At 42.2% G+C, this 129,667-nt stretch overlaps 2 protein-coding genes across 21 annotated transcripts; one reads left to right on the top strand and one right to left on the bottom strand.

The window, feature by feature from the left end:
* The first annotated feature begins 18,833 nt into the window (after positions 1–18,833).
* caska (calcium/calmodulin-dependent serine protein kinase a) lies at positions 18,834–129,182 on the top strand. 20 transcript variants are annotated; one of them, XM_086123029.1, is made up of 30 exons: positions 18,834–19,526; positions 72,441–72,553; positions 79,122–79,227; positions 83,426–83,503; positions 83,585–83,657; positions 93,191–93,293; positions 93,440–93,615; positions 95,159–95,302; positions 95,821–95,904; positions 98,550–98,649; positions 101,137–101,154; positions 101,254–101,375; positions 108,440–108,517; positions 111,492–111,542; positions 111,941–112,021; positions 113,220–113,408; positions 114,368–114,446; positions 114,542–114,627; positions 114,706–114,774; positions 116,731–116,799; positions 117,223–117,258; positions 120,658–120,699; positions 120,966–121,162; positions 123,138–123,253; positions 125,365–125,430; positions 126,537–126,617; positions 126,689–126,891; positions 127,743–127,826; positions 127,984–128,010; positions 128,571–129,182. In XM_086123029.1, the coding sequence occupies exons 1-30, from the start codon at positions 19,468–19,470 to the stop codon at positions 128,745–128,747; spliced, it is 2,907 nt and encodes a 968-aa protein (XP_085979155.1). In that variant the 5' UTR covers positions 18,834–19,467; the 3' UTR covers positions 128,748–129,182. The 20 variants fall into 20 exon arrangements, with proteins under 20 accessions (XP_085979155.1, XP_085979154.1, XP_085979156.1 ...); XM_086123028.1 differs by having other exon boundaries at positions 125,350–125,430; XM_086123031.1 differs by having other exon boundaries at positions 18,835–19,526; positions 95,180–95,302; positions 125,350–125,430.
* gpr34b (G protein-coupled receptor 34b) lies at positions 88,457–91,623 on the bottom strand. Its single transcript, XM_086123049.1, has 3 exons — positions 91,248–91,623; positions 89,988–90,560; positions 88,457–89,017 (listed from the first exon to the last, which is right to left on the bottom strand). Exons 1-3 carry the CDS (start codon positions 91,253–91,255, stop codon positions 88,474–88,476), a joined length of 1,125 nt encoding a protein of 374 aa, XP_085979175.1. The 5' UTR covers positions 91,256–91,623; the 3' UTR covers positions 88,457–88,473.
* Positions 129,183–129,667: the final 485 nt, after the last annotated feature.

Here is a 129,667-nt window from a genome sequence, read left to right as displayed (position 1 = left end):
AATCAAACTGGCACTTCACACTTAAGCATCAACAACAGACAAGCTTCAAAAACGCTGGTGACCCCCGGATGACCTTCATTTAAACAGACGTGAATGTTTCGGTTTTATTTGGAATGGTGGAGGAAGTCGGGGTACCCAAAGAAAAAAACTGGGAATGCATGCGCACTTCACACAGGAAATCCAGAGCAGAAATTCAAACTGCAAACTTGTGAACTGTGAGGCAGATGTCCTAACCACGAGTCCACCCTCGGCTGTCTGTGCAAAAACAGAAGAGGACTCTGGTCACATCTTTTATGCTTTTTCTGCCCCCCCCCCCTTCTCTTTGTTCCCCATCCTTCAACCTCCCATGTACTAGCCCCAAGGTTTCTCTCAGACCTGACATTCAGATTTGGCGAGTGAAAAGTTACACAGGGTGTTAGGAGAAAAAGACGAGAGAGGAATAAACCAAAGAGGCCTGTCAGAGTAGAGAGGTCACGACCAAGGAGAAAAGTGTTAATGAAAGCACAACAAAGGATGATGAGAGCGAGCGACTAAGGGTTGGAGATAAGAGAGACAAAGGGAGAGTTGTGTTTGGGCTTAACACCAACCCTCCAATCTAATCTCCCAGAGGGACAAAGAATTCTTAACAAGGAGCCAGGGAGGGGGGAGCGCTTGGTCCGTATCGCTGCTCACATGTCAATACGTTGTTTGTGTGTTGACTGATGAAAGACAAGAAAAGCGCTGGCTGCTAAGTACACCTCCTCTCCACAGGGGTCTAATTATCTTCCTCCAACCTCATGCTGCAACAAATTTCACATATTCCTTCTGGCTTTACCCAGAAAAATATGCACAATGATACCTGGATGATGATTTTCTTTCTCTGTACATGAGTGGTGTCTTGTGGGTAGCGATAGGAATCACTCGCAATCACAATAAACAATATAACATCATGACGATGACTCACAACACAATAATGCTGATACTTTGCCATTGGGTCAAATAGTCATGGTGCAATAAGTAATATGAACACATTATTCTGATATGTATGTGACAAAAAAAGTGACATACAGAGCTCAGCATTTTTCGGAATAAAACACACTTCTTGGAAATCTCATCAAATTAATACAATCCAAAAGACACACAGTGAAAAGTAATGAAGCTTGTTTTTCGTCATCATGATTCTTTACCAACAATATTAACACTATCACGACACGTTGCTTGTGTGATGATTGAGATATTCTGTCAAAGGTCAAAGGTGGTCTCCGAATGCCTGCTTCACAACGCAAATCGTGGCCAACTTTCCACCATGCATTACTGTATATCAGAGGTTTTTATTGCATTTCCTTCGAAACTATTTTGTGTGACTTGTCGTCCCAGTGTCCAGAAAATCAATTTCTTGTCAAGAGGACGTTCAGTACGCTCCTTGCAAACCACATTTAAAGAGAATGAGAGGAGCCGCTTTGGCTGGTGATTCAACAAGTCAAGTGTGCTCACGCCCACAGCAAACAGCCATTTTTAAAAATGCACCAGGCTGCTTGCGTCTGCGAAAAAAAACAAGACTCAGTCCAAAACGCAGCTCACTGCACTGATAATGACTTACCAAAAATGAAAACCGATACAGTAATTCATATATTCTTTTCACTTTGGGGGAGGTAGAGTTTTTTTAATGTGTTGTCTTCTTTTGACCAGTGATTTCTGTTTACGCTTTGTCGGTGCGTTTTTGTTGTGGAATAAATCGTTTTGTATGGATTTTTGCTTGTGTCTACGTTTGTGGGATCCGATCGCCATCCAGTTCGTTGCCGAACTGTGACAGGAAGTAACCCAGAATTCCGGTACATACAAAAACAAACATGTGGAACATACCCTTAGTTCTGTAGGGGAATTGGGGAGCACTAGTTACCTATTTCTTGAACAGGACTGTGGACTACTCATGTAGTCCTTAGGGGGCGGTGGGGGTGGGGGGCCTTCCTGGTGTCCACGGGCACCACGTTCGTGACTCCTGCTGTATTGTGTTTGAAACTTTTCGATGAAGATATTTTGTCCCACTCCTCATTCTAAGTCAGTTCATTTTCTTTTAAATCAGAGTCCATTTGTGTTGGTCATGGTATCAGTGGACACCACCTGGTTTGCACCTGCATTGAAACTCCAACGTCGTGGCCATTCATTTGAATGACTGGCTTGCCTCTTTCCTCTGGGGAGGATGCTCGGCCAGAATGAGAGAAAGCTTGCTTCATGCGTGCTGGCAGTGAGTCCATCACATCGCATGCCCATGTGTGCGTGCGTGCATGGTTTTCAGGAGGCGCTTTTTCCAGACGGTCCTAAGAGATAAAGCCCACCGAGATACTCTTATGGCAGCAAGCAGCAACAACACTGAAATCCAATCCGTGCTTACTGCCTGTGTCCCCCCTTTTGAAGTTCCAACTTGGAAGATTTGAGTGTGGTGAATCGCCTGAGCTGCTCTGTTTCCATCAGTGGCCTCAATCACACCCCCATCCGCCACTTATGTTTTGCTGTACTCTGACTGGCCCAAAAAATAATAATAATAATTAATCGCATGGGATTGTTTAAACAGCATTGCTATTCATGAAGTCCCACAAGATAATATTAATTCATTTTGAATTTGCTATTATAACACATGTCATTTATTGACATGTTCACATTGAAGACCCATGCTGGGACTGTATATATTCACTGGGCACCTTATTAGGTACACCTGCAAATTCAAAAAGGCTTCAGTGCATTCAGTCGAGTACAAAGTTTTACCAAGGCCAACTAGCGGGTTTTCTATTGCGCTTGTCCCCATTAGAGTCACAAATGAGCAGGAACTTATCACAGCTGACTTTGGGCGAGACATACGAGACACCCTGGACCCTGGGTGCAGATGGGGACCTTCATTTATTCATTCATGTACAAACTCCCAATTATATTTAAAGTTGGGATGTTGTATAAAATGAGAATTCAAAACAGAATACAATGATTTGCAAATCCTTTTCAACTGAATATATACAATACATTATAAAGACAAGAAAGACATTCAATGCAAACTATGAAACTTAATGAACTTCATTGTTGTTTGTTTGTTTGTTTGTTTGTTTGTTTTTGCAAAAATCACTTATTTTGAGCGTAATCAGGTTAGGGCCAAGTATGCTACTCATAGTTTGGAGCTCTGTAGTTAGAAACCCTTTCCATAATTTGAAACTGAAATCACACATTCTGACAGCATTTGATTTATATATATACTGTATAGATAGATAGATAGATAGACAGATATAGATTTTACACTCTGTATCTCAGAAGTTAAATAAGGTCACCAAAATATTAGTAACACCCGTCAGTATGATTTGTGCACACTGCAAATTACAACCATTTAAATATACAGGACATTCTTAAATCGTTGGCATTCAAATCATAAAAGTTTGTTATAAAACATTACATGCTGTAGATAATTGACCAAAGTTGGACTTTACCACTGCTGACATGACACGTTTTGTCTTGATTGTCAATCTCCATACAAACTTTGGGTGTTTCTGAGTTTGCCTGTTATTCATAAGAGTAATTCATGCTAAATCAGATGGTAAGTATTAACATTGAGGTTAATTTTGCGTTGAAATAACAAAAACATTGATTTTGTCATAAAACTGCAGTAATAAGTTGCAAGAACGGTTGATGTGTCGATGACTAGAATCACATCAGCACGTTTCGTTTGTGAAAGAATTCCAGTGACATAAAAGCATGCAATTCGTGCACACTTAGATTACATTCGAGATCAGGTGATATCAGAACTGTAAAATACAGCATGACAGAGTTATTTACACCTTACGTGTTCAATGTCAACAAATAACCAACCTTGAGACACGTTCACAGAGGGATGAAGTCATCGGGGGGGGGGGTAGTTTGATATGATATTTGGAGGAGGGGGCGGCGGCGGGTGGGGCATGTGCCATGTGCCTGCGGCCTTGAGGCTTAGCTCATGGCAAGATGAAGGTGATGAGCGATGCGATGAGCTCATCTTAAGCAGCTCCCTCTCCAGAGGGAATATGATGAGAGCGCCGCTAAGGCAGTTGAGCTCTCGCCGGATTAAAATATTCCATCTCGTCCCGACTACTGTTGAGTTTACAGAAATGTCAGCGCCAGCCAGAATCCTCCCCTCGTGTTCATCACGGTGCGCTTTTCCTCAAACGTGCTCGAAAGTCATCGTTGACGTTGCTGATGAAACAAAATCTCGGATTTAGTTGGATTCTAAATGGTTTACTGTAAACTGTTGTCCGATTCCAAATGGTTAGTTTAATTCAAATCAACATCTGTGTGTGGTGGCCAATATTTTCAAGTCGCAAAGGTTGCAATTTGGGATGAGGCGTGGGGGGTCAGTAGTTCTATTTATTCTCTCTCTCTCCCTGTATTTATTAAGTACTTTTATTTATTCGTACATATTGCTTCATGGAACATAAAAAACTGAAGTGATAAAGCCACAGATTTGCCTGCATTTTTTTTTTGTAATCTGATTCATAATTTACCGATTTATATTTACGACACAGATTTTTTGTGAAATTGGCACAATGAACACTTAAAAGACTCCAAGGCAAAGTGTTTGTTCGTTCACAACTCTAACTGTGGTGGATAGATAAAATATCTTTCATATTTGTTCATGGTTTATTTGCCTTGATTTTAGCATAGACCTAATCAATAAAACCATCAAGTTTACATAAAATGCATCTATTAAGATTCATGTATTGCTTGTGTGTGTGTGTGTGTGTGTGTGTGTGTGTGTGTGTTTTTAATACAAGCAGGTTAAATCACAAAAGTGAATGGAATTAGTGCAATTTGATTATTTTTCAAAATCATTCATCCCTAGTTTCAAATTAAAAATTTCGTTAGCTCCGAAAAGGGGAACAAAATAGCAAATGACTCAGTGTTGCCACCTTGACAACTTTGTTCGGGTACCCCTGACTTGATCTATCGAGAATCAGACAGAGCTCTCCGTTCTGAAGCCTCAGGCAGGAACTGCTGAAGCCAGGAGAAAAATGCTCGAGTCGAGACAAAACAGTCACATCGACAGTCTCTCACATGAATTCAAGTGTGGAATCTAACCAGATGTTGGAAGATTTCCTTTGCGCAGGATTACAGATGATCCATCAACTCCTGATCGCTACACAATGTTAGCGTCTGTGTTATGTTCCCGTGAGCTTGACAACTTGGTTGCTCCCCTAGTTGGCTGGACTTGCTTGACATTGTTACAATTCTCATCATTTTTGTCTTCTCCTGCCAGATCTCCTTGTCCTTTCTCTGCTGCGTGGCAATTCCTCATGAAATGTTTCAAGCAACAAGTGACAATAGAAAACAATCAGAGCAATTCTTTGGATCCATATTTGACCCTTGCCCTCATTAAATGTGAGCTGGAGCCGATCTCAGCTGACTTTGACCACACATAGAGAGACTACTATTTTGATTCACATTCACACCTATGGACATTGTGGGGAAAACACGCTAACTCCACAAAGGAAAGCTGAATTTCAAAACCCAAACCTCTAAACGACCCCAATTGTGTTGTTTACATTGAATGTGAAATGTAAAATCACACCAGACTGAAATCTATGAGCAAAATTGTATCATGTTTTATTTAATTTGGGCATGTCTAGACGTTTGGGTGCGCATTCGGTGCGCCCCCAAATGCCTATGCGGAAAGGTGTCGGCTGTCTGGGTGTAGGCCTTTTGAAGTCCACAGTTATCACGTCAAAGCAAGGCGGTGAACAGATGGAAGAAGGCTAGACTCTGTCACAAAGTGCAAATAAACAATTTGGGAACAAAGTGTTGTAGAACATCAAAAGACGGTTTGGGAACCGGTGTCGCGCCCAGGCGGACATTTGTCATCTGCAAAGTCTTCAACTTGTTGATTCGTTGTAGGCCAAACTGAAAAGTGTCAACATATTGGTGGTTCAAAGCTTAAACCAAGGTAATCAGATCACTACCAAGGGGCCGGACCAGGGGCGTGGTATGCAAATATCAGGGACTGTGTTTTTCTTGTATTTTGCATATGTACACAATAAAAGTCCGACTGGAGGACAAGGAACTCTGAGATTGATTACGGAGCAACAACCGTCGTTCGCCCTCAGAGATCCTCTTCCGCTGAAAGACAATCTTCCCTGTGTGTCGAGTCTTTTGTTTAATTTTGTCCGAGAAAAAAACTGACACGGACCAAATGATGAACTACGCCTGAACAGAAATGCCGCTCATGAAATCAATTCATGCTCAATCGGTTTATCAATGAACCCCCGCCAGACTAAACCCTCATATTTTTTTTAAGAACACTTTTGTTGTTGATGGCACAAATGACTTTGCAATGATCAATTAATCAAAGAATTTGAAAGGCTAACACTTATCCAAAGGTTAACGTGCAGTTGCAAGCACAGTTGGCAAGGTTAAAGCTCTTTTATTCGTTTTTTTGTCAAAATCAACAATCACAAGAAGAAGAACAATAATGGCTGCTGTGTGAGCCGGCTGGACTGCACTGCTGCACTGTGCTGTCAAAACATTTTAATTCCCATGTTTGAATATGTTGCAGCTCCGAAAAAGGAGAGCTGTGGTGTTGATTTTTAGAACGTATAGTTTATTAATGCTTTTCACAATCTCAACCAATACAGGCACGTCCTTCTCCGTCTCCGTGCCCCCTCTTCTGTCTTTCGACTCGAGAGACGTTCAAGGACCGCCTCCGAAAAACGTAAATTAATGGTTACTTCAATGACAGGAAGAAAATCGAAAATAATTCACCAGAAGAGAAAATCAAGTGAGGGAATCACAAAATAAATTCTATGGGGGGTTTGTGAATACACTACGAAGGAATAAATAACATTTAACAAGACAGTCCAGGCTCCTACACATGCTCACCATGTCATTTAGGTCCACTTCCTCAGCATCTTCCCTGCAAAAAATTTCTTAAAAACATCATTAGGACCCCCTACATGACATACAATGAGATATAATGCAAGACTTGTATCAAAAATCCAGTTGCTGGTCCTCTGTTTTGAAAGAGGTATCACATTTTTTAAGTGTGTCTGTTTATTAATGCTTCCAGTGCACAGCATCGCACAGAGAGCTGTTTCAAGCATGTTACCTTATTTAGTTAAATGTGAGGTCATGGTGGAGGGCTTTTTGAGATGTTTGAAGGGTGTGATGACCGATGTTTGGCACATTATACGGGGAGTTGCATTTATCTGGAAGCTGTCATTTTGAGAAACTACCGCTGTTGTGACAAATAAGGTTGCATTCTTATGCTCATTTGCTTTCAGGAAACCGATCTTTTTGTGAAGGAACAAACAAAACAAAATCAATGTGTTTCTCCACCGCAAATTCCAAGACTTCATTCAATTTTCTTCAAGTTATCTGTCCATGCTGAAGGGCAGATGAAATGGTGCATTGACTTGAAAAATCTGTTTCTCAGGGCAGCATTTGCACATTCGGAGCTTTATGCATTTGTGGAACATCGTCAAGGTCACAACACTTCTCTTGTTGCGAAGTGACTCATGCTCGAGTTGAAAGTCGTTTGCTCACAAGCCAAGAACATGATGAAACAGCAGCAAAAGAGAAACTCTCCTCGACCAATTTTACTTCACTACTCGAGGTGAGAAATCACGGAATGACTCACAATATTTATCACAGTATGTTTCCAATTACTGTATGCTGATAGCATCGCACAATATCTTGGAACGACTGTCAGACGACTGTCGATGGCATCTCCTCCAATGATATCCTGGTGGTCGCAGGAGACTGGAATGCGCGCACCGGACCGGCAACTGACACCACGCGACGAGTGCTGGGGCGTTTTGCTCTGGGAAGACGCTGCGACAATGGCGAACGGCTCGTTAACTTCGCCGCCTCAAATCGCCTAGTCGTGATGAATACACGCTTCCAACACCCCCAACTTCAGCTAGTCACCTGGTACTCGAACGATGGGCGGACGACTAACCAGATTGACTACATACTGGTTCGGTCACGTTGGGCGAGTTCAGTCCTCGACGCGCGGGCGTACCGTGGAGCAGACACGGGAGGCAAGAGCGGCTCCGACCACGTGCTTGTGCGTGCTACCCTTCGCATCAGACTTAAAGTTAATCGCCCTCCAAAACGCACCACGCGGATTGATGTCGCGAAACTGAAGCTGGATGGAGGGAAGAACTTTCAAGTGGAGGTCCAAAACCGCTTCGCTCAACTACAACCGGCTTCCAATAAGCCGGAGTAGGAGTGGTGGGAACTCAAATCTACCATCGTTGCAGCTGCACGCGCACACCTCAGCTCCACCAAACGCCAGAACCGCGACTGGATCACTGCAAACACTCTGGCCCTTGCAGAACGATCCAGGCTTGCACGAGTAACGGGAGCAGCCAACTTCCGCGAACTACGACGACTTACCACTCGGGCGATTCGGGCAGATCGAAATGCCTATTGGTGCGACTTTGCCGAAGAAACTGAGAGGGCCGCCGCTGTGGGAGATACCCGCAAACTTTATCAGTTGGTAAAGAAGGTGAGCAGGAAATCCGCTGGAGTCAGCGAAACAATCTGCACAGTGAACGGTTCTGTGATAACCTCCCTACAGGAACGGCTGCAACGTTGGCGCGAACACTTCGAAGCCCTACTCAATCACCTACCACCAGTGTTGGCGCCTGTGCTTCCTGCAGTTGATGAGGAGTACGACTGCAGCTCGGACCCGCCTACGGTAGACGAAATTCGAGGCGTCCTGCGTCAGCTCAGGAATAATAAAGCCCCAGGTGAAGACGGCATCCCGGCGGAAGTTTACAAAAGCGACATTGAAGTCTTCGCAGCGTGGCTTCATCGCATCTACAACGCCGTGTGGACGTCCGAGACCATCCCGGATGACTGGAGCGAAGCAGTGTTAATACCCCTTTTCAAGAAGGGAGACAAGAAGCTGTGCGCCAACTACAGAGGCATTAGCCTTCTCGATGTGGCCGCGGCATTTGATTCAGTTGACCGGGGTGTGTTGTGGATGATCATGAAGGCTGACGGGATCCCTGTGAAACTGCTTCGGCTCATCCAGGGATACTACCGGTCAACCCGAGTCCGAGTGCGGGCCTACGGCAGCGAATCAGAAACCTTCGAGGTGCGGTCGGGCGTCCGACAAGGCTGCGCGCTCTCGCCAACCTTATTCAACTATGCCATCGATCACATCCTCAACACTGCTCTCCATGGCTTTGAGGGTGTGAGGGTCGGCCGAGATGTCGCAGTGTCGGACCTGGCATACGCAGATGACATCGCTCTACTTGGAAACACGTTCGAGGAAGTTGAAAACGCGCTGATGAAAATCCATCGAACGGCCCTGACCGTTGGAATGCGCATCAATGCCTCGAAGACCAAGATCATGTCCTCCCTCACCAACCCAGCTGACCAACGGTCGCTGTCACTGGAGGGCGTGACCCTGGAAAACGTTGATTCCTTCACATATCTCGGCTGCTCTGTGGTTCCGTCGGGGCAAGGAGAAGCAGAAGTCGTGAACCGCATCGGGGCCGCCAGATCCGCCTTTGTGCGCCTACAACGCCATCTGTGGGGTCGGCGCGAGATCTCGGCGGTGACAAAAGGGCGTGTCTACCAGGCAATCGTGCGGACCATCCTGCTTTATGGCTGTGAGACCTGGCCTATGAGAGTGGCTGACCAGCGCAAGCTGGAAGTCTTTGATAACGATTGCGTCCGCCGTATTCTCCGCCGCCGCCGATCGGACCGGGTCCCCACTGCTGACCTTCGTCGCTGCCTGTACCTTCGCCCCTTACCAGCGTGTCTCCTGCAACGCCGACTCCGTTGGTTCGGGCATGCGGCACGCCACCAGGAGGGCGAGTTGATCAGGAACGTTCTCCTTCCTGCTCCTTTGCCAGCCTGGCGCAAGCGGCGTGGTGGACAAGTCAAGACCTGGGCCACCACGATGAAAGAAGACCTCGCGTACCTTTCCGGCCCCCAGGTGGTGGGTCTGAGACGGTGGAACCAGGACTGGCTGAAGCTGTCGGTTGACCTGGCACAGGATCGCCGCGCTTGGGCCGCCATGATCAGGGATGTCGTGCGCGCCAAGGAAGAAGCCGGTTCAACCCGCCCAGGGTGAAGGCCGTTGCAAACAAATATCTTGGAAGAAAATACACCTTTAATATGCAACACATCAGTTAGGGCTGGAGCAAAATATCGCAATGTATCATATTATCCCGTCCTTATTTTTAAAGTAGCCTCAAACCATTACTTGATATTGCCATTGTCTGGTGACACACTGCACACTTTGTGTTGTCTTTTCATGAAAAACATTTTAAGGTTCATTTAAAAATATATAATTGAACTAATTGTTGGATGAGATTCAGGCATGTTATAGTTTTGAACAGTTTAGTTCACTATCGAATCACGTGAACGTGAACAAAGCTGTTTTGCGATAAAACACCGTCAATGTAATGAATCAAATGAACACAAGTGCAGCAAATGGAGTGATTCACTGAAAAGGAGTGAAACTTTATCAAATGTTACAATGCTTGGTGTCTGCAGGTGCTTATTATTGGTTTTGTTACTGTTGACAATTTCTGGAGCAATAGTGTCATGCCGCCATTTTTGTTACCACTGCACTGGGTGTTGTTTTCCACTTCAAAAGAGAACAAAGGAAAAGCTACAAAAAAGCACTTTTCGAAAACGGATCACAGGTATCTTAATAACATGGCTGGGATGGGTTTTTGTCAAAGTAAGGAGGAAAACGACAGCGCTGTACTGCGCCAACCAGTGCCAAGTAAGGCTTTCATTACCATGACGACCTGAGAACGGCAAGCAGGTTGAACGAGACAAGTGGCCTTTACTTGTGGAAGTGGAGCCCAGAGAATGGAAGAAAAGCTTTTGTTTTTGAGGGAGTGAAAATAAAAGCAATTTCACTAGCAGAGGCAGCAATTCATACACTCCTCCAATAGTGTTGCTGTACATGTGGCGCATGCAACAGAAATGTCCCCAAACTATATCCCCCAAATCCCCCGACATACTCAGCCTATCAACAATTTTCTTTGAGCATTCAAGTGTGTCATTTATCAGAAGTAAACTCTGCTAGCTAAAGCTAATCTGTGCAAAATTCAATGCTGAGCTTCTGAAATGTTATCTTTGATATAGGACTCCAGTTTCATAGATATTGCATCCGCACCATGGCGCAAACTTGTGATCGGGGATGGAGGAGGGGTGATAGGTGAGGTTTTCCAAGTGCCAACTTCACAGCACGGATGTGCTTCCTCCATGTTGAGACTCAAGTGCATGACTAGAACAGCATATTTAATATGAAATATGGAATGACAGGAGGCATTTTGATTGGCCTTAATAGAAGTTGGCTGTGACCACTTCCACAACGGCGCAGCCCTCCCTCTTGCAAATCCCCCGGCCTGCACTCATCTGCAAAAAAACCTCATCCAACCCATATCCGCCCAGAGATATGCCATGCGCCATGCAGGATTTACGAAAATAGAGCCCATAGTGTTTAAGATATTGTTGACCAGCCAGCGCTTGAAAGTAGCTCTGGATCTTCACACAGCCCGGCTGGCATGTTATAGTTGTACGAACTTGCGGGGGCAATTATTACCTTAAGTAGCCGACTTGTGTCACAATTCACCAAATTCAAAATGGCTTGCTCACGTGCACATTTTTAGGAATAGGCAGACAACAAAAGATTTCCTCAGTTGTAGACCCATGAAGCAATTAAAAGAGTGTTCCAGCATACTTTTAATATTTAGCACATCAGTCAGAACAAATCACGCGAACAATATAAAGTGCTATTCATAGATGAAAATGCAATTCAAAGTGCTTCACATTATTAAAGTCAGCGCCTGCCTCACCACTATTCACCGCCCTCAAGTATGCAAACGCACAAATAAAAGATGAGAATTTCTTTACATTTTCTTTTAGAGTATCGCATACAATATCCTTTTCATTTAGTAACTACACTGAACAAGAAACTATGGTGTTTTCTTTTGTGTGATTTTGTGTGCGTGTCACACCTTGGGCCAATTTTAGAGTGTTCCATTAAACTGCCACGTATATTTTTGAAATGTGGGAGGAACCCGGAGAAAACCCATGCAGGCACGGGAAGAACATACAAACTCCACACAGGAAAGCCGGGGCGAGAGCATTATCCAGAAGGAAGGAGGAGGCCGCCGCTTTAAAGCAAAACATCGTATTTACCATTCATCTCATAGCCTGCTGCTCTCCGTGTGCCTAATAAGCACCCTGCAGACACCTCCTAGCATGCAGTCAACCAGACAGATTAGCTCCCCTTTGCCATACCGTGTGTGTGTGTGTGCGCGCGCGCGCGCGTGTGTGCGTGTGTGCCTCAGCTAACCTAATGATTCATCTATTTTGTCTGTGAAGCCCTTTGATCAAATTCATGTTAACGCGCATTGATTTATGCTTTGTAGTAGCACCAGAAGAGCCACTCGTCCAATCAGTCAGGATGATCACTCAAAAGGTGTTTTTGTTTCTCAGGCCTTTCCCATCAGGAGAAGACAGAGAACGCAATTAAAGAAAGCTGTACACTATTTGGACTGTTGATCCTCCCATTGTTTTAAGTGTGTCACTTACATACCTTCATGGAACGTACGCACTCTGGGTGGAGCAACCCTTAAATGAGGGCCTTCCCTGCCAAATCTCAACTAGACCGCATTCTGCCCAAAACTAGAACATATTATTTTTCACCATATTTTTCATTTTATTCCACAGTGTGTCGTGTTCCAAGGAAGTATAAAAACAGCTCACTGGGAGAGGAAAATCATTACTGTACATTAATTTACTTTGTTACCAGATGAAAGGGTGTTTTATAAGGCTGGAGAGTGGTTGGGTTGAATAAATAAATAAATACATCAAGTAAAACCAAAAACAGCAGAGAACCCCTTTTTGTCTGAATCCAAATGAAGAAATTCTCCCCTGTTTTATTGTATTGTCCAAGTTACACAAGGATATTGAATGCACTCTTCCTCGTTCCACAAGCATTTTCGCTGTCCTCTGCCTCCAGGCCATTTTCTGAAAGTGGTCGAAAAACATTAGACAGCCTGCCATATCATATGATGTTATCATTTGGAAAAAAAAATCCACGCACACAGAATACATTTTTTAAAATACCGTCAGGAAATTATTTGGTTACACATTTTTTTTTGGTAATACCTAGTCATTCTTAACAGCCAAAATAGATGCAAAAAATAGAAATCCATGCACCACACATTATGGGTTCTATTTTCATGCCCAGCAGACGTTTTATGCAAAGCGCAGATTAACAGTGTACATGGGTGGAGTTTTCTTTCTTTTGGTATTTTCCTCGACTTTGCACAGGAAAAACTGGGCATGAGTGCGCATTTGCGCCATTGTGCACCGGTGTTAGACCCCCATCCGGTTATAAACCCCAAATCCTCCCCAGTAATTGTGCTGTGTGGTCAGGGGGCTGTTATCAAAATAATTTTTAAGATAATAATGTTTATAATTTGTTCAAATAATTGATTTTGACAATGATTCAGAGAGATTCTCAGACACTGCTGTCACATAAATAAATGACACACAATGATATCCACTACACAAGAGCGCCCAATCTGTGCCTACGCCTCTATGAAAGGCACCAAAATCGCGTTCCATCATTGGCGCCACCATTTAGACCCGGTTTAAGTTCGTCTAAGATTTTGTCTACGTTTTCTCACCATATTGGCAGGTGCGCCAGGGAGTGTTTAGATATCGAAAATGTAAGGAGTGGAATGGGGACTGGTTTTCAAGTAACAGCTTACTACAAATTGCTCTTGTTTTGGTTCTGAATGTCAAGATGGGATTTAACTGCTGTTCATTGGAGGGGAGTGGGGGCGGTCTATTCTAGTGGGAAACAGGGCCGCGGGTCACCCCCCAAAAAAACTAATGAAAAAGTCGTAAAAGGTCCTATTTGCTTTATCACATTTAACAGAAAGCATTGAGTTCGCAGTTTTCCCAAAATACTGGTCACTACGTTATATTAACAATGGATAAGTGCTTGATTAATTGTGATGTTTTAATATGTTAAAGTTAAAATAAAAAAATACAATTGTGTGTGTGGAAAAAATGACGCTTGCATCTTTCTATTTTTCTATATGCTGCCCTCAAAGAAAAAATAAAAATTGGGCTCCCCAGTCCTTGAGCCTTGAAAATCTTCCCCCAGGTCCCAAAGCTCTTCGATTACAACTCACCACTGCCAAAATTTACCTGCGTTTGACGGGTTGGTTGGTGCCAATGACAAAGCCCTGCTCCCAATAATGATCAACTGATTCAACAAGGATACCGTGAATAGGATTATGGGACACTTTATTTCTACAAATCTCTACAATTTCTCACATTGTCAAACTATCACTTCAACAACATTCTTTGGAACTGTCTTATTACTAGTGACCTCATTTTAGAACAGGCCGGCAGGCTACACATGTGGTCGTGAGGGAAGACCTGATGCCCATTGACGGCAGGTTGGTCACCCTTGCGAAATTGTTCATAAATTTGAGTATGAATGGTTGTTTATCTGTCTCCTATTTCAAATCAGTTGTAATGAATCCTTCCACCGCCCCCACCCCCACGAAGAAAATTATGACAACACAGTCCTCTAACATTGTACTCCCTGAATCACGAACTGGCACAAATGCAAAGAGGAGATGCCATGATTGTTTTTTTTCCCTTTTTTTTGTCCAACATTTTGAAAAACATGGTGATGCCATGATTTTGTTTTTCCTTTTTCTTTCCAACGTTTTGAAAAACATGAGAAATTCAGTGTGCGTGCCTGATTTCGAGTGGAAAAGACTCCAGGGTAAAGAATAACAGGTCCTTTCACTTGGTTCTCGCAGCAAAAAAAAGATGATGAATTCCACACGCAATAGTTATCATTCAGCCTCACGGGGTGGAACAGTTTACTCTCCACATGAAAAATGGAACAACCTCTGCTCGAAATTCTGCCACAGGTCATACCGTAGGTAGCACTCCAAAAACCAAAACGGACAGAGGATATCATTATGCAATAGCAAGATGCGCCTCTGATCTACACTAATTAGCTTCTTGAGGCAGAAAAAAGCGGCTCACGTGTTATAGTGTGTTACAGACGAGAGTCCTCGCTCGGTGCAACATCCAACCCGCTATTTGTAAACTTCCTTTTATTTTCCAATAGTACACAGTGTCCCAAGAACACACACACACACACACGTGTGCGCGCAAACACGGGTCAGATTGGCCCACCAGTGAGAATGGTGTGTTGGTTGGAGATAAGATTTTCTGAAGTCCCGATTCCTGTGATTCCTAAGCCAAATTGGCTTCTACTTGGGAGCGCCTTCAAGCCCACATCATCCTGTAGAAATCTAAAGGCTGGGTGACCAGTATAGGACATTTCACAATGACTGTGCCGTCTACAAGTAGACTAGCCATTATATTTTGCGTAATTACTCGGAGACAACCCAACCAATATATTTCATCCAAATCTGTGAGAAAATGTTTTCCACAAACCGGGTGATGGCGGTTTGGTTCCCAGTATGTCCCTCAAGAAGTGGTTACTGCTCTCACAGTCAGACTTGTGATCTTCTCTGTACATGCCTCTCTTTTTTTTTTTGGTAACAGGGGGGTTTAAAATGCTTTTTCAATGGTTGTGTTGTGATTGATATTTCATGGGAATGCAGTCAGACAGACACGTTTTAGAGGGGACAGACGGGGAGGAAAGAGAAATCGATTTTTTTTTAAAACGGTTGCAGAATATTTGGCAGGGCAACCTGAAACACATGACATTTTCATCATCGTTTTCATTTCAGGTCAGTGGTAGTCAGTAACATCTCTGCCCTCCCCATTAGAATTAGTCCATTACCTGATCCGCTTCTCCTCACGAGGGTCGCGCGGGGTGATGGAGCCGATCCCAGCTGTCTTCGAGCAGTGGGCGTAGTAGACCTTGAACTAGATGCCAGCCAATCACAGCCAAAATCATCTTAGAGCCTAAATTGTTCACAAATATTATGGTGTGGTCTATACATCTATCCATCCATCCATTATCAACAACACCGCTAACCTGAACAGGGTCATGGGGAGTTGCTGGAGCCTATCCTAGCTGACTTTGGGTGGAAGGCACATTACACCCTGAACTGATCGATACATATAGAGACAAACAAACATTCACATCCACATTCACACCACCACTGAGTAGGAACCGATCCCACGCTGCCTGAACACAAGTTCGGCGTGTGTCCCAATAGACTCTCATCCACTCATCAATTCTCTGTACTGCTTATTGTTACTGCTTATTGTTGTTAACCTTCCCCAATCACAGCTGTCTTTGCACGAAAGTCTGGGTACACACCCTGACCTGTTTGCCAGCAATCGCAGGGCACAAATAGGCAAACTCTCAGGCACACTGACACTGACACGTCAGACAATTCCGACTGCTAGCCAGTCGGCTTGTTCTCATTTCAAAACTTAGAAAATATGGTCCATTAAAACTGTTGCCATCATAAAAATGAAATTAACTCTACAGGCAATGTATTGAGTATTATTGTTGTATAATTGTTTGTATTGTCCACATTGCACTGAGCAGTCTTTCAAATGCTGCAGTAAATTACATTTCCGGTGTTATGATAACAGTTTTCTTTCACATCACTGACACCATACCTCTGTGGAATGACAAAAAAGAAAAAAAACCACTACCCCTCCCCAACAAAAAAGCAGGAACATGCACAGAATTTGTCTTTTAGATTCTCACTGAAATCTCATGTGCCACATGATGGTAGTTTTAACACCACATTCGATTGGAATTTTAAGGCATTTAAGCGGGTAATGAAGAAAATATTTATTAGAGGTTCCACCGGATCCATTTTCACCATACGACAAGCCCGACCACGCAACAAACCATCAGCACAATATGTCTTGTCAGTGATCCTCAAATTGTATTATGGGTGCCATGTCATGGTACGCAAAAGATTCACTGTGCATAATATTCCAGTGACTTCAATTTGTTTTTAAAATCCAGTACAGTACATTTGATGTACAGTAATGCATTTCTGTTGCATTTAAGTTTGAAATTGGTCATTTATGAAAAATATTTTTTCATTTTATTTTATAGAATTTACATTTATAGGAGTACTTTTTTCATCGAACTTTGGTATGCGATACACTTTATTTGAATTGTCATATTATGTTAATATTAACATGTAACACGTTAATACTGTATTCAAACCGTGCATGGAATTACAGTGGCTAGTTTTAGTTTTTTGTTTGTTTGTTTTGTTTTGTTTTTATGAACACTTGGGCCTACTATGTGACTGTACTTCATTACTGGTCATCATACTTCGAGAGCCAAGTATTTTTTGGGGTGCTACGTGGTGTAAAAGGTTTGAGAACCACTGTCCTAAATAAAACATATTGGCACTTGTGTTTCAAGGAGGGAACAACAATATGACCCCGAGCTGCTGTGACACTTTTTTTTAATGAATTACTGCATGTGGAATAATCTTTTTTTAATACATGAGTAAAATATCAACTTCATCATCTTGGGTTTAGAAGCTTCTCAATTATTCATTCCGCATTAATTACGCAATCTGCTGGCAATGTATTGAACCCACCGAACACCATAAAATATTAAACTAAATTGTGTAACATAGGCCTGTGTTGGCAGAAGAGTTCCCTCAGACAACTAAACTACATTTCAATTCCCTTTAAAACATCTTGATTTTATTTGGTGGGTTACCTTGATTAGATTCACATTTCGCTACATCATTCAGACATTTTGAAACATGTATTTGCAGACAGAGGTGGACAGTAGAAATGACATTGTAGTTTCTGCCACGCAATTTTCTTGGATGAGATCCAAATGGTTCATTCACAAAACCAGTAATACCACTTTCTCAACCGCCAGTCTACTTGCAAGTAAATCAGTGTATTCAACAAAACAGACAAGGTTTTACAATAGTCAAGTACATTTTTGAGCGTTATTTTAGTTTTCATATTTTTCAAATATTTTGGTCTGATGGTTGTGTGCAAATTGGGTGCCTTGGATCAATGAAGTTTGGGAAACAATGGCCTAAAAGGCCTTGGGAAACTTACCACCCCTGTACTGGCTTTAATAAATACTGTACTGTACATGAAAACACTGCAGATTTTGCTCGGATTTAATTGACTGGATAGATCTCCAAATATTTTGCATTTCATCCAAAATCAGCTTTCAGTTGTAACTTCATAATTTGCCCATAAATCTATATTTATATACAATATATTATACTCACTCTCCTAACTTGTGACTTGTGTGCGGCAGCATGTGATCTGTTTCCACTCAGTGATGGTGTGGATGTTAGAGTGGATGGTTGGTCGTCTCTATACGTGTCCTGCGGCTGACTGGCGACCAGTTCCGGGTCCATATACTGTATGTAAGGACAAATAACCATTCACATTCAAATCTACACCGTCACTGAGTGAGAACCGATCCCACGATGACCCAAGTTAGGCCGGTGTACCACTATACACTACACTATAAGCGACTGTGTCTGTGTGTGTGTGTGTGCTTGTGTGCGCGTGTATTTCACATTGATCTGTGAAATACATTTTATATATTTATTTTTGACACCATATATAATATATAATATCTACAAATCATAAGACTCGAAACAAGAGGATTTACTTTTTTTTTTGAAAGGTGAGGTTGTTTCCACGCATTCGTTACCACTCGGACTACCCTGCCCAATGAAAAAGACCTGAGGAAACTGCGGCTCTGCCGGCTTGTCGCGTCGCCATGTTGGCTCTAACTGTTTCAGTCGCCCTCAAGGAACTCTGGGAATCCTCCCTGCGCCAACATGGAAGACGGCGGGGAGCAGTTTCACAATCACTTTTGTGGTGGGCGGAGCTTGGCTTTTTGGATCGCTCAGTGGAGCTGAACGGAAGACATTGATCGGGAGAAGAAACACGCAACCGTAGAAGTGGAGAGTGAAGTAAAGCCCGACGTGAGGGGACGAGACCCTTTTGGAATTTTCCCCGACAATTCAAGATTCGCAAAAGAAGAGAAGCGACGGTGTGCAGCCACGTCCCGGCGGGCACGAAGGTTGTCAATCGGCGGCTTCTCGGGATGTGAAGCTCATCGTAAACCCACCTGGACGCATATTAAAGTGGATGTGAGCAGCACGCTGGACTGACTGTAAGGCTGAGGCGAGAATCGTTTGCTTTCTCACACCGGAGGGTGCCATCGGGAAAACTGGGAAAGGCGGGGCTGGACTAGTGTGGTGGTCTCCCACACCGGGATTACCGAGCTCCCCCTGCGCCGCTTCGTATCCAACGACGCAGCGGAATTATAGAGGGGGAGCCGGGGGTGGTCAGGGAGCTTTCACGGACGTTATCTACCGACGACACCGCCGCCGTTGGGCGCGGACGACGTTTGTCAGTCATTCCTGTCAACGGTCACCTGGTCGTGGCCCTTTTCTCTCCGTGTTTGGAGTCTAACCCAGTATTACTTGGGATTTGCACCTTCACGGTGAAACTGGGACTATGGCGGACGACGACATTCTCTTCGAAGATGTGTACGAGCTCTGCGAAGTGATCGGGAAGTAAGTGTTTGCATTACTGCTGTTATTCCTGCATTTCGCTCTGCGAGATGATCGGGAAGTGTTTGCATTGCCGCTGTTATTCCCGCATTTCGCCTTTCCAATTAGCGAGCGCGCCCATACAGCGCTCATATTGTAATGTGCTCGCTTTTAATGTGGCGTCATTGTGGCTGAATCAATAGAATCCTCCCTGGTGTGTATGATCCCTTAATCCCTCTCTTGTCGACCTCCGAACTCGCTTGTAAGAGTGCAGTGCATTTATGAGACACGCATACACACCAACAAGAAATGTCATGGAAAACAGTTGTTGCATTCCCACTTTTATTGCCAACGCGTGTTTAGGACCTATTACGTTTGCACCAGTGCACAACGTGATTCTAGTTGGTAACTTTCTACACTGATGAAAGCACGCGCGTCCTCACACAGACAGACACACAGCCACATACGCACACACAGACACACACGCGCACACACACAGACACACACACACACACACACACTATCCTGAGTCACGCACACCGCACACATCTGGTCATGTTTAGGGAGTGACGGTTCAGGTTCATCTCTGCCTGCTCTTGGAATAACATTCATCCCGAATGTGTGTACTTTTTTTACCATGAGATCAGCCGAACATTAACACTGCAACTGACTCAAGATGCCCGACATATTCTACGTAGACGTTCATAGAATGGAGGGAACGAAAGTCGAGACGTTGCAGTTTTTCTGTCTTGTGAGGTGGCATCACAGCTGTACGGAGGCAGGATGGCGCCTGTATGTAAGGGAATGCTGGAAAGGCGGGACAGAAGTGTGAAGTTTCACTTCTCCAGCCCTGGTGTGTTGAAAGCAAAGACGGCTATCGAAGGCTTGATTTGCACAGTCGGTTGAATTCCGATTTTAATGCCTACAGCAGGGTTTTCCAACATTTCTTGAGCAAAAACATGTTTCACTTCAGAAAAGCTCTCACAACACACCACAAAAGTGTCATAAAAAGTGGACACTCGAGATAAAGAAATTACAGTTATTTCATTCTGCCCAACACTGGTCTGCATAGATCAACAAAGATGCATTATTTGTCGTAAATAAATCATTTCCTGAGTAAAGTGTTATGACGCACTGGCCTCTAATTTTTTGAGACTCTCTCTTTCCCAGTACATTTCAAATAACACATCAGATATGACTGTATTTACATTCACGGAACAGATGACACAACCCGCATGTGTAGATGTCCACATTTCACATAAGAGATGACACAAGGGTCTAGACCAGTGGTTCTTAACCTTGTTAGAGGTACCGAACCCAACCAGTTCCTATGCACGTTCACCGAACCCTTCATAAATTTTTTTTTACAAATTCAAGACATTAAAAACACATTTATTGAAAACAAAAAAAAGTAAATAAAATTACATGGCCTAAGTATATACTGTATTTTTTTAAATTGTATGATGTACTATCACGACAGTCACACGTTGACTACTAAGCGAACTAAATTTCCCACAGCACTGATTGGAGAAGCAATGTAATGTGATCATCTGCAGCCAGTGATGGCCAAGCGGGCAGGCATGTCATAACTAATTGAAATCTTGAGATTAGGTTTAAGGAACAAAAAAAAGAAACGTGGCCAGCAACATTGTGGCCAGGAGACGAGCGGTCAGCAGTCTGGAATTGCAGCTTGCGATCAGAACTCAGACTCCGTTCCTACCACCTAAAAAAAAAAAAGGCCAAACAAAATCCTGAAAACACCAGGAAACCAAAGGGTGTGTCCATGGCAGAGGCTCCGTCAAACCCTTGAGACCGATTCACCGAACCCCTAGGGTTCGATCAAACCCAGGTTAAGAATCACTGGTCAAGACAGAGCAGTGACAAGACCGAAGTAATCATCCATCAATCCACATATGTATTGTGTTCAATGGGGATCTATAGCCTACCGAACTGAGTTTAGGTGAATGGCAGACTACATCCAAGACTGATCACAAGTGAAGACTGATCACAAGGCACATATAGAAGCAGACCACCATTTACACTCATTCACACTATCACTGACACGACACCATCAGGGAATCCACTGAAGTCCATCCATCCATCCATCCATTCATCCATCCATCCATCCATCCATCCATCATCTTATCCTCACAAGAGTCGCGGTGTGCGCTGACGCCTATCCCAGCCGTTAATCGCAGGGCGCACATAGACGAACAACCATCTGCACTCGCACTCACACCTAGGGACAATTTAGAGTGTTCCATTAACCTGTCATGTATGTTTTTGGAATGTGGGAGGAAACCGGAGTGCTTGGAAAAAACCCATGCAGGCATGGGGAGAACATACAAACTCCATACAGGAAGGTCGGAGTCGGAATTGAACCCTGCACCTCTGCATTGTGAGGCCGACACGCTAACCAGTCGAAACTTCCCCCCGCCCTCGCTTTGAGTCAACAATAATAAATATGTTAAGATGTCAACTGCTGTTTAGTTGGCCAAGGCTGAGTCTTTTCTGTTGTTGATTTCAAGGATCGTAACCTCGACATGACTCCCGTTATTTTGCTTATTTATGATGGACATGCCTCCAGTGTAACATATTCAGACCATATTTAATTGACTTCGCCAGGACAGTGAAATGTTTTTTTGCATCAGCCCACATTGCAGTAATGGTTTCTCTCAGAGGGCTCTGATGTCTCTCAGAGGGCTGTGATGACTGTAGAAAAAATGTCTAATGTATGTCATATTATTATATACATTTTATTATCGTATATATTCCCACAAATTTAATTTTAAGTCATAAGTACAATGGATCCGCGTTCTATGCGCACGCTCCTCTCTCCTCATCCTCAGCTTCAGCAGCCATGCATCCAGCCGCACCAACGCAGACTGTACAACAGCGCCGACATCGCCGCTGAACAAAACGGGGTTGTGAAAAATGCTGTCCATTACAGCTGTCTTTGGACAGTTGTACGACAAATGTAGAATAAAATAAAATAACACAGTGAACTACCGAGAAATGGACCAATTAGGAATAATAAATACACCTTATAATGTAAACATAATGTTTAAGTGATGATCGTACATACGGCATTAACATCATTGCTACATGCAAATGGAACTGATCAAAAGATGACACGATTGATTGCTACTTTCACCCCGGTGGCTGCCGGATAGTAATTAGCGACTAAACTGCTAATGTTTACTGTACGTAAGAAAGCTGTGCAAACTCTGCAGCGTTTTTCATGCTTTCCACTGTATCACTTGGGTGCTACTTGTTCAAATTATTCAATGTGTTTCTTGTATTGCCTTGTTTTTGACAACATACCGTGCGCTAGAGCTTCCTCCCCCAAGTCTCTCTGGAGAGCCCGCTAGGGGAGGAACTTCTCATGTCAAAATACCTTTATCTTCGGAAGTCATGGCTGCCCATCAGCTGTGAGTGTCAAGCTGTACATTTTGTAATTATTACTTTCTGTTTACTGCTTCTTATTTCGTTTCTTGGCGGATTCTGTTTATTTCATCTCCACTGCTGCAATGTTCTTAGAATTGCGCATGCAATTAACCTGAAACATTTCCTCGCTGCTGTGCTGATGCCACGGGGATGACTAATAACCCAAACTGGTTATAAACGGCTGTGTTTAGTTTTTGACGGCCCATCCTCTCCAGGCATTTATTCTCTTTCACATCCGTTGCGCTCACCCTTTTTGTTTTGCAAAATAAGCTTCAGTACCTGTGTTACACCGAGGGAAGTGAAGAACTGATAACACAGCGTTTCATGAGTCAGCCGAGGAATGAAAGACTCGTCGAGGGAGACGCTTGCTTTGTATTTGTACACAACAGAGGCGCTTGAATGAGCGCAGGAACAGAGTCTGTTCCTGCTTCGAGCGACACACAAATAAGCGAACGTCATTGCGAATGATGCCCTGCTTCGGGTGCGCACAAAGCTAACAGTCAGTCAGTTAAAGCCTGGGTGACTGCTTGCGGGTCTTCTTGAGATGCTTGCCAGGCTGATAAGACCTGCGCTGCATGTTTTGGCAAGCCTGAAAATTATGTCTTAAACACACACCAGTGGCGAGCCAAAAGGATCTCAGAAGCACCTTTTGTGGAGGACGTTTTGGACGTGTGCGCCACCAGAGCTCACATGGGCCAGCCGAAACACTCAAATATGAGCCCAGTTGTACAAACACACATCCAAGTTCTCTTGGTAATTAAAGTGAATTATAGCCTCTAATAAGGCTGCTCAATTATGAAAAAAAAAATTAATGAAAAAAACATTTGACATCACAAGTATTCAAACATTTACAGAACAGTCATTTACGGTATTTTTGTTACAAAAGCAAAAAAAAAAAAGTCTAAGCATAAAAAATATGAAAACTAATCAAATTCTTTGAAACACTATAATTATAATCCTATAGGACCCAGCAAAATGTATACAATTAGTTAAAATTAAAATGGTGAAGATGTATAAATTCAAGCATCTTCAGTAAAACAAACAATACATTTGCACTTACAATACAGGTACACATATTAATTGCCACAGCACTGTTTTGTAACAGTCATCCATCCATTTTCAACACGGTTTATCCTGAACAGGGTCGACCAAACTGAGCAAACCCGAATATGTCACTTGACTCCTCTCGGCTTCCTTACACGAGGAAGTGACGCACGCTTCCTCGTGTAGCGTTCATTGTGATTTATGCATATCTGACTGTTTTTATGTTATTTCTGCAGAGTGTACTAGCCCCTAATCACGGGCTAATAAAATATTTTCGGATTTTTGGCAAATCACTTTTTAAACAGCCTTCTGGAACGGATTATGGTCGAAAATCGAGGTATGACATATACTGTATATACAGTATATATATATATATATATATTCATTGGAGCCTTCTCCTCCAACGGACGGAGAAGGCTCTAACAGATGACGTACTCCGAGAATCTCTCAGACAATGGACAACAGAGGATGAGGCCCTGGAAGAGGGACCATCATGGGAGGACAAGCCCCTACACCGGACCATAACGGAAGTGGCTGATCTCAAGAAGTCCTTTAAGTGGCTCGAGAGGGCCAGCCTGAGGGACAGCACAGAGGCACTCATCCTGGCTGCTCAGGAGCAGGCCCTGAGCACCAGAGCCATAGAGGCCCAGATATACCACACCAGACAAGACCCAAGGTGTAGGTTGTGCAAAGAGGCACCTGAGACGATCCAACACATAAATGCAGGGTGTAAGATGCTGGCAGGGAAAGCCGACATGGAACGCCATAACCAGGTGGCTGGCATAGTCTACCGAAACATCTGTGCGGAGTATGGACTGGAAACCCCAAGGTCAAAATGGAAAACACCTCCAAAGGTGGTGGAAAATGACCAAGCAAAGATCCTGTGGGACTTCCCGATACAGACTGACAAGATGGTAATGGCAAACCAACCGGATATCGTGATTATAGATAAAGGGCAGAGGAAAGCCGTTGTAGTGGATGTAGCGATCCCAAGTGAAGGAAACATCAGAAAGAAGGAACACGAGAAACTCGAGAAATACCAAGGGCTCAGAGAGGAGCTGGAGAGAGCCTGGAAGGTAAAGGTGACAGGAGTGCCTGTGGTGGTCCGAGCACTCGGGGCAGTGACTTTATTGTTTAATTCTGACGAATATTTCACAGTGAAATGTAGAACAAAATACATATCTTTAAAATATTACAAATTCATAAATATCAGACTTGGGCCCTATTCACAAAAATCACTCACATATTGGCTCATAACATACAAACACATATCTTTAGTGGCATTGTAATGGAATGGCTGATTGGGAAAATAATTTTTTTTTAGGCATTTTGCCCTATCAATAGTCAGCCTCTCTTATAACGCTGGTTTCACAACACTGAAAAAGTGAGTAACGCTCTCTGTGAGGCGTTATAATTGCAAGCTGTCGGGAAATGGAGGGCCCTCCATGTCCCATTGTCTTTTTGGTCACCAGTTAAATAAATTGTGTGGGATGACTGTCTTTTAAATGGACTTTGAGGTTTGATTGACAAATGTGACATGCCACCCTTTTGATGCTATCAGATGCTCCATGTTCATCTGGTGTGTGCGTGTGTGTGTGTGTGTGTGTGTGTGTGTGTGTGTGTGTGTGAGAGAGAGAGAGAGAAAGAGGAGAATATTGCAAGAGTTGCACTGACGTGACTGCTCATTTATTACAACAATTAAGCCACACTTTTATTCAGCATATGAATGACACACGCACAAACTAGCATCCATTCACACATTTATTCGCTGGTTCAACAGATAAGGCTTGCAAAAATGGTTCATTGTGCACTGAAAACACCCTACCGATTGAGTTTGGATTTGCTTCCTGGTTTCTTTTTTTTAATTGATACTGTATTGAGCACAATTTCTATTGATATTGATCATGTGTCAATTGTGATATACAGCCATACCTCGGTTTTCGACTATAGTCCGTTCCAGAAGGCTGTTCGAAAACCGATTTATTCGAAAACCGAAACCACGCTCTTTTTAAAAAAAAATCTTTATTGAACACGTCTGCTCACAATGGAACACTACACATCCTCGTCTACCCGAGGAAGCGTCACTTCCTCGTGTAAGGAAGGCGAGAGGAGTCAAGTGGCGCATTCAAGTGCGCTCAGTTTGGTCGAGAACCGAATTTTCGGTTGTAATCCGAGGCATAAAAAACTCGCAATTTTTGGGCGAAAACTGATTTGGTCGAGAACAGAGACGTTTGAAAAGCGAGGTTTGACTGTATATTGACTTTGAATTTTCGCCCAGCCCAGGCATACCTTATAAAGTGCTTGTAAAAACGCTTTTTCAGAGCTGGTGTAGGAATTGAACATCTGCTTAAAAGTTGGTGACCCAGACAAGAAAACCAAAGGATCTAGCGAGAACGGGAGCAAGTAAATAGAGATGTGAAGGCTACACAAGACAAGAATGAGATCAGTCAATTTTGGTTGGACAATGCATCAGAGTCAGTGACGAGATCTGGAGAATTTATGGTTGCCGAGGAGGAAGGCGGTCCATTACCCTGAGAAACAGTCCATTCCTCCGGGCCATGATGTATTCAGGCCCTTTCTCCAAAATAAAAGTATAATGTAGGGGCCCAAAATTCATCTCTATTCCATCATCTCTGTTTGATAAAACATGGTTCTTGGAGGTGATAAGTGGCAACAATAATTCCTGTACAAGCGGTCCAGGTGCAATTCGAATGCATTTGCGACAATGTTGACGCCAGCAGCCAGATATCCATTAAATGATTACGAGGCCAACATCTGTCTCCGCATGCTTGCTAATGGAGCCAAGATAGCCATCGCAATGCACACTCTGAAGATTTAGCAGGAGACGGCTGTCCTATAATGTACTATATTCCGAAATATAAATATAAAATATTGAGTTGAGTGTATTGCTGCAGAGATGATTTATTCTATGAGTAGCACAAGGAATTCCCCCTCATTTGCGTCCTGCCTGGCGTTGAAGTAAGCTTTACAGAGCTTGGATGTCATTATGTACAGTCTGTATATATCTTTATATTGGAATCATCATATCATGATGCAGCATTTATGTAGTACAGTCATACCTCGGTTTTCGACCATAATCCGTTCCAGAAGGCTGTTTGAAAACCGATTTGTTCGAAAACCGAAAACACGCTCTTTTAAAAAAAAAAAATCTTTATTGAACACGTCTGTGCACAATGGAACGCAACACGAGGAGGCGTCACATCCTCGTCTACCCGAGGAAGCGTCACTTTTTCGTGTAAGGAAGGCGAGTGGAGTCAAGTGACGCATTCAAGTGCGCTCAGTTGGTTCGAGAACCGAAATTCGGTCGTCATCCGAGGCATAAAAAACTCGAAATTTTTGGTCGAAAACCGATTTGGTCGAGATCAGAGACGTTCAAAAACCAAGGTTTGACTGTAATCAGTATCTCGGTATTAAAAAACAAAAAAGTCACAATCGCTATCTAATGGAAGAAGGAAAATCTCATGGAAACGGATCATCCATCCATGCTTCATTTGTGCCACGCCACAACAGAAAAGAGGAGGGGCTTCTCCTCATTTGACAGAAAAAAACAAAAGTAGAAACATCGCTCGTCAATGAGGAGACCTGTGGTTGGGCTAAAACCTTGGCTAATGCTAAATGCTATTGCTTTATTTATTTTTCCAGAGCTGTAAATAAGGAAAACCACTTATCAGATAACTCAATTTCCTCACTCGCCATTCTCCAAGACTGCTCCTTTTTGGCTCGGTCCCAGCATTGGAAGCTGGCTGTGTAGTACAGCACTGGGTGCCCACAGACCGCAATGATTAATTTGTCCTACTTTTTTCTTTTTTTTTTTTTTTGGGCGGGTGGGGTGGGGCGCTGTGTATGTGATTGGCAGTCACGCCATTTATGTCTTCCAGTTCAAATTTACCAAATTGAGCTAATATGTTCCCCCCCACTCGCATCATGTCAATCGTGCCACCCGGCACGTATTCATACGTATCTTCGCCAACTGCATTGACTTTATATTACTCTTCAGTACTGATGGTAATGCAGAGGGTGATAATTTGATACGCACTACTGAAATACCAAGTTTTCTCAAATTACTTTTACACAATAGGTTATTATTAATAATTGATTTTTATCTATGAGAAGACACTGATCATGTGATTTGAACCCCGAACCTCAGAACTTTGAGGCAGACACACAAGCCACTCCTCTACCGTGCTCTGAATGGAAACAGTACTCTAGGAAAATGAAGCGATTTCAATAAATAACCATAATTTCACAAGAATAAGTCAGATCACAAGTCATTATAGTAACTAGTAACTAAGGATGTGCCAATGTGGCGGCCATGTTGGGGAGGCTGACGTCAAGGGCAGGGCATTGAAATTGAGTCGTAATATCCTAATTTCACAACTGATTTTCATGAGAATTACTTTTTTTGTAATGCAAAAAGGTGTGCTATCATTTATCTAACTTTTGAAAAAAGGTTGTTTTTCTTGTTGTACACACACACATAAACCTTTGACCCTACTAGTTTAGTGTCACTGTTGGCACACAGCTCAAAAGGAGCACGTTGTATCTAAAAGTTGATTGACGGGTTAATGGATGATTGACATTTTCTGCAGGCTCTGGACTTGTACAATAAGAAAAAGGAATCATGCTCGGAAATTAGTTTCAATAAAATCTCAAGTCAAAGTAACTCATGTCCCACTCATCATCATGAATCCACATTAAGAGGGAGTGTGCTGAATAAATAAGCTAAAAAAAATGTTAAGCTCTTTATCACGCTTTTGACCCATTAGGCCATGTAAACTAAAAAACCTTGCACAATTCGGATGATTCACTCCAAATATTAATGCCATTTTGAACGTTATTACGCCTGACTGAAATTTGCATGAAGACTGTAGACGAGCGCTGGGGCGGGCTGTCCTCATCAGCTGGTTTTGTCTGTGAGCTAAAAAAAAAAAAATCCTGCAGTTGCGCCAGGACTAAAGGCGCACTGAGCATTGTTTATACATTTTGAGGACAAGCCAGATGTCAGTTATTAAAATATATGGAATAGGAAAGTGATGTGCTTCATAATGAAAAACAACAAAAAAAAAGAAAATATTGCGCTAGTGCGTTGTGACTGAATGGGGTCCTGAGCCTTGTGGGGGACATGCTTGTGTTGTTGTTGCCTCCAGGGGATCGTGTGTGTGTGTGTGTGTGTGTGTGTGTGTGTGTGTGTGTGTGTGTGTGTGTGTGTGTGTGTGTGTGTGTTTGCGCGCGGGCGCAAGCAGCTTGTATAATAAAATCTAAGGCACTCTGTTGGGGGTCAGTGGGTGGGAGAAAATGTGCTGAAAGGCTGTTTCCAGCACGCACAATTACACATAGATGATATAGCGGCGAGATCTCACACTCGGCCACTTAAAATATTTATACATTCCCATCAAGCCGGAACAAACATCACTGCCAGAACTTTGGTGGTCAAACAAACAAATACAAACAGGTCTGTTGAAGTTGAATCTCCAAAATTGGGTACAATCGGACTTGTGAATTGTTGTAACTTCCAAATAACAATGGCTTTATCCCACTTTTTCATTTCCAATACTGCAGCTCCAAGGATCATCCGATACGATCATATTCGATCTGATCGTTTTTGTCCATGTAAATGTTGTTAATACTATTTGGGTGCAATTTGCTTTTTATTGACATCTAAAAACACCACATTCACCGTACAACTATTTCGGTCCACCCTACAAAGGAAGTAAACACACAGAAGTCATGTGTACCATATTTTAATGACCATTAGTCGCACAGCATTATTAGGTGCAACATCGCTCTGACTTTGTGTTACCAAAGTCTGCTAAAAAATAATGGAACACCCCATTAGAGCTCTGTCTGCTTTTGAAACCATCAAACCTTCCACTCCACTCAGGGAATCTTGCATAACCTCCTCACACACACATTTAATGTGGCTCCCATTAAGTTCAGGCAGAGGTGTCAAACTCATTTCTGTCGCGGGCCACTTTGGAGTCACGTCTTCCCTTGGAGGGCCGTTAGGACAGTGAAACCACCAAAAATGTTTAATCGTCTCATCGCATTACTGTACACAAATGAATGGATTACCAGTTTTGAAATCAGTTAAGTTTGCGCCAATTATTGTTCAAGTGAGTGTAAACAGAGTAACAAAAGTATTGCTAAATCTCAATGTTATTTCTAACACATGACAATTTGAAGTTGACACACATGATTTGCTTTTGTGGGCCACATACAATGATGTGGCGGGCCGGAACTTGCCCCCGGGCCTTGAATTTGACATGTGGGTTCAGGGCTGTGATGTTCACATTGTAGAACACAACTTTGACCCTTCCCTGTCCCAACTGTGACTGACAGTCTGAATGCACATAGCATTTTACTGGAAAGTAGCTGCAGTGTTTTATGTTCGTTGCTTTTCTACCTTTTTTTTTTAATGCTGCTCCTTTTGAAATAACCTCTCGAGGACAAATAAAGTGTTTCTAAGTGACTATCAATACAGTACAATACATATTTAGTTATATAGCGCTTTCACAACCGCTGCCGCTGTAACAAAGCACTTAACACTTAAATTAACTCAACTTAACACTTAAATTAAATTAACAACAATACAACTTAACACATAAGATGCACCATTGACGATAATACAATCGTAACAACTATTCTGACATTAGCCTTGTTGTTACGGTGGTTGTTACTGTGGCTAATGCTAAGCTACCTTGGCTGACAGTTCAGCAGCTGTAAACAAGTTCACCATTATCCAACTTTTTTGCTCAGTTACGGCAGCGATTGGAAGCTGGCTGTGGCTAGTATCTGTTATATTTGCTAGTGTTCACATTTGGAAATGAACGCTTCTACAATATTCCTGGCGAGTCACAGTGTTTAATCACTGGTGAGCGATTTTTGAAATAGGCCCATGGGCTACTCATGTAGTCCTAGAGGGTTCCATGGTGCCCACGGGCACCATGTTGATGACCCCTTCTTTAGATACTGGTAACCCGCTTACAAAGCCACTCAACTGTAGCCTTCATTTTGGCAGGGTCTGCTTGGAGTTGTCCCTTTTGAATAATACGGTAAATCCTAAAAAACGCACAGACTACGAGTGAAACTCACATTTTTCTGCTTTTACATAAAGCCTGCTCTCTAGGAGCCTTCGAAGAGCTTTTCATAGATGTAGTATATGTTCTTGAATAGTCTTCAAAAATATCAAAATGTCGTCTAAATACACAAAGCAGAAAATATTCAGCATATCCCTAAGAATGTCATGACTAAGACATTGGAATACGGCGGGGAATTTGGTCAGACCAAATGGCATGACTTGATATTGGAAATGTCCCCGAGGAGTGTTGAAGGCCTACCATTTGTTGTCAGATTGGCAAGCTTAATCGCTTTCCCATGTGAGCTCAGTAGTGCGCTTCTCTTGCATGACTGAAGATTTCCACGTTGTCAAAGATTCCTTGAGATATAAACTGCCTAAAAGCTTAGAGAGTGACAGAAGTACAGCAGTGTGACAAGTGGCTTTGCAGTGAAGAGTCTGGAGAGGCTCCTAATCACATCATACTTAATGCGAACGTGCTGTTTTACAATTGGACAGGACTTTCTGTTTCTAAGCTGTTGTTTCTAAACGTTGTACCCTAGTCCAAGTGGCAAAGAGCACGGCATACTGTACACATTGCTTTTTGACCGACGGCACTTCATAAGTGCTGCAAAGTTGAGTGTGTGGCAGAAGCATCCATGGGTTAATGGACAACACTTCTATTTAAATGACCTCCCATTTCATGCTGTGCATTTTTAAAAGCACGCCTCCAGAGAAGTCTTACAATTGCTTTCCCGTTTCTTTCCTCTTGCTGCCGTCATTCAATTGAGGCCTTTCCAGTCCAAAGCAGTTGCCTGCCAAGTCACACACACCATCACCTGGGATACGGCTCGCACCCCCAACAGAGGAGCACCCACTATATAGGACACAGGGAAAATATATTTCCTTTGTAGCGCTCTTAGATGCCAGCTGGCTTCTGGAAACTGTGTGCAAACAGTCAACGCCACACATGGGGACTGAAGTGACTTACTAGTTTCTGCTCCACATTGTGGAAGACTAGGTGTACTTGTGTCCATCTAAAGAGGAGGTAGGACATTCAGAAAATGATACAAAGTGGACGTTGTCACAAAACCTTATATTACTTCCACAAACAATGTGTTAATTAACGTTCTTTTGTACAAACAATAAGTTTAACGTTGTAGAATAAAATAAACTAGGGTTGGTTGATATGGCTGAAAAGTATATCACGATAAAAGTATTTCAAATTGGTCTATCAATATATGTTGGATTTTTTTAACTCTTGAAAAGGACCAAGAGAGGACCCCCCACCCCCCACTGAATTTAGGTAAATACAGTATATAATTCATCTTAAATCAGACATCAATGCAACTATGAAAAAGTCAAACAAACTCTCCATCCATCCATCCATCCATTTTCCGAACCGCTGAATCCTCACTAGGGTCGCGGGGGGTGCTGGAGCCTATCCCAGCCGTCTTCGGGCAGTAGGCGGGGGACACCCTGAACCGGTTGCCAGCCAATCGCAGTGCACACAGAGACGAACAACCATGCGCGCTCACACTCACACCTAGGGACAATTGAGTGTGTTCAATCAGCCTGCCATGCATGTTTTTGGAACGTGGGAGGAAACAAACTAGACAATATGAATAAAATAAAATAAATAAATACCGTTTAAACATAATTTAAGTCTGGGCTATAGGAATGAAAAATGTTTCATATGAAAAGAAACGGATTGCATTGCTCAAACAGGTTGAAAAGGAGGAAAAATACTTGGTAAATGTCTTTCGTGTTTGACAACACAAGAGATGTGGCGTTCTTCTGCTGGTGGCATCTGTGATATAATGCATCTCTGCTCACTCATTGGCAATGGAAGACGATATTAAAATAATAGCAATAAAGAACAATAAATTAAAATGAAGAACTCCTGTTTCTACTCGTCTTCGGTGCACTACGGTGTATGCATGAAGATAAGCGCATACAAAAAAAAGTGGAAGACGAAAATTGTGAATGAACTTCACTAGAACTTGTTCTTAATAGACAAGGAAGCATACATGACTGTGTGTGTCACATTACTTGTCTGTATGTGTTCAACAGGAAGGAATATCATTTCCGCAATTCAATGCAATTCAATGCTAATTTTCTATGATCCCGTCAATAGGATTTCCCATTGACTGCTAGCATTGGCATTGCCGATATTTGGAGGGTGAAATATATCTCGTATTTAAATATACAATGTCTGTGACACTTTTTGTTGTGTGTTTAATTTTATAATAAACTTCAATCGGGGTGTCATTAAACAGCTTCAAGCACACTCAGGGAGGACGAAATAACACCAACGTTGCATGCTCATTTAAGGAATTTGCAAACAAACTGCGCTGTTTGGTAAATCAGTAATTTTCTTCGATTATGTTTTTTCATTGCGAGAGCCAAATTCAGAATCAAAGTCTAATTTTGGTTAGTTGTCCAACTTTACCATCTGCATTTTAGTTAACCCCAAAGGTGCCTTTTGTGGACCTTGCTTTATGCACAGTCATGATGGAAAAGCGGGTCTTTCCCAAACTGCTTCCACAAAGTTGGAAACATACAACTGTCCAAAATATCTTAACATGAGCAATTCGTATTCAGGGATTCCTAAAGGTGTCACCCCCCTGATCGATTAGTTGATTAGAAGAGAAGATCTGTCTCACGATTTGTATAATCAGAAGAAGAGTGTCAGAAAAGAGCGTGGCGTGTGGTTATTTTTTGGATGTAACCAGCAGCATGAGGTCCGGGAGTGCATGCTGGTGAATGTGGCATAATGCAATGAAGAGTTTATTAGGTCATAGCCCACACACACAATGAGCCGTACTGTGTGGGCTCGTCAGTATTCCTCTCTCCCTCCTTCTCTCTCTGGCCGGACAACTTAGTGGCCTGTAGACAGCAAAATCATTTTATTTGTCATTATTTCCACGTTGAAATCATCTTGTGAGGTCAGAGGTTTGAAAAAGCGAGAGAGCTGAGTTCAGGATACAAAGGCATTCCAGGATGCTGTTTATGTAACATTTTTAAATTCTTATTTTTCATATGAGGAATAAATCATCATGTATAATTTGTTTAGTTTTCATACTGGTTGATGTTAGACACACAAGATGTCAAAACAATTGTGCATTACCTCTGATAGCAAGTGAGTTGTATGTTGACGCCGCAATCTTTGAATGTGATTCTGCTCACTTAACTTTCTGTGTCTAATTTTCAGCTTGTCACCTTTTTGCCCTCACACCCCTTTTGAAAATACCATCATTTCCAGACTACAAGGCACACCTGATCTAAAGCTGAAACAGCTACTGTATCTCTAGCCATAAAAAAAAATTATGTACATCTATTGGCCGCTTCGCTTTATCAGTCGTGGATCTCCATATTATAACATGGAATATTTGCAAAGCAAGGTGTATCCCCCAATAAATACAGGAACAAAAAAAGCATTGTTTCCCCCTGAAACACAAGTACCGGTAAATGTTTTTCCCCCCTTAACAATGCCAAACACGGCCAGTTACACAATATCCTCCGAAAAACGTCATTGATCCGGTCTGTGCGTGCCCTGTCTCGATGTAAATGCATAAAGTCGTCGTTGATGCACTTGAAAATGTCAGCGTTCAGACAGAACATGTCCTTGACAGGAAAACTTGTTTTAAATTACTTAATTTAATAAGTGTTAAAACAATTATGTTTACTGTGCTAAATAGATGAGTGAACTCCTTGCTGAATCACATCACATGATATTTACATCCATCTCCACGTCTCATTCTGTTTTGTCATTCGGTTTCATTTTAATCCATGTAAACCATGATAGATATGAACATTCAGTACGAGCATGACTTCAGTCTCCAAAGTTTGGGATCATTTAACATTTAAAAAATAAAATAAAATAAAAAATACAATGTGTCTACAGCAAAGCAGAACCGGTTTAGACAACAGCACGTACAGTATATACAAGGTAACTTGAGCATCCATCCATCCATCCATTTTCTGATCTGCTTTATCCTCACAAGGGTCGCAGGGCCTGCTGGAGCCTATCCCTGCCGTCTTCAGGCAGTAGGCGGGGGACACCCTGAACCGGTTGCCAGCCAATCACAGGGCACACAGAGACGAACAACCATCCGCGCTTACACTCACACCTAGGGACAATTTGGAGTGTTCAATCGGCCTACCATGCATGTTTTTGGAATGTGGGATGAAACCAGAGTACCCGGAGAAACCCCACACAGGAGTGCCGGAGCTGGAATCGGAGCTGGAATGGTACCTCTGCACTGTGAGGTTGGCGCGCTAACCACTCGACCACCGGGCTGCCGTAACTTGAGCATTTTTATTTAAATCGTTATAGCCTACCACCACATGCTAGAAAGCATTGTAAAGCGCCACAGGGGGTCAAGGATAGAAACGTCTGCAAGTGCACTATATTACTCGCTTCATTAAACAAATGAAAACAAAATAAACAAGCATATTCAAATACGAGCTGCATGTCCACGACTGACTCCCAGGGACGTAACACACAGACCGGCTAACGTTGAGCCAGTTAAGAGCCAGCCTCTAACCTGAGCTCGCAAACGCAAACTCTACTCGTTTGCCGATATCAATTATTTTTATGCAATTACTCGAATAATTGATTCTAAAGATATAAGCCCCAGATTTGTGAAACCAAATGTGGATAAATGCTGGGTTGTTCATTTACATCTTTGATGGGGCAATTTTGCAGGACCTCGGTGTGAAAGAGGCAGATTTTATTTATTTTTTATTTTTTGGATGGGCTTTGAAAAAAAATAACCCCTTTCACACTTGCCCGTGCAAGCCGTCATATTCATAGTCGCTGTTCTGTATAAACACAGATGTGGGGTCCAAGTCGCCTTGCATGGATTGTCAGAGCTTGTGTAAGTGGAGTTGGCCTGAATTGTGGGACAGGGTCACACCAAACATTTACTTCTCACATCTGGTGGTTTTGGAAGCAATTGTCGCTGTATGACAAGTATTTTATGGATCACACTGAATCAGATAAACCAACATCTGCATTTATCCGATTGGGGCATGCTGTGTGAAAGTGCAGACAGTCGCAGTGATATCTTGCTTTGCTTGGTTTTGGACTAAAAAGGTAAAGGCCGAAAAATGCCTGGTCTTCTGTTCTGTTGCTGATAAAGCAATGGGGTGGGGTGGGGGGGGGGGGGTTCTGTGTACAACAAGCCTCTCCTTATGTTGCTCACATTAAGATTAATTACGATTGAATATTTGATATTGTAGGCATGCAAAGGGTGATTGAAGTTTACAGGGCTTAAAAGTAAAAAATAAATTGAGTCACACACAAATGCATGAAAAGCAGTGTCGTGTGAGATTAAAAGGAGTTGAAAGCATTTTCGCAACAGTCGCCAGTGGCAGCAGGCTTGAAGGCCCGCTGCTAAATTGCTGTAATAGAGAACACTTTTACGCTCTGTTCAACTCTCTTGCTCCAAAGCTACTTTTATTTCACTGTGACTGCTCGGCATCCACTCAAAATGTTGCATTGCCTACTCTTTTTCTAATTCACAATCCTGCCCTTTGTTAATGTCAGAATTCTTGTACAGTCACTTAAACACCCATCTCAGGATGGATTAACATGGCACGGTTCAAGTGCCACATGTCAATTTTTTTATTTTTTAAATCTCTCAAGTGGCAAAATTCTAATGTCTCATGGCAGTTTGAAGACAAAAAACACTTGCAATTCAATAGTTTCAGATTGGAAGCAGGCCTCTTTACTCATTCACTCCAAAAGACGCATTTAGATGTCTTTTCAGACGCCACACATTTGATCCCATCTCCTCATTTTATATTGACTGTACTTTAAAAGGGTCTGAAAATGGCTGGCCATTTCAGACCCTTTTCAGGTACAAAGACATCTAAATACGTCTTTGGGAGTGAATGAGTTAACAAACGTGCAACTGTGGATAAAAATCTGTTATGGTAAATTTTCAAGTTGCAAGCCAATGCAGTGTAACACAGAGTGGGTATACACCGTCAATGTGAGTTTCAAGTCATTGTAATATTGCATACACACTAATGTTTGTGTGCGCACGCACACACACTCACACACACAAACATGCTGTAAATCTAAACCATTGCAAAAGCATATGCAATGAAATATGGTCTAAATATGCTGCATAAGTATGCCCATCATTAAATAAAGAAAATAATTGCCACCAACGTCAAATGGAGTAATGCAGAGGTTACCCTTCATTTAAATCAAAGGATGGGGGGAACGCTATGTAACATTTACATGTGTGTTGTTTGTGTGTTACTGTTTACATCTGCATTATGTAATTAATGTTAATTAATGCGTTAGTCTTATTTACATGGGTATTTGCATATGATGGCTACTTTGTGTTCTGCCGTGAGCAGAAGCATAGCGGATGCGTCACTTGAAATGCACATGTGAATAAATACGTGTGAAGTCAGAATTGGCTACTCTGACTTGAAAAGCAAATTCTAATGAGCAAATTGAACTTGATGCACAAGCGTGTTAAGTGTTATTTTTGGCACTTCTGTGTGATTCCGTTTTCTCTTGATGAGATTCCTGTCAATTCACATTTAGGAAGGCCTCCAATCCAATCGGCGGCATTAAGATTATGCTTGTAAACCCCTTCGCGCTATGTGATCATGTGGGCAGATTATCGCTTTATGGGAAATGCCCTCTCTGTTGTCGGGGAGGGGCGAGTCAGACCCAAAAACAATGCAACATTGCTGTATGACTTCAGTCTCGTTGTGTATGACAGGTGATGCTTCGTATTAGGACTGGGGAAACAACCTTTGCACTTTTAATCTCGCTTTCATGTTACTATTTTGGAAATGGATTATTGTGACATCAAATCCCAAATACTTGCACTATTTGAATAATACACTAGCTCAAAAGCCAGCTGGTTTTCCTAAATTTTCAAGATCTTGTTTGGTTTTGTACCAGTTTGGACATCATTGGCAAGAAGCGTTTTGCAGTGTGTTTGAATCTTGTTAATCTTAAAATAAGATAAGAAAACCTTTATTTGTCTCACAATGGAGAAATTCCCAATTTACAGCAGCAAAGTTATGAAAGGGAGCTATGTTCCCAAGCTATCCGCAGCATGTACACCATATATCACAATTGGTTTCCTGTTAAGAACCTGGCTGAAAGGGAGGCTGTAACAGATCACATAGCAACGATAAACACTATTCACATACTCTCCAGCTGGCCTGGCCAAACAAACGTATTGATTTGTTTGTTAGATAACTTTATTTGTGAGAAAGGTATTGACTACAAGGGACGATCGCTATCAGTAGGAGGACGAAGCATCAAGAACGTAATATAATGCAGAACACCACCCATATAAGACTTAAATATTTGACTACTTTATGATTGCTCACTTCTCTGGTCATTTTGTTTTGACAAGGACACCATTAAGAGGTGATTGTTTTGACTTTGATGAAATATTGTTTAATATCACAACTTTTTCATTTATCAGTATGACATCTCATTACTGCCTTGTTCTAACGATCAGTTGAAAAATATTGCTTTAGCCTGCAGGGGGGAAAAGTACCGTATTTAAAAAGGCTTCTCTGTTTAAATGAAGGCATGGAAATATATTGGTACGTTTAGTTTGTCTTTTTGCATTTGAAAATTAGAATGCTGACCTCCACTGAGAAGCAACCTTATTAGGATTGGAAACAAACCTTAACCTAATGTCGATAATGAGTGTGACTTCCAAGTTTAATTGCGGTGACCAAATTTGCAAGTCAAATGACTCATATTTCAAATCAATTGTTCCCATTGAAATCTATTGAAATACCATTCATATACCCAAAAAATACCACACTTTTTGTTGTTGTTGTGTGTCTTTAATTAAAGACAATGAACTCTGTATTGAGAATAAAAAGAACTAAACTGGTTATATAACGTGCAATTACCGTTTGCTGGGACAGGCCAAAAGTTACATCAACATTTGTTGTATTGTAACGTGTGACTGTAATGGGCTGTGGCCTATCGACTGCCATCAGGATTCTCAAACAACGGTTTGAAGCTCAGAAAAACTGTTTGGCGCACATGTAAGTCAAGGGGCCACAGTATATCGTTCCAACTGGTGCCTTCAATGCAGCTTGGTTTTCATAGTTTTGCGAAGTACTGATGTGACGTGGAAAATTATTTCGAAATTGTTGACAGGGTTGTTAACAGTGAAATGAACTGAACCCATTGCCTTTAGCTGATAGCTGCTGTAGTGAAAGGTGCAAAAGCAACGCCATAGTTGCATGTTTGTGTGGGTGTCTTGCTGCCTCTGTGACAAGGACAGCAACAGGATATCTTGAATCATTCATTTTAACCATATGTATGTGTGCGTGTGCGCATGTGTGCCTGTGTGCGTGGGTGTCAGGTTGCAAGCTAGTGTCTGTCTGCTGAAAAGATGTCTGGTAATGTGCAGCTGCCGGGGACCACACCCCCACAGAGGTGTGATGTGAATGAATACAAAGCAGGTGAAAGATAAGGAGGAAAGGGAGTGCATTGGCGGCTGCGTAAAAGGGGCGAGTGTGCAGCCACGCTGCATGGTCGCATTATGGCTATGTTGACCAACTGTCAGACACAGATGGTTGACACATGTGCCACATGGGAAGCGGCACACGCACACAAGACTTGTGGAAGTGAGCGATGTGGGGGGAAAAAATCAAGGTCTCCTAAATCATGTGCTCCAGTGTCACAAAACAATGTGCAGTTACCACACACACACACACACACAGTGCCCTCTTAAGGGTTATTTAAGCCAAAATCACAAGAAATCGTTTTTGATCTTTATTTATACAGTGGTACCTCGATTTACGAACGTCCCTTCATACGAAATTTTCAAGTTACGAAACGCCTCAACAGGAAAATATTGCCTCTAGTTACGAAAGAAATTTCAAGTTACGAAAGGTAAAAAGACAGTGTGGACTGCTAGTCGCAGTTCCAAGTTTCCCAAACGCAACATTCTTATAGCAGCTTTGCCATTGGCTACTACCGAGCATCATCCTGGCATCCCATTGGCTAAGAGGGACCTCTACCGTATGTGTTTATGTGTGTAGATGTGTCTATGCAGCGTCCTTGTCATGAGGCATTCCGATTGTTCTACGGAAATGTGAATCATCCAGAAAAAATGTTCACCACATTTTCGAAGGATTGTTAAAAGCTGACAAAAGCAAACGTCGGTTCGTGACAAAAAGCAAGGCAAAAGCCACTTCTGAGGGAGAACATGAACTAAAGAGGGCAAAAAACGGTGAGGAGTTAAAAGTTAAATGGCAATCATTTTTATTCTTTATTCTTTGTTTTTTACATTGTGCGCAACTCTCATTTATTGTGCAATAATCTAATTATAACATGTATTTGTTACAATACATGTTGCCTGCTCAAAGTGCAAAATGCCTTGTGATGTGAATTACCGGTAGCTAAAGTTGACGACCTCAATTGCTTTGTCCCTCCCGTCTATATCAGTGCCGTTTTCACAGAGGAGGCGGAGAGACCTGGCTTGCTGTAGGCAGTGTGAATGGGGGTTTCCCTCATATCAGGTTCCTGCAGCAGACATGAGGAGAAGATGGTAAATATTTGAGCGTGTCCCTGCGCCATGAGGCCACTCACACCTGGTATCTGTCGTATCTCTAGCCGACTGTTCACTTCTTAAACCCCACAACCATTGACCACAAGGGGGATGCTCAAGTATTTCTCCTCTCCACATAACGGAGTGCCAGAAGCCGCCCCGCTTCATAATCTGCAAAAAGGGACTACAAAGTGACAGCCCTCCTCTCTTTCCTCCTTCCGAAAGATCTCCTTTTGTCAGAGCAAACGTCAGAAAATCAACAGCCGCACTTACGCTGCTGACAGCTCAGTGAGAGGAACAAACGAGCGGAGACGCTGTGCAAGGACACGAGTGGGAGTGACACAAAAGAATTGGAGTGTCTGCTATGTGCGTCAGCAATCGCATACGAATACAGTGTGTGTCTTGCTCCATACATTTGTTGAGCTGTTTTTGTCAATGCTATTGACTTATTGGAACTCATGAGTCTCTCTAATCGTCCCCAATGAGCGGCGAGTTCAACTCACCCTGGTCCATTTCAGAAAGGCAAAGCCCGATCTGGATTGTGTTTCCACTGTGGGGCGTGCAATCGGGAGGATGCTAATGAGGAGGCACGTCTGTTTTAATTTATATTTCTGCATTTTTTGCACAACCAATTTCAAATAAGGTCTTTTTTTAATAGGATGGACATTTAAATCTCAAACAATCGATTATTAAAATTATTGTTAGTTGCTGGACGATTCATTTTTCCCGCCTGTTGTGTTGAAAGCAAAGTATGTTATACGTGATGCTGATCTGTTTGTGGAGTGCCATGTCTCTGTGAAAAAGCCCTCGAAGTTGGGGCGATATTGCCCTTTGCTGGGTTCTGTGTTAGCCACACAGGGATGACAAATAGATTGTCTGTTGCTGTAATTTTGTGGAATCTGTGTGAAAGATGCTGATGACACCATCAAGTCTGCTCAGAATGATCATTCCCTTTCGCACTGCTTGTAAAAGGCTTGCTTTTATGACTTCAATCCCACTTTTATCTAAATGCCACCAATGTGGAATCATTATAATGATGGATGACCTCAACTATTTATTTTGTGACACCTGACGCCGTGTAAAAGTCACATGCAAGTAAATGCAGCCTCTGTCGATGCAGTGACTTAGTCACTGAAGGCAAGAAGCGTCATGGCGGTCTGCTCGCACAAGTATGATTTCCTTTTATTACCCAAAACATTCCGTGTCACACGTCACCATTGTGCTTAGCCAACAAACAGCATGCCACAAACTCACTGGGACACAAACACACCATATGCATGTACAACACATATGGTGGCCCAAAAGCCGACCTCACTGCCATCTGTGGCTGTGTCCGTGTGTGTGTGTGTGTGTGTGTCTCTTGGAGGGCATTGGGGGTTGGGCTTGTGTGTGTTAGTGAAATGAATAAAGAGAGAGTGTTGGTTTGTTTATTTTTTTGGGGTTGCAACCACACCTGCTGCAAGTTGAAAGACCAGGGATTTTTTTTTTTTGGCAGGGGGGGGGGCCTTTAGAAACAACTGTGACTTGTTTTCTTGCCCTTCCTCCCTCTCCATTTATCACGGGGGTGGGCAAACTACGGCCCGCGGGCCGGATCCGGCCCGTTGGTCTTTTTAATCTGGCCCGCCGAAGATTGGTGCACAATTAAGGTTTGATTGCATTCATTTCGTTTGGACTTGTAATGACAGGTATTTCAATACCAGGTGGCGCAGTTACTTCAAGTTGCAGAGCACAGGGAGGGAGGGGAAGACGAAGAAAGAGGGAGAGAGTAATGACCATGGAAGGGAAAGTGATATGTATCTGATTAAATGAAGCGGGTAACAAAGTACGAAACATTCAGGAGACGCCTGGAGTCGGAAAGACTCAAATCTACGAGACTTTGAAAAAAAAGGAAGCGATTCTTACTCAGTCCGATTCTGGCAATTTCCATGCTCAGAGTGAATCGCTTGTGGCTCGAGTAAATGAACATTTCCTAGAATGGTTTGATTGTTATCATGTTAAAAACTTTCCGCAAACTTGACCGCTAATAAGAGTCGGAGAGCAGTCAAATGTGTAGAGCGTGAACAACAGGGGGCTCAGTACACATCCTTGAGGAGAACCGGTGCTGAGTGTGATGGTGGAGGAGAATGTTACATTATTACTGGCATACAAAGACATTGTGCTATCTTCTTTATTTTCTATTTCTATTTCTAACTTTTGGCCCGGCCCTCCACAATATTTTCTGCTTCTCATTTGACCCCCCCGGGAAAATAATTGCCCACCCCTGGTTTATCATAATGATAATAATAATTATATGATAATAAGACGAACTGAAGTGAAAGTTTCCCACCTTGACTTGATCGATGTAACTCAGTGTCAGAGGCGGGGTTTTTTCTCTTGATGTGTTTTAGTGGTTGCAAAAAAAAGGAAAAAAAAGATCCTCTTATGAGGGAGCCTTCTGTCAAAGATTTCCATGTGCCATTTGTCATCTTGAAAGCGCTTGTTTACATCCACAGCGCTATCCCCAAGATAAAAAGCAAAACGACAACGTAAAAAGCGAGTCAAACTGGACATGTCAAAGGCACAACAGCGCCGGCTACTCTGCTGAGTTTCCTTCCCGGCCTTCTGCCACCATGTATAATTCATATCCCTACAGGGAATATCAGGCAAGGTTCAGATTGATTGAGGCTTTGCTACACGAGTGTGGCCTCATTAATTTGCAGCGGATGTGCCGTCGCGAAGGCCTAAGCTCAACTTTTGCACTGCAGCATGACATCATCAGCCGAGCACTGCAGTGGTCAGTGGCACGCAATCGAGCCTGTGATCAGATATTTATGATTACAGAATTCACAACCTTTTTTTCCCCCCCCAGAGTTTCTCAGTCTGCGTGTATGTGTGCAATAGGCCTTGAAATGAAAGGATCTGTTGCTTCGCCTGGATGAGATGTTAATGTCTCAGTGCCTGGAGCAGCGCGCTGACATCCAACATCAATTTTAATGCAAAGCTGTCTTTTCGGTCTCGGATCATGCCTGAAGCAGCTAATAAAGATTATGGGAGAACACAAATATTGATTCAAAATAAGTAACAGTTCCTCCTGACTGAGACTGTGTACCAATTACGGCCCAAAAATTTAACTCAGGGTTCCAAAAAAATACCATTGCTGTAAATATAAACACCATTTAAGCTGCATATAGCAACAAACAGCCGTTGTACCCATTTTGTAATGTTTTTAACAGTGACGCCACACTTCGCCCACATTAGCTGGTGTGCACCAAAAAAAGGTGTGGAATTTAATGTTGCACATTCGTCTAGGATTCCTGCTTTCATGTGGGGCTCATTTGAACAAATTTCCTTGCAGGAGTTTGTCACACTCCCAGCCCTGCAATTCGTTTAAATGTCTACCTCGGTACCACTGTATAATGATATTCTAATTATGCATACAAATAATGGTCTTCCACATCCCACTGAACTTGAGGAAAAATTTTGAAAAACCGATTTAGCCATCTCTCTCTCTCTCTTTCTCTCTCTCTGTATATAATGTACAGTATATAAAGTTGTAAGTGCTCTATACACGAGTGTGTATGTGTATATTTGTAGCATTCTATAAGGGATGTCATGTATACTATGCTCTGATAATGCCCTACATATTTGTCTCCCTGAAGCTCCATTTTTCACACTCTGCATAGACTTGGCAAGTACCTCCTCCATTTATTGGCTTTAAAAGCACAGACAAAAAGGGCCAAAAGCGAAAAAAAAGATTAAGTCTTTTTTTTTAAGTGTGATGGTGAGAAATAGAGGGCCTCTCGGAGTTAAAACGTAATAAGCTCCCCTTGCAGAACGTTGAATGAATGTTTTCCTCGTGGTTGTGTCGCACAGCATGTCCAAGATGCTGCAAGTCACCCCCCACTTAGCGTCGACACCACGGGATGTCTCTGACTCTGTTTCACTCTGCACCGATGCAACTCCAGACAACACAGCGTGTTTGTGTGTAATCGCTGTGTCACTTCAATGTGTCAAGGCCTCCGTGTGCTTGTGTGTATGTGAACTCTTGAGTTTTTTGCAGGCTTGTGTGTGTGTGTGCGCGCGTGTGTGTGTGTGTGTGTGTGTGTGTGTGTGTGTGTGTGTGTGTGTGTGTGTGTGTGCGTGTGTGTGTGTGTGTGTGGGGCTAATCTTATCTTTTGTGCCGGCTCCAGCCAACGATGAGGATTAAGATACATAAGCACACGAGCAGCGAGGCATCACACGACACCTGAGATACATCAGAAAAGTTGTGAGAAAGTCACATGACCGGTCCTAAGTTGGACAGGTCATTAAAATTTACTTAGCGCCACTCTCTTGTGACGCTACAGTGGATATGACCATATGAGTCTGACAATTGACGTGCGGATGTCAAATGACAATGCAGAGAGCGAAACAAAAGGCCGATAATCTTCTTGTTCCACGTGAGCGACGTTTTAGGAGACAAAGCAAAGAAACACGACAGATGGCAGCTTCTCTCTCACAAAGCCAACACTTCTTTTAATATGTTCCAACACAGAGATTGTGAGAAAACAACAAGGATTTCACCCTTTTTTGTTTTCATTTTTATGATCTGATAAAAGTCAATCACTTTTCTACATACCGTGTAGCCTTAAAGCTTACATTAACGATTGAATGTGACAGACGTCTTCTATATTTGAGGTCATGACTCCAAGTAGACTGCTTCATTGCCAGGAATGTAATTTTACAGTCATTACTGTGCTTGAAAAAAATTAATATCCAATAATTATTTGCTATTTTAATTAGGGCTTGACGTTGGGGTGTTGATTGAAAGTTAATCACTGAATCGATTCAATATTCAATATGTGTCATGGGATGATGGAATCCTTTCTCAATACCATCAACATTGTCATACTCTATTCAGGTAGCAAACTGGTTAAGTCAATCAAAAGCCTCACCTCAATTGATTATTAATCTTGTCACCAATTTAAATGAAGGCTAAATAGAAAGAACAGTTAATTAAAAGTCTCCGCTTTGCAACAATGACGGGCAAAGTGCACCAAGTCTCCGCAAAGTTGAAGCACAAAGCACAACGGCTGCTTTTGATATTTTCCTCTGAAATGTGAAATACTGTGAAAGGATAATTGCTAAATTAGCAACCCATTTATGCCTTGCATGCATCAGTCAGACTTGAGTTCTGTGAAATGTCAACCATCTGTTCAAAACACAACGTTCATTTTCGAAACATCCTTGGCACTTGGTTTATGAAAATAAATCAATGCTCATCAATTATTTTTGGCTTCGTCCGCCCAGGAAGAAGAAAATATTTGACGCCGCCACAATAAATAGTATCATTCCTCAATAAAATTGTTGTAAGTCCACCTCTGCAGTGGAGCTAATACTCCTTGCGCACTCGCCAGCAATGAGAGCGCCACTGCCACCTGCTGTAATGGTTGTGCAATTACACTCAATTCTTGTACATCAAAAACATGTTCGCCGGGGCCACTCTCGCCCATCCCCACCCCGAACCCCAGGCATGGTACTGCGCCCCGCTAGTTGAGTAAGAGTGAAATTAAGTAATGGTAGTAGGCTATCGTCTTGACTGGTCTTGACAGAGTTTAAGATTTTTCCTGCTTCCAGATGGTATAATGTTTGATGAACAAGGACACTTCTAGGAGGCAACTGAGACAAAAATGTGTTATTTCGCTGACATGTTTGCAGAACACGAAGGACAATGCGGGCATCCATCCATCCATCCATTTTCTGATCCACTTCTCACACGGGTCGCGGGGCGTGCTGGAGCCTATCCCAGCTGTCTTCGGGCAGTAGGCGGGGAACACCCTGAACTGGTTGCCAGCCAATCGCAGGGCACACATCCGCACAAACACCCGCACCTAGGAACTATTTAGAGTGTTCCATTAACCTGCCACACATGTTTTTGAAATGTGGGAGGAAACCGGAGTACCCTGAGAAAACCCACACAGGCACGGTGAGAACATGCAAACTCCACATGGGAAGGCCGGAGCTGGAATCGAACCCTGCACCTCTGAACTGTCAGGCCGACGCGCTAACCAAGTTGACCACTGGGCCGCTCCACAATGTGGGCAGTCGCAACATATTAAAATGTGCAAATCATCATATGGGAGTCAACAACACTTGATTTTAATCAAAACGATGCGCACCATTTGCAAAGCATCTTTAGTTGTGTCTCCAAAAGCATGTGGTACAACAAGAGCAAGTATTTTAGTATCATAACATCCTTGAATATTGTGTATGTACTTGCCACTTGGTATTTTGATCACTTTCATAGGGTATATGTATGTGATGCCGGGTAAACGCTGAGTGGTAACTGACAAAGCCGAACACAATAGAGGCAAATGGGAGACAATTCGTGCATTTATGCATTAAACCCCATTCTGCTGTCTGGTCAGCAGATGACAGTAACAGACATGGCTGTGAGACTCCACAACCTTTCACCGAGGTATGGATTGCATTAGAAGTCACTCTTGGCCGAGCGGCAGCATCAAGAGAGTCATCTCGTCATTACCGCCCTGAACTTGAATCTCACCCTGGCTGATTGGGTTGTCGGGCAGACATGCGGTTCTCAGCTGGACATCAGCGAGATATTAGCCAGGTAAAAAGGTCACAGCTCGCATTTGGCTCCATGCCTCACAAGATGACTTTTCAACGCATATGATGGCTGGAAGATGGCATCCACAAATGCAATCACACTTTGCTAGTACAAGAGCTTATTGTGAAGTAGAGGGAGGCTTCACTCAGAGTCACCCGCTGAGCATTGAGTTATTGTCAGGCTGTGCCGGCAGACAATTGACTGCGGGGCATAGATTTGGTGGAATTCAGTGTGCAGAGCTGATTGGCTGCCCAGACACTTTCACTGACATGTGGATCAATGCCAACTTGCACAGGAAATCCCATATACACAAGTGGAAGTGGAGAAATTGACTCCTCCAGTAAGGCTCCCCGTAAGGTTATTTTGTGCGGTGGTATTTGTCGGGCAAGGATCGGGGGCTCATTCCGTGTTGCAAGTGATTTGTATCAACCGCACCAAGCAGAAGGCGAGGTTCGCATGCCCATATGTGCATACTGGATGGTTGGTTTTTTTTTTGCTTGCACTATAAAATAATACCTTCTTCTGAGGTATTATGCAGGTTCAATCTCAATATCATGTGCATTACCACCACCCGAAGGACTGCCACACGATTGAGTACATCTTATGAGATTAGCATTTTTGTTGGTTCCCGCTTTGTTCTTTATCGACAGCAGAACACGTTTAACAAAAGATCTGGGCATTTTCTGTATTCTCCTGCTCCCTTCCTTCCATTAGCCACTAAAGTAGGTGGATTGGCTCGAGGGAAAATCACGAATCAATGAATCAATTGTTGATTGCTTTGCGTGTTGAGCACAACAAGGCTGCCCTGAGGAGCTGTTCAGTAGTAGAAGGCTGAGCTGCTGTAGCTCGACTTCCCATCGCTGGCATGTCGTGTTTTTCCTTCTTTTGACAGCAAGTTAGTCGAGTGAATCAACAGCGCCTCTGCTGGTTACAGTCAACAAGTGCACTCCATTCTGCCACAATCGTTTCAGAATCAGAATCGCCTTTGTCATTGTATAGCATACAACGAAATTTGGGTGCCCCTCCTTTGTGCATTTCGAAAAAATAAATAAATAAAATAATCCCTACTTTGGATCCACAAAGCCCTCTGACCCAAGTTTGCAAAACAAATTTCCTATTGCGCCATATCAATATATATGGAGTTTTCAAAAAAAATGTTCTTGTTCTTTTTTGATTATTTTTTTAAACTGATAGTTAATACATTTTTGCTGGTTCGCTGGACAAAGTTCACAGAAATGGTTCTTGTGCACTGAATACATACTTTTGGGCTCCACATTTCCTCAAAGGCAATTGTATTTTTGACACACATCTAACGTGACATTGTCACCTCTGCCGACGGCACGCAGAATGCCAGAGTCGGAGTTGGTTCCTCCTTTTAAAATCAGTATTAGAATGAGCGCATTTTCTGTTGATTGATCACGAATCTCGCGCACCATATATTGATGTTGAATCATCACCCAGTCCTAGGAAGAACTAATTTTGCCCTGCTACTGTGAACTGCTGAACTGAGGTTTCCCCTGTATGCCATCACCTATGCTCAAATTCTAGCTGACGTCAAGAGGAAGCCTATTCCACAATGTCGGTGATCGGAAGAAAAATAATTGTTCGCCAAACGTCTTCTTTCTGACTTTAGCAGCAAATGGGCGGCTGCTCCCCTCTGAGCGCAGAGGCTCTTGTGGACTAAATTCTAGTTGCCAATGTAAATGTACAGACGGCAATGGTTAGATTGTAGTAAACAAGATAGAAAGGCCAATCCGATATGGTCCTCCTCAGAAGTACAGCATTCAGTGAAATAGAAAGGCCACGCAAATGGCCCTCATGAGTCAGCAGAGTTGCGCACAGCTGCAACATCCCCGATAGCTTGTTTTTGTTTGACTTCACATGGCAATGTCACGAACACTGTAGATTCAGGACGGACCCCGCTCGGCACAGGAAAAAAAATGCTTAGCCGTCCAATGACAACCGTGTCGGATACATTTTTGTCAGGGGCATAAAAAACTTTTACAGTGAAATATGACTTTTTTTTTTTTTGGTAGGAATAGGAAAGACAATCTGTGATTAGATCATTAAGAATGGATGTATTTTTTGAACCTGTGGAATTTACATCATGATGGCGCTGATGTGCTGTAGACTCAATCTCAACAGTTAGCACACAAGGAGGAGGTGAACTCAAGCTGAAGTTGACCTTCATTCATGATAACAAAATTTTTCCCATGCCATCGATCAAGGACCTTTTGTCAGATGCCCATCCATAGATTTCGGAGGACGTGTGGATGAGCTGGTTTAATGTTTTGAAATGTTTGACTGACTGACTTAGAATTTCTGCATCCAAACTAAGACATGGCCACATTTGATCAGACTTACAATGACGAACACTCAGCTTGTTACTATGATTAACAAGGTAAGGCATTTTTCCCCCCGTAATATAAGCAATGAAAGCATTATATTGATATTTTACATACAAATAAGTAAAGTTCTCAATGTTGTTCAGTTCAACAGAACTGTGCCTATGTTATCATGCATCCTCCCAAAACCATGAGCGTTACCAGAGGTTGTCACTAATTGTTAAATAAAACAAAGTAACAATTGAATTGCTTGGATTGGATCAGGGCAACCCGAATGACAGCATTGGATCTAAACAAAACAAGACAACTTCAATATATCTAACCTTGCGAATTTCACTCGTAAACGTCCAACAAATATCCAGACGTTGGAAATGCAAGGTATTTCGCAACACTCGTCAGACCTAAGTTGCATTGAATATTTGTTTGCAAGCTATTTTCACCACTTTAAATTGGTTCGAATTGCGTAAAAATAACAGAGTGGGGATGGAACATTAGAAACCATTTTGACTATTGGGCAATTCTGCCACACAGTGTAAGGTACAAGTCGCACCTGAGTATACAGTCGCAGGACCAGCCAAACTACGTATGAAAAGAATTTGACTTATAGTCCAAAGAAAGACAGTATTTCATTGTTAGTGTAGGGTTCAACTACACTCGCATCAAGCAACGCTACTGACACTAGGACCGAGGTTACTGTCTGTAAGCCTGAATAATATAATTGTAACGAAGTCCCATAGTGGTGTGGTGGTTCGAGACAACGATCCGCATTTTAAGTGATGGCTGTGTGAACAGTTGCAAGAGGTTCACCCAGGGTTACAATTTTGAAATGCAATGGGATGTTGACTGCTAATCCGCAGGCTAGCTGCGGGCCCCCATTTATATGTATTTTATTGCCTTTGTTGTAGCATTTTTATACCCTCAAGCGATTTTGATTTTGCAGAAGCCTTCAAACAGACAACTACAAAACAAATAAAGATTGACTAAAGATTGAAAGGGAACACAAAGGGGAAAATACAACACAGTTGGAGTCTAATTAAGAAACACTAGAGAAAGTGTGTTTTTATTCATGCATAGAGCACTTGAAAAAAAGTGTTTTCTTTTCACTTTCTCTCACTTGCACATCACATCAGTGTCGGCCAGTAATGTGACATCTGTTAGCACTGCTGCATTTCCAGAGGGACATCTCCGCGCACAGCTCTTTCTCACTTCTTAGAATAACTAGATCCACTCTCTCCACTTTAATGTGTCTGCCTGTCTGCCTCAACATTAGGGTTGTCTTCCAGTCAGTCTGTTGATTCTCTCTCGGTTCCTGGGTCGCAATCAATGGATTCTTACGAAAGCGAAAAGGAAATTCACCTGGTTCTAGTTCTTAATGGGAATTGGTATAAAAGGCCTGGCAGCAAACACAATTAGACAGTGTCCATCATTAAGCCTTTATGTGTCGTTACCCAGCTGAGCCACCATGAGCCAAGTTGTACTGGCCCTGTCAGAAACAGGACTGGCCCGGTATATTCATAATACCTTAAATTGTAGGACCGTATTTTCCGGATTATAAATCTTTCCGTAGTATAGGTCGCACCGGCCATGAAATGCATAATAAAGAAGAAAAAAATTTTTTTTAAAGTTATGCTGGAGTACAAGTCGCATTTTGGGGGGAAATTTATTTGATAAAATCCAACGCTAAGAACATAAATGTCATCTTGATAGGCAATTTATAATAAAAATTAAAATGAGAACAACAGGCTGAATAAGTGTACGATATGCTAACGTTACATGACGCATACACAACGAACGGAGAACGTGCCTGGTATGTTCACGTAACATATTAAAAGTTATTCAGGTAACTATAGCATAAAGAATATGCTAACAAGATTACCAAACCATCAGTGTCACTCCTAATCACTAAATACAATGAAATCCTTGCTGTCGGATTTAAACGACGCCGCCAACTCCGGAGGTAGACGATGCGGCGCTTCCCCTTTGACTTATCAACACAGGCCTATAGCACCCTCTTGCGGTTTAATGTAAAAATAGCATGTGAAATGATATAATAATGTGTTAATAATTTCACACATAAATCGCACCCCCCGCGAAACTATGAAAAAAAATGTGATTTATAATCTGGAAAATACGGTAATTACATTTTATCAAGCATCTTAATACGATACAATTATATGAATATCTTTGCCTTTGTCGTAACCCAATTAAAATCAATCAAAGAACACTTGCTGGTGTGTGCACTGAAGCGGAGCACTTATGCCCGCTATTCATTTTCACTTATTGTTGTGTGAGCAAAGAATATCCGTCAGCACCCCCAAGTTAGTTAAACAGGCATATTCCTCCATCATGTGATTGGGTTGGTGATCGGTTCATTCAAATTCAGCGATTGGCCCCAAAAGTACTGACCATGTAAAGTCTATTAAATATACACCGTTTGACTCTCTTGCTATCTGTGTCAGTGAACATTATCGAGCAGTGAGTATTTTGAGAACTGTGCAAATGAGCGCGTGAGAACAGGCAATTAGGAACACGTTATACGATGTGTCTTAATTGGTTTGAAGGGGTGTGGTAGGGTAAAACCATTCTAAAATTGTTTTCTAGATGGTCTCTCTGTCTCGCTGATTTTTCCCTATCTCGGGTGGATCTCAAATAGATCCCTCGTAATCAAGAAAGATTGGCTATAAAGACAGTTATGCATGTAGGTGTATTTAACCAGCAGCCTGTGTCCCCACAGCATTGAAGCGGTTGACCGTCCACTCCCACTCGTTCTCATTACGTCGTTTTATGTCTCCTTGTCCTCTTTTTATGGACTGAGTTGAGAATTAAAAGTGCGGGACGTCTCTTCAGCCAGTGATTACTGATGAGTGAAATGATCCTCGTGGCCAGTGAATCACACACACACACACACACACACATCCCTGAAGCTTGCAGCGGAAGTTTGGGAGCAGTGTTACGTAAGAAGGTTCACCATTGAAGTGTATGTGAAATGCGAGGAGACAACGAGGAAACTTCTATCCTGCTCTTCTGACTCATGTGAAGCTGAACGCTTCCCTGTGTGTGTGCGTGTGTGTGTGTGTGTGTGTGTGTGTGTGTGTGTGTGTGTGTGTGTGTGTGTGTGTGTGTGTGTGTGTGTGTGTGTGTGCGTGTGTGCGTGTGTGAGAGAGAGAGGAAGACGACATGCACCCATCTGCAATAAGGACAGGCAATGCGACGCATGCAAGGTGAAGCGTGCATTACGGGCCCCGGCTCACCGTGATCATTAACTTTTATAGACTGCAGTATGAGGCGGGAGGATATGACCAGGCGGGCCAGCAAGGCCTTCTCTGCTGGCCTAAACATTCATACAATAACATAAATTTAATTCATGTTATTTTATTTTCATAGATATGTAAACAAAATTATTCTCTGTATTCTTTACGTCATATTATTTCCACTTCGTCGAGTAGCTTTCTATGTTATTTTAAATAACATTGAAAGTCATTGAAAGTAGAGTTTTTAACCAATCATATTTCAGCTAGCTTGTGTTGCCAGGTAAATTAAACTTGCTCGGGGCCTTCAGATTAAACAGAGCAGGCCCCTGTGCGCTGTAAATGACGGGCACAGTCAGGTTGCAACAGCCAATCAGATCACGAGTCTGCGCACCGGGGCCAGCTAGAATGCCTTACGTCGAGAATGGATGTGCGCGTTCGGTGATTGGATTAGCACCTGCTAGAGGGAGCTATCACTGCATTTTAACCCAAAATGGCCAAAGAAGAAGACGTTGATCTGGTTGCAGAGCTACTTTCCACACAATTTTCAAGACGGAGCTTCCACGAAAAGCTGGATATTGTGCGAAGAGGTCGCCCAACTCCTGCGCTAGCTAGCCTGTCCCAGCAAGGAAAAGGGTTTGTCCGTCATTTTCAGACGAGCAATTATGAACGGTACCCGTGGCTCACAGCCTCTGAGAAACGCTGCAAATTGTACTGCTGGGAATGCCTATTGCTTGCAACTGACCGATTTGGTGTTTGGAGCCACACTGGATTGTTTTACCAAGGCAGCAAGGAAACATCAGAGCACGGCTGGGCACTTACAAACTACGGTGCGTTTAAAAACGTTTGGGGACACTCGCGTAGATGTGCCGCTCAGTGAACAGGCACTATGTTGGTGAGTAAATGAATTTTATTTGACATTTCTTCTTGTCATTTTATTTCGTTAGTATTAAATTAATGGTAACGAAATAAAATGACAAAGATACAAAAATGTATCAAATAAATCTGCTCACCTGCAATTTATAATGGCACATTGTAGTCACCTTCATGCACTAAAGTTAGTTCAATCTTAGCTGCTCAACATCGTCAGTTATTTGCTGTTGTGTAGCCGATTCTCAAAATGCAAATGATCTGTTTACTTTATTTTCAAAGAATAATGTGTTTTGCTATTCTTTGGTTGGTGTCTTATATGAAACTGTGACATTGCAAAATTTATTGGACAGACTTGTTTAAGATCACACAGCGTAATTTGGGTGGCATTTTATTTCGTATTTTTAAATCATCTTTTTATTTTTGACAATATCTATATATTTAGTTTCCTGCTCTTAATTGTGAATGCATACTTGATGGTTTTAAATGCTCCTGAAATAAGTGCTGCTTGATGAGCCTATACTGTATTGTGTTAATGTATGTGACGTCACTGAAGGCCTACGGTTGAAATGCACGGCCCGCCACTGCCAGGCGGGATGATGTGCTGACCACTACTCCACACATTCAATCCGCATGCACACACACTAGACATGGACTAATTTCATAGAGAAATTCTTTCAGGAGCAAGAGCTGCTAAACAGGTAAATATAAATTCACAATCGAATTCAGAATAATTAATTTATTCCTATTCATATTCAGACAAAGCATTATTGCTAATAGTTACATGAACCTCCATGCAATGGAACCGTAGCAAACGTAATAAACTCTTGGGGTCACACGCATGAGCGTTGACCAAATGTCTTAGGACGACATCTTCTTTTTGGCGGGCTCAATATCGCCACGGTAGAACTCCATTTACTCCTACATTATCGTATTCATGTGCAGGTGTTTAATCAGGTTAGTATGCACAAAATCTAATCATATTGCAAGAGTTGCACTGAGTCGACCGGTAATTTATTTGAACGACATTCCGCCATTCTGCATGTTTACAACACATAACGCGTGTGCGTTAGCACACTTTTTCATTGGTTCAACTTCTCCTTCATGTCGGCCGACGAGCAATTTGGCGACTCGGCTACGCTCAAAACGTGCTTTTGTGCTCAAAATCTCCCTCTGATGTGCTTGCAGTTGTGGCACAAGTCTAAAGCCACACTGTCGTCTCTGCCTAAAAGATGCACAATACGTATCGAACACTTTATCGAAGATATGTTGATCTTGATCACGTGTCTATCGCGAGTCATATAGATCATGAAGTCGCCCTACTTACGGCTAATAATAAATACCTGTATACTAATAATACATGCACTGATACCAGTTTTTTTTAGACCAAGTATTACCCTTAAATAGTTGACTGGAACACTAAGAAAACAAAAGTTACAATACAATACATGCTGATTTATATAGCGCTTTCACAACAGCGGCAGCTGTAACAAAGCGATTAACAAAACAGTTAACATAAAATAAAATAAATAAACACAACACATAACATAAAACACGGACAGTCGTGCAGTCCTAACCACTTTTCCGTCACACGCTTTGTTGTTTGTTTGTTACTCTTGTAAAGGAAGGTACTTTTTAACTAATTTGATATGTCCGAAACTCCAAAATGATTAATCAGTCTTTTATGAAAAGACAATCTTATACTAAATGCAGAGCACCCTTTCAACGTGTTACCGGCTGGAGTGATAATTTTTATTGATTTCTCACAAAACAATAAAAAATAAAAATGCAATGCCAGCCTTGTTTAGCACAGAAATGTTTTTATTTCAATTTCCTGAGCCATTCTTGGAGCATCATGATGGTGTGTGGTCTTAGTCATGTCGAGGTGAAGGCAGATCATCTGTGAATATCCCAATGTGACTTGTTTGCAGCTTAAATAGGCGCTTTGTCCACCATTCCTGCACCCAAGCAAATAAGATGACCAGTTTTCGTTTTTTATCCCTTGCTCTTGTGAATCTTGTTGATTTGAACCGCAATGACAGCTTTGGAGCCCTCTCGGGCTCTTTATTACTGGCATCATTTTTAATGATTTCCCTCTTCTTGGGCCATGATGTGGCTCTGGACTGGAAATGGTCGAGGCCTAGAGCCAACAAATTAGAGCAAGTGAAGAATGCTGAACTGGTAATCATCCATCTTTTTTTCCATAATACACCACTTCAGTAATCAGGAAAAGAAATCCCCGTGCCTCATTCCCATCAATAATTGTGCAAAATAAGAACCTGATGAATGTTCGCAGCATTCTAATGGTGCATGCTGGAAAAAACAACAACTGATATTTGTCTACGGTGTGATAGTTTACAAAATAAAATGGACACTTCAAGCGGCAATTATTTTAGGCCTAATGGGCGAGTTTCAGTCAAGTGACGCTTGACTGAAAGTGAAAATGAAGACGGCTGAAAACTGAAACACCAAAAGAAATTGTACCTTTAAAAGAAAAATCCTCCGCTGGATCATTTTCTGCCAAAATTTAAATTCAAGCTCTCTACTTCTCAACTTCCTTCCAAGTGAGCTGCCTTCTCGTACCGGGCAATTTACCACTATGTGAGGGATCCTTTCCCTGCTGCCTACATTTGTTCAGTTCAGTTGTCTGTTAGCGTATGCGTAGCTGACCAAGGTGCACCATGGCAGCCTGACGCATTGCTGTCCTTGGTCAGATATCCCCCCCCCCCCACTTCATTTTCTTCCAAGTATAATCTTCCCCGAGCTCCAAAGGCAGCACCATGTGACCACGAAAAACGAGGGATTACTGTACAGCATAGGTGTCAAACGCAAGGCCCGGGGGCCAGATCAGGCCCGCCTCATCATTTTATGTGGCCCACGAAAGCAAATCAAAGATGTCAACTTTCATGATGCTTGCTAAAATCACTGCCAAAATTTCGAATTCTCATTTGAAATAAATAAGGGTGATACTATAAGCATTTTCATGTTGCCAAACCTCGCATTAACGTTACTTAAATAATAGATGAATAAACCATTATTCTTGACTTCTTTATATGGATCAGTCATAACGGCCCTCCAGGGGAAACTGTAACTAAAATCTGGCCCGCGACAAAAATGATTTGACACCCCTGCTGTACAGTCTTTTGCTAACGCATGCAGTAAATATTATGAACCCCCCGTTGTGTAACTAAGAGAAAAGCCTTATACCTTGAAAGTGCTTAAACTATGTCATGTTTAATGTATGCACAACATGTATTATCCGTGTGCTATTGTGTGCTTACTTTGACATATTTAAACTTATATGCAATTATAACTATAGAATACAAAATTAACACAAACTCAAAATTGGGCACTTAAACCTACAGTGTAACTACAGCCTTCGTTAATGCCAGCTGAATTGTGTCCTATAAATATAGTGCATGTTCTATCCATCCGTTATCTATACAACCTTGGACAGGCTCCAGCGCGCCTCAATCCTGCGCAGCCAACATGCAATCCTTCCTTCACAATTCTTCAATTGTAATCTCAGCACATGATTACAGAGCTCAGATTGTTTAGCACTCTCTGTGGAATACAGCGCATGGATACTTGCATGCTAGCAGGCCCTCAGCGCCTCCTCTAATTGACAGATGACAGTGGGGCTGCAGGCTCTACACCCATAAAGGCGTTGTCTCCACTTGTCTTCCAATGCTTGCTTAATGGCCAAACTTTGATCCAGCAACGGCCCCGCAGTTTATGAATGATTTAGCAGTGGGATGATAGCATGGCGCTAATGGGGCTGCCGCGCCATTAACGTAGTAGAAGTGGATCACATATACGTGCAACGGAAGACGCTGACATGAGCCAGACGGTGAGTCAATGGGGACCTCATCACATTCAAAGTGATCTGTTATTATGAATGTAGCACTGCAATTTCAACAGGAAGTTCTATTCAAATTAGCATATTTGAACTAACGTATAAAGGCTCCAGGTCATTCCAACTGAAGGTAATTAATATGGAATAAAACGTTTTCGGGGCTCGAGGGTTCATCCAGCTATCAATCCATTTTCTGTGGCGATGGTACTCATTAAGGCAGTGGGTAACTGGAACATACCACGGCTGACTTTTAAAGAGTGCACACTGAATTGGTCACTAGTCTATCGTAGCGTATATGCAGACAAACAACCTCTCACATTCAAATTCACACACCAGAGTCTTCGGTTAACCTAATATGCATGTTTTTGGGTTGTGGGAGGTAACCCGAGCACAGCAGTCCTTGGTTTGCAATGGAATTGCAATCCATTTTATATGTTGAGGCCTGCAGTTCTTTAGATGTTGTCCTGGGCTCCTTTGGTGCCTCCTGCACGAGTCATCGCTCTGCTCTTGCGGTCATTTTTTAGACTCGTCACTCCTGGGAAGGTTCACCACTGTTCCGTATTTTCTCCATTTGCGGATAATGGCTGTCATCATGCTTCACTGGAGTCCGAAAGCTTTAGAAATGTCTTTGTCAACCTTTCCACGCTAATAACGTCAGTTACCTTATTTCTCATCTGTTATTGATTTTCTTTGGATTGTGGCATTTTGTTGGGGCTTTTTGAGATCTTTTGTCCAACTTCATTTTGTCAGACAGGCTCTGTTAATGCGATTTTTCGATTGAACAGGTCTGGAGGCAATCGGGCTCAGATGTTGTCAGTGAAAATGCTTTCCAATACAGGGTTTCCTAAAGAAAAGTTACTGAGACTGGTGGGAGAGAAGCCTTCACTGGCTTCACAATAGGTATTTTACTTTAATAAGTGTACTGTATCTACATTATTTATTGGTCATTATAACACATTTTATATTTAACCTGATAAACGATAGGATTATTTGGGGGGGTTTTTAAATGCCACTGATACACTAATGATGTTAGTGCAAAAATAAATGTCTGCACTTGTGAAAATCTTTACCCCAAACTTCAATATTTCTAATAATGTTTTTTAGAGTGGAGGAGATGTTGACCTGTTGTACATGTGTAACTTATAATTCTCTTCTCTTGCCACATTGTGAAATTTGGGCGCCTGCACATCCAAACTGGGCGCACCATAATGCCCTGGCATACCCCAGCAGAGAGGGGCAAGAAAAACCTGGTGGCCTGCCAGGCTGATATAGCCCTGTGGGAAACCCTGCAAAAGCTGTGATTAGTCGCAGTTGATTCATGATTCAACAAGGGAGCCAAATACCTTTTCACACAGGTCCAGGTAGCTTTGAAAATGTTTATTTCCCCTGAATACATGAAATCACAATTTTAAAACAGGGTTTTGTTTTGGGGTTTTTTTTTTGTTTTTTTGCTCTTGTAATCTTTATTTGGTACATTTACATTTGTTTGATGATCTTAAAAATTAAAGTGGAGAATCGATGCAAAGAAAAAGCATTTTTTTCACAGCACTGCACATAATACAGTGAATCTCCTCTACAACGAAATCATGTTTGCAGCAAGAAATTTTCACAACAGGGGGTTTTTCATTGTAGCAAATTTGATCTCAGATGTAAGCACACACACACACACACACAAACGTATGTGTACACGCAGGCACAAACGTATGTGTACTCTATTTTTATTCCAACAGTGCATAAGTATGAGCACACACTTATTTGACACTTCATATTGTCAGTGTAGGAAGAAAAAAAGGGAAAGAAATTGCAAAATTTACGATCAGCATTCACTTTCACTTACATCAAATTCTTGGATGTCTTTTATTTTGCTTGCTCCGTCTTTCATTTTGATCACTTTTACCCTCTCTTCCAGCATCAGAGCTCTTCTTGTCTTAGCTGGTTGACATCCAAAGGTCCGTTTTGTAGCCATTTTCGCAATGCAACGTCCATGCTCGTCTGAATCTAACAATAACAAATACTTCCTGGACCCGGTGGCTTTTCTTTCCACCATCTCACTGTCTCTAACTCGACCTCCCCTCCATCGCCACCCAATACAGCGTTGTTCAGCTGATGTCATGCAATGAACTTTAAAGCCAGCCACGGGACGCTTTGTAGTCCTCGATGGCCATAGTTAGCTCTCGAAGGCTAAAAACCTTACGCTAACTGGAGCGCTTCTCTCTCATTAGCGCTCCAGTTAGCGTAAGGTTTTTAGCATGATAACAAGTAAAGCATTCCAGGAAACGTTCGTTTATTTGAATGTCCGTTGAGCCATAAGCAATTTACTCTGAGCAGCTAATTGGATGCATTCCACTCTATCTTCTACGGATCTACCTTCAGTATCTACACACATAGACAGTGAGGTCCCTCTTGGCCAATCGGAGGCCAGGATGATGCTCGGTAAGCCAATGGCAGAGCAGCTATGAGTATGTTACATTCAGGAAACACGCAGCTGTGACCGAAATAAACATCGTTCACTATGTAAACCAGTGTGGTGGTTGCTGTTGCCGTTTCCGAACGAAGCAGTCGAAGAGGTCGCTGTTGGATTAGATTTCGTTGTAGTGAATGTCTTCGCGAGGCTAGAGCAGAGAAAATGATTTCGTATAACGCAACAGGGTTTTTTTCGTCGTATGGGGGGCAGGAGAATGTGAATGGTGTTAATGCATGATTTTTTTCACATTAGGGGGCATTTTCGCCCATGTAGGTTTCGTTCTAGAGGAGTTTCACTGTATGAACAAACACACATTCAACATTGGTTGATTGGCTTGTAAATATATACAGTACATTACAACGCAGTGGACCTAAAACTGTTCCTTGAGGCACTCCATTCATGAAAAGTGTGTCTGACTGATAGATGGCAAATTGTTGTGTAAAATCATGTGTGTGACATGTCCAACATATAAACATAAGCATATGGATAAATGAATTGGGTCAACAACAATATTGAGTTGAGGAATCTTTCCTTCGTTAGTTGTGTACATTTAAGAAGACGGCTGATTGGGTACTTAGTCCAAAGATAGGCAACAAATCAGCAGTTAATCCAGAGTAGACCTCGCAGACTGTCTTGAAAAAGCATCCGGCAGCAAATCTCACTCTTGGCTCAAAACCCCAAAACACTCGGGGGATTGGACTGTCGGATTTTCTTCCCTTCTTCTGGCCTTTTTTCCCCTCCCTGCTTTTTAACACTTCGTACAGCTCCTCCCGTTTTGGCAGCACCCTACGCTCTTTTGTTTTATCATCATCTCACTTTTGTACTTCACCATTGGTGATCGCCTGATGTATTTTCTCTCCCTCCTTGAGACCTTTTAGTGTTCATTCAAACAAAAAATGGTTCCACTCTAACGTCCGTGCACCGTTTGGTCACTTTTGTGATGTCTGTGCTGCAGGCACTGCCTGGCCTTGGCATCCACTCAACCTGTCACAATTTAGTCTTCATACTAAATGAATAGGGACTCTTAACAGTATTTTGTCAAACAATGCATATTTAGGAGACATTCATAATGGGTAGCAAAATAAAACAAAACGTCAATTAGACATTACCACAAAAAAAAACATGAACCAAGGTACTTTATTTGTAGTATAGAATGTTTGGGTCAGTTAAGTGAAATTGGATTTTCTCACAGTACACTTAATGATTCTAAGCACAGAGTTTGGGAATCACTGGATTGTAGGACGTCAGCACCAGCATCTGGTGCGTCATATGAAATTGTGATTACAGTGATCCCTCACTATTTCGCGGTTCGTTTATTGCAGATTCGGTGCATCGCAGATTTTTTCAAACATATTCATAAAAAAATATATACATATTATTATTTTTCCATATACATGGAGTACAGTACTGTATATGCTGCTCTATGTGACTCACTGTTGTTTTGCAGCTTCTCCCGGACTGTTTGAGGACTTTTTGCGGACTTGTTAATTGGTCGCTACTTCGCGGATTTTCGTTTATCGCGGGTGGTTTTGGTCCCCATTAACCACGATAAACGAGGGATTACTGTATTGCTTTCATTGTCAAGGAACAGATGAAAACAGATGAATTATCCGATGTTGGTTTGTTAGTTTTTTAAAAATAAGGTAATTACAAGAAAATTCCCATCTTGTGATCTCCGCTCATAATAAGGTTTAATTTGAAGAACATTTCTTGTGGCTAGTTTAATTGCATTTTAAAACTATGGTATTATTAGGCAGATTTTCAATGACAGTTAAGATACACACATGATGTTAGCATTTCAGATACACTGATCTAGCGTTTACATTTACACAAACTTGGGGCCACATAGATCAATGAACACATATTTTCTCCCGGATGATTCATGCTGACTGAATCTGGGTTAATTGACGCATCCTTCACAATATTGCTTCATTTTAAACGTGCCACTGAGCATCAGAGTCAGGGGGATGAGTGCAGAGTTGAGAGATGAAGTCCCCTCCTCTCAGCCACCGGACGACTTGGCCACTCAATCGGCACCACTGTGTGGGCGGCGGCAGGAAATGCACTCCTGATGCCTTCCCTCCCTGTCAACAGACAAGCAAGTAAACGTCTCTGGCATGGGACGCATGCACACTCCGCAGCACTTTACCCAGAATAGAACAGGCTTTTTAGGTCATTAGGTTTCCTTTGTAGTGGTTCATTTTCCGGATTCCTTCACACTTGAAAATGAAAGTGTGAATCGTTTGTCTGCCTGTGCTTTGTGCTTGACGGGTGACCACTCCAGGGTAGTCATGGGCCGATTAACACTTTGAGGGTTTACCGTAGTTTTAAAAACTCAAGGTTTCAATCACCTCTAATACTGTCTGTCATCAGTAATGAGCTTTTGTTTTCTTTTTTTGATGAGATGTCTTAGCAGGGCACAATATGATTGGTTGAGTTGATTGAACAAGTCACCTCTTTGAAGTTAATGCCTCCAATGAATTTTTTTTCTTGGCGAGCAGAAAGCGGAGGGAGAGCAATTACGCACGGAGAAGGGAGGGAGCAAGACAAAAGAGAGACGTCGCAAACACAGATGTCTTTTTGCTCTGATTAATGACAAAAACAAACAAACGTGATGTTGAGACGGGAACAGTGTATTCATCGAATAAAACAATGGGGCTGGCAAAGTTCACTGGGACTTGGGACACAAGGCTCAAAACCGGGAGTGTCCCTGTTGAACTGGAATGGTTGGTCACCTTAAGTCGTACTCGTAAATAATGGACATCTTAAAACTAATACTAGTATGCACCTGAGGTACTCAGTTCAGTTGAATGCAGTAAATCACTGTCTGTGGTCACCACAGCACATGAAAAAATACAGTATGTAATAATAAGGACGACCGAGTGCATGAAGCAAGTTGGAGTTCCTCTGTAGGTGGTCCCAATGCTTCAGGCCTTGTCTGAGAATTACTAGTGGAGCAAAGGTTCCACGGGGAGTTTGAATGGGAGGTTAAGGAGGAATCTGTGCTCACAGACCACAGTGGGACTTTCTGTCACAACTGTTCATCCTCAGCCACCCTCACTCCTTGTTCTCTGCACCTGGAGTCATCTGTTTTGTTTTTTGTTTTGCGGAGGGGGGGTGGTCACCCATGTTCCTTCCTCGCTGCTTAATTTCTTTTAATTCCAGATTTTCCTCTCTCCTTTATCTTTGCTGCTGTGTCGAATGGGGAAACAAAAGAGGTGAAATTATGTTTCAAGTGTGTTGACTGCAAAGTGTTGATAGGAACAAGGGGAGAGAGAAAGAGTGTGTTGTTGCTTGTAAGTGGTTTTCTCATCTTTCACAAATACATAAGTTAATCAGCAAGTGTCATCTGATTCCAAATCATAGTATTTTGTCTTTCTCTAGTCGTTTTTGTTGCCAGTGTTTTCACAAATTGTGGCCATAGACAATTATTAACGTAATTGCAAGTGGGAGGATTCATCTGTCATGCACATTTTAAGAGTAATACTATAAGTAACAATGTTGACAGTCTGAACATTTGTCGAGTAAAATTGCAGTTTAACCCTTTCGGGGATAGCGATTACTGCAGTGGACAGCTTATCAGGTTATCAGGTTACAAGGTGCATGAAAGTGTTAAAACGAATTTATAAGTACAAATGCAGACGAATGGGGGAAATCAGACTCTCATGGAAGGTTCACTCATCTCTTCACACTTTTGTTTTTATTTGAGAAACACTTCACGGTCGCTGCTGCTGATATAGTTCTTTTAACAATAGCGTGGCTTAACTGTGATAATTAGACTTCCTGCTGGGGTTTTTTTCTCATCGGAATTAAAAAAAAAACTGACTGCATCTCTTTGAGCACACCTGCAGTCATCTCGTTACCTCTGCGTCCCGCGTCCTAGACGCATAATTCTCCCGCGGGACGCACCGTTCCAAAAAATGTGCGTTTTTGGGACGCAAAGAAATTTCTCAGTCAAAACAACAAACAAAAAAACTACGATACATCTTTTTTTTCCAACAACGCAGTGTCGCAGTTCGACAATCGGCGCCATTGTTGTTTTGATGTCGTGTTAAGTAATCTCGCGTGACGAGATTTCCGTTCTCGCGAGACGAAATTGGCGACATCGGCCTTCAACCTCGCGGAAAGCAGACGATTGCCAAGTTGTGTAACGTTAAAACAGGTGTTGCGAACAAGTGTTACGAAGGTTTATTGCGGAGATATCACAGAGGAAGCAGCTAAAGTTGGATTGTTTTTTGCGATGATAAATTGACTTTGAGAAAGCCCTGCATCATTGGAAGCAGAGTAAAGAGAGGAAAATTTATGAACTCAAAGACTGAACCATGGGATGAAATAAGAACCTATTTCCCAGCAAATCTTGTATGTCTGAATTATTAAAATGTTTGCAGCATTTTGTTTATAGGAAATAAACCTATTATCAATGTATATTGTTGTTTGTTTTGTTATCATATGCAAATGAATAAGTAGACCATTTCAGAATTCGAAATTTGGGACTCTCTATAAATGCATAATGCGGCTCATACTTTTCTGATCAGCGAGTCCCTGGGACTCGCAGGGATCAAACTGTAAAATTATCACTGCACCTGGTGGAAGTTCTTCATATTTCAGTCACTGCTTTGGGAAAAATAATTTCAAAATCCAGGTTAGGTTAACCAGCATTGTGGAACGTATTGTGTTCAGGCCTACAATTTCTAATGTGCAGCTGACTCGCATCAAAGACTGTCACCTTCTCCTGTACATATGTGTGTATAACTGTAGGTGTGTGTTTGGACTGTATTAGCACACTGTGAGCGAGCATCGCAGGTGCTGCCTTGTCCCGACTGCTTCCTTAATCCCCATGGGAACGTAAATAAGCCGCCCCGGCTCTGTTTCCTTACATAAGCACAGTGCCACCAGGAATGAGAGAAATGGAATACAGGCAACGGGAAGCTGCAGGAAAATAGCTGAATAAAGTTCTTGGAGCATCAAGCTAATTGTGGATCTTTAGTTTGTTTGTGTGTTTCTCCTATCCTCAGGTATTTCCTGTCCGTTCACACGCTCAGCACTCGAAATGACGTTGACTCATTTTAGCTACCTCGTGTCACTTGTCCGCTGCAAAGTACAACAGTATACAAAAGTATTGTCAATGCACATTTGGATTGTTACTCCTTGGTGTGATAACCAAAAAAAGAGGAGAGAAGCATAATGAAGATATGTGCAAATGGAAAAAAAAATACATTCGCACATGATTAATGCATTTGTACGTGTATAAATTGTATTTTGCACTAACTAAAAATTCCGCCTTCGATGATTAATTTACATTTAAATGTTTTGGAAGTTTTCTGTTAATGTTGTCAATGCCCATTCATTTAGTACTTTTTGTAGGCTACTTTTGTTTTCTCTGTTTTGCTTCTGAATATTGTTAACTGTGTTTGTAGCCGTTTCTAGGCGTTTGCTTGTGTGAAGCACATTGAGATACCTTGTGTATGCGACTATGTATGTGACCATAAATAAAGCTGCTTTGCCTTGCCTTGGGCATTGCAGTTGTGACATGATTGGCCGTAATATGGATAATGTAAACTGCACTGTAATTATGCAGGGCAGGGTCCAGACGGATGTACTGCGGTGAATTATTAGGGTCAGATTATTGTCTTGGCTCTGTTTTCTGTGATGGATGGTTGGCTGGCTGGCTGGATGGATGGATACTTTATTCCCTTGAGGGATATTGTCTCACACACACACATCTCTGCACAATTAGACCAAAGAAAAAAGAATATGAGCAACCAACAAAGTAACAACAATAAAAAAGACAAATACAATAGCAGCATTGAGAGAGACCCAGAGAAAATTAACATCTAATCTAGGCAAGAAGAAAAAGAGACGGAGATTTATCTGGCAAGGAATAAAGGTTGGGTGTGCTCCGAAATACACTACGCATGTCCTGCTATACTCCAAACGCTTTATGTGCATGTATTACCTTTGTATGACTGCATTCTCATCATTATGTGCTATTACCGTATTCTTTTTATCCTATGACATATTATACTGCAATAACTGTCCCACAGTCATGGTCTTGACATCATTTTAAAAATATAGAAATTCAGTAGATGCGACAAATTTCTAAACTTCAAATCACTTTAGTTTGGCAGCCCTGTGCTTCCAACTTGTCAGTAAAAATCTTTTTGTTTTCAAGTTTGTGGCAGAATCATTTTTCCCCTTGTTACTCTTTGCTAACCATTTGTTGTTTATTTGGTATTGTTTCATGATTTAACAAAACCAAATAAGCAAGAATTAAACAATATCGTACGAGAGGGATTGATGTGATACAAAGATTTTTGAAACTGTGAGCTACTGATTAATGCGAAGGGCTACTAGTTGAGGCTGCTTCAGGATGAAAATGTCAATTTCAGGCTATTCATACTATGGCTCCAAAAAAACTGTTATTAATATGCTAGCATGTAACTCCAAACGCCATAGACGGGACACTAATGGGAATTAGCACAGATTTTACGGTAATTATAAATGTTCAAACGTGATATTTTAGCTCACACACATGGAGCAGCAAACGTTCAGGCATGTATTCTTGCTGCGCTGTGAGAACAACTATAAGTGCAGCTCAATAAGAGACCTTATTTGCATCTTCTTGCTCTCAAGATGTAGCGACCTGAGCACTTCCCAGCATCCCAGCATGTCGCAGCACAACGTGGTACTTCACTGGAGTTGTGCAACTCTGTTTCTACTTATACTGTGAAAGCTAGTGGTGTAACAAAAACCGAAATGAAGCAGGAAATCGTTTTTGTGATTTAAAAGCGCACCAAATTGAACCGAATCGAGACGTTCCACTCTAAAATATATCAAGATGTGTATCGAAGCTTGGTGGAACATGCTGTTTCCTCATTTCTTGAACGCTGAAGCATGCTGTCCATCGTGTGTGTGTGTGTCTGTGCCAGTGTCGTAAACACCACTGACATTTACCAAATGAGATGCAGTGTGATTGATGCCACGCGCAAGGGGAATGCAGGCACTTTGCTGCAAATTGCTTTTTACTACACTAATACACACAACAATACAGTACTGGGCACCCCATCTTTTTGATACCCTAGTAAATTCCCAAATGTTACACTTGCGCGGAATACAAACATTCCGTAGTGAGTGTTCAGCCACATTTTCTTGACCCAAGGTTGGTTGTGCTTCGACACATTGTAAGGTCATAGGCCACCGCGACTCCTCCCGCTTGTCAGGTCAGCTGCAGTTCATGGAGTAAAACGACTTGGTCCTTAAGTGCTTATGATCATGAAGTGAGCAAGTAAAGGTCATTTATAACTTTTACTCTGCTACCTCATGCATTCATTAAACGCTCAAAGGTGATATGCTGCACACGTCACTTAATTTACGTTAGCCCGTACTTGTGGGTTTGGTTCTGTCATGGTTACCTTCTTGAGTCTTATGAGGAGCAAAGCAACAAACAAACAAGTTGCTGGAGCTAACGGTTGGATTTATTATTATTATTATGGATAGCTCTTTGACACTGGAGTGTATTTCATTCGATAGTGTGCACGACTGGTGTTTAACATCCACCTGTCAGCATTGAGATAGCAGCTGACATATTCCATCCTTGACTAAAACTACTATTATAGCTTCTGTTAATGTTGGATAAGACTAAAAGAAGTGGAGGCTCCTCTGCTTTCATTCTGCTCATACTTCTCTCCCTTGCGCTCCCTCTCACTTCCTGCTCTTTTAGTACGGAGGGGCGGGGGCTACTAAAGTGCAAGCGTCATCAGAACAGGCCCCCATGCAGCTGACTTCCATTCAGAGCTTTAATGGCTTAACGCTGTGTGCAGCTGAGCTCTCGTCAAAGCCAGAAAGCCTCCTCCCCATAACCACCACTTTTTCCAAGACACCCATTTCCGCTGCTTGAGTTGACTGCGTTTCACTGACACTTTTCTCCCCACCCTCAACCCCCACCCATCAAACTCTCCAGCTGTCTCATATCGTTGTACTGTGGGAGGGATATTGAGAAGTCGCCCTTACTGGATCTCATGGTCTGGACCTGTTATTAAGATGAAAAAAAAAAGGTCTAAAAGGAAGGTTTACTCGGCAACAACCAAGTAACAACAAACCAAAAGAAGTGTGTGCTTTTGTCGCGTCCTACACATGCCAGACCAGCAGTGGTCAATTTGTTTTTTCAAAAAATGCTCCACACATACACCAGCTGCTTCTCTTCCTATATTATACAAAACTGGCTTTTGAAAACCTTTCGTCAGCTGAAATCTTGGTGTAGTGTTTAGTATTAGTAGTATCTTCGCTGTACTGCATAGCACGATGGTAAATGTTCAATTTCCTGATGAATCGTTCATAAACTCATTCTATCGAGCAGCACAAGCACACCAACTGTGCTGTGTTCCACCTTTGCCATTAACTGTTTCAAATAAAAATTATAATGGAGCTTACGACCAATAAGAAAAATAAATGTAAATATCCATTCTAAATCGTTTTTGAAAAGTTTCACTTACAGATGTCTGTGTTCAAACATTGCCACTTGCAAACGTAATAGCATGCCAGGCCCACAATTGGTTATGTGACTTTGTAAAGAAACTGCCACTTCCATGTAGGCGTGCGTTTTTTCTTTATCTCTTCTTTTCTTTCTTGAGCGTACTTCCAAGCAGGGCACAATCTGATTGGCTGCATCCAAAGCTGAGTAAATGAAGTTATTGAGAGGCCAGTCGCTTTTTTTTTCTCCTTCTCGGTGAGCAGAGCATATGCTCGCCAATGGACATTTTTTCCGCTTATTAGATTATTGAATCGTTTATTTTGATTCACTTCTTTGTTGGTCGTCACTCGTCAAATGCATGAAAATAATTCGCCCGGTCTGTGTCGCAAGATGATGATGATGCAATGGTCAATACTGGACTTGATCTTGAGCGACATTTGCATTTCACACTCCAAAAGCGCTGTTAGGCCACGTCTGTGCCGCAAGGGAGCTTGTGCACAGTTGATCTTTCCGTTTTTGTTCGCCATGCTTACAAATGGCCAAAATGTCATTTCATTTTCTGTTAAATGCGATGTTTTGCTCCTCTTGCTGACTCAAACACAATTGCACATTCTTAATTGAAACGCTTCATTTCAAATAAGTTGAAACACCCAAAACACGACTAGTTTTGCCATTCATCCCACAGGTCGTGTAGGTGGTGGTGGTGGTTGGGTCTCAACTGCGTGCAAGTTTAGACCCATCAATGTTCCCGATCAATGTCACCACAAGTCCAGCTTTGACAGAGTGTGTTGATTTTTGCAAATGTAACAGTCATTCGTATTCATGTCCTCTGCGTTTGTTGCTGAATGGTTGATGAGTAGTTTGGCAGAGCAATGGATGGATGTGCCATGTACACATTGAGTCGATTTTGTATTGGATCCCATTTATTTGCGCAGGCGTGCATATTGAAGTGGCCAGTGAGTGTATGTGTATGCGGTTTGTGCATGTGTCGCGGTTGGGCATAGTGCCGACCCAGCTCACCCTTCTGATGCTAAGCAGCTTTAGCTTGATTGCCATCTGTTCCTCCACTCTGTATTTTTGCACAAAGAAAACCCCTCCCGTTTTTCTCAACCACTAAATCACAACTAAAGACTGGAGCGCTGCTTGTATCCAAAACCTTAGAGCGTCACTAATGTGAATATATGGACATAATTATACCTGAGCTAAAAATTGAAGGTAAAGAGGGTGCTGTTCCCCCTTTGCAGCTATAACAGTTTTTCTTTCTACAAGATTATTTCAGCATTTGGGATTTTTTTGCACGTCACCAATGGTGGACCCAAGAGAGGGGCCTTCTCGCCTTCCAGTTAATCACAGAAATGTTTGTTGGGCTTTAGGTTTCAACCTCTGTTGAAAATTAATGGACCTGAAAATTTCCCTGGGGATCTCCACTCAAAATGTGTGTTGAGAAACCACTGGTGTTGGAACTGAGAGAACACTTGTTGGGTCTGCTCTGTTCTAAATGATCCTGGAAATGTTAGAGTTCACCTCGAAAATATTTGATGGGCTATTTCACCAACTTAAAAATAAATGAATGGGCCTGAGATATTTCCCTGGGGAACTCCACTCCGAATTGTTGCTTTGTAATGATGTTTGTGTGCTGTTCTGAAAAATGATGTGAGTGACATGATACACTGTACAACGTGTGCTGGGACAGGAATAGTATCTTCGTCCACCAACACCGGATTGGATTCACCTACAGTGTGAGCCAGTTTGCTTGTTTTATTGTCATTCATTTTGTGTTTCTAACCCCAACAAACAGGAGGGATCACACATAGCAAACATAGAGAATGCACTATACATGGTCTTATGACTAACAAGACAGCTGCTGTTGCATTTTGTCTTTCCACAAGCAGCATGTAAAATGAATTCCCATTAAAGGCACATAGACATTAACGATCAGGCAGTTAAAGGGCCAGCGCATTTCTGTCCCACTTCCTCTATTGAATGAAGCTAACACTGAATCTCCATACACAGTTGTATATCCCAGTTAGCTCCCCGAGGCTGATATGACCACACAGAAAGATTCTAGAACATAAAGCCCATTCTTATCCTTCTACAAATAGCTTCATGGCAGCATCACGTCAGGCGGAAATGTGTATACTCACAATGCAGCTTGTGTACTTGCTGATAAGCACAATGCCTCCCAATGCATGCCGGGGCACACTCTGGTAATTAAGAGCTGGAATAGATGGATGGCATGATGTGTGTTTCTAATATCATTTGTCGTCTGATCGTTTGTCCTCCAGGCGATTGCGCCGCTTTTTTGTAATTTATGAGGTGACTTACAGTGAATTCCATAGAACCATCGGGACATTTTAAGCCCTTTTGCCCGTTGTTGTGAGCGATTTTTAACTCCATCATGCTGGAACCCTGAGCCCTCTTGTCTTGTTGTAAATCCCCTCCTTCTTTAGACCTTGAGTGTTTAACCCCATTGACTGAATGGGATATTACTCCATTGGAAAGTCCATTGACTGTTGCGGCCTCACTCGAGGAGAAGTCAGCCTCTTGGTATGTCAACGGGCCACAAACAAGCAGAGTGGCGCGCGCCTCAGCCTTCTGAAATGTCAGTGACCTCACATTACTGAGCCGTGAAACACCGGCGTCGAACGGGACAAATATCTTCACGCCTGCTCCACCGCACAATCACTGACGTCCTATTTAGCGAAATAACATGGCAGTCTTGTGTTTTTTGGTTGTAGGGAGTCAACTGATCACCACGGCAGGTTGTAGTCTACAGAGAACCTGCAAAATAACCACATCAGGTCCCTAAAGAAGTTCTGTTATTTACGCACCTTTTGTTTTCAGACAGAAACAAGGAGTGAGAGCAAGTCTGTCATATTACCAGACCAGGATTCTAAAATTAGGCCAGATTATGAGCACGTGTGTACGGCACATATTTAATGACTAAACCCTAAAAGTTAGGAGGGCCTACCGAAGGGCCCTCCGTCATCTGTCAAAACAAATCGCTGATGCACGTCGTCAGCTGAATACATGTGTGAACATGTTATACATCTTTTAAAAGCTGAGTTTCTGGAGATTTGAATGGTACCCTACATGTTACAATTGTCGAATTTGAACCGGAACTTGGGGAGACCTCATGCTTTGATCCTATACTGTTTTCAAGTCCTAATCAACATTCTAAATCCATTTTCAAGGCAGATTTTGTGAAAAGAAATTAGACGAACATAAGAGTGGCCTTTTTTTTCTGTTTCAAACATCCATAGTTCAGTGGCAGGAGCACTTACACAGATTCTTACTGTATGGGAGAAATATTCATAATGATGAAATTTTGAATGTTTCAAAAAGAGACCAAAACTATGCTGATGCTCCAAATGGTTAAAGAACAGCTACAAATGCTTCGGGTGCACCTTTCCACAGGCGTTTTTGGCAAAGTTGCCCTCGGTTTAAGGGGTTTTCATTGAATTCAGAGATGCGACAGGATGCTCCCTTTATCTCACAGTATTCCTTAATACCGGGATAGATGTGTCACACACAACACTCACTTTTCCAATAGTGACAATTTTATCAACTATGCCAGATGCTGCCACAGAAAGAATCCAATTTTCTGATTGTGAGTAAAAGTGCACAGAGTTGTGGCACATCCCACTTCACTGAGTTCTAGCAGCTGCTTTCGGAAATAATAGCCCATTTCATCGTGCCTGCAAAAGCTGTAGTTTTTCTCTTTTCTTTTTTCTTTCTGTGTCGCTGTTCTATAAGAACGGCACTGACATGGAATGGGACTGCCAATGGTGACCCATAAATATTTCCCTTTTTTAAAGGTACCTGGTACTCACTTCCCCTACCCGCTTGTTTGGTTTCTGTGTAAAAGATGCTGAGGCGTTTGCACATATTCTTCACAATGTAGTAAATCGTTTTCTGCCATTATTGCATGTTTGTAATCAAGCATTTTTCTCAATGTCTTCTTCAGGGGTCCCTTCAGTGTGGTTAGGAGATGCATCAACAGAGAGACGGGGCAGCAGTTTGCTGTCAAAATTGTGGATGTGGCACAGTTCACCTCCAGTCCTGGACTCAGCACAGAGGGTAAATTTTTTGTTTTTGCTCCTTTGATAAAACTAAAAAGATTGTCCATTTGAATTGCCCTTCACAGAGAAATGATTATTTATTGTTCTGCGGTCTGCAGAAGATGGATCATTGATCAATGATCAATGAACACAAACATAAAAAATGTGGCAGGCTAAGGTCGTTGGAAATGATCTTTTGTGAAATCATAATTACAGACTGTTGCCAGCATAAAACCTTTAATAACTGCATAAAAATACCAAAAAAAAAGCCAAACAAAGAAGCACACTTGTGGAGTCAGTACTTGAGATGCTCACTTTGCAGAAGACTCACAAGATTTAAGAAGCCACATATTCCAGTGTATTGGAAATTATTGTTTATCTTCTGTAGCAATCTGCCAGAGCTGTGATTAGATTTGTGATGACTCTAGAGGAGGAGCGATGGCATTAAAGATAGTTGAAAGGTGTGGTGAAGCCTGATAAGAATATTTGAGCTAAACAAAGTGAGGAGGGTGCACAGCGATCTTGGAAAATATATCATTTAATGCCTCTCCATAAAATGTTTACTTAGAACATTAGGTAGTGGACTAGATTATGGTTATCCGCAACTGAGCGTTTCTCGTTATTGTTGGAAATGTTTGCCGTAATGATTGTATTTAATGTCAATAGAATGTCGATGTTGTCTTTGCTGAATGTCAAAGCGCAGTAGACTGTATAGTGGTGGTGCGCAGTGTTCCCTTCTGATATTCAGTGTGTCTGAGCATTCACACAAGCTCCCTGAACATTCCTTGGACCACAGTCCAAAACCTGAGATCAACTTACATGATTGAGTCATGTTACCAAAAATAAAAAATAATAAATCAAACCACCTACTTATGAAAATACAGCATATCATTTAATAAAACATGAACATTGACCTGACCTCTGAAACACATGAAAGAGCCTCATTCAGGGGGCTCATAAACTGTGACCATGTTTGGACTTCCTGAATGAAGCTGTCATCGTCTCGCCTTCAGCGTCTCATCAGTAGTACGTGTGCTTGTATGTGTGTCAATGTATGCTTCAAGTTCGAGTACAACCCCTGAGTGTGCACTCTTCATAACGCTATTGAAACCGTAAGGGAGGTGGGGATGGTGTGGTGTCCTGTTGGTAAATTAAAAAATAAAGGAATGAATGGAGAAATGTCGTGTGTGTGTGTGTGTGTGTGTGTGTGTGTGTGTGTGTGTGTGTGTGTGTGTGTGTGTGTGTGTGTGTGTGTGTGTGTTTAGTGCCCGCCAATGTCAGTGCAGTACCCAATTGCTCATGCATGCAGCTTAGAGGAAATATTGGTGGTGTCATTCTATGTGATTGTAAGCAATTACAGTTTTCGCATTGAGCTGTTTTAAACCCGGTCTCATTAGCAAATATAAATAGTGTGATGTAGACCCAGGCCATTTGCTTTTGGCATTTGGATTGACAAATGTTAGCAACCGTAGCGTTGATAATATTAAATGTATGAGAAGATGGAAGGTGTTCACTGATCGAAGCTGACGCCATTTAAAACCTGCCAACCTCTAAGGTTGAACACATGATTTGGGCCTGATTTGTTGGGATTTTTAAGAACCCTGCCGATAAAAGCAAACAGGTCTCAAAATACAGCCGTTGACCAAGGGCTGGCCGATATGACTATGTGATATCACAATTTAAGTATTCATGAGTGGCCAATACATATATGTCGCTGTGCCCTGCCAAAAAAAACTAAACGTGACATTGTGTAATATAAGATTAAGCGAATACGGCTCCATTTGACAAGATATTTATGTCTTTGGATTATTTGGTTGCTCTGTGGCCTATTTTATAAAATGAAGAAAAATGATCCTTTTGCCCCGATCCCTGACCAGGTGAAAACCACGTGATCGAACCAGATCGATCACGTGATCAGATCGGGAGATCCCTTGTAGTAATGATTTCTTTTCTGTCATTGTCATATAATAGTGGTAGTATTTCAGTATTTAAGTCTCCACGGAAGGCCCAAGTTGGGTATCAAATGCATGATATAATCGTGATGTTAAAAGTATGCTGTCTCGCATGACGGTCTTGTGCGGCATCTTTCATCTTTTAGCATCTGTATATGCCGAAAAGCAAAGTGTACAGATTTGATCCTTGAGGTTTTGTTTGGAAAAGGTGTCACCGAAAAGACAAAACGTCAAACATCACTGTACCATGACACGATTGTCGTCACTGACAACATTTCGTGATCATGCGGTCATGTGGAATACTCCTCTAGCATTGCACACACACTCTCTGTTCAGAGCTTCGAGTGAGGGAAGTGGGTCAAATTGTGCGTGCCTTGGCAATGGATTGACCAACACACACATGCTCACACACATACACACCAGTCAGTGTCTCTCAAGCGTGTCCAGAGGTCTGTCTGACGAATAGGTCAGCTCTCCAAGGGGATGAGAGAGCAAAGCTAGCCAACGAATGAGCAAAATCCATCATGTGCCGTTGCACAGTCGCTTCCTCTGCTTTCCCGGCTCCCAATTCCCCAATCCTTTTGCACACTCTCACCCCCCTTCCCCTAGGTCTTTTCTTTTATTTTCCCTCACAACGCGTCCTCTTCACCTCCCTCGTCTGTCACCTTCTTCTCCAGAGTCACGGAAGACACAGCGCTGCGTGTTAGTGTATCTGCTCCTATTGTGACATCTTGTCCGTGCCTTCTGCACAAGCTGTGAAGACGCACACAATCATATGCATGCTTGTATCGTTTGTTAGGATGCTGCAAAGGGCAGAAAACAGGATAACATATTTCGGTGTTAACATTTTTAATCACCTACGCAAGGCTAGGACCTTTTATGTTGCAACAGTTTGAATCTAACTCACCAGGCAGTCTTTTTTTACTTAAATACAGACAGTGGTGGCATTGATTATAACATAGATATTTATTTGTAAAACCCTTTTTTTCATGCCAAGGAACAAAACTAAGTGAAACAGAACTAGCATGCACAAACTTTCTCTTGTCTTTGTTTTTATGAGGCAGCAGTTGTTTTTTTTTGTTTTTTTCTCAAGTGGATGACACACTCGAAAACTAATTGGGGCATGGTGTTAAATCTAGGGACTGTCTAAAGAGAATTACTTCAATAATAGAAAGTTGACATGGCAACATTATTCTGATCAATATCTTTTCTTTTTTTTTTATTATGTCACAAAAATCTGTTTTGCTTGCTGAACTGAGCCCCTGTATTTTGGAATAATTTTGATCAAAGAAAGAGAAAAATACATCCAGTTTAAAGGAAATAGCAATAAATAAAGAAAAAATCAATAGATTTCCTATTTTCTTCCAATTATTCAATTTAATAAAAATGTCCATCCTTGAAGCAAATAAAATCTTTTGACCTTTATCCAGATCCTTACTAAAATAGTTTTTTGTTTTATTATTATGTATTATTATATTTTTTCTATCTATTGTAACTGTGTCTGTGGCTTTTTTTTGGGGGGGGGGGGGTGTAAATGTCTCACAATAAATTTCGTTCCCTGCCCCAAAATGTAGGAACATGATGGCCACTTTAGCCTCTGCTCTGTCCTACTTTATGCGTTGTAAAACTGGCTACTGTGAAAAGGTTTATTAAAACAGCATTTCAAGTGATAACCCAATATTTTTTTTGCAGTAAGGCGTATTTGACAACAACCAATCAATCAACAGCATTTTATCTTCAATCCAACATGGAAATCCATCCTCCCTCTTCATTTACCGCACCAAACCTCGTAACTTCACAACCATTTATTTCCTCTTACATCTTTCCATTTGTACCACACGCCCACTGTTGAAATATTGATTTGTTTCAGAAGCTCAAATTCCTGTTCTCTCCACACATTCGTCTCTGTGTGTGCAACACTCTCACCCCCATCATTATCACGCTTTAGTGTATGAAGACAAACAGGCCGGAAGGTGTAACTTGTTAGCATCATTTATTTCAGGCGGGAGAGTTTGAGTATGTGATTGTCGCTAATGTGGCAAACTTGCCACCGCCTCCGTTTCTGCATATTCACTTCACTCTTCCATTAACCTTCCTCGCCATTAGGAGTAAAGGCTTCGCTCCAGGGGGAGCCTTCAGAGCACGGAAGTGTCTTTCAACATATCGAAGAACGCTATCGCAAATTTTATGGCACGATGATTGTTAAGCACCTGTGTGGCACCTCAGGGATTAGCATCTGTGTTGTTGGAGGTCTATCATTTTGATGTACAATTGCCTTGGTTGCTGTAGAAATGTGTGAGCGTTGATTTGCCATGCTAACGATGCTAATTATTTCATGCTTTTAAAAGCCTGGGCTTTGTGATTGGTAGGGGGAGCGGGCTCAGAGTGTGATAAGACAGCAAGCACAGTATTGTCAGTCATGGAACGAGTAATTCATTTATTACACTGCAGCTCTTCAATTAACATTTGGAAGAGTCCAATTGCAAAGATTTTCCCAAGGCGGAGGTCCGAACAGTTTCGATTTGCGTAGCCAGCCTAACATAATCAAAATGGAAAATTTGCTTTGTACAACTTAGATTAGTGGTTTTGCAAATGTGATGTTTCCTTGTCCGTTTCACCGGACCCCGGATTTAATCAATTATTTTCATCCTACCAGATGAAAACTGTGCATGAATGTGAATACACTGAAAATTATTGTGCAAATGACTTTTTTGCCTGATTTTTGTTAATAGTCTCTGCAAATGGCCGCAGCATAATTTTCAAGTCATCAAGTGTTCGAGAATAATCTAAATGTTTTTCTAACAAACCTCCAAATGATAACCGTAATTTTACATTTTCATTTTCACATCCAAACAGCAGCTTGGGGAGACAATTCTGCAAATTCAAGCAGAGAATCTGCAAAAAGTCAAGATCAATGGATGCAAGACTTGCAAGGCTTCTATCAAATCAGAGGTCCCATGTTATAATGTAACCTCACCTGTTAAGATGTTTTAGGTTGAACTATCTTTTGATTTCAGCACATATAAACTCCTGATGCTGCAAATTCAACAAATTACTCTTTTACGTTCTTTACAACCTGTAAAGTGCCTTTAAAAAATGCTCCGTATAATCATTTGGAACAGTGCATTTTAACAAAATAGATGCTTTATTGTTGAAAAAAAACTACTGTTATCAATGAGAGGTTTGTTTCAAAGCATTCAAATGATAATAAAAGCTATCCATCCATCCATTTTCCAAACCGCTTGATCCTCACCAGGGTCGCGGGGGGTGCTGGAGCCTATCCCAGCCGTCTCCGGGCAGTAGGCGGGGGACACCCTGAATCAGTTGCCAGCCAATCGCAGGGCACACAGAGACGAACAACCATCCACACCCACACTCACACCTAGGGACAATTTAGAGCGTCCAATCAGCCTGCCATGCATGTTTTTGGAATGTGGGAGGAAACCGGAGCACCCGGAGAAAACCCACGCAGGCACGGGGAGAACATGCAAACTCCACACAGGGAGGCCGGAGCTGGAATCGAACCCGGTACCTCTGCACTGTGAAGCCGACGTGCTAACCACCGGACTACCGGGCCGCCCTAATAAAAGCTAATGACTTAAAAATTATGCAGAATCCCATTTGCTGGCTATTTATAATAATTAGGAAAATAGATAATTTGCATTATAATTTGTAATGCAGTAGAAATGTAATGGTAAAAGCACAGAAAAACATATGTTTTCAAACGCACGTCCAAACCTTTAAAAACGTCACATTTAAATACAAAGAACACCTGTAACTTCAACATCCACAAAACAGGCACCAATGCGACAGGTCCACATTTTCAAATCCTACAAATTGGGCACCCTGAACTGGCTGCCAGCCAATCGCAGGGCACACACAGACAAACAACCATCCGCTCTCACACTCACACCTAGGGACAATTTAGAGTGTTCCATTAACCTGCCTTGTGTGTTTTTGGAATGTGGGAGGAAACTTGAATACCCGGAGAAAACCCACGCAGGCATGGGAAGAACATGCAAACTCCACACAGGAAGGCCAGAGCTGGAATCGAACCTTGTAACTCTGCACTATGAGGCCGACGTGCTAACCAGTCGACCACCGGGCTGCTCTGAAGAAAAAAAATCACATATCAAATCACAGTCACGATATTTAGGGTGGAAAAATGCAATTACATGTTTTTTTTAAACATCAACCCTGCCCCACTGATGAGGATAAGATGTAGAGAAGAAATAGATATATGATTAATTACACATTTGTTGATTAATAACTAATCGCTGGTGGTGTAGTGGTATACTCGCCTGACTTGTATGCGGGCAACTCTATGACTGTGTGGATGTGGGCATGAATGGTCGTTTGTCTCTGCATGTGCTTTGCGACTGGCTGGCGACCAGTTCAGGGTGTGGTCTGCCTACTGCCAGAAGTCAGCTGGGATAGGCTCCAGCAACTCCCCGCAACCCTGTTCAGGATAAGCCGTGTTGAAAATGGATGGATGGATGGATGGATGACCGATAACTTGTCAATGACATAGACATTACTGATATGATTGCCATTGAAAAAGGATCTGAAAACTTTGCTCATCATGTATTTTGTATACAGTATACATACTCTTTTTTCCCCCCTCTAACCTCTTAGACCTGAAGAGGGAGGCCAGCATCTGCCACATGCTCAAACACCCGCACATTGTGGAGCTGCTAGAGACCTACAGCTCCGACGGGATGCTCTACATGGTCTTCGAATTGTAAGTCACACACCCGGTTACAGATGAAGCGCAATTGCGAATCGCCCCTGGTTGAAGGCTTCTTGTTAGCGGGCGGCGGTGGGAGTTTGCACGAGGAACAAGAGCTATGGAGCATGCAGCGATTATATGGAAGGGAGAAGAGATGGAGATTAAGATTTCACACCAGCTATCAGCAGCCTCCTCTCCCTTCCACTCATCCCCACTCTCGTATCCTCATCTCTTTGCCATTTCCTTAGCTTACTCCAACTTCTCACCTCACTAAAAAGAACAGCTTTGGTGTGTAAAGTTCCATCAAAGGAGGGATGAAGATATTTTTTTAATTGCTCATAGTTGCCCCTGTCATATGCAATTCCACAATTCCTTTTACTTTTCCTTTTCAAGATCACATTTCACCGCTTTTTCATGTTACTGTTCTGTGTAAATGGCACTGACACCGAATTGGGGGGGGTACAAAGCCACTCGGCAATTTTCTGTCGGGCGTGAAACTGTATTCTGCAACGCTGGTACAGGGGTGCGAGGTTAAACATGAGACTCCCCAGTTCTCCTGCCTGCTGTGTTGAAAGCAAAACAAGTTGCGGTAACCTTGACTTGCTCATTCATTCTGTGACCAAACTCGTAACTCAGTTTACTTCGATATCAAATCTATTTTTACCCATTGAATTGAAATGAATGCAATACAGTTAATGTGTTCTAATATGAAAAAAAAATCCGTTTATGAATTATATTGATGTGATGGTGAAGCCTTGCACTTCCTAGCAGGTTTTGGTTGAGCGAGGTGGTTTGACATATCGGTGCTGGTGGGGGACGGTGGCTGGTACTGTCCCCCAATTGGGGGTCCTGGCAGCGTGGCCTACTTCTGCCCAGCACTGATGCCAAGAGGTCCGTCTTCTCCCACCGAATCGAATTATGCCGGAATAGAAGTGCGCGGCTTTACCATAGCTACAATATGTATACCGGTACATTGTGTTTCCAACAATACTTAATACTTATTTATAATTTCATATGGGTGAAATAGATAAAGCTTGTGGCCAAATTGTAGCAAGCATTGCTTACATACTGTGTCAGGTATGTTCAAATGATGAATTTGAACCCTGTTGGTGTTTGTTTCCATTTGCATTGTCTACCAAATGTTTTTTTTTTTTTTTTTTTTTTGCGATAGTGCAGTCCAAGGTATGTTTGAAGTCATCGCGCCACGTGCGGCAAGCCTTGTATTCTTCAAAAAAAAGCTTCACAAGGAACAGATAACACTAATGAAATTATTTATAAATATTTGCAAAAATAATTGCATTAGTGTTGTCTTTGTTCCGTGCCCTGTATTACTCTTTAACTTTGTTGTTTTATATTTTGAAAAATATTAAATTTGACTTTTTTTAAAATAATTTAACATTTATTACCATAAAAAAACACACAACAAAAGCACAGAAATATGATACAGCTGAGTATTGTTTCCCAGGTACTGAGAATCGGAACAGAGCTGGTTCAAATGTGAAAGGTTCCCATTCCTAGTTCTAGGTGTACCTCTCGCACAAAGTCAGCTGGAATAGGCTTTGGCTCACGTGAAGCTAAGTGGTATGGAAAAGAGACAGATGGACAAGAATATAATAAAAGAGAATCAAAAGAAATGGTGCTTCTAAAGTGAAATAACTGTACATATTGTACGATTTGTATGCTGTTGCTTGCCTTTAAATGGAGCGGCCAAGCGATGGTCATTAGGAACTGGAGTCCAGTGTGTGCGTTGTGTTCGTTGCAGGTCTTGGCCAGTGCTCTGGTTTTTGCATTTGTGTGCTTGACTGTTTGTCCCGTTCAATAACCCGCTAAAAGTGCATCAGCAACTGGCTGTCCTTGCCAATGTGTGGGGACATTACTGTACTGTACCTTGATCACTCCATTTTTTAAAATGATTGTTTTTTGTAAATTATTTCAAGCGGCATGGACTGGCGGAAGGCTCTAACGCTGTTGCTCAGTGTGCTTGCTACTGGGAGAGCCAGATATTTTTTTCCCACAACTTGGCCTAGCGGGGAAACGTGTCCTAGTTGTGGGCCCACCACAGCAGCAGGTTCTGCATGGTGTGCATTTGCTGTCTCCAAATAATCACAGACCTTTCACGGACCCTGTGTGGCATGGAATAATTTCCCGCTCTCCTTCCACTTAGTGCAGGCCAAAAAAAGTCCGGCTTGAGCCTGGCTCTTTTCCCCTTGACTGGTTCTCTCTCACTTCGTAAAGCCACACATTCAGAAATAGAAGAAAATGAAATAAATGACAGTGACAGACTACTTTTATTCAGCGCACTCATCTGGTGCTGCAAGCAACTCTGCCTCCTCCCAAAGCCGGAGCCACGTGAATGCCGACTATTGGTGCAATGTGAGAAGTGCAGTGGGAAAAGTTAACATCTTCCACTGGGGGGGGACGATTGTTGTAAAGTTACGTAGCAATTGTATAAATCTTGCACACAGTTGTTATCCTTCTTTGCTTGATACATGCAGATGAATTCTGGTGGTTCTGTTCCGGCAGCTGTATTATGTGGGACTTGTGTGTGAAAGAGGCATTAGGTAGATGGGAGGGATATTTGAGCAGTGGCGCTTCATCACCAGATAACAGAGCAGGCATACTTTATAAGATAACTGCAGACATCTTCATATGTCTCTCCCTAAAGGAGGCTCAAACATGAATAATGTGTATAATAAGGATGTGCTGAGAACAAGAGCCTCACAGCAGCCTGGCCTAAATGGAGAGGACACCAAGACTGGGTTTAAATAATTGGAGAGATGGCATTAGTTTTAACTTGACTAGGTCAACTACGAACGTCATTAAAGTCGCCAGCATGTGCCTGTTTGTGTAAGTAAAGAAGACATTGAAAAAAGGAATCATGTAATACTATTGCAATGGCCATCAAGCGTGTTCCATTGTGTTGTTGGACTCATTCCGTGTACCCAAATTTGTGGCCATGGTTCATCCAGTTTTACCTAATGCGTGAAAGCATTTCTTCGGTGCAGTTGTGTTATCAATGGCGACCTCTAGTGGGTTTCATAATACCAGTGCCGGTTGGACTTGTCATCATATAAATTCATCTATTTTCTATACTGCTTATCCTCACGAGGGTCACGGCCCACATGTAAGCTAGAGCCTCTCCCAGCTGACTTGGGAGAGAAGTGCAGGCTACGCCCTGGACTGGTCGGCAGCCAGTCACAGGGTGCGTGTAAACAAACAACCATTCGCACTCACATTCACGCCCATGGATAATTTAAAGTCTCCAATGTATCTACCATGCAATTTTGTAGTACCCAGACAAAATCCACACAAGCACAGAAACAACAAGGCACATGTTGTATGTATTTTGTATTATATCGCATTCAAAATAATGTCCAGTAAAACTGCCGCCTAAAACAAAATGAAAATAATTATATTGGTGAACGACAGAAAGAACAGGAATAAGTCACGTAGCTCCCCGCAACATAAAAATGGACACATATAACATCGTGGAGCAAGCCCATGCCAGCAAGTCTACTGAAAGACGAATCGGCATTAACCTGGCCCTATTTTTGTGCCCAGTACAAGTGTAGCGCAGATATAGACAAGGCCATTTGCGCCATTGTGGGATGGAATGCAGACGATTCCCAGCCAATTGAAGCAGCCCTCCTCATTCCAATTCAAATCAGGGCGGTCGAAGCGCACACAATGCTTTAAATGGCGGAAGCAAAAATTGATTTGCTGGGTTCTGTGCTTGAGATTAGCACGCGCGAAATGCGTTCATACAGGTAAATTGCTCGATCTCTCCTTGCTAATGAAGAAGGCAAATGCGCATGTGATGTGGGCAATTGGAGTCCTACTTGCAACTACGACCGCGCGGCCATATCTTAGACTAGTGCGGGGTCAGAGAACATATAATTGTAAAGAAAATTTTTGACTTGACTTCCCCTTACAATACTGTACAGGGAACTCAACATACATTCAGTATCCACATGACATCTGGGAGACATAGTACTTCTCTTTTTGTTAGCAACAGTTCAAATAGGCTTACGAGTACATTAATGTTCCTTTGTAAGTTCGCTACGACTTTGTAATTTTTTTTCCATGATCGTAAATGGGAGACTTGACTTTGTCTTTTTTGGCCAACTGTGCGATTATTTGAAAAACTGATTTCTTGACGCCACCCTGACCTCTCTGCATCTGTGTGTGTCTGTGTTGGCGTATATCTCAGCATGGACGGAGCAGACCTGTGCTTTGAGATTGTCAAGAGGGCAGATGCTGGCTTTGTCTACAGTGAAGCAGTGGCCAGGTGAGGTCAATTCCGCTTCTATTTGTAGCTTGGCCCGCCGTTTCAATTGGATTTTGATTTGTTTATTTTTTCCTTCCTTAGTCACTACATGAGACAGATCCTGGAGGCGCTGCGCTACTGCCATGACAACAACGTCATCCACAGAGATGTCAAGGTACTTCTACCTTTTAAAAAAAAAATGGGGGTAAGGGGATGTTTAAGATGCCGCATGCTGTGGCTGCAGCATTTACTGCAATGGGAATGTTAGATGCAGTTACTTTAACATCTGGAGGCTGAAAACTGCAACAGCTGCTTCTTTCCTAAAAGCGGTGCCCTCTCAGCATCTCTGGTCTGATTTGTTACCTCACACCACTTCCTCATCTCATTAACATGAAGAAAAATCAGAGGGTGTCTTCAGAAAGAACTTTTTCATTCATTTCAAGCCTCTTCAATAATAGATGTAAAACATTTACAGAGGAAACTGAGATTCTCTGATGATTTGTCTCGACCTACAGTATTAGCTTCAATGTGTACTTATGCATTTATTAATTTATGTGTATTTGGGTAGGGGGAGGGGGAAGGTCTCTACATTGACAATTCCATAAACACTAAATATGAATAATAGTGGTATTATTGCTCTCTGGTGGCTACGACTGAATATAAGGGCTGCACTGAAAAGAGAAACACAATGAAAAGAATGTGCATATTAACTGGTTGGGTTCGGACCTTCTAAAAAGGTCAAGAACCACTGTTTTATAGTCTAATTACAGTAAATTGGATGAAGATGTAAATTAACAACAAAAAAGTAATGATTTTACAGAAATATTGCTATTGTGAATTTTACAGGAAAAAGGTTTTGCTTTGAGAATCAAGCCATAATTTTATCAAATCAACATCCTTAACATCATTCTATGCCATACATAGAACGGAATTATGAGCACTGCTCCACTGGTGAAGAGAATACCGGTAGCTTAATATAAAAGCAAAAATAAAAAACAATATGTAAAGCCGCCTTAGCAGTACATAGTTCGCTTTCATTCCCCCCCCCCCCCCCCCCATCTGTTGTATGCATTATTGTCACACTATTGCACATCTTATTTCAATTATTCAGTATTGCACTATTGTACTTGGTTGTTCGCAAAATTATATAAAATAGCATTGCAAAGTCGTGGCCTATTGTCTGGAAAAGTACGCTAAATGGATTAAAAGTGAAATAAAATCAAATACAACCATTCAGAGGAAAAATGCCATACATCTTTTAAAGTATAAGTACATCCAGGTACAAAAAAAGGAGTCGACAGATGAATGGAGCACTATAATAAGGAAAAATAGACCTTAGTAATGCACTGAAGAACAACAACATAGATTTATTTTTTCTGAATAAATGAAGGCAGTTAAATGTGTCAAATAAGTGTATGCATAAAACAGCATGATGGAGAAAGTCATCCTGTCACCCAAATTGAGTTAGCTGCCGTCACCAGTACAAACACATTGAAATCCGCCAGTATCTGATAGCGATACCTGGTATCTGTATGCCCCCATTTCTACTCCTCATTAACTACGTTGTGCAGATAGATGTTGAATCAGGTTATAAATATAGCAGGTTTCTACTATCACCCTATAACAGAAGCTGCCGCCTTGTCCTTATCAGAGGTGCCGCCGCCAATTTCTCTCTCTCTCTCTCACACACACACACACACACTCTTAAATTTACAAGAAAGCTGCTCGAGCGCTGCAACTCCCCATGCATGAAAGTCACTGAACTGATTTAAAGCTTCGGTATTTATCTCCCTCTCTACGTCTCTGCTGCCAGCAGATCTCTTGTGGCTGCGCGCGCGTTGTGTGTGTCTAGTTTTTTTAACATTATCCACTAGGGATGGGCAGAATTATGGTTATTTGATCATTATCATTGATAAAGGTTGATAAATGGCATCTAGAAGCCATTGAGGTTAAATGGCGTGCATTTCCCGGCTGTAGCTATGAGCGGCACTGTTGAGTCACTCGTAACTAGTGCGCTCTGGAAGGAAGGAAAACATAAAGTCAGCTTTGGGTCTGCATTAACACTACGAAGACTTCTCCCAGAAGCATACATTTCCTTAACATGACAATGGTGTGGAAACACAATTTATCATTCATCGCATGCCTATCCCCACATTTATTTATCAGGATAGACAACTAATCAGCAGCTTTTACTGTAAACAAATGCAAAACAGATGCAACCCAAGAGTTTGAAACTCTTGTTTCTTGAACGTAAGAACAACTTGCCAGGTTTTTGCCAGAATTCGAGACACGGAATCATGGCTAAATTCTTTTGAGAATTGGGTTCAACAGGTAGCTCTTATCTGTCATCACATAAGAAAATAAAAGCACAGTACTGATTCCTGCCCGGCCTTCCTGTGTGGAGTTTGCATGTTCTCCCCGGGCCTTCGTGGGTTTTCTCCGGGTACTCCGGTTTCCTCCCACATTCTAAAAACATGCATGGCAGGCTGATTAAACACTCTAAATTGTCCTTCGGTGTGAGTGTGAGCGTGGTGGTTGTTCGTCTCTGTGTGCCCTGCGATTGGCTGGCAACCGGTTCAGGGTGTCCCCCGCCTGCTGCCCAAAGACGGCTGGGATAGGCTCATGATGTTGTATTTTCAACAAAGCAGCGGTGAGTCAGGTTGTAGTTGTCAGCACTATATATACTGTACGTTAATTGGCCTCGATGATACAGCTGTTCCAGCTTAGTCAACCCACCCAATACTCACACTCATAATACTCATGCCGAGAAATTAGCATGACTGTGTAAAGCCAAGACGGGGGGAAAAAAACATGCACATTACAGCTCCAAGCTCGTGATCATTATATGTTTTAAGGGTTGAACCTCACGCTTTCATGTCTATAAAAGTGTGGCTGGTGCTCATGATCATCAAAGTTGGGCTTTGATGTCGTCTGCGTCTAGCGTTTGGCTTTCGTCTGGACGTCTCAGTGATTGCTTTGCTGTGACTAATGGAAGAACGCTGTCTGCTTTTGGATCGCCATTGTTGTTCTTTCCAGGGCCATCTCACAGGGTGCGAACTCCATCACTGAGGTCTTTTTTTGTCTGACTTTACTGCTGCATTCAACACTGTTGGAGCAGCACACAAAATGCTATGGAAAAGATATAATCACTCCAATTTTTAACATAGGACTGTTTGTGACCAATAAAACAAACGCAAAGAAATATAGTTTTACCTTAAGTCCGCAAATGATTAAAAAGTAGTGATCCGTGATGAAATCCTTTGTCGAAACAGAATGCGATAAGCAAACACTGTTTCAGTCATTTAATCACAGCACATCTGAAAATTTTCAAAGTGCGCAGACGTTAACTTCTCGACCCAGCATCCAGACAGGCGGGTCCACTTTCAGCTTCCAAAAGCACATTCCCAGCAGAATCCTTGCCAATGCCTTCTTCCTTCTCCTCTTCTTAAACTTGTTTCTTCCAGTTGAGGTGATGTGGTGGTGTTGTGATGTTGACCTTCACACGTCCTTGCGTGCCATCAGACGTATCCACTTCTTGGAACACAATGTTTTACCATAGTTCTTGCAGCTGCACCCCCCCCCCCCCACCTATTGTCTTACCCCACAATTGCAATGGTTTTATGTGGTTGTAGGTTATATACAGTGCTCCTGCCACGTATTCATGGTAATTCGCTACTCATGGATTTGCATTTTTGTGGGATTTTTGTTGTTGTCTTTGTGCCACATTTAGCTCTTTTTATACTCTTTCTCACATATGCTATGTTGCACCAAAATAGTGCCACAGCTCCATCTTAAGGCATCTATAGACAATAATATTTCTTTTTTATGGGAGAGCTTCAATGACTCACTGATTTTTGGTATTCAGGCAAATCTTGATCCACAGCCACAGCAAATTATTCTGGTTTCTAACAAATTCCTACATTATTAACATTTTTGACAGGAGAGAAATCGCTGGAGGTACACCACATGGTTGCTCCACGGAAAACTCAGCATTGGCAAATAATTGCACGTCGCAGTATACCGCAACACTAACTGTCATTAACTCATTCACTCCCAAAGACGTTTTTATACGTCTTTTCAGACTTGGTCCAGAATTGGCTGGTAGCGAATGAGTTAAAGATGATCCATTCATTCAGCCATTTTCTTCCAGTTGCAGGTCAAGGGGGCAGAAATCTTAGCGTGGAAGTACAGACTTCTCTCTCCCCAGCCACCTTGCCAGATAAAATATATTGTCGTCACATAACTTAAGGTCAACAATATCTCAGAGGGAACTTGTTTACATCATGCAGTTAGACATTTCATTTGCAATACTTTGAACATGCTTTGGCACTGTTTAGGCTCGCAACAGAGTTTTAGTAGTCTCAGCCATCCATCCATCGTTTTAATCTATGCTTGGGCGGTAGGAAAACTACAGCTATACAGTGATCCCTCGCTATTTCGCGGTTCGTTTATTGCGGCTTCAGAGCATCGCGGATTTTTTCAAACATATTCATAATAAAAATAAATTTAAAAATTAAGTCCACAAACGGTCCGCGAGAAGCTGCTACTTCGCGGATTTTCATTTATCGCGGGCGGTTTTGGTCCCCATTAACCGCGATAAACGAGGGATTACTGTATTTTTATGAAAATCGGCGCATGCCATAGAACTTCTCCAAGTCAGAGTTAAAACGAATTTTGAGCATCTACCGCTTTTTTTTTTTTTTTTTTTTTTTTTTAAAGAACACAACAGTTGAGTTGAGTTGAGTCATGGTTGCTGCGAGTAAAAGCATCATGACAGAAAAAGGATCTAGCTGCATTAAGGGATTATCTGTACAACATAGTACTGCACCCCTTCTTTTTGCATATTGTTTTCATCTATACAAAATCTGAAAGTTGCTGTAGAAGGACTTTGGTAGTTTAGTGGTTAACATCTGAAATGTTATCGCATACCCCTCTTTTGGAGCCCCAGCAGTTGAACTAATAACAAGCCACAAATAACGTCAACAAATCCTTTATTTCAAAGTCGACGGGACATTAACTTGCCCTTTGTCAGGCCTCCCAGTTCTCCCTTCCATTTCCACTGTGGAGCTGCTCCCGCTAACTCCCACCGAAGTATCTCGTGCACGAAACATGTTTCCCATCAAGCGCCGCACCTCCTTCCTCACGGAGGACAATAAGAGGAGTAAAAGCACAGGATCCAGGCAGGTATTAAGAGCCGAAAAGAGCAACGCCAATTCATTGGCTTTGTCGGCCACGCCCTTCCAGAAGCAGGAGGTGTCTGTAATTTGGGTCTTGATGTAGAACACCCTAATCACATGATACGGGACAAAGCAGACAGTAAAGAGGAACAGGATGAAGAAGGATATCCGGGCAGTTCTTGAGTAGCGGTGAGCGTTGGGCAAGTCCGGTTTATTCTGCGACCTCCTCAGAAGCTTGAGGGCGATCTTCACATAGGACACCACCAAGGAGATGAACACCAGCCAGAAGACCAACAGCATGCAAATATTGATGTACGCTTTCCATTTTGCATCGTGAAGCTCTTTGTAGTGGAAACACCTAGACATCCCCAAAAAGGATAAATTGCGTTACTTTTTTCTGCCATTGTTTCAGTCCAAACCCTGAATATCAAAACTGACTGTGCAGAACGCCACAACGGGGAACTGCCATGGTTTAACCATTGTGCTGATGTTTGTGCAATTTGACATTTTTCCATCAAATGTGGCCATTACTGCACCACTAATTCGTTACATTAACATACATGCAAATTCTAAACTCTGTCCAGATTTGGGTATTTCCCGGGACTGCATTCAGTTGGTGCAGTCAATTTGGTAACACTGTTTTCTGTACGTTAAACCTTAAAATCACTCTCAGTTGTACATGATTGCGGTCATGTACTATAAGTATACCTTTATTCATAGAAGCCACAATTCCGCCAAGTGGACCGGTTTCACTTCTGCTCGCTTCTGGAGAAATAGAATTGATGCACCTTTCTAAACGATGCGGCTTGTGCGATGGCAGACTGGTCTTCGCTTTTGACCAATCACCAGAGTGCTTTTCGCCCAACTGAAACTTGGGGGTACTCTGGTTTTTGCACCAGAAAAAGGCCAAGAAATGTGAAGATGCTGATGACTTCTTTTGCAAAGCAAAAGGCCAACTGGTAGTAAGCGATGGCTCAGTTATTTTGCAATGGAAAAGCCAAGAAATTGCGAAACCCCAGCTCACTTATTTTGTTTCCGAACAGCCAGGGAATAGTGAGATGGAGATGACTTGTTTTGATAGCAAAAGGCCAAAAAGTGGTTTTGGTATGGATCCAATGGCCAAGAAACAGCAAGGTGCACATCAATTATTTTAATATTTCAAGGTCAGGACCACTTATTTTGCAAGCGAATGGCCAAGACATAGTCGTGCACTTATTTTGCTATTGAAAGGCCAAAAATTGTAAGTTGTTGGCTACTTATTTTGCTACCAGTGATGGAAACAGAAAATTGACGACTTATGGTGCGGATCTGCAAAAACCGTCACCAACCTGTTCACCTGCGATGGCGTCTTCGGCATGAAGAAAGCTGAAGCCAAGCCAAAGGCAATGATCCAGATCGCCGCACAGATAGCAGTGCTTCGTCTGGTGGACTGCAGCCTGCTCTGTGCCAGAGTTCCGCGGTGGATCTTCAAGTAGCGATCCACGCTGATCAGCCCCAGCAGCGTGATGCTGATGTACATGTTCATGTAGAAGAAGTTGCCCACCATGTTGCACAGCGTAGGCCCCAGGGTCCACACGTTTCCCCGGGCATGGTAGAGAATCCTGAACGGCAGACAGACCACCAGGAGAAGGTCGGCAAACGCCACGTTGATGAGGAAAACTCGCACCGAGTTCCGTTTGGAACGCACGTGGAACAAAGCCCACAGGGCCACCAGATTCCCAAGCAGACCCAGAGCAAAGATGACGGAGTAAAGCACCGCAAGTGGCCACTGTAGCGCGTCGTAATCGACACAAGGCTGCTGAGGGTCAGGCGCCATTGTCAAGTTTATCCCGTTGACAAAAGGGGAAATGGATGTCTGAAGATCAGCTGACATGATGTAGGGAGAGTGACGATCTTCCAGCCTGAAACAAAACAAATATTTCAGTGTCTTTCCAAATTTCATGCTAATAATTCCATGCCATTATAAATTGTAAATCCCCCCCTTAGTTAAACGGTAAATATACCATAATACTTTATTATCCTAATGGCTTCCAGATGCTTTCATTTTGAAAAAAAAATGTCCCCATACGTGTCCACCCACAGGAAGTGAAAATGTAGGAAATGATGGGGGCTGCTACTTTCCACTTGATGTTTGGAGTGTGTATGTGGGGAATTTTCTTTTGGAGTTCATCCCATTCTCGTTTTCATGGACAAAAGTCATCCAACAGTTGCAACTTGCAATTCACTATGTATAACAAAAATGTCCTAAATATCTTGATAAGATGAGGAATTTGAATAGGGTTTCCTGAATTGGGCCACGCTGCAGTTGCCTTTGTGTTTGAGTGAAATGTTGTCCATTTTATTGATCATTTGAAGGTAGCACTTTTTTTTGATCCATGAAAGAAATGATCATTTTTGTTCTTTGTCATTACTTTATGCTCCGTCTAAAGTCACAGTGAGCTGAGACCTTTGAGCAACAGGTGGGGTACACCACGGACTGGTCAGCAGCCAATCCTAACATTTAATCATTATTTAGCCTGTAACATAATTGACAAGTCAACAACAACAACAAAGAACCATTATCAATAGTTTATGTAAGATGTACTCACCCAGTCATTAAAATCCATGAACAATGGTCTTTTAGCTGTTCATATGTGCTCAGTCCACTTCCTCTCTGTCAGAACTGCACTTTACTACTTCCACTCTGAGGAGGACTCGTTTCTCAACATGTCATCAGGATTCCTGTACTCCATCGGGCAGCTTCGAACCCCTGCGGTCCGAGCAAAGCGAGAGAAAATCTTTTGTTCCCTCTTCCATTCCCAAGGCTGTGGCTCACGTCCGCGTTACCCCTGCCCGCGTGCGCCGTCGAAAGTCAACAGAGAATTGCTGACATCTAAAATGTGGTGATGTCGCGCAGAGAAAATGTTGGGCTGTGGTCAACTTTTCTATTTTCTTGCCACTTGTAGTCCCGATAGAGAGAGAGAGAGCGAGAGAGAGAGAGAGAGAGAGAGAGAGAGAGATGGGTGTGGGTGGGGGGGGCAGCTGGACTGAATTCACAAGTTCTGGTTACACACATGAGTGCAAGTGGCGGTAGCGTGCATCATGCACAACTTGTACAACACAATACGCTTTCCATTCCTGTTTCTTATTATAAAACAGCGACAGTATGTGCTGATTATAGACATTTTGAAAAGAGTCAAAAGGCTCCTAAAATACAATCGCTCAACAATCGTACACTGGGCAAGACACGTATATTGTATTACTTTGTCTATTTTTAAGACACGGTGCCACACATTATCTATACCAATTGTTTACCTTTTTCTGGTATCTTTAATGCAGACACGTTTCAAGATTTGCTGGTGTCCTATTTCACTGTTGAATTACTTCATAAGAAAAAAGTAACAGGAACAAACGCTGAGACACCTTTTGAGACTGTTCGGGTTCCCTGTGAAACAAACCTGGTCGCTCGAGTTCTCGATTTTGTATCCAGGGAGAATGTTAGATTGGTCATGTTGCTGTGACTAACGTGATAAATGATGGCGTTCCTGTCAATGTTGGAGGCGTCTGACATTCTATAATACCGTAAATTTCCTGATAGGCCTCGAATTAGCAATGCTGTGTTTCAAAAGAAGGCAGATCTTTTTTTGAACTGGCTTTCATTTTGATAACAGTGGACCATATGTAAGATAGTGCTAGAGGGTTTTAATTCTTTTTCAACCATTTTAACAGTCGTGGTGAAATGTCTCCCACTGTGAATATTAACCGGTCAAAGTACTTCCTCTTCTTTATTTAATTGAAGAAGGCATAATTTGCATGCGTTAAGACACATCCATCCATCCATTTTCTGATCCGCTTTATCCTCACAAGGGTCACGGGACATGCTGGGGCCTAACCCAGCGGTTTCTGCCAGTAGGCGGGGGACACCCTGAACCAGTCGCCAGCCAATCGCAGAGCACACAGAAACGAACAACCATCCGCGCTCACACTCACACCTTGGGACAATTTAAAGTGCTCCGTTAACCTGCCATGCATGTTTTTGGAATGTGGGAGGAAACTGGAGTACCCGGAGAAAACCCACACAGGCACTTTATATTTATTTGTTTTACTCACCTTGGCAGATATTTGATGTTTATCAAATGTGTTTCATCATTTGGAAAAGCCCTGGTTCTGATCTGAAGGTATTCAATTCCGTGTTTTTTTTTCTTTATACTGATATTATGCATATCTGAATTGTGCCACTTGAGAGCAAAAAAAAAATAAAAAATTATAAAACTGAATTATCACTTGAGTACCCATGGCAGTTTAAATTTAGTTTTGACCATGCTACCTTACCATGTGCTGCCAGTCACCCGCATTTGTTTATTCAAGAAGTAGAAGTAAGAAACTCCGCGTTTGTTCCTCCCTGCATTAAAAGCTTCCCTCATTGCCGATTTTGTGCGTACGCTTGATGTTGATTTTCGGGCGTGTGATTAATGTTATTTATAGGAGGGTGTCACTCTTCAGTTAACCAGAAGCAACCACAAAAATCCTTTCTGTCTCTCTTCTCACTTAGCCTCACTGTGTGCTGCTGGCGTCCAAGGAGAATTCTGCTCCCGTCAAGTTAGGGGGCTTTGGAGTGGCAATCCAGCTGGGAGAGTCAGGGCTGGTGGCTGGAGGTACATGGAAGACTTTTAACCTCCTCGTCTCAGACATTTCAGTAGCAACTTGGGGGCGAGGGGGTGGTTTCTATGCCAAATAATCTCATCCAGAGTGTTTTCAAGAGCAAATAGCATTTGGTAAACTCACCTTGTTGGATGTGCAGGTCGCGTAGGAACGCCCCACTTCATGGCGCCTGAGGTAGTGAAGAGAGAGCCTTATGGAAAACCCGTGGACGTGTGGGGCTGCGGCGTCATTCTCTTCATCCTCCTGTCAGGGTGTCTGCCCTTCTACGGCACCAAAGAGCGTCTCTTCGAAGCCATCTGCAAGGGGAAGTACAAAGTGAGGACGTTACACGAGGCATTTAACATCGGGTGCTTTCACATTTATACAGTGTTCTCTCACGATATCGCAGTTCAATGTTTGCTCCGGAGGTGTTCGTTTGCACAATATAATCTTACTGCAAGAGTTGCACTAAGACGACCGGTCATTTATTTGATCAAAGCTAAGTTACACCGTTCGTTCGACATGGTTACGCCAAACGCCCACACACTTCTTCTTTGCTGGTTAAGCTGCTTCATGTCTGCGCACGTGGTAGATTAGCAGTCAGCGACTGTGCTGAGAAACACGCTTTTGGGTTCAAAATTTCCTTTCCTTCCTTGTGGGATTTTGAATCACTTGCCATTATGCTTCATAGAGCCAGTCTTATCTTATGTTGCATAGCGGAAGATAGACCTACAGTACCCTCCATAATTACTGACACCACTGGTTAAGATGTGTCAAAAATAAATTCACCCATCCATTTTCTGATCCGCTGATCCTCACAAGGGTCGCGGAGGGGTGCTGGAGCCTATCCCAGCCACCTTCGGGCAGTAAGCGGGGGACACCCTGGACCGGTTGCCAGCCAATCGCAGGGCACACAGAGACGAACAACCATCCACGCTCACACCTACACCTAGGAACAATTTAGAGTGTTCAATCAGCCTGCCATGCATGTTTTTGGAATGTGGGAGGAAACAGGAGGACCCGGAGAAAACCCACGCAGGCCTGGGGAGAACATGCAGACTCCACACAGGGAGGCCGGAGCTGGAATTGTACCCGGTACCTCTGACCTGTGAGGTTGACGCGCTAACCACTGGACCACCGGGCTGCCACCTCAAAAATAAATTACAATTTTAATCCCAGGAGCATACTCTCATGCTGAAAATTGGAGATATGGTTTATCAGACACCGAATCAAGCTCCTTCAAGGGCCATCTCAGTACTCAGACTTAATCCCCATTGAAAACCTCTGGGGTGATCTGAAGAAGAGAGTTCAGAGAAGAGGTTGCTGGATGATTTCGAGAGATTGTGTGAGCAGGAATGGTCTAAGATCCCTCTTCAAGTGTTCTCTCACGTTGTGAAACATTATAGGAGATTAGATGGGGATTCTTTGGCAAAGGGGTTGTACAAAGTATTAACATCAAAGGTAGCTGTGCACATGATTTGATGTCCGTTAATTATTTCTCACTGTGGGACTTTTTTCCTACACTGAATAAATGTACTTGAATTAAAGGTTGGATTTTCTTCTTTTTTTATGTAGTCATATATTATTTAGACAAAAACTGAATTCACGAGAAGCTAAACAACACATCTTAACAAGAGGTGCCAATAATTATGGAGAGCAATGTGCAGTAAATATTTTGCAAATGACCATGTTTACATATGTTTGCTGTATTCCAACAAGTGTTAAAACTGTAACGACAAAGTGTCTTGAGTTCCAAGCACGGCCATGTCATGAATTATACTCGTATCTCAAGGCACCACTGATGCGGTCTGGCATATATTTGCCACAATGAACAAGGATTGACTGTAACTCCTCCATGGAAGATGATTAAGTTGCGCAGTCCTCCCACACTTTAACACAGATGAACCCGCGGCAGTGGAGTCAAATCTCAGAGAGCGCTAAAGATCTGGTGAGGCGCATGCTGATGCTGGACCCTGCCGAGAGGATCACCGTTTATGAGGCCCTCAACCATCCTTGGCTCAAGGTAGGATCCCCCTTTTCATGAGTATGTTTGACTTTTTAACCAAGGTTCATTCAGTTTGTTAAAAAATATCTATTTTATCTTGAGACTGAATTTCTGGACGATTTGTTGGAGTCCATTTTTACCTAATATATGCCAAACAAAATCTCCAAATAAATGTTGCATCAGATGACTAATTGTCGGAAGGCAAGATAAGGGATGGGTTGGCTGAAAACAGTAAATGAAATGATGCCATGGCATTGCCAAAGCATCCAGTACTTGCTCCTGGAGCATATATGCGTAGTATGTGGGGATTGCTTCGATTTGCTGTGATCATTGGATATTGTCGACTCATTATAGTCTTACACCATTTTGCGTGTTTCTAACGGCACTTGAAATCTCAGCACAGGCCAAAAATAGTTTCTCTTTCTTAGCTTTTGTCGAAGTTATGAGAATTATTCTCCTAGATTAGTTTCATCGGAGCTTCATTTGAACTGCAGGTGGCAGTAAAGTGCAATTTCTTTTTGTGATGTTTATTGCAGGAAAGAGACCGATACGCCTACAAGATCCACCTGCCAGAGACCGTGGAGCAGCTGAGAAAGTTCAACGCCAGGAGGAAGTTGAAGGTATACAACATGGATATAGTTATAATCAAAATCGTGAGCCCCTCTCACCAAATCAAATAAAACCCAATTTCTCCTATGACAGGGGTGCCCAAAATTTTTTGACCAAAGATCGACTTTTCAAGCCAACCAACCTTCCGCAATTGACCGTTACCGCACATGCACGCATACGCGAATGCATGCCATGATGAGCAACAGCCGTAATGGCCCCTAACATGAACAAAACAGAAAAATGAAGTCGATACAAGAGTTTGCAAGTTTGTGAAAAGGAAATCACTGCCTACCTTAGTGGGAGACCTAACGCGGAGGCATGGGATGCACTTTTGCAGTGTGTTAAATGCATGAACATCACTATCATAGCTCACGTGTAGCATTTTCAAATGTTTCTCCTGGCTCTCCATATTCCTATTCTTTGCCAGTGTCATCGGTGAATTGCAGATGAAACAAAATGAATAAGAATAATAATTTAAAAAGATATAGCCCAACAGCTCTGATCTCAAGCTGCAATTGCAGACTGCTGACCGCTAACAACACCTCCGGTGATGGAGGCCACGCGCCAACGTAGTTTAACGGTGACCTGCTTTTTTAAAAATTTTATATTTAAATACTTTTTTTTGTTAACGTGAAACTGATGCTAAACCCTTTCAGGGACAGTGGTTACGACAGTGGACAGCTTATCATGTTATCAGATTGTACAAGGTGCATGAAAGGGTTAAGGCAGGGGTCCCCAACCGCCGGTCCGCGGACCAGTACCGGTCCGCAGGGCATTTGGTACTGGGCCGCACAGAAAGGACTTGCCTTAATTCCGTTTTATTTATTTCGGAATACGAAAGATGTTTTATTTTGAAAAACTACCGGATTCTCCGTTACATCCGTCCGTGTCACGCCTGACACGTGTCAAACCACGCTTCTGCGTCACGTGACCGTTTACGCAAAAAAAAAAAAAAAAAAAAGACTTTAAAAAATTAGTAAAAAAAACTGCTGCAGATCGCAAATGGACGTTCGAGACAACTGGATTAAAGTTATGGCTGAATATTCTGAGATCGCCACAATATCACTGTTGCTATTTCCGACATGCTACCTGTGTGAGGCGGGGGTTTTCTGCAGCAACGGCGACTAAAACAAAATTACGAAGTAGACTGGACATAAAACACACACTTGAAGTGTCATTGTCTCCTATAACCACGAGATGGGACCGTCTGGTTGCAGAAAATCAAGCTCGGGGCTGTGGTGAGTCGTCATTTTCATGCACTTTGAATTTGCATTGTATCGTATTTTGAAGGCATTAAACATTACCATCGCGATCAGAGTGTTGCGGCCAGATTATACACTCCTTGTGTTTATTGTTATTATATTTCGAAAACGCCACAGTTTTCATGCAGCTCATAGCATATTATTTTGTTGTATTATTTCCGCCACACCTTAAATGCCGGTCCCTGAAAATATTGTCTGACATAAACCGGTCCGTGGGGCAAAAAAGGTTGGGGACCCCTGGGTTAAGGTGTAGTGTACACTAACACAAATACAGTATATACAATATAAATAACACGCACATAGACTCACATCCCCTCCACCACCACCATTTCTCCCTACACATCCCTGGATTCGACTTGGGACCAGTCCATGGGCTACTGGTCGATCACGATCGACTGATTGGGCACCCCTGTCCCAGTCTTAAGAGTTTTGTTTGCATTCACAAGAATAAAGACGAGGAAACAAAACAATAAGCACACACACAAAATGCATGGCCATAATGATGACGACTATGACATTTAATAAAGGTTTAGAACACAATTTTGGGGCTCTCGCTTTCTTCTAGTAATATTGATTCATTGTAATTAATTTCATTTATTGGCAATAGCAGCCAATCCAACTCCAGTCACTTAGTAGGCCACGCCCCTCAAAGGTCCAAAAACTTTAAAATTGCCACAGTATGTCCAAACATACCGTTTAGAAAAACTCTTTGTATGTTTTTTTTTACTTTATTTCATTAGAGTTATGGTTTTATATGATACAGTACTATGTTTCATTATTGCAAATGCAAAACAAAAATATTGTGATTTTTATGAGGGGAGCTGGAGCATATTAATGGTGTTTCATTTAATTTCAATGTGGAAAATGTATTTGATACACAAGTAAATTGTGTCAGGAGCTTTGTGACAGAACAAACTAGTTTACCCACTCGTAAGTCAAAGTACCACTGTATTGCTTAAGATGAGCAACGGCTATCTTGACCCTTTTGCGTTCTGGCGTGATGATATTACTTTTCACGATTTGGGGGGCAACGCTAGCGTCGTCTCGCTTGGTCAGGTGAAACTAACCCTGCTTCTTGCCATTGTTGAAATACAATTCAATCAGCGTTAACTGATTGATCAGGTTTAGTTTCAAGCCTAATTGACAACTTAGGTCTGGTTCCTGAAAGCAAAATCAAGCGGGTCTACTGTTTTTGTCCATCTTTGATTAACACCTTCTTCTGGAAAAAGATATCTTGAATCTTGACCTGATTGAACATTGCATAATCGATCAAAAGGAAGATATAAGTATGGGCAGTATTTTTAACATTCAATAGTGTGAAGGGGGCTAAACCGTTTGACCGCGACTGTATACAATATTTGATGGAGGATGCTCACCTGCTTGTGGGGTTTCAGGGGGCGGTACTGGCAGCAGTGTCCAGTCACAAGTTTAATTCCTACTATGGAGACCCCCCTGAAGAACTTCACGACTTCTCAGATGACCCCACCTCCTCAGGTAAATCTTTAAACTTGTGTTCTGTTTTTTGGAACTGAACAACACACCTGCAGTGAATTTATAAAATAACAGCCATGGTAAATCAAACCTATAGCCAATGCATATACAGTACTATTAAAGATAGTTTCAATATACAGTATGACGTTGAGGTGTATAGACCAGTCTTTCCCAAACTTATGATGACATGTGTCCGCTGAAACACCCCAACATTATTGGTCACTCCACCACACCGGCACACGCACCCCCATCAAAAAAGCCTCTTGTGTCATGTTCCGCAATAATCCGGAAAGGGGTGGATCCCAAAAACGTAGACAAGGATAAAAATCGCTTTTGACAAAAAGGTTTATTTACAACAAAGGTTGCAAGACCGACAAAATACAAATGAGATCACTGGTCAGCAGGGCCTGGAAAACTGTAGATAACAAAAAGCGCATGCACAAGGGGGAAAAAAAAAAGTAAATTGCTTGTCAAAAAGACAAGTAAATCCAATAGCTTATGAAACACAAAACCGACCACACTGTAAATACAAACCTAAAATAGAACAATAACGAAAACTAAGACTATGGCAAAAAGCACAAGAACGAGAGCGTCCAGAGCAGTGGTTCTTAACCTTGTTAAAGGTACTGAACCCAACCAGTGCATATGCACATTCACTCGTCATTAGTGAAACATAAAAATATGATTCAAGAAGTGTACCTTCAGTTTTGAGTCTCAACTTGGCATGACAAGTCATGCAGATAGGACGCTGAGTCCCATCACGTGCTGCATGTGAATCCATGTACATATTTGTCTGACCACTTTCTTTTTTTTTTTTTTTTGCTCGACATCGTTAGCATGTATTAAAATTCTAAAAAGAAAATCAATTATAAAAACGTACTATCACTGAGTGAACTAAATTTCCCGTAGCACTGATTGGACAAGCAATGTAATGTGATCATTTGCAGCGGGCGTGTCATAACTAATTGACATGTTGAGTCGGTGTGTCTAAACTTCCATGGCAGAGGCTCCGTCGAACCCCTGAGACAGATTCACCGAACCCCTGCGGTTCAATCGAACCCAGGTTGAGAACCACTTGTCTAGAGAATTGCACTTGGTACGAAGAATCAGCAATCCGACAGAGACATGAGCACACAGCAGTCCTGGAGTAGTTCAAGAGGTTGACCACCGAATTTAAAACAGCTTCATCGCTGACGGGACCGCCCTCCACTCCAGCTGGACCCGAAAACCAAACACAAAAACAAATCAAGACATGACATCTTAATAGTCAATGATGATCTGCACTGTCAATGCGAGCCTGACACAACCTGTGGATAACATATGTGCACCCAAACAACGAAACCCACACTCGCTTTATAAAAACTCCCATGCTTAAGCCAAATTACAGTACGCATAACTATTAAATTTGGTCTAAATATACTACAATGGAAGTGTGTCCCATCTCAGGTTGTCACAAATGAATCTTTTTAGAATCGATTGGCCTCCATCGTATAGTGATGGGGCATATTGTGACCAAGATTACATTTGTTCAGTGTTAATTCACTTAAATCCACTATCTTAAAACTGTGTTGTTGTGACCTCTAGCAGCAGTTGTCCAGTGAGCAGCCGGTGGCTCGTTGTCATGCGGGTCACATTCCCACGTTAAAGTCTCCAGTCTCCATCTGTTAAAGGAGGGGTGTCAAACTCATTTTTGTAGCGGGCCTGATTTTAGTTACAATTTCCATTGGAGGGCCATTATGACTGCCACCATATAAAAAAGTCAAGAATAATGGTTTATTCACTTCCTGTTTAAGTTACTGTAATGAGGGATTTGGTCACAAGGAAATGCTTTCAGTATCACTCTTATTTATTACAAATGAGAATTTGAAATTTTGGTAGAGATTTTAGCAAGCATCATGAAAGTTGACATCTTTCATTTGCTTCCGCGGGCCACCTAAAATGATGTGGCGGGCCAGATCTGGCCCACGGGCCTTGAGTTTGGTACCTGTGTGTTAAAGCGACCTCAAACATTTGCCATCATTTTATTCTAGCTCTGTTGTCGGAAGAGTCCGTCCATTTGCAACAAATGTCCATGCAGAAACACGAAAGTGGTCAAGCATTGGTTCCGGGTCCCGCAAATATTTTTAAAAAAAATTGTAACATTTTCGAGGCATGCATTTTTGTATCAACCAATTTTGTGGTCGAGAACCGAGTATGTCTTTTGTTTACAGCCCTAGTCGCCTCCTTTTAGTACGAGCCTAACGTCATAGAAGGGTGTTCGTCGGTGACAACATGCACGACGACGGTAAATTAAATTTCAATGTAAGAATGAAATCATTTCGAATAAACGCCTAAACAACACGCCAACAGTGACATGAGAAACACCCACCTCTATGGGAACGACCTCATCAGGCATATGTTTGGTGTCTTTATTTCTTTCTTCCTTTTTTTTTTCTTTTTTTTTACAATCCTTTGTTTTTCTGCTTCTGTTAACGCTTCCCCCGCCTGCAGGGCTGCTCGCAGCAGAAAGTATGTATCTTTATATTTTTTATGCCGTGTGATGACTCCTTCCAGCTACTCTGAAGTTTGTCGATAAGATATTTGAAGATATGCTTCGATGCTTTGCAGGAGCTGTTTCTCAGGTGTTGGACAGTTTAGAGGAAATCCATGCGTTGACTGACTGCAGTGAGAAGGATCTCGACTTCCTGCACAGTGTTTTCCAGGATCAACATTTACACACACTGCTTGACGTAAGTCCGTCACGTGTGAATGCCTGTCTTTTGGCGATCCTCTGTCTTTAGGAACGTGCGTGCATGTGTGTGTGGGTGTATAATAGCCCCCATCACTCATGTTGTTGACTTTGATGCTAGTCTCTTAACAAATTAACAGCACCATATAAGGTCACAAAAGCACACACAAACTGCATTTTACATCAATTATATTTTGGATGAGGTCATCCATATGACTTTTCTGTGTTTTCCCTGTAATTTAATTTGGTTGAAATTTTCTCTCTCTCTCTCTCTCTCTCGCTCTCTCATGTAATTTATGCTTTCTTCTTTCATGTTTTGTGGATAATTACATATAATTCGCACATGCTTGGTGTCTTTTATCTTTTCATTTGAAAAATGATTTCTTTTTAGGAACTGGCATTCATTTTGACAAACAACTTCTATGGTATGCGAGACATATTACTCCAGACGTTTATTTTTATCCAAAGAAACATTTTTTTCCTTTGTGTTTCTGATAAAAAGAAAGAACTCTCAAAATATGGTGGCCTTTTTCATATTAAGATGTGATAATGTACAGTTGACTGTACATATTACAGTCGGATGATGCCAGTGTGTTGAATCGCGGTTGTTGACAAGCATCATTCCATCTAGTTCACTCCTTAACGTTAGTCACTACTTCAAAGTTCTGGAGTTATGCATGTAATACAAATATCAGAAGCAATTGTAGCAGGCAAACAAAATTCATTTAAGATAGATTAAACTTTTTTTAAATAATTAAACAAAACTGAAAAGTAAGGCATGCAAAATTATTTGGCTCCCCTGAGTCTATATTTTGTAGAAGCACGTTTTGCTGCGACTCTGCTGGGTTATGTCTCTATAATTTGGGGCTGATGTGTTCAGGGTATTACTTTCACGCCAAACAGAGCACCGTCTTCCACATGCGTGGTGTGAATCCCTTATGGCAAACTTCAAACGGGACTTTTTATCGTTGTCTTTAAGAAAAGCTTTTATTCTTGCCACTCTTCCATAAAGTCCAGATTTGTGACCTCTGTTGTCCTATAGACAGATTCCCCACCTCAGGTGTCGACCTCTGAATTTGAATTCCATTCCACTTCACGACTGTGTCCCACTCTTTGTTGATTCTTCAGACAGAATTCCAATTTTACATCTTTGTTTGAAGCCGTAAATGTGATAAAAGATCAAAACGTTTAACAGGGACAAATACAGCTCTCCAAATGCCACCATAATGGCCAATATTATAATACAGCAGTGTACTAGGCCTACCTGTTCATCAAAAACAAGACAAGTTTTATTCTTAAAAGGTGTATTTCGTCTTATTGCAAGCTACTCTAACATGATGCAGCTTGAACATTCACACTTATTGTGCTTAACTCATTCAAACCCTTTGACGTCTAAAAGCGTCAATTAACGCATTTCTCAGCCCCACTTTGTTCAGCGGAGAGATCGGTGCTGTTGAACAGTCTGCGGCTGGATGGATGTAAGGCTTGAGGAGCCGACGAGGAGAAGAAAGGAGCGTTAGCGCAGAGCGCCGATGCGGATGTGGAATTGGGAGTCGCGGCTTGGAATTGAAGTGGATTTACATGGGACAGGAGATGTGAGCCAATCTCTTTTTCGTCAATGGACGCTACAGCTTCGTGTTTGCTTTCAAAACTTAGCTTGTAGCAGACGTGTGCACATTTTCAGCATGGCGTCTCTGATCCACTGGTGAAAGGACACTTTGATCCTCTCCTCTTTCATCTATAACTGCTTCAGAGAACAAAGTGTATGCAGAAAAGTGGTGAAGATTGCACGACTGTCTGTGTCCTATGTGTTGTGTTGTGTTATTTTTGTTATTTTGACTTCAAAATGGCGCCGCGTGAGTGGCTGCCTTTCCAGCAGCTCCTATATTTTGTTGTTCTACTTCTTCCTTTCATAACTTTGCTGCTGTGAATCTGGAATTTCTCCATTGCGAGACTAATAAAGGTTTTCTTACCTTATCTTATCTTATAGTCCCCATCACCTCCCCATGACGTCTAAAGGTGTCAATCACGTTTTTTCATGGTTGAGGATGCAAGAGAGTCTAATGCAACTTCTCACTGAAGGAGCAGGCTTGACTGCAATGTTAAATAGTAAAAGAATGGCCAGCAGGTCGCAGTGGTGCAAAAGTCCACTATTGTTCAATTTGCACTTTCGTTCATAGTTCAATAGTTTTGTTATGTGCAAATAAATTATTTCATTATAAAAACATTTTTTGTCATGTTGTTTTGTAGGAGAAACACATTATTGAGGTATTTGAGCTGTCACAAAAGCAAAAAATAGTGTCAAACTTGAAATGATCCATGAAATGCATGCTTTTACAAAAAGCTCATTTTCTCTGGATTTCTGCAGAAAATTGGCCTTTTCCATAAAACTTAGCAGTTTTCTAATGCTGATTGCCAACGAACGGAGAAAGATAGAAACAAACTTTTTTTTCTGCTCAAAGAAGATAGTCTCACCTTTCTTCTGACAGGTCGCATGTTTATATAGCCGTAGAACAGAAAATTCTGTGGGCCTTGCAAATCAGTCAAAATTCAGTAAAATGTGAGCGATTGAGGGGGTTGCTCCAGTGAAAAAGGGTGTCATTCAATGAGTTAAGTAAAAGAAAATGAAAAAAAGTCATTTTGAATTGATTTAAAAGTATTACACATAAAATTTGACTGACATTCCGACCAAAATGCATTTTTCGAAATGGTTTCATGGAAATACATTAAACTTAAAAGTTAAATAAAACAGAACTTTACTTAACAAATATGTTGTACTGGATTTTAAAAAAGGGCGACACTGTGATCAACCGGTTAGCATGTCCGCCTGACAGTGCAGAGATGCAGGGTTCGATTCCGGCTCTGGCCTTCCAGTGTGAAATTTGCATTTCTTCCCGAGCCTGCGTGTGTTTTCTCCAGGTTCTCCACTTCCTCCGACATTCCAAGAATATTCATGGCAGGTTAATGGAACACTCTAAATTGTGCCTCGGTGTGATTGTGGGAGCGAATGGTTGTTTGGCCCAGCGATTGGCTGCTCAGGGTGTACCCCACCTGCTACTGAAAAACAGCTGGGTTAGGCTCCAGCACGCCTGCGACTTTCGTGAAGAAATGACATTAGAAAATGGATGGAAGACTTAAAAAAAGAGTTGAAGCAATTAGGCGCAGTTTGAACATTTCTTTCAATGATTATTTTGAGTGCCACGAGAAGGAGCCCGAGTACCACCAGTAGTACTCGTACAACACTCGTCTATATGGAACCTTTTTTCACCCACAATATAATAAAAGTCTGTCGACCTGTCTAGGAACGTCTTTGGCAGTATCGTAAACAATAGGAGTGTTGCTTGGCAGTACATCGATGGTCATGTATTTCTTGATGAAGCTATTAGAGAAACATGTTATCAGAAGAAACTCATGGTGATACATGAACATATAGTCATTGCTTTGACAAGAAAGCACTTGACATCCAATATAATGGATTTTGGCAAAACATGTGCCCATCAGTACGAAGAGTCTTGTAAACAAGAAAATATAGGCATCGTAGTACATTTCATAGCGTCCGTGCTAGGTCCTGGCATGATGAAGCAGATTGTACTGTCGTGTCAGCGTGGGCGCCTTGCATGTTTCCACGTCGTTTCTGTTTGGAGCGAAGCGGCGAGGGAGTCGGAACAATGGCGTTCATTGTGAGAGCACGTGTAAGAGGCATAGCTGTGGTTGCAAGGGCGACTGAAAGTAGCATGCAGTGCAACACGCTGAAGACACAGAACGGCCGCAGATGGAGTATACTGGCCTAGAAAGCTTTGTTGGAACTCCTGTATTGCACCTGCCTCGTGAGTGTTTGATGAGTTTCATGCGTTGGCCTCCAGGTAATTGAGTCAGAGTAAAAATCCTATTATCTGGTGCTTTTGATGTCTGACTTGATTTTTTTTTTTTTAATCTTCTTAAGCTTTGCAGTTGGTTAGTGACGGCACACTAAATAGTAGTGCCTTCAAGGAAGTCTATTTTATAGATTTGCACATTTGAGCACATCTGTTCTGTAACACTGCTTGGCTTACGTGTTGAGCCTATCTGGAAAAAATGTTTCCCCATGAAAAAAAATACGAGCAGGAGGATTCTCTGGGGAAGAATCAGGACATACTGGAGAAACTGAAGTCTGCCGGCTGTCCATGGAAGGCCTTAGAATTTTTCTGGAAAGGCTGGACGGAGTGGTTGGACTCATGGGAGTCTGCTTGACTTCACTGCTTAGGCTGCTGCCTCCACAACTCAGCCCTTGATAAGAAAAAAAAATGGATGGCTTCCCAGAAAAAATAATGTGAATTAATACATTGCTGAGCTTGTTCCAGGTTCAGCCTGCCTCATCATGAAACCTATATTAACTGTAGCCAATGTTTTGAATCACATTTTAACATTCTACTCTGTCATCTGGGTCAGTTTGCCACTACAAAATAAAACTTTAAAGGAGAACTACTTGTACCTATCGTTCAAGACGCTGGACAATATTTGCAGTGATATACATGTGTTGGTGTTTTGTCTACATTGTTGATATTAATAAGTGTGTAATGTCTAAAACAGGGGCACCAACCTTCTTGAAACAAAAAGCTACATCTTGGGTGCTGATTAATGCATAGGGCTCCCAATTTGAGCCACACTTCTGAAATAACAAATTTGCTCTAACTTTTAATCATAGGTTAACATTCTTCCTAACCTTATCAGATATGTGCATCGTATCTCTTGAGTGAGAATGCAGTCTTATTTTCATGAAAATTACCATTTGGCTTTTGACATAGTGAGTAACCGGTTCAGAAAATTGATGGATATAAATGGCAAATTTGTCCACTTTGTAGTTCATACTTTAGATCACATTTTTAGACCTGGCGGAGGATAAAGGCAGCTTACTTGTTGGTTTAATCATGTTCAACCCATATTTTTGCCATAGTTTCGAGGCAGCACAATGGAATAGTGCTTCGGGCATCTGTCCTTCCAGCTCTGAGGTCCTGAGTTTGAATCTCGACGCCAAACACTCCCGTGTGGAATTTGCATGTTCACCCCATGCTGGCATGTTTTTTTCTTTCCAGGAAATCTGCCTTCCCTCCCACATTCCAAAAACATTAGCTTCATAGAAGACTCCAAACGGTCCATCGGTGTGAATGTAAATAAGAACGGTTGCTACTTGTATGTCTCTAGTGTATGTGCCAATTGATTGATTGCGGTGGACTCCTTATCTCGGCCAGATTCAGCTGGGATAGGCTCAGGCTCTCTCTTGACCTTAGTGAGAATAAGCGGCATAGTAAATGGACGTATGCAATGTGGTTGTCGTTGAAATGACTCCAGCCAACGTTGGGTCAAGTGAGCCATTCTCAGCTGGTGTGTTGCGGTCAGCAAGTAACGACATGCACAGCCGATATTTGAATTTATTTTCAATGTCAGGCACCCGATATCTTATATTTCATTTTACAACAAGGTTATGCTAATTTTCAAAGACAATATGGCAAAGTGTTGTTTTTAAATACGGGATTTAAATTCATGCTGAAAATCAGACATGACCCCTTGTGTGTTATACATATGGAATGACGTGGACCTGCACGGTTTTGGTATTTTTTTTTCCACTTTTGAACTTGCAGTGGTTGCTTTCCTCCTCTGTTTAGGACCCTTGGTGTAAATGCATTCTTAATGAGACTCTTGCGTTCGTTGGTATATTGTATATTCCGCATTATAAGATGCTTCAGAGTACAGTGATCCCTCGCTATTTCGCGGTTCGTTTATCGCAGCTTCGGTTCATCGCGGATTTTTTCAAACATCCATTTTTTTGTTTTGTTTTTTTGAAGTCCGCAAAAATCAGTGTCTAAGTGTTGTTTACTATGCGTGCTCCTGTGTGCACACTGCTCAAGCGTGGAAGGTCCACGTGGGGCACGTGTGTGCGTGCACGCATGGGTGAGCAGGTGAGTGTTTGTGTGTTGCTGAGAGAAAGAGAGAGAGAGAGAGAGAGACTTATAAGAACAAAAGCAGGTCTCTCCATCCTTAATTGTCTAAACAACCTTAATTGAAAAAATCATAAACACGGCTGCTTGCACGCCTGAGGGATCGCTGGCCTGTGTGTGTGTGTGTTAGTGCGCTCTGCTCAAGCCAAAGGCCCACGTGGGGCAATTTTTTTTTTAATATATACATGTTAATTGCGGATTTTCGTTTATCGCGGGTGGTTTTGGTCCCCATTAACCACGATAAACGAGGGATTACTGTATAAGGCACCCCTTCAATGAATGGCCTATTTTAAAACTGTTTTCATATATATGGGCACACGGCATTATAAGGCGCATAGAACAGAAGGTACAATAGTGGCTGGGGTTGTGTTATGCATCCACTCGATGGAGCTACGCTAAAGTGAATACAATACAATACAGCTTTATTTATATAGCGCTTTCACAACCACTGCAGCTGGAACAGAACATTTAAAATACCACGTCCAAGAAATCCGAATATTGATCATATATAAGGCACTTCGGATTATAAGGCGCTGTTGGCTTTTGAGAAAATTGAATGCTTTTAGGTGCGCCTTATAGTGCAGAGTGTAGGGTAGTTGAGTACCACCCGACTGTTGTGTTCCATTATTTTCGTCTTTTGTTGCACTGAGCCCTCAGCTGCTGCCTTTGTTGACACTCTGTTGACAAACATTGAGGCCTTAAACACACACTTCTCAGTGTAATGTGAGTCGGGTCTCTATTATTATTTTTTTTAATAAAATTACCTCTTGTCTGAGATTTAGTCCAAAAGATTTGTTGCACTGCTCATCACATATTTTTATGTCGGTTGTGAAAATGCAGAAAATTTCAGCACTATTAAAATATAAACATGCTGTGTATTTTGACCAATTTTCCTTCACAATAACATACACGAGAGCTGTATTTATGAATCAACTGCCATGGGTTTGATTGTGAGCTCTTCATTTGCATGACATGAGTTGAAATACTCAGATGCTCTTTTCGCAGAGGTGTTGATGAAGTGGCAAAACAGGAGAGATGATTGTGTTGTTCCACAAGCTGATGAATGCATGCGGGTGTTTGTCTTTTGCAGCTCTACGATAAGATCAACACCAAGTCGTCCCCACAGATCAGGAACCCGTCCAGTGACGGCGTGCAGAGAGCCAAAGAGGTAAAATGACAATCATTTCCATCAACATCTCTTCTCTTTCGTGATTTAAGTGGTTAACCTGCTGCCAATTTTCCTTTTCCACTGCACTGTTCCTACTCGGGCCTGACTCATTAATATTGCACTTTGCTCATGGAAAATGTAGGTTTAATTTTGCCCTGAATTAAAAAAAAAAAGTTTAATATGACAAATTGGCTTTTTGTCAGACTGAAAATTTCACCATATGTGTATGTATGTATAATTATTTTATTTTTTTGTTACTCCGTGAACCAAATCCCTTATGCAAATAATGCAAATAAAAGCGCACTGTTTTTCTTTTTATCGTTGGGGTTTCTCGTTCCTTTTCTACAGCGTTTTTCTTGTTGCCCTTACCATTGAATAAAATGTGTCAAAAATTCAGGAGAGCCTCATTCTTGTCCAAGGTTTCCCGAGGTCGTGGAAAACCAACAAGCTGAGCTAGTATGGTGCAGTGGAAAATTGTTACTTAAATGTCTCTTTTCCATGCTTTGATTTTGTTCATCTTTCTGGCTTGATGCTTACTAATACCTTAACTCATCAGCACCTATGTAATAATAATAACAATAATAATACATGAATCAACAGAAAAGAGCTTTGTCCACACTTTCTTCAGTAAAGAAAAGAAAATGCAAGGCTGTTGATGTTGTCCCTTTGATCTCACCGGTTTGTTTTGCAGCTGAAAATATGTCTTTGCCATTTTTGTATATGTTTTCATATATTTTAGTCATACATACAGAGAGAGAGAGAGAGAGAGAGAAGTTTGTGTGTGTGCGTGTGTGTGTGCGTGTGTGTGTGTGTGCGTGTGTGTGTGTGTATAAAATGTATTCATTTATTTACTTTTGCCTTGTGATGAACTTAAGTGACCTCCCAAGTGGTCTTTGTACGGTGCTGCCACTGACTTGCGCTCATTGTCTGTGCAGCTGCGGCACAGCCCTTTGGCCTGTTTGCACTGCGCTCTTCTCATAAAGCTCTTTGACTTCCCTCACTAGCCGCTTGATGCGCACGCGTACACCAGCGACACTTGCATTTGCTGCACGCTTACTCAGAGTTGCATTATGGTCTGCAGGGTCTCACCCCGCTTGCGTATAAATCTCAATTGATTGCCGTTTGCTTGGGTTGCTTAACGAGGCTGACTAGAGTAGGGGGAAAAAATTACGTTGTGTGTATGTCGCGTGCAAGCAGGCACGCAAACGTTAGTTGTGTTTCTTGTGTGCTTTATTGAAGGAAGGAACACGTCTAAAGTCTTGAGACGTGAGTGAGGGAAATCTATTCCAGTGAAACCTGGCTTTTTATTCCACACCAAATGATTTCTGGTTCAGTTTTGGTTGCGAAAAGTATCAAATAGAATAGGAGGCTTTTATTTTCATGACGATAGGGTGGAACATGGAAAAGCACAGTCAAACCGTGGCCGTCTTAAAAACTTTTAACTGTACAGGCATGCCAAATAATCACTTTAACTGTCATTTGCGTGCAAAAAATAAACTGTGACTAACATGCAGAGGGCAGAGGGATTACTGCTTCTGTTTGGGGAATGACGTCTTTCACACAAGTCACTTTGCATTGTGTTCAGCAGCCTAGACAGAAATACGTGTACCATTAGAGTTCAGTAATAAGTTCCATTTCTCCGGAGTCATCACACGTTTGTCCCCTTTGCCGTCTTGGCAAATACCGTATTGGCCCAAATATAAGACGGCCCTGATTATAAGATGACCCCCCTCAAGTTTGAAAAAATACCTTTTGAACACCAAATTAATTTTTATACAGAAAATAATTACAGTACATCTGAAACAAATGATTCTAACAATATATTTGAGAGAAAAAGCATGTTATTTTGCCTCATTCAAATCTTAATATCTGAACATTTAAATATGTAAACTAAAGTGCAATCACATTCGTAAATGAATGGCTTCTGATTTTTGAAATGTAAATTACATCATCACTTCTCCTCAGCTGCCGGTTAACCTGGCCAATCTTCGACCCACTTTTCTCCAGATTGTCGCTACGTTTCTCCATTTTCTTCTCTTTTCTTTCTTACCGCTATTTTTTATTTTTCTTCTTCTTTGTGACAGGGGTTCACTTTGGCCTGGGGAGTCAAGTTCAGCATTCGCTTCAATGATATCTGGCGCCATCTAGCGTCGTGAATGGGTATAATGTCTAAACCACGAATATAAGACGACCCCCACTTTTTCAGTCTTATTTCAATGTTCGAGCCAATACGGTACAAAAACCACTTGTGCAGTTCATTGCATGCTCACCGGGTCTGAGATGGTGAAAGTTTGCGTGATGTCACACATGTTGGGCAGCTGGATTTTTGCAAACGTTGATGGACTTAATTGCGATGCTCAACTTTCGAGGGTCCGTGATATTTTGAAGGCATTTTATGGAAGGCTCTTGTTGTATGATTTCCTCCATGAATCTTGAAAGCGCCGAGAGTTGTCTGCAGAAAAGAAGGGTTCACCGAGCAAAGATGCAGCAGACGAGGTCAGCAACTGTCACACTTAAAGAAAATTTAAAAAAGGAGCTGCCCCCCTAATCACAAACAGAATCGGTTTCTTCGAAGAGGGAGTACAAAAATAACCTAGGACACTGTGCTACTTGCTGCTTCACCAAGACATTATGGATCACATGTGCCGGCCTGCTCTGGTAAATGTCCGTTAGACCTTTCCCGAACGGGGCTCAAGTTCACTGCAGCTTTGGTTTCCTTCCGCTCCCACTGAATGACCTTGAATGTCTTGAGCCAATCAGGCTGTGCAACTTTCTCTCCTTTCTCACCAATAAGGTGCTTCAAACACTGCAGTAATTACAATCAAAGGACCTGGGCGTTGTTATCCAACTAATTGACTAAAATTAGCTGCTTTTGCTCACCACACTAATCCAATATCTCGCGGAAGATGACCTTTTTAAACGCTGTCAGTGCGCCTTGTGTAACCTGGTCTCCCTGTGTCTTCCTCCACTCAAGACCTTCTCCTCACATCAGGAAGACGGTGAAGCTTTGAAACATCTGGAATATGTAAGCGCTCGACCACACGTGCTACCGATGCTCTTAGATCCGTCGGAGGTGGACAATCAAGATGGGTTGTTGCTTGACAAGCGACATGAGCACATGATTGCTTCACAATGGCTTGTATTCAAAAGGCCCCACAAGGCCCCTCCTCCCCCGCCTCACCTCTCCAACGCCACATTCACCAGTCAGGCGCAACATAACTGGAGCTGACTTCCAACCGAGCGCTGCCAAATAAACAGGCAGGAGGTGGGGGAGATTTGTCGACTTTGGTGTCCAAACTTGGCGGTGGCGATTCCGGGGGCGGGTTGGGGTGGCATTTTTTTGTGAGGGTCAGCGAGGTTACCCAAGGCGGTTTTTAGTGAGACGACGATGATTGAAAAGATTCTTGTCCTCGTCGTCCTCAGGTGCTGGAAGAGATCTCCTGCTACCCGGAAAACCACGACGCGAAAGAACTCAGACGGATACTGACTCAGCCGCATTTCATGGTGAGTTCAAGAGCGCATGAACTGTTACCTAGTGAACAGAATGTCATCGTCTCGTTGGTGTTTTGTCTGCTTTGGTAAGAGACAATATCTGGAACACTACGGTGAACTCAAGGAATTTAAATCCAATCTGCTCCAGGTGGTTGTTGATATCATATTACTTTTTCCACAACAATGAAAATACCACAGTAGGACAGTTGCTGTGATAATTCAAGATATTGGAAGAAAAAAAACAGTTACTGGAACAATACTGTGTCGGCTATCATAAGTTGTTGAAGTCATTTGCAGAAGGGGAATTTTATCGAAACGCTCAGCATAAAAGTGCCAAAGGAATGGCATCATAATATTAAGTTTTGATTCGAAAGATTGGAAAAGTCCATAAATGACAGCACTCTAAATGCAATGGGTGCGCTTGAAATTTCAAATGTCCAATTAATTCTTCAATTAAAATGTACAAGGAATGAAAATAAACAAAAACATACATTTTGCATTTAATTCTGTGCTATCCATAATTTGTCAATTACGTGCATTTTAGGGAGCAGACGTTGATGTTTGTGCACCGATATCTTTTATCCTGATAATTTTCAAAGCACGTTTCTACTTTTTTTTTTTTTAAATTAACAAAGTAACAAGAACCAACTGTGTCCTTTTCCCACTTAAGTTTGTTGGCGTTTTTTTTTTTTGTTTGTTTGTTTTTTTCATGAATGAAAGAAGGCAATGGTGAAGTCTTTTTGAAAAACAATACAATAGACATACAAGTGGAGGATGCCCATTTGGGAGAAAACATGCCTACGTTCTTTACATGCGTAATTTCAAAGGCCTCCGTGAGAGAGAACATATCTTGAAGCAAGGTTTCAAGCATGTGAGCAGCGTAAATTAATCTGGTTAATGGAAAAGCCACTCAGCTGTCATCAGTGTCCGTCCCCGCCGCTAATCCCATCACCCTAATGTCACTGATTAATGCCTTGCCTCAAGGCGACGCTCCATAGCAAACTAACACTCCGCGTTTTAAGTTTTTAAAGTGACGATCAGCATATCTACTGGCAGTATTTTTTAAGCTTTTGTTGTTTTTTTCCCTAGTTTGTTGCAGTCGGATGTTTGTAAATCGGTAACTCCCTGTCATTGAATAGATTGCATATCACACTTTCTTGTGTGAGCCTTTTGAAGATGTACAGGTATTTGTGCTTTGATCCCACTGAAGGCGTTGCTGCAGGCCCACGATGTGGTGGCTCATGAGGTCTACAGCGACGAGGCGCTAAGGGTGACGCCGCCGCCCACTTCGCCTTACCTGAATGGCGACTCGCCTGAAAGCACCAACGGAGACATGGACCTGGAAAACGTCACCAGAGTGCGCCTGGTGCAGTTTCAGAAGAACACGGACGAGCCCATGGTGCGTTTCCACTCCACTGACAAAATTCAACTTGTGCTTCACCATTCACTATTCAACTGAGGCACATATTTTACATTAGAAAAATCACAATGACATACAGTATACTTGCCTGAATAAACATGACCTCATTTTAATTTACTCGTCTTATTTTAGGGTGAAATCTGGGCCTGTTGACCTCCGAGGCTAAACTTGAGCTGCTTCGGTGGTCAGCAAACTCCTGACAAATTAGGCACAACACTCTACTTTTATCAATAGTGCTGTCAGGGCGTTTTTGAAAATTAAATTTTCTATTCATTGTGCCGAGAACTCTCACATGCTCCTCCATTTTCACCTCTCCTCTCCTCACCGCTGCTTACTTAGCCGACCAACTCCAATGGGAGCCAATCATCTTATGCTAAACAAGCCCAAACATAATGACAGACAATCAATGTCCGCTTCAGGCTGTGACTGACAGTTGTTTCCCCACCCTCAACTACTCGAACACAGGAAGCCAACACATGAAAAGGGATAGAAACAACCCACCGACAGAAACAATAAAGTTAGAGATTAAAATTTAGATTAACGAGATTAAAAAGCATAACGCACTAAATGGGTAATTAATTATTCGCAATTAACACGATAAATTGACACCTCTAATTTTTGCCTCACATCCACTCGGTTAATGCTAGCATAGACCAGTCATGCAAAACACCATAGTGGACCTAATGGGAATTAGCACTGTTATCGAGCCCAGGTGTCAAACTTGTAAATTTACAACTTCAAACAACACACAGGCAGTAACATACAGTTTTTTAGCAGACCGTGTTCCTCGACTGAAGGCACACAATTCTAAATTCAGACGGCATCGTGGAAAATCCCATAAAAAAACAACAGCATAAAATCTTTGATGTAGTGGGGGAACTCCATATACATCATGTTTCAATTCTGTCCTCACCTTTGTGTGTTCTTGATGGATGTAGGGCATCACACTGAAAATGAACGACTCCAACAACTGCATTGTGGCTCGGATCATGCACGGAGGAATGATCCACAGACAAGGTAGAACGCACAATCACCTCGCAACAAGCCATTGCTGGACACAGGGACTAATGTGACGACGTCGAAACACTCCCAACTCACGCTCATCTTCTCAGGCACCTTGCACGTAGGAGATGAGATCAGGGAGATCAATGGCATCAGCGTGGCCAACCAGACAGTCGAGCAGCTGCAGAAGATGCTGGTGAGTGTGTGTGCAGGGGTGCTAATGATACTAATTGCTTAGCACGTGTCATTTGTTTAACACGGTTTGTTTTTGCAGAAGGAGATGCGAGGCAGCATCACATTTAAAATAGTGCCAAGCTACCGGACACAGGGCTCCTCCTGTGAGGTAACACCTTCCTCCTCCTCTTCCTCTTGCTCCTCCTCCTCCTCCTCTTCTTCTTCACTCATCTTCTCACTAACTGCTCGCCAGGGCGCTGAGTTTGTGTAGGGTGGATTGCGTGCGTTTCTGTGTGTATATTGTGCCCACTGGGTGACATGGATATGCAGCACACCAATTTCACAACCAAGATACCGGAACTTCCTCACTCCATGTCCCATACACCCTCCTGCCCTCCTTCAGTGTGCTCAAGGAATGACAAACGCTTATTTGCCCGTGTGCGCCTGTCCCCCGTCCCCATCATCCACACTCCCTTTTTTTTTTTCAACAAAAGTAGCCCAAAAGATCATGAGGGATCATCTATTTGTCGGGCAAAACCAAGGTTACAGATATGGAAGGTTGATTTTAAGTTAAGTTCTTGGAAATACGGAATGGATTATTCTCAGTCAACCCCTGCTGTTCGTGAGGGATAGGTACCGAGCCAGCCCACGAACAGTGAAAGACAGGCCACGGGTAATGGACACACATTGAAATGGGTTATTTTACAAATGCTCCCCACCCCAATAAAAGCCCCCAAAATAGCGATAAACATTCAACTTTTGAATGGTGATGTGTATTGAAGCATTGACTCTGAGTGATCAAAATCAGACAAAGGCAACAACTCTGTGCGATACTCAGTGCAGGTTTTTGCAGTACGCATATTGCTATTGGCTATTGGTGCAATGGCAATATTTTTTTCGATATATTCTGCGCCATATTGAACAAGGTTGCCGATGTATCTGACGTCAAAATTTTAGCAGGACAAATAAGCCCATTTGAAAGTGTGGTTATTTAGGATTTTTTTTTCTCGAAGATGGTGATATAGTGGCAAAAATGTATCATTGCAAAATAACAAACGGCCGTTTATCGCAGGGGATACGTTCCAGACCCACCCGCAATGGGTGAAAATCCACAAAAGAGAGCCTAGGAAGAAAAAGCTTTGTGTAGGTGGATCCCTTCTCGATGCTGTAACCACATTGCAACTTATTAAAACACACTTTTTTGGTGTGAAATTAAACTGTGTATCTTTATTTGGAATATCCCCCCCCCCCCCCCCCCCACAAAAAAAATCACACATCAAAAATATTAGAACAAGGAAGAAGATACTTTAGCGCCCGGTCTCATTCTTTTGTTTTTACAGTTCTACCAATAAGAGTCCGAGTGTACTTGCTTCATGTTATTTCTCACTCACAATTAAATGTTACTCTAAAAGTGACACATCAAACAAAAGATGATCAAGCATTGTGTATTTAAACACCCAAAGGTTCAACCAAACCATATAATTTTCTCGAACCAAAGTCCACTATCTTAATGCTAGCATGTAGCACAAAATGCCATAGGCAGGCTAATGGAATGTGACAGATGGCTTATCGACCTTTTCTGAACTGCAACTTTAACACGCACACAGCAGCAACAAACAGAGCATAAAACAATACAGGCAGGCATAGATTCTCCCAGCTTTGTGTGACCAACATCAATTACTCGAGTTTAGTTGGGGACCTTCTATCCCTCTTGTCCTTGATCCTAATGAAGTTGCTTCTGTTCCAACTAAGGTTAGTTAGTGCTATGCGGCATGTTGCGGCACACCGTGACTGAAGGCACACTCTAAAATTGGATTTACCTCTACACTGTAATTGGAAAAAAAAATTGGTCGCCTAATAATTATGGATGGATATGTAGCATAGTAATGGAAGACGGTGATCACATAAATTTTGACTACTTTGGTTCCCCCAAGTACATGTTTGCACCTACCCCTGTACTAGAAAGCTGTAACAGGCTCAGGATCACTCCCTTGTCGTGACGGTGTGAATCACGTCAATGCTGTGGTGCGTCTTGGCCACAGCGGCTACCCAGTGTATGTGCGAGCGTGTGTGCGCGCGCTTGTGTGTGTGCGTGCGCTCTGTTGACCTGTGTGTCTTATTTCAGAAAGAGTCCCCCACCACGTCCAGGCAGTCCCCTGCCAATGGCCATTCCAGCATTAACAGTTCAATCTTGGTAAGGATGCCTAGACCCCGAGGAGGGGGAAAAAAATGCCCTTCCCACTTGTCCACACATTTTTCAACCTTCCGTTAAGATGTATGTGTGTTTTTAATTGTAAGAAGAAAGCCTTAATGGGTCACGAGGTAGATAGTCCACATCAATCCTGTGTTGTTTTCCAAGGCCCTCTCATTGTGTCCGATATCTCAGTTCACAAATTGGTGTGCCTTTTCAACGCCCAATGTGTGCCGTGCAACATAGCTGACACCACACATCAGCTTGGCTATGCGCTTTGCTTGCAGCAGGTGCTTCTGTTCTTCTGGAGGAGGTTTTCTAATGTTCCTCAACAGGCCGTGACGATGCCTTTGCGATATTTGTATCCGACCTCACTGACCTGCCGTATGTTCTCTCTGCTCCTCGATGCTTTTTCAACTTCCTCAGGACCTGCCATCCACCATCCAGCCCAAAGGTCGACAGGTGAATATAAACGTTCACTGACTCCCACTTGCTTCTCAAGGGCCTCCCTTCCACCAAGCGGTATGGTTCGGTTTCCGTTTATGAAACTCGGCTGTAATTGCTTTGGGGCAAAGTACCGCGAGAAAACCGCAACATCGTCCATCACATCAGTCTTGCAATAATGGTGGAGAACATCGCTCCGCTGTGTTTCCTTCCCAGCCATGGGAGACCAGTTTCATCCAAGAGCAAAGTGCAGCAAACGGGTGACTGCAGTAAAACAGAGACTGTGCTGTGTAATAGTATAGTACCTGTTCAGTGGAAATGCAACAAGAACAAGTAGGTCCTGTGCAGTGGAAAGGAGGCGTTATTTGTCTACATGGAAGGGTTAGATGAAAGGTTATTGGCGTGGCTTTACGTGAATAACTCGAATCTGACAAAAGTAAGACCGAATGAAAATTAACCAATGAAAATCAGACATTGCTCTTGAATTGCAGTTACACCAAATTATAAAAATAAAATTAAATAAAATCATGAAACAGGCCTTGACAAAAATGACGGTAAATGATGGAACCATGAACTTTATATTTTGTTGCACGATCACTGCAATCAAATGATTTAGGTAACTTTCACTACGACGTGCACCTCACGACAGGTATTTTGGCCAACTCTCATGAGCAACCTGAACCAGTTGTGACTCAGGTTTGTAAGGCCGCTTTCTCCAGATGGCATGTTTCAGCTCCTTCCCCAGATATTCAGTAGGAATTAGATCAGGGCTTATTGAAAGTCACTTTAGATATGTCCCGTACGGGTTATCCATCCATCCATCCGTTTTCTGATCCGCTTTATCCTCACGAGGGTCACGGGCTTGCTGGAGCCTATCTCAGCCGTCTTCGGGCAGTAGGCGGGGGAAACCCCGAACTGATCGCTAGCCAATGGAAGGGCACACATAGACAAACAACCATTCGCGCTTACAATAACACCCAAGAACAATTTACAGTGTTCCATTAACCTGCCATGCATGTTTTTGGAATGTGGGAGGAACCCGGAATACCCAGAGAAAACCCACGCAGGAACGGGGAGAACATGCAAACTCCACACAGGAAGGCCGGAGCCAGAGTCCAACCCTGCACCTCTGCCCTGTGAGGCGGACGTGCGAATCATTCGCCCATGCCGCCGACCCGCGTTTTGCTCTTTGCCGTTCTTGGGTGTTTTCAGCTTTGTTTTGGGTCATTGTCCTGTTGTAAGATCCATGACCTGCGACTGAGCCCAAGCTCTTTGTGTGTCTAGCACACTTGCCTCTAGAATACCTTTGATAGTCTTGAGATGTCATTGTACAATGCCAAATGCAGCAAAAAAGCCCCAGAACACAACAGAGGCTCCTCCATTTTTCATAGTCTGGACAGTGTTTTTTACTTGGTACTGTATGCTTCATTTTTGTCTCTGAACACAGAGGTGACGTGCCTTGCCAAAAGGTCCACTTTTGTCTCTAAAGGACCATTCTCTCAGAAGCTTTGTGGCTTGTCAAAATGCAGTTTGGCAAATTCATTTTTTTTCAACAGCGGTGTTCTCCTTGGTCGTCACTCGCGAGGTTGACTTTGGCTCCAACAGTGACAGATGGTGCAATCTGACATTGATGTACCTTGACCTTGGGGTTCACCTTTAATTTCTTTGGAGGTTACTCTGGCTTCTTCTGTTAACATTCGTTTGATCTGTGTCTTCAATTTGTCATCAATTCTCCTCCTTCCTACTTGCGGATGTCCTGGGAGGTTGGCTATGGTCCCGCGGATCTTAAATTTTTTTAATAGCATGTGCAACTGTAGTCAGAGGAACATCAAGCTGCTTCGAAAGGGTATTAGAAGCTTTGACTTTTAATGTGCTTGTTAATAATTTTATTCAACTGTCTCATTCGTTTTCTCTGGTCCTTGTTGAGTACATGCACACCATACCACGAAACAGTGAACCACATTTCAAAAGAAATGTCTGATTTATGTCAGATAATTTTCATAGTTTTTTTTTTCATCTCGTCAGATTCAAGTTATTGCTCTGACCATTGTGGGGTTTTCTTTCACTCACAGGAGGGTATGTAGGGAGGTCGGTATTATATTGATCCCATAGGATATATTTTAGTTGCTGCAGGAATGTGAAGATGATGAAATATACTATGTCAGCATCGAACAGGGCAAGTTACAAGGACACGGCAATGACCGATCTCGACCAATCAGCAACCATGTGTGGGTTCACTAATATCTTTGCGGGATTTTTTTTTTTAACTAACATTCCAATTAGTTACCGCGCAGTGGAACAACCTTAGTAGTTAGCGTATATATTAAACCTTAGAGTCCTGTTCTTCAGCACGCCTTTGGTCTGGCACCAGTTGCAATAGTACTGCACGGTTAGCTTGCGTTGGATGGAGCTAAACAGTCCAGTCCACAGAGTTAGGTGGCATGTCACATTTGTTTTATGGAATGGGAAGAAAACGATGAATGCCTTTTTTAAATATGGTCACTTATGTTCACCCTAATAAGGAGAAGTGGAAGAGAAAATGGATGGCTTGGATACAACATGAAAACACGAGCCATTGCCAACGTCATTGCGGTGCAACCGAAGTGAAGTTTACCGCTTGGTGGAAACCCAGATGCCCTCTCCTTCATCCCCCTGCCAAAAGGGAGTGTGCCCCCCCCACCCCCGCTACCGCTGCTGTGATTCAAAGCTCATTCGACAATCTAAAGTCAAGTTGCACCCATCTGTGTGACGTCCTTGCTACTTTTATGTTGAATCTGTGACACTGAAGATTAATTGGTCATTATAAGGTCGTTTTTCACCGTCCCTATTCTGGACATCCAGTCTTTGGCCTTCTAAAATAACCCACAATCATTTTGCACTGACAGCTACATCAGCTCGAACTCTGTGGTATTAATGGCACAGGCATTGTTAACACCACCCACCCCCAAATGCCATCCCCAATGAAAAAAGCCCTTTGAGGTGAGCTTGCTTGGCTGCGTTACATCCATGCAACACTTTTTCCTAAAACCAGCAAAGCAAATCTTCACTAATCGTCATCTCATTATCCTGCCACCGTTTTTTTGTTTATTTTTTAAACACTCCACTAACCTTTGGCTAAATGCGGAGCTCACTGAAGTACATTAAAAACCTTTATGGCACATTTTCGCCGTTATGTTTTCATATTCAACAATGATTACTTCAGATAATTAGGTATAAAACAAATGAATACTGTCTCAGAATATTATTGTAGCGCTTTACTACATTAAAATGTCATCCTCTTTTTTTTAATTTTGGATGAATTTTTAAACACACTTCCTGTTTTCTTCACACCAGCAACGACACAACACACACACACACACACACACTTGTTGTGTACAAACATTTGTTTCCATATTTGTGATCCTTTCAAATCCATAGATTGTACCCAGACCTCCAATCAAGGACAAAATGTCTGTCAAGGTAAGATATGTGTTCCTTCGAAACCCCCGAACCCACGCCCCTCTTGCCGCAGGCAGTTGACAAACATGGTTTAGACCAAACAAAGCCTGTGCCGTGACTACCACAGACGTCGAGCCCATCCTAGCTGCTCCTGTCTTCCTCTCCGCCGCTTTCTTTATTCCCCCCTTCCAGCAGCAGCAAATCCTCGCCCAGTCCATCCTTTTTAATCTCACCCAACCGCCGCACTGTGCGCTTGCCCCCCCCCACTCCGACCCCCATCCCCGCAGATCTACGTGCGCGCTCAGTTCGAGTACGACCCCTCCAAGGACGAGCTGATCCCCTGCAAGGAGGCCGGCATTCGCTTCCGCGTGGGCGACATCATCCAGATCATCTCCAAAGACGACCACAATTGGTGGCAAGGCAAGCTGGAGAACACCAAGAACGGCACGGCCGGCCTCATCCCGTCGCCTGAGCTGCAGGAATGGTGAGACTGCGCGTGCTGCTTGCGCCACTGCAAAGTCACACAAACTACATTTTACTCCTGAGGTCTCTTTTTTTTTTCCTGCTTTTAGCAAATTTTGGGGTGCAAAATATAAAACTGATCTCAGTATGGAAATAAAACGCTTGGATGGAATAATTACAAGCGTTGGAAACTAAAAAATAGAACTTAGAACGCTACGTTGGTTGAAAGGTTAAGAGAAAAGCCAGCACTAATCGACTCAATCCCTGCTCTTCTAACTTTCTGTTTGTACATATTGATTATACCGACCTATTGGGAGCCGCACGCACCTCTCACCCCAGTCTCAGTTGTCTGTATACGTAGCTCGTCAGTCATCATCAGCTCTTACTGTAGATAATCGGTGGAATTTTGCTGACCTGGAGGATAAACTATGGAGAAAAAAAAACTTGGCATGCTAGAAAAAAACCTGATTGCAATTTTGTAATCACCATTTTTATTTTAATAAGCATAAAAATATACTTATGTTTCAAAAACATTTTCTGAGTGTAATTTTATCCTAACCTGCACAGATTTTTGCAGGTTCTTGGATGTTTAGGGTGATTTGTGGTCATTCTATGTTTGCTGTATTTACTTTTGAGATATTTGTCATTTTTCTTTAACCTGCAGCACTTTGAGGTGGGGATTAAACTGTACTTTTTATTTTATTTATTGATCTTTCACTTTAAACTTGCATAGCTTTATGTGATTTGAGGTCGTTTTCTTCTACCCTTTACAAATTTGGAGGGAACACGCTCGTTTTATTTTAATGTGCGCAGCTTATAGAGAATTTGCCGTAGTTTTGTCTTTACAGTGGTTTCATTTTCACCTGAAAGATTTACAGCAGTAGATTCTATCGATGTATTTTAGCCAGCAAATATTTTTGAGGCTTTACAGGACTGCATATTGGTACCTCGATTTAATGGACTAATAGGCGGCAAGGGTTTGTCCGTTAAAGCATATTGTTATTACTTTGAAGCACTTGTTTTTGCGCCCTAAAAATAAGCAATAGAGTACAAAATGTACTTTTTTTCATGGCCCAAAAACAGTACAGTACAGAACTCATTCATTCATTCATTTATCTTCTGAACCGCTTGATCCTCACTAGGGTCGCGGGGGGGTGCTGGAGCCTATCCCAGCTGTCTCCGGGCAGTAGGCGGGGGACACCCTGAATCAGTTGCCAGCCAATCGCAGACAGTACAGAACTATTTTAAATAAATATGATAGTGCTTGAAACTGTTCACAAAGTTTGAAAGTTTGTTGATCCAAACCTACCTTGCTGGTCCGTGGGACCTCAGGATCATTGCATTCATGAGTCGCGGGCGTATTGAGTTCCACCTCCACTCCGATTGCGTGCCATAGAGAAGGGCTTGACCAAAAAATAAAAAGTATACTGGACCAAATTCCGTACAGTATCGCATGTTGAAGGGACATATACACGAATGCCTGAGTAAAAAAGTAAATTCTGTCCTCTTGAACTGTGGTTCGACGTTGATGCTAAGCTAATGTACTGTATATGCTTTTTATTGCAAATGGGAATATCGGCCCCCTACCAACATGGCCGCCACCTCGGCACATCGATAAGCTGGATCAAGTCCATATTTTATGTCTGTGATAATGGAGCCTTAAAACACGGGAATACATGTCTAGCACCACAGCGCAATCAACAACAGCATCAAGTTCTGGAACTAACAAGCTTTTTGACAACTGCTGTAAACTGCACATTGGTTTGACAGTTTTGCACTCATTGTATGATTTTGATAGTTTTGTTGTGACATGGGTGACCTCTGACGGTGTTAACTTAGTTGCATTTTTCTCCAAGGTTTTTGGGCAGTATTTTCATTTTAATTTAGGCAACTTTGGGGAGGCCTAGGGAGGGTGGGGGGTTTCAGTAGTTTTAGTATTCAAAGCACTTGACTTTGAAAAGCAACGTTGTGGGATTTGACCTATGTGTGCGCGGCAGGCGTGTGGCGTGCATGGCCATGGAGAAGACCAAGCAGGAGCAACAGGCCAGCTGCACTTGGTTCGGCAAAAAGAAGAAGCAGTACAAAGACAAATATTTGGCCAAGCACAATGCAGGTATGCAAAAATCACACACGCATGTGCACACAAGCATGCCATAGAGAAAAATGTACTATTTGTGCGCATGTTGAGTATTTTTTACTACATTTGTTCGTACATGTGCAGGGTATTGGACAGTACATGCACAGTAGGGGTGTCCAACCGCTTTTTGACCGAAGAGCTACGTTTCAAGCAACCAACCCCGATGCGATCGACCCAAAAAAAAAAAACGACCCTTTTGCAAAATACTAAGAAAAGCGTGCTTCGGTTCATAATCGACACGTAAAACCACCCCGTGCCATCACAATGGATTTTACGTAATGCAGCGTCTGACCAAACGTCAAAAGGATGACGATGACAAGGACATGCTCAATCAACAACACAGGATAGGTCACTGTTGACCACCATTACACCAAAATAACAACAACAGATGGTGCTATGGGCTTGGCAGACAAAGAAGCGCGCTGCAGCCATCACAGCCAAAAGAACACCGTTTTTCAGTTATCGGATGTTGATGAAATACATTTTTAAAAATCACCAAAATGCCATATACCAGCCCTGATAATCAGCCCGGCTGATAAGCAGTCTGTCGCTCGTGTTAGTTAACATGCTTACGCTTTGCAAGATTTGATGATGATGCTAAGTTGATTTTATTGTCTGTATTTAAATGGTTAACATCAAACTCTTGAGTTGTTCGTTACATTTGCATGTTCTGATTGTCTTAAAATGTCCGCCAAATAGTTCGGATCAACATTGTGCATGCGTGTGCGGTTCCGCATGGGTTGATGTGTGTGTTTTGTGTATGTGTGTATATTAAACTGCTGTTGTAACCCTCCTGTCCATCTCTCTCGCTTGCTCCTACTGAACGACCTCCGTGCATGTAAGTAACCACGCTGACGCCACTCTCTTCATGCTTTTACTTTGAAAGCTCCCCTGCGGGTTACTTCCTGTATGTCGCTGGCGGCGTTTCACTTTGCTTTCCGTTGTTTTAGTCCAAAACAACAGAAGAGATTGAACCCGCTCTGTGTGCCTTTTATGCGTGTGCGTTTGCGTGCCTCGACGAGTTGCTAATCGAAGCAAGTTACTTTCGTATAAAACAGGGGTGGGCAACATTTTGGCTCGGGGGCCACATTGACTTCTAAAATTTACAGGTGGGCGGGTCAGCCAGCACAAGATACGGTACATATACAAAACTGCATATGTTGACAGTCCATACCAAACATCAACAGAACAAAAGCAGGATTAACATTTTTTAATGAGAACAGTGAAACATCTATGGTATATGTCCTGTATGAACGTCCAAGTATGTTAACAACATACAGTACATATTTGACAACACAAGCAACGAAATGCAACAATATATTGCCCAAAAATTGTTTATAACACAAAAACTGCAGCATACAGTACAGGTATATAAAAAATACAAAATATACAAAATAATAACAAACTGAGGACTATTTGCGACAAAATGAGACTAGTAAGAACTGGTGGTTTCCCTCCCTGTGCTCTGCAACTTCAAGTAACTGCGCCACCTGGCGTTGAAATGTCTGTCATTACAGGTTTAAATGAAATGAATGCAATCATTCGCATCGAACCTTAATTGTGTACCAACCTTCGGCAGGCCGTATTAAAAAGACAACGGGCTGGATCCCTAGTTTGCTCACTTCTGGTATAAAATGTAAATAGAGGCAGACATCGGCTCAGATACTGCAAGATGTGTTACTCTATCAGCCCCGGATTTGTGTGTATGCCATTTGTCGGCTTGTGTCGTGGACGCTAAGAACAACGCAGAAATGTTGCATTCAACTAAAATGAGAAGTCAGAAACTTCAAGACGGTATACAATATGTTTACAATCTCTGTAATTGCAGTAATGATTTTTTTTGCATTTAAAAGTCGGGGTTTGATTTTTTTTAAATTAAGCTCTTTCCAACTTTACAGGTTTCATGAATGCAGCGTGACGTCACGACGTCAAATGTATTTTAAGATAATTCCCAATGTTGACGTTGATGTGAGGCATTTTGTTAGGGAAAACTGTCCCACTCATTTTGTCTTTTTGTCCCTGACACTCTCACTCTCACTCTCATTCTTTTCTCTTCCACACTGCCCCTTCAGTGTTCGACCAATTAGATCTGGTCACCTACGAGGAAGTGGTCAAGCTGCCCGCCTTCAAGAGGAAAACGCTCGTTTTGTTAGGTGAGACCACGACCAAAGTTACACCTGCCTGCCTGTCTGCTTCCTGTAACCGAATGCAATCCATACTGTCATTAAGTTGTTAGTGCGTTTTCTCCATGCGTGGAAATCGGTATTATTCAGCTCGTAATTGACCTTGTTGTAATTAGCACATAAACAAACCCCAATTTTTGACGTATTTTTTTTATTTTCATCTGATTTTAAATAAACCGTAAAAGCGGTTCAGATCATGGATGGATGTTGTAAATTCATACGTTTGAGATCTCGACTGTGAATAATGAATTTCCACACGTAAATGAAAGTGATTAAAATCGCCAATCCTACAAGTTAAAAACCATAAGTAGGCTATACTCCAAACTAGGATCCTAAAACCCTCGGGCGCTCCGAAAATGCACGCTGACTGGGTCCATCCCACTGTGGGCCGACACGACTGCAGCAAGTTCTAATCTAAGTTAGCTTTATGTGTCCCTCAAATCATTTTTGAAAATTTGACCTAGATTTTTTTTTTTGGGGGGCATCAGATTTTTTTAGATCTTTTCATGAGTTGTTTTTAAGTTTGACCTATAAAAGCTCGTGCAATACGCTATTTATTTTGTAATTCATAGCTATGACGTTTCAGAAAAAAATTCCACCTGTTGCTGAACCTCGAACCCTTCACGCATAAATATGTTTAATGTATTTAATTATTACGAGTAGTTGTGGTAGCAGCAGTAGAAGTGTCATTGTTTTATTATTAGGATAACCTGAGGGGCTGCAGAAGAAATGAAGACAGATTTGATTTCACCCCCCCCCCCCCCAAAAAATGATCTCGAAAAGTTTAACAATGATTATATTTACTTGAAGATAAATAATGGTTCAGAAATCGTAATTAAAAATATAAATTCTGCCAGGATTGATGATAATCATTTCGTGTCTATTTTTAATGTATTTTTTTAAACATCTGAAAATAAAATGACAAACACTATATAGTAAAATAAAATAAAAAAAATTTTTTAAAGAAATGTTTCTAAATAGGTAGTTATATACAGTTTTGTTCTTGACGTTAATTTTAAAAATGTCAACTTTAAATGATGCGCTGCATAGTTTGTCGTTGAAATGGTGTTTTCCAGGTGCTCACGGTGTGGGCAGGAGACACATCAAAAACACGCTCATCACCAAGCACCCCGATAGATTCGCCTATCCCATCCCACGTGAGACACACACACACACACTCCTCTCTCTTTGTGGAAGTGTTAAAACTCTCTGGCGCACGCCCCCGCAGATACGACAAGACCTCCGAAGAAGGACGAGGAGAACGGCAAGAACTACTACTTCGTGTCGCACGAGCAGATGATGCAGGACATCAGCAACAACGAGTACCTGGAGTACGGCAGCCACGAGGACGCCATGTACGGCACGCGCCTGGAGACCATTCGCAACATCCACCAGCAGGGACTGGTCGCCATCCTGGATGTTGAGCCGCAGGTCTGTGTCGACGCTTAATGCGGATGTCCCACTCATGGACAACATCAAAATATGACGTGAAAAATAAGAAGAGAGGTTTATGACAACTTTTAAATAAGAATCAAATCTTTTTTTTAATCGATAGTATTTTTTGTTAAGTTATGTGCGAGGGGGGATCTAAAGAGACAGGAAAATAAGGTAATTAACCCTTTCATGCACCCTGCAACCCGATAACATGATAAGATGTCCACTGTAGTAACCGCGGTACCTAAAACGGTTAAATTACTAAATTAGGCCAAACTACATTATATAAGAATAAAGATGTTAAAATAATTGTTCTAATCAATATTTAGGTCATGGGGGGGAAATACAAAAAAAAGATATACTGTATACATATTGAGTCATATTTATGAATTCAGGGTTAGGTTCAGCAACAGGTGGACTTTTCTAAAATATCACAGCTATAAATGATACAATCCGTATTGTGCAAGCTTTTCTAGGTCAAACTTTCAAACAACTCATTAAAATATCCCCCCCCCCCCAAAATTTTGAAATGTGTCCAAAAAGATGTCAAGGGACACATCAAGCCATTGCAGTTGACCAGTGTTATTTAAAAATACTATGATTCCAATTCTAATTCGTTATACCATAATTCCAGGGGTGGGGGGTTGGGGGGTATTACAAACGGAAAAGTGTCATAACCGGAGAAAAATATTTTTTTTTCAAGAATTTGTATCAAGAGGAAAATGTTTTACAGTTTCCTCTTTACAGTTTCACAAATTTAACATAATTGCAGTTTTGCAAGAAAAATCTGAGCAAATGAAAATGAAATCTCGCGCGCGCACACACGTTTTGTGGGTGTTTTCGGACAGGCACTGAAAGTCCTTCGCACGGCCGAGTTTGCCCCATACGTAGTCTTCATTGCTGCACCAACCATCACGCCGGGCATCGACGAGGTAAATCATATCACACACACGCACGCTTTCGTGAATTTACATGTGAAAGTATGAGCACGTCCTTGCATGCACGTGTGCATGTGTCTGCATGTGTGTTTGATGGCTGCTTTATCTTTGCACACAATGCATGCATGTTTCTATGGGCCCCCACCCGCAGACGCCCAGGTGGTGTCGCGCACTGCCAGTAAGTATTTTGCAACCCGACACCTGCTAGCCAATAGTTTTTGAAAGTGTGTGTTGTCTTGTCTAGTGTGTGTGTGTGTGTGTGTGTGTGTGTGTGTATGGGGGGTGTAAAAAGCAAAAAGGAATAACTAACTTTTCATGAGTCGTAAGAATAAAAATTATATCAATCTCGCCATAATATTGTGATAGGGAAAATAACATTTCATTTTTCAAGATTTATAGTCAATCTTCTCATTTTCCAAGAGTGAAGTTGTAGTGTAATGTTGGGAGAAAGTTGGAATTCAAAAAGGTATAAGTTACACACACACACCAAAAAAGTAACGACTTCACACAAATTAACTGAAGATATAAAGTGACATAAATGTTGGAATATTAAAGTGGGGGGGAGTCATGATTTTCATTATTACGAGTGTGTCAGAAAAACACTGTTTTGAGTTGTCATATTACAATAAAATGTATGAAAAGAATTGTCATTTTACAACAATAAAGTAGCAACAGAACATTATGAAAAGTTGGACTATTATTGACTTGCTTTTACTTTGGCCTCCCCCACTCGCTCAGGACGAGTCCTTGCAGCGCCTTCAGAAGGAGTCGGAGATCCTGCAGAAGACGTACGCGCACTATTTCGACCAGACCATCATCAACAACGAGATCGACGACACCATCTGCCACCTGGAAGAGGCCGTGGAGCTGGTGTGCAACAGCGGCCAGTGGGTGCCCGTCTCATGGGTCTACTGAAGTCCAAACCCTCCCTGGCGCTATCGCCATCGTCGTCTGAGAACCACCTGGCCATCGTCATCGTGGTGTTGTACTATAAAATGAATATTGTCTGTCTGTACCGGCCGGCTAGGAACTTTTTTACTAGTTGTTTCTTTTCAGGAGATGAGTCCCGTTGTGTCGCCCCGCCCCCACACCCCAAAAAAAGCACACAAACATACTTCGACCCTCATTATTTATTCATCCCACCTGTTTTTTTTTTTTTTTGGGTTGTTTTTTAATCCTCTCACTCCACTGACTTGGACTTTCTAAATAAATCCATACATGTGTTGTTGTTATACTGAAGGGAAAAAAAAGCGGATGAATCATGCATGTGGACGATTTTGGTCAGTGTTCCTCGTGTCCATCTGTAAAAAGAAAAAAAAACAATAATAATAAAGAAATTGTCAAAGATGATAGTCATGTTCCAGCTGTGTAAGATCCTGGAAGGTGATTGGCTGGATGTCCTCCTATGCACACGTCCCTGCTGTCATGCCGGACATTGTGAGGTGTCCGTCAACATGTTTGTCATAAGGTGTCTTAACTTTTTTATCTTGCAAATGTGCTTTGGCTTTCAACATGGCCCCTTTTTGTGTGGGGAAAAAAAAGGTGTATGCCCGCGCAAGGTGAGGCAGCGTTATCTTGAGATCTCGACTGGTTCAAAATATATTTCCTTTCATATATCGGACTAATCAACTTTGGAGTTTTTTGTTGTTTGTTAGGGGGGGGTTTTGTTTTGTTTTGGGATGTTTTTGTTGCAATGCTACGTTCGAGGAAAATGTGCATTTGGAGCAAAAAAAAGCATGCTTCATGAGAAATAATCTTACGGCAGGGGGAAAAATTACATGGGATGATTTTTTACTCAACATTTTTTTTAGAGGAAATAAGTGGAATATTATGGG

Source organism: Hippocampus guttulatus, chromosome 11 (assembly GCF_054856545.1).
Source record: "Hippocampus guttulatus isolate MCC_2025c chromosome 11, RoL_Hgut_1.0, whole genome shotgun sequence".
NCBI classification, from domain to species: Eukaryota; Metazoa; Chordata; class Actinopteri; order Syngnathiformes; family Syngnathidae; genus Hippocampus; species Hippocampus guttulatus.
Note: the sequence above shows the minus strand (reverse complement) of the source record. Positions and strands in the feature narration are given on the sequence as shown.

Coding starts and splice junctions, on each gene's coding strand:
- caska (XM_086123028.1), top strand. CDS start 19,468: ATGGCGGACGACGACATTCTCTTCGAAGATGTGTACGAGCTCTGCGAA. Junction 121,163..123,137: donor TCGCCTGAGCTGCAGGAATG/GTGAGACTGCGC, acceptor TGTGCGCGGCAG/GCGTGTGGCGTGCATGGCCA. Junction 126,892..127,742: donor TCCTGGATGTTGAGCCGCAG/GTCTGTGTCGAC, acceptor GTTTTCGGACAG/GCACTGAAAGTCCTTCGCAC.
- gpr34b (XM_086123049.1), bottom strand. Junction 89,018..89,987: donor ACGCCATCGCAGGTGAACAG/GTTGGTGACGGT, acceptor GGGGATGTCTAG/GTGTTTCCACTACAAAGAGC.